The sequence below is a fragment of the Phalacrocorax aristotelis genome, chromosome 12 (assembly GCF_949628215.1).
Source record: "Phalacrocorax aristotelis chromosome 12, bGulAri2.1, whole genome shotgun sequence".
NCBI lineage: Eukaryota > Metazoa > Chordata > Aves > Suliformes > Phalacrocoracidae > Phalacrocorax > Phalacrocorax aristotelis.
In genome coordinates, this window is record NC_134287.1 from 16474690 (window position 1) to 16602377 (window position 127688).

At 41.0% G+C, this 127688-nt stretch overlaps 1 protein-coding gene across 4 annotated transcripts; it reads right to left on the reverse strand.

Moving 5' to 3' along the window:
• Nucleotides 1-59948: 59948 nt before the first annotated feature.
• On the reverse strand, nucleotides 59949-113729 carry CACUL1 (CDK2 associated cullin domain 1). 4 transcript variants are annotated; one of them, XR_012662783.1, is made up of 10 exons: nucleotides 113231-113729; nucleotides 108016-108142; nucleotides 103341-103443; nucleotides 92620-92715; nucleotides 86899-87001; nucleotides 73685-73774; nucleotides 72148-72426; nucleotides 68444-68582; nucleotides 63878-63921; nucleotides 59949-62733 (listed from the first exon to the last, which is right to left on the reverse strand). XR_012662783.1 is itself a non-coding variant. In XM_075107271.1 (9 exons), exons 1-9 carry the CDS (start codon nucleotides 113553-113555, stop codon nucleotides 62693-62695), a joined length of 1068 nt encoding a protein of 355 aa, XP_074963372.1. In that variant the 5' UTR covers nucleotides 113556-113724; the 3' UTR covers nucleotides 59949-62692. The 4 variants fall into 4 exon arrangements, 3 of the variants coding, with proteins under 3 accessions (XP_074963372.1, XP_074963373.1, XP_074963374.1); XM_075107271.1 differs by lacking the exon at nucleotides 72148-72426 and having other exon boundaries at nucleotides 113231-113724; XM_075107272.1 differs by lacking the exons at nucleotides 72148-72426; nucleotides 73685-73774 and having other exon boundaries at nucleotides 113231-113728.
• Between the last annotated feature and the right edge of the window lie 13959 nt (nucleotides 113730-127688).

A 127688-nucleotide genomic window follows, 5' to 3' on the forward strand; every position in this document is an offset into this window, starting at 1 on the left:
CTCTTTAACTCACTTTTTACTATATAGTATATAACTTCAACACCAAAAGGGCCAAGAAGGACAGATCTGAATGAGCAGAGTAAAATAATTTAGTATAGCCACAGTGCTTGCCCACACAAAATACCCCATTACCAAGGGAGCAATTTCCCTTTTATCCCATTTCTCTGCGAAGTTAATGCTGCTTGACTACACTGAATCACAGTAGATGGTGCTTCCCATTATCAGGACAGCAAAAGTAGTCTATAATTCAAAATAAAACAATTTTTAATCCACTTGAAATGTGGTTTTTTTGCACTTAGAGTTACTTTATTTTCTGCCATGTACAGCAGGAGCTGCCTCCATCCAGTCCAGCTGGTTGGTTGCTATACACAGCTTGTTTCACCTGACTGAAATTACATGCTCCTTGAAGGCTATCAAAGTGCTGCAGAAGCAGTGAGAAAGAAACAAGAGAGCAAAGAGATCACAGAACTTGTGACCAGCTAAAAAACATAATTCACATTGATGGGACTTAGACAATCACAAGCATTTGCTCAGTTGGTAAAGGCGAAACAGAAGCAAAGCTCTGAGACCCTGAAATGCAAAGACTGGGGTATCTACACATCCTTGTCATGGGAGGAGACTCATCTATGCTGTTGGAGAAACTTGTATGCATCAGGTTATCAAAGATCAGACACCATGTCCATAAACCTAAGAGGTCTGGAAGACTCAGTGGAGGCGTGCAAAGGGGAGGGCAAAAGAAGCCACACAGGTTCTCCTGCAGTTCACTGCATCAATCTGACAGTCTTCTAAGTCATGTAACTTGGCCATAGCCTTGCTGCTATACAGTCACCATCACCCTTGACAGCATAGCTGGAAATCACATAAGTCAACTACGCTAAATGGGTGGCAGCTCTGTGGCTCCCAGGGTTTAAATATGTGTTAAATATCCAGTTGGAGAGTCCAAGATTCCTAAACTGGAAGCACAAATCATTAACTCCAGCCGAAGAAGGTTTTATCCTGCTGTAAGACTCAGAAGGGGAGACTCACACTGCTTGTAGGGTATTACTGATCCAGGCAGGGACAACGTGGTCTGCATCGTCCCAGCACACGATGAGGCATTTGAAGTCTTCCTCTTAAGTCAACAGACTTTCTGTCACTGACTGCCACGTAAACAACTTGGGGTCCTCCCTATCCCAGACCCACCGGCACTGGGAATATCTCGTAGGAAAGTTAACATTAGTTCTAGGGATAAAAAGAAGCTGAAGAACTAACTATATTGTGGGACTCATTTGTTAACCAGATGTTTCTCAGGTTTTCTAATCCCAAAATAATGTAATCTTTCACAGGAACCCCCTCCCACACACACACATGTACTATGTTATCACAGCTGTTAAATTTTACAAGTCAATAAAAGTTTGGTGTTGAAAGCTTGGTCATTCTGCCTAACATTATGATGCCTGATTATTTTGTACAGATGTTATCTACAAAATATATACATATTTTAAAAAGAAAAAAATACAAGTCATTCCAAAAATAAGGTACAGGGTTAATTTTGGGTGGCAATGAGGCACAGTGATGTGTGAAAAAAGGTGTTTGAGAAAGAACATGAAGAATCATGCAGTTAATGGAATATATGTTATATAAATATATTTTGTAATTCTTTTATATATATAATATATATAAAGCATGACTCATACATGCTTTCAATAATTTCACTAGGAATATGATCCAGGTATGTAACTGAGACCTGAAAGGTTTTAGTATGGAAGGGCAGAGAAACGTTCCCATAACAGGAGGTGAAAGGCACAAATCATGACTATCAAATGGGGAGTGGAAAAGTCACTGACCAAATCTTCCTGTTCTTTGCTCTTGAATAGTAGTTGTGAATTTTTGAGTGACCAGCTAAATCTATGGATAAATGAATTTAAATTGCATAACAGTCGAGTAGCAGCACTAGGTAATCTAATCTGTCTTGTCCAGCGGCCCATCTCCAGTAATATCTCTCGGGAGAAGGAAAGGGGGAGCAGAAATAGTATAGAGTGATGCTTTCCCTGTGATGGCCTTCCAGCAATCAACATTTAAGGTTCTTTTAAGCCAGTGGTTTAATCCAGAGAGCCTTGTTCCATGGGCTTTGCTTCCATAAATTTGTCTAATTGTTTTCTGATCTCCATTCATCACATATCCAAAACAATCTTAGCCAAAAAAGTGCCACATCTTAATTACACAGCTTTGTTTTTTAAGCCTACTGCTTGATTGATACTTTATGGGTTGCTTCCTAGTTTCTGCTTCCTGAAGTTCTACCACATAGTTTGCTTGCTACATTGAACCCATAAAGACTTAAAAAACAAAGCTGCATAATTAAAATGTGGCACTTTTTTTGGCAGAGATTGTGTATTAATGCCTGATTTCTTTAACGTGCAGAACAAGAAAAAAAAATTATTTAGTGCTCCTATAGACACAGATTGAATGTCAAAACAAGAGACTCTATAGCCTACAGCACCTGGCACTTCTGCATAATTAGAAAAAAATACCGTTGGGATATTGTCACTAAAAGCGATCAACATAACAGGTATTAAATGAAACAGAGACATCTTATTGTTAAATTGTAATAAGTTTTTGTTCTCTATCCCTTCCTCAGCAATTCTCTCGTGTCTTCATTAGTTAATTAGTTCTGCCTGGAGCAGTAATCTTGTGATGCTTAAGAAAAAAACAGAAAATCAGTAACTCAAGACACCCTCAGAATCTTTGATCATTTGTTCACTCATTTTAACCTACAAATCTTTCCTTTTTTTCTCTTTGAAGATTCCTGCTATAAATTCCCATAGGAGAGTCTCACACACTGTTGCTGAGGTCCTTTCAGGTGAACTTCTTGTAAACACCTTCAATCTCATCTTGCTGTAGAGACTTCTCCACAGGAGCTGGATGCCATGGAATAAACACTTTAACCAGCTAGTCAGAGCTTCTCCAAATGATTAAGCATCTCTAATAAGATACCAAAGATGTGAATACGCTCAGCATTTTTTACTTCTAATTTCACCCCCTCAATAAAAACCCATAGAATGCAGACATGAAACCATGCTGAGCTGGACAGTTATTCGCCTGTGTTAGCACTGCAATGTTACCACAAGCCTCATCCAAAATCAACAACAGTGTTTACTTCTCCATACAATGATCACTTCTCATTTGTTTGGCAGTAACTTAATTAAATTATGAATTAATTAAGAATATCATGCTTCTATTATTCATCTTAACAAGATCAGCAGCTTAATCTCGGATGAAAAGAAACTGAATATTTTTGAAAACGCCATGCATGTGGTGTGGAAACAATATTGGTTTAGTTTGCATAGCTAGTGCTAATATCTATAAATACTAGTAGAAGGAAACACAAAATATGTTTTAAAAAAATTCTTCCTTTTCCAAGTAACAAACAGCACCATTGGCCTTTTTGAGATTCACACGTTTCCCAGCAGAGCCACTGATGTCAGACTAGGCAATTTATTGCAACTTAAACTCATTTGTAATTTAAACCTATTCATAACAGCACTTGGATTTTTTTTTTTACTGGATGAATGGGAAATAAATATTGCAACAATGAATGCCCAACCCAAACTGTTTCCAGAATGATAATCACACTGTAAAAGCCTGAATATAACTGTTTTAAAAAACATCTTAGTGAAATTCACAAACCAGGACAGAGGGGTATTCCCCAACTTTTCTGTCAGGGAGAATTTGTTTGCGATATTAGCCTATTAAAATGTCAGATTGAGAGCAGTGTTAGGAGTCAGGAATTCCTGAGTTGTCCTTAGCCTACCTTTGCCTGAGCTTCAAGAGTTTAAGTGGAATGTTAAACACACAGAGTGCTTCAGGAAATTACTGCCACTGTTAATCACAGAATATTCTATTTTGAAGTATTACAAGAACAAGGATTTATTAGTATTTTATTCTCAAGATGTACAGGAGTGAAGATTTTGCCTGTGAAGCTGGGATTTCAGGTCTTCTGATAAACCTACCAAAACAGTAGGTGCCCTTTCAGAAATGTGCACTTGACAAAGGTTATATGTTCTGCTCTTCCCAGACCTGTCAGTGGTGAGAAATTTAAGTGATTAAGCATTTAAGTTCTGGATCTTTTAAAAAATCAACTTCCTTTTCAGTTTCAGTCCCTTTGTCTGTTCATGGCAAGGACAGCCAAGGAGCACTGGTGGCTGCATGACAAGTGTATGACTGACTTCCTTCAAAGCCTCCCAGCTCTGGGGGTGTATCCAACTCTGCAGAAGCTGAAGAACCTTGGGGTTTTTTTGCCGTTATGGACATGTCCAGGTCCAAATTTCCACATGCCTATGCTGAGCTAGCCAGCCAACAAGTTGTAATGTCAAGGCTGTTATTAAAGTTCAGAGGTTGATTTGCTTCAAAATGCAGAACTCCTTTAAATAGCAGAGCCAGCTGGTGCAGGTCCCAGTTCCTCTCCCTGCCTCCTACTGCCAACTTGCTTCTGCCCCTCAGGTCTGCCACTACCGGTTTGGGCAGCTGCCTGTTTTGGGGACCTGATCTCGCTTCAAAATAACACTTCAAAAAGCAAAATTATTATTAAGCAAGGTTGGTTCACAGGCTGTTCCCAAACCACTGTATCTCTGAGTCACTACAGCAGTCCCAGGGGCTGAAGGTGGACAGACCGTGACTCTGACACAGTCCTTTGTGCCTTTTTGATAGTGGCAGAAAACACACGGGTGTTTGCAAAGCAACACAAGGGGTGTCCACAGTTCTGATAGAGATCTCCAGACTGAAATCCAGAAGATTGTACTAACAGCTCACTGATTCATGGGAAAAGCTTTTTTGACCAGATCATTCACGCATGTTGCCCTGAAATGCCCTCATTTTGGGGTGTCACTGGAGAGAGCCATTCACATATTGTCAACTTTTTCCCTTTATATATTCTATTGCTATGCAACAGATCCAGCTAATTTTTTCTACATCCCACATACACACATATTTTTCAAAAAGTGGCAGCCAGATCCGCATGACTCATCCTCAGAAATTATCTTTTTCTACAAAGCTCCAATGGGTACAAAATTCCAGCCGTCTCATAACAACTGACCCTGCTGATTGAGTCCATCCTGTAAGTGGCATTGCTGGTTGCTTCAGTCATACATGTGGCAATTAGTAATGAAGAATAAAAAGCCTTTTACGCAGAATTCCCAGCTGTGAAAAGATTAATGTGGCTGACAGGGACTGTACCACAGAGTGACTCCGGCTCTTGGCTGAGCTTACTGACACACTGCTTGTTTCCTGCTCCACACATGGGAACAGAGACATAGCAGTGTCCCATGGCAAAAGCCCTGCCTGGTAAGCTGGGAATCAGATTTACCAATATACAGTAGTGGACAATCAGTAGGAATCCTTTGAAGGGTTGGATCTGAACAGTCAATAATTAGATTGGAGGTATTTTTTGATACTTTCCACATTAGCCTGTCATCACTTCTTCTTTTATACCCTGGCTGCTCTGTATGACAATTAGGTATAATGGATATAATTAGGTATAAAAGGGATGTTCGTTTTTTGCAGAAAGATGACTATTTAAAGTGTCCTTGAGTAAAACTAATATAAATAAATCCAGAAATAGAGTGAAATATGTTGGAAATCATTTGCACTTTAAAAAATATAATCTTATTGACTGCCATACAAATTAAGTAACATGGAGAACACTGAAATGAAAATTACCCTTTCATCTGCACAAATTATTGGAAAGTAGTTAGACAAGGTGATTGTTATGCAAATGTAGATCCAATGTAACCACAAGGCCTGGGAGTATTTCCTAAGGAAGCATGTTCACTATTTCAAACACATTATATCTTCTCCCTTCCAACAGCCTTTGAGTCAGGCTTTTCTAATCAGCCCCATATACTTTGTCTTGAACAGAAATATTTGCAGTTATGAAGATTCACTCACAAATACAGTTTATGTTTTCTGTGAACTACAAGTTTGACTGATGAAGGACTCTGCGTTAATGTATACAAGCATTTGTAAAGCATTTAATGTACTGGCACATGGCATTTGGATTAAAAACCACAATATACACAAATCCAATGTATTGTAGAAGGCAAGCTCAAATGTAGGTGACATATATCTGAGAAAGTAAAAGGCTATCACATCATCTCAGGGCAGAGGTTTATTTGGTTGTTTTATAAAATTTGCAGACATCACCAGGGATAGGTTAGCACCAACAGAGCAGTGGCAGAGATGCAGTCAGGGAATGAGACAACAGCCTGTATCGCAGAGGGACAGAAAAAACATATCCATGTTCAGGTGCCAGCCAGTCTTCCTACAGCCTTGGCTAAGAGTGTAGGGGCACAAATGGCCACAGATCCCAAATTACCTCTTGTCAAATGCACAGCTGTCCTGTGCACCAACTTTAATCCTGTCACATAAATAAGCAGTGCTTGGAGGAAGCTGCAAAAGACAGAGTTGTCTCACAGTAACCGTTAAGTAAGGCTATATGCATGCATAGCTACTACGGAGCAGCTAAAGAAGGGTGTGGTGGCTTATAGCTGCTAGAGTTCAAATATGAGCCTTGGCTGTAAAAGCAGAGGAATATCATCCTGAGGGAAAGGTATGTGTGATAGAAATGATCCAGCCTCATTAGCAGCAAAGCCAAAGCCCAGTTTAAGGACTCCTCTCATGGGTCTTGTTAATAGATCAGCTGCAGCTCCTTGAACACTTTAAGGCCCATGTTGGGCACCAAAAAGAAGTGTTGTGGTTTAACCCCCCCCAGCTACTTGCCTACTCCCCCCTGGTGGGAAGGGGGAGAGAATCAGAAGGGTAAAAGTGAGAAAACTTGTGGGTTGAGATAAAGACAGTTTAATAGGGAAAGCAAAAGCTGTGCGTACAAGCAAAGTAAAACAAGAAATTCATTCCCTCCTTCCCATGGGCAGGCAGGCGTTCAGCCATCTCCAGGAAACCAGCGCTCCATCTCAGATAACGGTTACTTGGGAAGACAAAATGCCATCACTCCAAACATCCCCCCCAACTTCCTTCTACTTTCCCTAGCTTTATATGCCGAACATGACGTCATATGGTATGGAATATCCCTTTGGTCAGTTGGGGTCAGCTGTCCCCGCCATGTCCCCTCCTGACTTCTTGTGCACCCCCAGCCCACTTGCTGGTGGGGTGGGGTGAGAAGCAGAAAGGCCTTGACTCTGTGTAAGCGCTGCTTGGCAATAGCTAAAACATTCCTGTATTATCACCACTGTTTCCAGCACCAATCCAGAACATAACTCCGTGCTAACGACTATGAAGAAAATTAAGTCTATCCCAGCCAAAACCAGCACACTCTTCCTGCTTGCTGGATAAAGAATATATTTTTCAGTTTGAGGGAATAATTAGAAAATTATTCTAAAAACTTGGCTTAGGATAAACATTTTAAAAAAGAGGGATACGACTGGAGTAAAACAAACAAACAAAACCACCAAAATTTCATTCTGGGCAATGCTTTTCCCATTTGGGGTTACTTCACCTTCTCTTCCATCACCAAAATATACCACATCAGTATGAAAAGTCAAGGTTGCTTTTTAAGAAAAAAAACAATGACATGAAAACTAAATATCTGGGCAATTCTGGAGTGAAGCTTTTTCAAAATGCTGAGGAGAGACATGTTTTTACATTCCTTCTCCTTTTTTTTTCCCCTCCAGCAGAATCTATTGCCTAAGTTTGATCCAAATTCACAAGTAATTTCTCTCCTCCCCATGCTCTTAAGAAACCCTCCAGTCTTGTGGTGAATTTGCTACTCAAAAGTCACTTCCCCCTGCCTTTTACTAAAGACACTCAAACACCCAGCCACTCTTGGGGGGCCCATCCCCACTGCAGCTCGTTCCCTTCCCTGGTACCATCTGATACCTTCCCCTCTGCTCCTCTTCCCCACGCTAACAGCTATTAACAACACAATGTGTCTAACTTTCCTGAGTTTCAGGCAGTTTTTGTTCACAGCATCACAGAGTGTTGGTGGAAGGGATCTCTGAAGGTCACCTAACCAAACCTCCCCCTGAAGCAAGACTACTGCCCAACGTACACCCATTCAGCAATGACTTCATTTAAAAGAAGGCTTGGAATCCTTCAAGGACTTCACAACCTCTCTGAAGAGCCTGTGCCAGTGCTGCACCTTCCTCATGAAAAGTTTTTTCTAACATCCAGCCTGTGCCTTCCCAGCAACAATTTGCAGCTGTGATCATACCGAGTTCAATCCACAGTGGATTTAACTACTGAGTCTCCTCTAACTGCAACTTTCAGCATTCTGACATGAAAAGACTTAAAACGCATTGGAATTAGTATTCTTCAAAGCTGAAATATTGTCAACAAAAGGATTAGGATGTCTTCATCAATGTGGTAATCTAGTTTGTAGCCTGAGTACTCTCCTGATGGGATTTTAACCCCTCTCAAGCAGGGGTTTCAAACAATGTTTTGTTAGAGAGTCTCATGGAACAAAGGAAAAAGTTGGAACACCCTTTCCTTTTCCTATTCTTTTCTTCCCTATAGCTTTTTCAGTGTTATGAAAGAAAAGACCTCTCTAACATCAGAAAAGGGTTGATGGAGGAAAGTGGCTTCTGCAGCCCAGAACTTGGACACTTTTAGTTGGACATCCTTGTTTATGTCAACTTTGGGTGTAACAAGCCATTTTCCCTGTTAACTACAGCTTTCCACCCTGTGTCTGGCAAGCTCCACTCTTAAAAATGTGGCCATCGTTTGCAAGGTATACTCTATGTCCATCCATATGGATAGATCTACTGTACACAAGGAGTAAATCATGCTGACACAGGAGACAGGACACCGAGTTTAGTGCTCCAAGTTCATGTTCCTCAATTAACTTTAAATTTCCTCAATGTTGTTATGCCTATAAAGCCAAAGCATCATTCAGATAACGACCCTGTTCCTCTAAGCAGCACCTCCTCCACCCTGTTTATAACCAAAGCTCTAGGCCAGCCACTGCATGATGCAACCTGACAAAGCCTCACCGACATCAGCAGAGCTGGGGTTAGAATCTCCTCTCTTGGTTGCATCTTCTGTGCCTGTAGTTTACTGGCTGTGCCCTCAGACAGCTGCCACATGCAAGCAGATTCCTCCCGTCATGAACCCTCAACTCAAACAGGTTGCTACAAGTCTTTGAAGGAAACAAGCAAATGAAATGAGTAGTGCCAAGCAAGAACAAGAAGTGCCATATAACAACCTGCATAAACAGCAGTCTTCTCATTCAACAACTACAGTAAATCCTAAAATTAAATAGATTCATCCTGTCAAGGCTGTTGCTGCTACTCTCAGAAGCACAGTGGCAATGCTGCCCAGACCTCTAGGCTACCTTGGGACTTACCATGTTCAATGCAAAGTGGCACACACAAGTAGCAAAGCACAGCTGTCCTCTAATCTTTCACTGATAGATTTCTTTCATAAAGAGAGAAAACCAGATCTGCATCCAAGTTTATCAGACTTTGACATGGTAGGGAACTGAGTGATCTTCTCAAAGGGTTTAAACTGCTAGAGAAGTAAAAAGAGCTTGTTGACATTGTTCGTCAAAAGTTTTGAGAAAAATCTGGGCTCTCGCCTAAACAGTAATTGTTGTATGTAGTGTCTGTACTGCATAAAATAAATTATTCTGACCAAAAGATGAAAACCACACCAATCTAAACTACTCTACCAGGATATCCCATCATACCACTCCCTGGTAATTTAAATTTAGGAAACAGGACATGAAGGGAAATCCTAAGGCACTGCCTCCAGCTGACAGAGCCACCTTGTGCTACGTAATCCCTTTAATAAATAGATTCATCTAAACATTAAAAGCATCTATGTTTTCTGTCCATGTACCTCCTCCTGAGGGTCTGGTCCAAATCCAGCTGCTGCCACCAAAGCCTCTTCAACTTGCAGTTAAATCAAGCCCAGTGATATCTTAGTGATAACAAGGTCCTGTCTTCCAGCAGAGGGAAAGGCTCAGCAATGGGACCTGAAATAATGGGTACACTTTGGTAGGTCCTCTGTATCCTAGCCTTACATTCGTCAAAGAAAGGAAGCCACAGAGTCAAAAAAGGGAAGACACAGTGGCATTAGATGAAGACCATGGTAGATAAGAGCTGACTGGTTTACTGGTGGTCCTCCTGTTCCTCTTCCACTCCACCAACTCATTAATTTTCTGTTCTGATAGCTGACCACAGGATTACATAGAAACTCAACCCAAATCAATGCTGTCTCTTGCACAATCCCATTCAGAATGGCAAATAGTCTACGGTCTAAAGGATGATTCTAACGATTTTATAACAAGGTAGACAAAGAATATACTGAATTCGGGAAGAGAGTTGTTTTGTTAATATTTGGCTAGTATGAGAAGATTTCAAATGAAAAGTTTTGAAAAGTGAATAATCCTTCATTGTTCCAATTCCAATTCAGTTCCATAAATCATTTGCAAAGAGGCACCTGGGTCCATCCCATCACCTGGGTTTCTAATCTGCATAACAATTACAAAATAAATCCCCCAGGTAATTAAAAATCTGGCTAGGATACCCTGGCGTTCTGCAAGATTAGGACAGAAAAAAGTGTAATGGAGACACTGTTCATCAACAAAATGCTAACAGCTGGACACATTTTGCCTTTGAATGTATATCAGCCCTGCTGGCCTTTGTCAGATAGACTGCAAAGAGTAAGCAGAGGTTCTATTTAAATGTGCTTGTTGCCACTGGCAACCAATGGAACAAAAGGACAATCAGATTTAATCAATTGATTTCAATATGCTGTTTTCAAATAGGTTTCCTTTAAATGAATCAAGAGAAAAAGAGGGAGAGAAAAGTCAAGCAATAAAATGTAATGATTCTCATTAACTGCCATGAATTGACTGTTTCATAGTTTAATTTTGGCAAGAGCTGTGACTTTTTCACATTTTCATCAGATGAGGTCTTATTTCCAAGCAAAGCCACAAAACTTAAATCTGGGCTCCAATCCCTTTGTTTGGATGCTAATTTCAGATTGGGTCCATTTTAACTTAATTTATCCCATAATTGCAAATAATAAAAATAGCTTTTTCAGTCTAAAATGCCATCCACATTTGTCTTTAATCAGTCTTGATACATGAATTCTCTGTATTTTTATGTTGTTGCCAAAAGGACATAGAAACCTTATATCCAAATTGGAAATGCTATGAAGCTAGATGACATTTGCAAAGAATGCCTTGTCAGAATAGTTTTCCACCTAACCTTTAATAAGTTTATTTTCCGTATATTTATTCCTGTCAATAGAAGGACATTGTGTCCCAGAATAAAATATTTATGGACTTTCTATGTCTTCGTTGCCTAGGTCTCTTGGTTCAAAGAACCATTCAGAGGCTTTTAAACTGTTCACCGTGTCATTCCTGTCAAGTGGTACTTTTGCTGGGCTCTCTGCCTTTTTTCTGGTGTATTAATGCACATTGGGAAAGTTTTTCTTTGAAATCTATATAGTTTTCTCAAATACATTTAGGAAAGTATTTTTAATACACATATTTGTAGTATTATTGCATATTGCTAATAATAGTGTGATTGCTAGTGACTTAAAGCAGCACCACAGGACACATCCAGCTCACAGACTTTACATTCCTCATGCCTCATTTAAATTTTTAATAGATCTAAATCTTCATGTATCTTGTTCAGGCTCTTCAGCTTCCAGTTCAGCATGTCTGGGGCATGTTTGGAACCATACAGTCAACATATAACCAAGCCTTTTATTCTCTCCTCCACGCTGTTTTCCTCTTTACATTTCCTCATCCAGTATTAACCCTCATGTTCTTTATGAATTTTGGATGTTCATTACCAAATCGTCATATGTGTAGTGGTGTTTCTCTTTGCAGGAGCTGTAACGTGTTCTGATGCCCTAACATTGCAGTGCAGCCGTGGCAAACCTGTGCTTCCAAAGCCCTGTGTCTTCTTTTGTGAGTGGTATTTTCTTGCTGCTATTTTAGCCCATTCCTGGTCAGTGCTCAGTAAGTTTGTTACCAAGAACGTGGGCAGAAAGGAAGGTTCTTGCACTTACCTCCTGCATTTATTTTACTTGCTCCCCTCTGATTTCTCTGGTTCTTTTTTTAACCCTTATTTTTTCTGTTTTCTTCTGTGATTCCTTTTAAGTTGGTTCACAGATGCATATTACATGTATTGTCTAACAGTATATTCTTTCACATCTCTCAGGGGAAAGGACATAAAGCAAGCAAAACTAGAAAACATCTCTTTGATGAGAGAAAAGCTTGTGTGATGCTTTCCAAGCCACTACCTTGTGATGAGATTTCACTACCTGGGAATTTGACATGAAGGCCAACCCACACTATTCTCAGAGCCTGTAAACCAGTTCCAATTCCTCTTTGAAACAGATCTGTTGTTTCAAGAGTTTGTCAATATTCATAGCCTTTTCTCAGGAGTTGCGCAATTCTTCACATTTAATGAGGAGGTTGAAAAGTTGGTAAACAAGTTGAGGAAGGTATAAGATAATAGGGAAAAGGTCAGACCAAATAAAGATTGCACTACATTAAGGCCAAAAATAAATATATCCTTCATGATGTATTCAGTAAAACAATGAAGCACACCAGATTTCTGAATTCTCAGGACAGTCAGTAATTCTCTGCTGGACCAAAGGTGAGAGGTGATACTGGTACACATGAAAATCAGGTCAGGAAAACATCAATTATCCTACAAAATGCTGGTAAAAACATCCTTTAAAATAGTCACTTCTAGTAAAGGAGCAAGAACAGGAGGTCAAAGTTCAAACAGGATTTTAATTAGATGCCTTTCTTACTGTGCTCTGTCCAACACATGCTAAGAAGAAATTTTCTTGTCTTCAGCCATGCTCCATATAGCTCTTAACCTCCTCTAGCACACTAAGACGCTGACCTGAGGTGGAGGGACCCTGACATAGAAATGTAAACATGTAACTTGCTGCAGAGGCATCCGGGATGCGGTCCTTGCTTTTCCCCATATTGGGCACAGCCAGACTCTCACCCCAGGCAGAGGTCACCTACCATTTGGAGGCAATATGCTTTTTTTCTTTGTTTTGGGTCATGCTAAAGTATATCTCTCGAGTTCACTGCAGTTTGTTACAGCACAAACAAGCCCAAAGGTGAAAATATAAGTGTTAGAGCTGGATCTCAAGAGACAGGATTGAGACGTGCAAGTCCAGCAGACTGGCAGTATGCTGCTATAGCAATAAGGTTTCAGGCTATATCCTGCTTTCTCCTCTCACACTTATTAATGTTTCATTCTGAGGAGGAAGGACTACTATTCATTTTATATGATTAAACAACTGATCAATAAGGGGCAACTATGATTCATTCAATACTTGACTACAGATTAGATAAAAAGCATTGTTCTGAATCTGACCTAAAGAACAAAATAAAAAGATAAAAGTAGATGTCTAGGGAGATACAAAAGCACTACAGTTTTCCTACTTTTCTTCCTTTTCAGTCTCATTAAAACAAAACTTACAAATGTTTTTACTATCCTGTCTTCAGCAGACAAGCATCGTGACAGTGAAGAGTAAAGTAATTCTTTAAATGAAATTCAGACAACTGTAAAAATACAAAAGTAAAAGGCAAGCAAAAAAAACTTTTGGGAGAAGATTGGTTGTTATATACTAGTTGCGTCTCAAAACACTGCTGCCTGAGTCACTAAGCTGAGATTTAGCAGATCAGGAGGCCAATCTCCAAAGTATTTTGTGACTTTGTATTTTGGAGCAAATGCAAACCATAAACCAGATTTGCTGTTCTTCTCATGTTGTCCTTCACCGTTCCTATTGCTGAATCCACTAAACAAAAATTTGTCAAGGTCTTAAAGTTATTGTGGCTTTTGTATGCTTGTTAGACTGATAATCAAATAGATATCCTGTCAATCTACTTACTGCTTAGATTTTCTGTCTAACAGTGAATGGGGCATTTTTACAGAAATTTTTGTGACTTTATGAGTCTAAATACCTTATCGAATAGTGGACTATAGCGGAGATCGACTGTGTGACTGGAAGAGGTTAGGGATTTTCCATCTCAAACTTCAGGAGCATTGCTACACAACTGCTCTTGATCTTCTCAACACTGTACAACTCATTTCCACAAGGCAGAGCATATTCAGAGAGGAATATGCCAATGAATATTTTTGGGTTATAACAATTTAACTCCAGCTGTTTTCATTATCCTCTGATGGGGATAAAAAACCAAAGACAGTCAATTCTGAGCATAATGAAAGACATTCTTCTGTTTCATGTCAAAGGCTTTTAAAATGTGTCTTGTAATGGAGTATAGAAATATTTTTTAAAAATCTGCCTTCTTATATGAAGAGCCAAATATTGTGCAACATGATATTGAATTTCAGTAATTAACTACATGCTGCCAAACTCAGCTGTATAACCTGTGGTTTTCCTGAAATGCTAGCAGTCGTTTCAGCTAGTTTTTATGGCTCTGCCTCAAAGCCCATTGAAATGGATCACAATCTCATTATTGATTTCAAGTGGTCTTAAATCAGATCCTCAATTCAGGGACATTACTGCAAAAAAAAAATTAGGACCAAGATTCTAGTCTTATTCACAGAAGAATAGAAAAGAGATCTTGGGAGTACAGCATTTGTTAAAGTATCTGTCTCTAAGCCCTGATTTTGCATATATTTAAAAAAAGTTAAGGACAAGAAAATCATGTCCATTAGACTTAAATTTCTGATTAGTGAGTATTAGAACCACAGAAGTAATTTTATAATTCCAGAGATTACATAGAATATTCAATTGTCCTCAGGGATGAAAATTATTTTTCTGCCAATAGTATCAAGTAGAAAATGCTTCTAAAAACAGCTGAAGTCTGTCCAGATACATCACTGCTACAGCTAAGGCTGCAGTACATGAAAAGAGAGGCAGAGCTCCATATGTTCATACTTTTGTGATCATGTATCAATGAATAGACAATGCATTGAAGCATTTGAAAAATTAAGAAATATAATCCAAATTAATCAACAGGATTTTTCCCTATCATGTGTGGTATCCACAGGATAATATCCATGGATATCCAAGAGATAACTATACTTCCTCAGACTTGAATTATTCATACAGCATCTGCTTATTATAATTAGTCCCTTCATGCATCTGTAACCTCTATGAGACTCAAGTGGAATAAAAAAATAATTATTCCACCTATGTTACTTATACAGCATAATCATAGCATCACAGAATCACAGAATCACAGAATCACAGAATCATAGAATCATAGAATCATAGAATCATAGAATGGTTTGGGTTGGAAGGGACCTGTAAAGGTCATCTAGTCCAACCCCCCTACAGTGAGCAGGGACATCTTCAGGAAGATCAGGTTGCTCAGAGGCCTGTCCAACCTGACCTTGAATGTTTCCAGGGATGGGGCATCGACCACCTCTCTGGGCAACCTGTTCCGGTGCTTCACCACCCTCACCATAAAAGATTTCTTCCTTATATCTAAGTCTATATCTACCCTTCCGTAGTTTAAAACCATTGCCCCTTGTCCTATCGCTACAGGCCCTACTAAAAAGTGTGTCCCCATCTTTCTTATAAGCCCCCTTTGATAAACATCAAAATGAATATCTTACAAATTTTCTAACCAAGATTTAGATAGCACTTGACAAATGGATTTCTTCCACAGAGAATTCTGCATGTAGAGTCACAGAACTTTCTGTAAAGCTGTATTAATCTGAACCAAACATGAACTGCTACATGACCTCTTAGTAAATGTCTTCTTCAAGCAGGAAATGCTGAAAAGCTGTGATGGGGCCAGGACCTAAAGGCAAAGGAGTTAATTCAAGGCTTATATTAGATTCACTTGACCTGCTACTAGAGTTAGACATAAATGAATAATCCAATCTTATCCACAATGGTCATTAGAGTTTACTCTGAAATATCAGTTTGGCACTGAAAACTATTTCAACCGGATATTCCCTCTTCTGCTTCAGATGCACTGTGCACTCACTCCCAAGAAATGGCAAGCCACACCAACTGAATTTTATGCCACCTTCACTGGCACTGACCAGAAGTATCAGACCAGCCAGAGTAAAAGAAATAAAAATATTCTTGACTGGTATTTGCCTTCATGTCAGAAAACATAAACCAGTCAGCACATGATGTATCAAGCATATAAATGTCACCAACAATAAACACACCTTTTCCAAATCTCATGTGGTCATGGCTAAAACAATAAATATGGTCTGCATTGCAATTGTCCTAAAAGGAATTTTTTTTTAAACTATAAATTGGTCTGCGTGAGTATTTGAGGCTATATGACAGGATACCTACATACCTTGTGCCTTCACAGTTCCAACTACCCAAGACGCTGCACACCTGGCCACAAGCCAGCAATGTGCATTGCCTTTGCACCTCTGAGAAAGCAAAGACCAAATATCCAAGATCTGGATCCTTTTCGCCCCTCTCCCTCTGAACTCTGACTAAGCCAGTGTGGGCATGCAGAGCAGGTGGTCCCAGCTGGCCATAGGGAAGGAAGCAGAAACAGAGCATGCCCTTCTCCCACAGGCAGGTAGTAGACTGCTATACCTGTGGCCAAAAGCCCTTCCTGCCTCCATAGGCACAATGGTTTTGTTTGGTTGTGGTTTTTTTTTTTTTGCTAGGTCATGTGGAAGAGCAAGGACAGCCCTGGTGGAGTGCTGTTATTGCCCGCTGAATTAAACTGGAATTAAACAGGAAGCGTTATTTCTTCAGCACATTTCCCAAATATATGTAAAATGAAAATGCCTGTCTCGTAAAAGAGGTTTTTTAACTAGAAAAAAATAATTTGTTTCTAAAGACTGCACATAACTTCCTAACAGAAGGCCAGAATGAGGTGATTTAAGCTAATCTCCTTTTCTTTGCAGATAATCATTTCCTGCCTCACCAGATGGCAGACAACAACATCTCAGAACGGGCAAATGCAATCTCTGTGTTTGTACCTAAGAGTATGATATCAACGACTAAAAAGCTAGTGCTGTATGCTAGTAGGGGATCAGTTCAGCTCTCTAAACATAGGCAGCTAGCATGTTTGAGACACTTCATAGTATTTAAGACATTCACATGGTGCTAGCAGATAGGATGCCAGACCCAGGGAAGACCAACACCATCTTGGAGCCACATCTGGTGGCCAAGAAAGTTACACAAAAAGGTATTAGATTCCTATATTTAGGCAAATTAATCAACACCTAATTGACATAACAACTAGAAGAACTGGCCCTATGAGAGACCTAAAAAACAATGTTATCTACAGGTAAATCATTAAATGGAAGCATTTATAGTCAGCACTTCCATGAATACATGGAAGTATAAAACAGCAGAAATGAGGATCAGCCATTGATCAGATAAGGCCAGTAACGCAAAGCAATCAGAACGATGCTGCAAAGAGAGCTAGCTGAAATTTAAAACAAAAAAAAAAAAAAAAAAAAAGAGCAATGAATTCTTTCACAGGTGTGAAATGTATGCTAAAGGTTCCTTTTTCCAACAGTGAAAGGGCTTACAGAAGTAAACTGATGCCAGACAAACTCAAATGAAAGGAAAATAAAAAGTTAATTTGTGCAAAATGCTCTGGAGCATTTCTACTCATTCCAAAATGCTCACAGTCTCCATTCCTTCCAATCATCTTAGGAAGCCTTGATGTGCCTTCCTGAAACACACACCTCAGCCCGAAACACAAATTCTGCTTTAAATGAGACCAGGATATTAGGTCCGGAATAGCAAATGTTCCAGAAATTTAACAGCTCATGGCATACAGTAGGACCAAATAGTCCCTTCTGGCTTTAAATTCTACATCATTGGACACAAAGGGGGTACAGTGTATTCATTTATAGGAGTTCACAAAAATTCTAGGATGGCTGAGTCAAATACATCTCAACAGAGAGAGAATGGGATTCATCCTCTTCAGCTGTAGCTATCTAATCTCAGTAAATTATTAAGGTGTCCTATAATCAATGGAAGAGAGCTGGTGAATCATTTCCAGCTGCAATAAGCATAGACACCCTTTGTGGCAGTATTTTCTCTCTCCATCTCAGTTTCTATAATGGGATGTTGGGCCACCAGCTAAGATCAGACACCTGCCTTCTAGGTTGTTAAACTAGATTTGATTATTCAATTACTGCTGACCCAAATGGTTCTCTTATTCAGCAGCTCCAGAAACACACATGCTGTTCACTTTCTTGTCATTCTGGTAACTGTTCACTTGCCAGAAACAAGTCTAGAGTGTCAGCACTTGCCAAGTTTTACCCAACGGAACTTGCTAACTCACTGAAGGAGTAGTACATTTTCATATTATCAGTTGGAGAGAAATAGAAAAACTAACATTTTAGGTTAAAAAAGAAAATCATAAGAGGAATCACAAATACAACTCCAATTAAAAAACTGAAAGATTAAACAGGAAAGATACACAAATGAAGTTGAAAAGTCCAAAGTACTTTTAAAGAAAACCAGTATTACCTTTTTCTACCAAAATTCAGAACTGAAGATAAGTGATCCTTGCAAATTTCTGCCACTCTGCATAGTATTGATTTACATTCTAACCTGCACATCTTAAAAGTGCAGCTACTGTGGCTCAGTTATGTAACAATTAATAATCATATAAAAAATGAACAATGATCTGGAATAATTGGCAGATGGCAAACTTCAAGTCTTAGAGCATATAGTGTCAAATATTGAACAGATTCTGAAGTTAAGAGACAAAGGGGACACACACACACAAGCTATGTTGCATAAAATTCCCAATATCCATCAAAGCATTTAATCTTCCTTGCCTTCATCTGTTTATGTGACATTTCTGTAAACAGCCAGTCATAAGCATCTAGACACCTACAAGTAAGTAAAGTTATTACCACAAAGAGAGGAAAGACAGGCAAAAATTATCTCTGGACTTCTGAACAGCCGGAGGATTTTGTGTTAGCTTTGCTGTCCTTGGCTGCATTTCAAATCCAACTGAAACTGTAGAACTGGAAATGTTTTCTCTTTTCCCTCTTTTCCCTGAAACCTGAAGTAAAATAATATCTCTTCAACATGTTCTGCAGATGGTAGGCTTCTTTTGAACAATGATTTCAGGAGTTTCATTAAAACTGTTTCATTAAAAACTGTTACTTTGGTGCTTTACGGGAATTGAACCTTGGCATCTTCATACTTCCAGTCTCGTATCAGAAAAAGCAGGAGCTAGACTTGGAACAACACACAATCAAAGGACGGTGATCCCTGTGATGTAACCAGACCTGGAGAACCAGGAAAATCTATGAGAGTAAAGTAAACCCAGCAAAATTAGCTCACCTATATTATCACCAATCATTTAAAAATTTGAAGTTAAAAAACACCAAAGAAGTTACTTTTGAGCTGAAGCAACCAAAACCAACAATCCTAGTAACAGAAGGTGACTTGTGTCTCTGGAGATTAGACTGCTGTGAACTACAGCAGAACAGACAACAGGAGCTGTCTCTTCTGCTATATTCCCCCTTCCACTAGTAGTTCATCGTAGAAATGAGGCAAGAACCTTAGGGCTTTCTTTCTTGTCCTACTTTAGATATGCTGCAAGATACCCTGGCTTGGAAAGCAACTGCTGGTTACTTTAAAGAGAGGCTGAACCCTTACTCAAATGAGCAACCTTGTTTAAAAAACATGTTAATTCACTTTTAATTGAAGTGTTGACATTAAATATGGAACCTGGATTACATTAACAGATACCCAGATATATGAGCAAACTACAGGATCCCTATATTATAATTAAGATGTTCTACTGTGTGACTCAGGAGCCTACCCACAACTCATGAATCTGCCTACCACTGCCTAGATCAGCATTAAGGAATGATCATTTAATCCTGCCTGGAAGAACATCTATGTGCACCTCAGGTAAAATTCTGTTTTCTCTAACTTCTCTTCTATGGGAGTAAACTCTCCACCCCACCCCACCCCCCCCAGTAGAGTAAAAATGGTTGTTAAAAAGTGCAGAAGCATTGGCACCTGGGAGGGATTACCAGAAAAAAAAAAAACAAAAAACAAAACAAAACAAAAAAAACACAACAACACAACCACCACACCACCCCACACCAGAAATTCAGAGAAGGTAGAAGCAATTTTTGCTGTATGAAGAACACAAGAAAAAAAAAAGCTGACAGAAGAAGGATTCCTGGAGTCTGAGGAGGTGTCACGGAAACGATGGATGATCTTTGACTTCTTGGATCACTGTGACTTGCAGCTAAAAATCCTTCCGAACAGGAAGAGCACTTGAGCAAGAAAAATTCATTTTATTATTTTGACTAAGCCAGGAATGGCTGCATTTTGGAACACTTTGCAAAAAGTTCCTACTAACACAAACCCAAGATGAACACACAGGGTTCAAGCTCTGAGACCAGGTGCCTAAGTTACAAGGGTCTCTCCACAGAGCTGGATTAGTCTTTGTTTGGAGAGTGAGGGATCACTGGACCAGAAGACCCCACTTCCTTGAAGAGGTGAGAGAAGTTACACCTGTGAGGAGATTGAGAGGCCGAAGAGCTGCTGCTGAAATTCTTAAGATTTTAGAACTATAAAAGACTGGCCAGAGCTCAGCGGGGAGAATTCAACAGTTACACCATTGTATCAAGCTTATTGATTAGAACTTTTCTCGGTACTAATCTTACTTGTGGCTTTATTAGAAAATACACCAATTCCAAACTCAGTGACATAACAGAGCTGCCCATGAGCATGATCATGACTTTGAGAGTAGGAATTGCAATCGATTGTGCTTGTTGGATTGATTAAATATTGAGGCACATTAACAAGCAGCAAACCAAAAAGTTTTACACTTTCACATTATATAGAAGAAACACTTGGTTTTTTTGGTTGTCTCACTAGCACACCTTGAAACACTGACACTGTTAACCTCTATGTCTGCTGCCAGAGATGTTAAAACTGTGCTTGTGGATCAGGTGGCTCAGTCAATCTGAACAATCAAGGCTGCCAATGGAATGCCATAAATTTGTAAAATTATCCTCCCTGAGACTCGAGTCAATTAGCTTCAGATTTGCCTGAACTAAGCCTAGCCTCTTGCATCATGTGACAGCTCACTACAGACTGTGTAGCCTCAGAGCACCAAGACTGTAAATAACTCTCTGTAAAATCAGTTGTAATCTACATATTTGAGCCAACCATATACTCCTGCAGTTGGGAAGGGAAGGGAAGGGATTAGCCTTTCCTTATGCCAGGAGCTTGCCTTGTATTGAAGAAGATAGCACAAGTCCAATAAATTATATGCTTGGTACAGCGCCAGCCATGTGGACCTTTAGAGTCAACTCATTGATATTCACTCAAGGGAGTAACTCATGTCAAAGCTCAGCAACCTCTGAACTAAATAAAACAAGAAAGAAAGTTTGCCCTTTGGTTTATGTATGAATTCATAACTCACACAGGCAGAATTCTCCTTCTGCATATTGGGAACGCATTTCTAAGTTGACACTTGCAGCGGCTCGCAGTGATATTTCATAGCTAGGTTATTATAGCCTTTGGAATGGAAATATGGATGGTCATTAACAAAACCAGCGCAACCATAGCCATTACAAAGGAGTGTTATAAACCATCCAGGGTGGGAGAAGTACCTTGATATAGAAAGCAACTCACTCCAAACTATCATTCCAGACAGTGGCAGGAGAGGGAAAGGACTTAACAAAAACCTTTTCTAACACCAGCTTCAAGAGTTTGACTTTACAGTTTTATCACAATGGATTTCCAAACCCTTCACTTAACATGCTTTCATGGAAAGTGCATCATATTGCATTTTGCATCCTTAGGGATTCCATGCTGCAGTCTGTATACAGTCTGTGTCTGTATACATCTGGCTCAATCATTCAAGTTTGTCACACAAAGTCCTATCCCTGATGACACCAGCTTTTAGCAGCTTTTATTTTGTAATTAATTGCTCTATTCACAAAGTATAGCTGGTAGAATTACAGTTTTGGGGGTGGAGATGTTTTAAATATCACCCAATATTCAGTTGTACCCTTTTCATTTTATTTGAACTAGCAGGGTCATTTACCTGTTTCTACTTTTAAATCACAGTAACCAGTCTTCACCTTCCCAGTGCAGGATTTGGAGCTTGTTTGTTGTCCAAGTAAATCTCAGAAGCTCAAATAATCAAGCTCCCACAGCACTGGCTATAGCTGAGGAGCACTGCTTTACACTGATGATTTAAGGGCATAATTCTGATCTATTATATAATACAGGCTGTCAGGAGTTCAGAAATTAACAAGAGAAATCACTAAGACTTAAGCAGATTCTTAAAGTTAATACAATACATAAAAAGATGTCCTAGACATGAACTTTTAAACAAAATTTGAATCTTTTACATTGCAGAAACATTACAAATCATTGAAACACATCTATCTTCAGTGTTTTATACACTGTAATAATCACAGATAAACATCTGTAATGACTTAATGAGTCTATAACAACAATGTCCCAATGACATTGAACTTTTTTTATAATGGAGTGGTACAACCAGATCATTTCATTAATATCTGCAGTGTCATTTCTGTACTTTATACCCCTCTGGGAACAAAAACTTAGACTTTATGAGACTACATGTTTGTTTGGGAAACCCTACGGCCTAATTTGCAATATGCTGAACACCCATGTGCTTCACTATGGTACACAGGAGTGCAAAATTCCTCGCAAGATTCACCTTTTAGTCTCCTTGTTTGTTTCCCCGCCTCACTTTTCATTTGGCAATAGAGCCATCACCATATCAGAAGGGCAAGTAATGAAAAAAGAATAAGCTGAAAATGCAACCATCTTCAATGCCCTTTCTCTAATTTGCTCATTCTCCATCTTCCTAAGCCACTGCCCCAAGGAGACAGATTACCAAAAAAAAAAGCAACCAAAACAAAAACCAGTCAATACCTCCAATATGCCTTCTGCAGGAACGACGAGCCTATGGTCTGCACCTCTCCAGATACCAGCTATTGTTTCCTGATGATTTCATGGCCAGAGAGCACCTATGCTTCTGAAGATGACACTTCTTAAACTAAGAGCTGAACCACTGGCATTATTTGCAGTTCAGTTGTGTCTCTGAACAGAGACTCCTGGTTGCTAACTTCATTTTGCTTGTTGTTTTAGCTGAACACTGTTGTTTCTCAGATTCCCTCCCACTACGGATCTTACCAACCTGCACAGTAACATACCAGCATCCTGACTTTCTGTTTATGAGTAAATAACCCCAGCATGCTCATTAAGAGGAAGCTTTTGAACTGGGCCTCTCACAATGAATGTTCTGCAGTCAGCTTTGTAATAAATGTTTGTGTCAGCCTGGAAAAGACTCAGAATCCTCTGAAAGCCAAACCAGATGACCAAATATCAAGGTTTGATTGCTACCCGATTTGCAACACATTTTAACACTAATAGATAATCCCTCAGGCCACTTGTTGCACCTCCTATAATGTTGTAGCCCCAGGTGTGCCTCAGCTAATACCATCCGTCTATGTTTCCTGCCAGCAACTTTTCGTACAGGGGTGTGAGTACACGCAGAAATGCAAACGGGCAGCTGACCCAAGACAAATCAGAGGACAGCTATCACAAGTGCTATAGTATTCATATTTTTGTACTGAGTGAGTAAAGACTTGATTTAACACCTACAGGAAGGTACGAGAGAGGCTCACAGACCAGCAAGGTTGACTTTTGGATGCAGGGATTCAAGGTGGCAGAGTCACATCTGGAGCGTTCAATACTTGTGCAGCAGTGAAGCCACTGAAATGTTGCATGTCAAGGGGCAGGGTTAAACCACCACAGGCAAAGCAATCACTAGAGACAAGAAACGATACTCCGAAGATAAAATACCCTGGATAAGAGGAAGACATGTGCATTGAAGTAGAGGAATCCAGTCCAGCCTTGCACATCAGTCGCTTGTATAAACAAGGCTTGCTTTCAAGAGATCAAAGGACATTGATCCTTCTGACAGATCAGTCTTACAGATAGGAAGATGATGATTTTCATGTTGGGTAAGTAAAAGAAAAGAGACAGCAGTAGAAGTCCTGTATGCATTTCTCTGCCTAAATTCCTCACTGTTTTCAAGCATTTTGAGAGTTACATTACAGTTCAATGTCTCCTGTTCTCCACACAGCTTTTCTGCAGGCCATTCTGTGCAGCTTCTTTTAGTCACAGCTGAAGCTAAAAAGTATCCTTTTGCTAAAAGCAAGCTTCTCTGGGGATCTTTCTTGTTCAAGTATGTTTGTTTCTAAGGCTCCCATTTAACTGTGCTAATAAGAGTACAGCTCAGAAATGCACTAAACGTCTTCATAAAACAATAAAAAAATATTTTCCTAATGGAATATTTATGTCTGATTTGTATTTATACCTCTACCCTTCATATTCTGCTCTTGGATTTATTAAGAAACAGTGCTCTGTTCTGAGAAGTGTAATTTCTGAGTTATTTCAATCAATTGTCCTAACAGTAACACAGTTGAAGCCTATAGACACAGCTAGGGAGCCTGAAGAAATTGCAACAAAAGACATCATTGTGGGCCCTTTTTATTTCTGAATGATGACAAATGGGTGGACCATTTTGCTGAGATGCATCTTGTAGGATGGAAGTCCACATCCTCCAGTGGGGATGAGACTCTGCATGAATTCAGATAGGGTAGCAATATAGGTAATCTAGTAACCATAACAACCATAATCCTCACTGCAGGACTCTGTAAAACTTGTCTTGCTGCTATTTCTCCCTAAAACTACTTTAGCTTTCAGTATTCCTTCAACACCAGTAAAATGGAAATACTAAAATTAAACTTATCCCAAACCTTTGCTACACATGGAGTTAAAATATGTTAGTTGCTTCATTATACCCTCCTTGAGTGCCTCTGTGAGGTCAACAAGGGAGAAATAAAATAGGTGTCTCTAACTAGACATCAGTATCTGATTTTTCAGATTATATTGGACACAATCCAATTCTAAACCATGATGGTAATTATATAAGCACACTGGACCCATATTTGAAAGTTCAGCTGAAAGCTGTTCTTCAGTGATCCTAATAGTGAAAAAAAAAATTATTAGGTCTCCAGCAATGTGTTGAAACAGTAATTTAGCTGTTCTTTCATCTGTTTAGGTTAATAGGACCTCCCCTCTAAAAAATGTGGAAATATCCTGCTCTCAGTTACACTATGAACTAAAAGAATAATTTTGGACTTGTAAACAGACAAAACTAGATTTACATAGGCAAAAGCAAGAAAACAGTCCAATTTCAAGAGCTTAAGTATGCCTTTTTTGTTAATTTGAAGACACTCGCAAGTCTCCAAGCAATTGAATCCCCAGGGGACAAGCCGAGGGCCAGCTCTGCTCCTGGGTCTGCACAATGGTTGTCTTCAGTCACAAAAAGCAACGTGGCCAGAGCCAGAGTGTGCGTTACTTAAACCCTGTTGCCTCAAAGATGTGACCAAGCACGCTATTAGATGCAGAGCATCTGCTCTTTCAATTCCCAAATCATCACTTACTCTATTGCAAGCCCAGATCCGGCCCAAGTCCTAGACCTAGGTTGAGCCCCCTTGGTGCAGAGCCCTCTCCTGCATCCATGCCTCGCCTGGCAGGTGGTAGGCTTTGGTTTGGATTCGCCTCTTCCAGTATATCAGTAATGCTCAGCAACACCCTGGGGTGCTGTGGGGTGCTCAGTGGCTGCTGGCTGGCAAGATGACACAGGTTCATCTTGTGGAGGTGCCCTGCCAAGGGTCTCTCTCCACTCTGGGATTCATTTTCCTCTTTGGCTCAGAAAGAACAGGGTTTGCCGAAGTTTGGGAAGGTCTGAAGTGGGGAGGGTAAAGGAGTCTGGAATTAAAAAAGGATAAAAAGAAGATAATGAACAATTAGTTATTTCAAAAGAATTAAAATTTATTTTTAAATGCTCAGGATACAAAGGGCTGTACAAATAGCATAACAAAGCACATCCTTTGGTCCTGCAGCAAATGGGATGTGCTAGAGTTATTAAATACCCCAAGGAACCACTTAGAAAGTTAGGTACTTTTCTGTTAAATCTCATCAGTAATACAAATGCTGTCATGTTTATAGCTCCCCAAAGCACTCCTTAAATATGGTAATAGAAGTCTGACTAGTCTAACATTGTCAGTTTAATTAATAGCTCTATTCCCCCTGACAGGAGCAAGTCAAAGAAAATACAGTTGGGATCCCACTCCAACCTCACAAAAAATATGAATGCTTTCCTCTATAAATGGGTAAACTGGTGGCATAACTTAGAGATTGCTCTGGCCTATGTTCCGTATGCAAACATCCACAGTTCATCTCCAAAAAAAAGGAATTTTATGGCTGATTCAATTTGCTAACATGAGAAATGGCACAACCCCATAAATGCTTTTTCACCACTCAGAGAACTTCTATTTTTCCCCCGAAAGATTTTTCATCCCGAAATTTCCAAGGTTTCCACCATTAAAAATCAACTAAAGCTTCCAATTTTATCAAAATGTTTCCATGAATTTGAAATTCGTTTTTAGAATTTCATTCTGCTAGAAACCATCATATTTATCAAAAGTGTGAGTTACCTATTAAAGAGAAAATCCAGTTTCCAGCCTGTTCCATTAAGCAACATGGTTGAGTGGAGTATAATAGTTTGATTCCATATGTCTACATTTTTCTAGTAGGTCCAAATTTGCAGATCACCAAGCACAGCAGATCACACCGCTGCTACACTTACCTCCACTAGCTGGATCACAGCCTTCTAAAACATACTTCACTGTTTGTACGACCTGGAGAACTTTAATATTCACAAAATCCAGTTTGCACCTATTTAAAAAAATAAAAGTCACTCTGGCACACATACAAGGGAAGGATAAACTTTATCAGTTATTAAATACATCATCTTCCTAAGTGATTGCTAGCAGCTAACATTGCCATGTCTGCCTTCAAAGGGCAGAGGTATTTATCCAAATAAATACTACGTAGCCAACGCTGTACACTCATTACTTGCTGCATGTATAAGTAGAAATCTTTCTCTTTTTTTGGTGCATGCAGAGAGGACTGGAGTCTTTTCAGATGCCTTCTTTTTATCAAACTGAGCAGCTTAATTGTCTTCTGGGTGTTCATGCTTACCTAACAGGTCACAGGCATAACACTCTCGCATTGCCATTCATCAGTGGGCCAAGAACATTCTCAAGGGAAGTAACCAACAGTCAGAGAGCTTCTCCGATGATAATAGCAGAGATCAACAACAACTCTTCCTAATAAACTTCTCTATCTACAGAGAACAACGAACCACTTACACCCTATATTTTTGCTGCTTCGAAAAAGGATGTGCACACACTGCTGATGCTGTGGCAAAGAAACCAGTTCCTTCACAAAACCTTTCAGAGGAGAAGTGAAGAGGAAAGGCAGGCCTCACCCCTACAGCAAAGGTGTTTTAAAATATTAAAAATACTGAAACTCTGCAAAACTGTTTAAAAATAAAATCTGGGCTCTTCTTCACTACTGAGGGGGAAGGAGCAATGGTTCAAGCAGCGGGAAGGAGCAGCATTCAGCTCTGTCCCCAGGCAGCTCCTTGAATTTGGGTCTGCCCAAGCCTCAGCATGGTGGTGACATTCACTCTTCACCTCCCACCCCCAGATGCTTCTCTCTGCCCCATCAGGTGGCCCTGAGCCAGTCACACAACCACCCCCTGTGCCACTAATGAGCTGGTATAGCTCAGGCAGCTTAACTGGTATTCCCTTACGAGCTCGTTCAGCCAACATGGGAGAGCTGCCCCAGCAGAGGTAATGGGGCAGCGGTCCCAGTGGGACTGCACACCCAAGAAGCTGGGGACAGCAATGTCCTCAGCTGGCACCACTGCAGCCGTAGGGAACCAGGTTTGAGCATAGCCCTCCCGTCTCTCAGGTCATAGCCTGGCACGTCTTTGCTTGCCATTGCCAGAGTTCAGTGGAATTTCATAATTTCTCAGGGTTCCCATGAGTAAATCAGCCTGAAGGGCATATGCTGGGGGCGAAGCTGAAGACATGGGGTTGTCCAGTGATTCCACAGGAGAAATTCAGCACTTAGAATAATACAAGTGAAGGAACTACGATTTCACTACTCCCACAGCACTTTACTTGAGCATCTGAGTCCTATAACATTGTAGCAGTTGGAAAACACACCTAACGCTGCCTTTTGCTTACCAGCATGAAGTTCCCGTGGAGCACATGCACGCCACAGCAGATTATATACCAGCACACGCTATTTTGAGAACAAAGGGAAGCTGATGGAGACATGCACTTTCCCTCAATTAGGCAATAAACCATTCTTCTATTTGTGTTACATTTTGTTATGTACATTTAGTACGCGAACAGCGTCTGTAATTTGACTAATCTTTTGTAATATAACCAAAGGGAGCCACTACATTATGTTGTCTTGCTATAAGTTTCCTCACAGGAATGAATCATATTCCTTTACAGCCACCAGGACACATTTTTGCCTAGTAACGCACTGTAACTGCTAGTTTCTGAATGCTAAAGAGCAGAGAGCTGGCTGTGGAAGTATGTGGCTATGTAAATAAATATGATGCTTTCCATTTTTCAAGGGTACTTAGAGATGTGCATGGCACTCACAAAATACATTTCAAGCCACGTGATAATTATCTGTGTTTTAGCTTGTTTAACTGAAGTTTTTAATCAAGCCACTAAGATCTGCAAACCCTTTAAGAGAGGCTGAAATTAACTCAAGTGATTTGTTGTCATTTAGAAATACTTATTTTTAAAAATCACTTCACTAACAATGCAAATTCAGAAGTAGGAGAGAAAAATGAACAAATCACCATTTCGGTGGGGTTTTTAATAGTCCTCAGAGTCCCCAGAGAGTTTGTGCAAAACAAGTTCACCAAATTTGTCAAAGCCAAATAATGCTATGCAAATGCAGGTATCTTTCATTAAGCAGCAGGTAGTGTTACCTAGAGCCAAGGTAACAGTCACATCATGAAGACGACAGACTGTCTGTCAGCATGGGTATGGACCCGACGTCTCTGGGAAATACTGACCTCACGTACAAGGGGAAGAGTGCAGAGCCCTCTGAGAGGTGGGACATGCCTCGCTGGATCAGCAGAGCTGGACACCTCTGGCTTGTGTTGTGAACTGCGGCATATTCCCCATTTCAGTGAGGGCCAGTGAGCAGGGTGGGAAAAAAGGAACAGATGCAAGAAGGTTTAAGTCCTGATTCAAACTGCCTTTCTCAACTGGAAGAGTTAGAAATGGGCAAATGCTGTAACCACAAACACACCTTTCTTCAGCCACTGCAGCCTGTGACATTTGCTGTCTAGTTATAGATACACATTTCTCTTTCCTAGTGCAAGCTATAAGTACAGATCCACCAGCATCTTTCCCTTTTCCATTGAGCTGCATTCCATTAACTCTTCATAAACAGTCATGCTCTTTATTAATTTCCTTTGCTGTTATTTATTAAAACTTGTCTATTCTTATGCTGATTTCAGACGTTTCACCGCAGCAAACCTCTTCTCAAAAATTTCTTAGTTTCCTTGATTCACAGTAAAACTGTTGAATAAAATATTTAAGGAAAAAAATTCATAATAATAATGGAAAATTAATTAAGATAACATCAATAACCATATACCACCATGTATAGATAATAACTATATTCACCACACAAGCTGGGATTTTTGAGGAAGACTGCTGCCCATAGGCATGCAGTCCTCTTGCCTTCATTTGAACAACTTCCCTAGAGCGTTTGAAGTGGATAGATCAGTTTCTCAATCACATGTTTTTTTAATAAACATGCATTTTCTTGTAATACAAATTAAACCTAAATGAAATGCAAAACAAAGTATGCTTATGAGATTGAAGACTTATTTTTGTCTCTCAACCATATCCACCACTCCATCACTATCAGAAATGCAAAGCTACCTTCCTTCACTAAGCAAGTCACAAGGGGTGACTGCCAGAGGGCTTCCTGACACATTAATGAGGAAACATGATGTATGTATGAGCATGCCACAGTCTTGGTGTCCAAGAGCCAAGGAAGCAATTACCCAGGCTTGTTCACAGTCACGGAGCACATGTGTGAAAGTCACCTCTAGAATGACGTATTTCAATCTATGCTTTTTTGCTTTTACTCATATCTTCAAGGGGGAATATGATGAAACCCAAAAGACTGTGTTGCCTCTTGGTTAGGAGTGCACTGTTGTCCTACATGGGTTATCCACTCATTAGAGAAATAATATCAACAAAGTCTTGCATGTCACTGTGAGAGATTCATTCACCTTCAATGCCTGGAATAACTTTTCTCTATTCAGAGAAGAGTACAGGAGGTAGAAGTACACTCTACTTTCCAATGTTGCATCAGCCTTGTTTGATCCAGCAGTTATGGAGACTCCTAGAAACGAAGTCTGTGACAACATTGTGCAACAGAATATCTATTTTCACCTCCTATCATTAAGAACTAAGACATTTTTGTGGGAGGAGGTAGTATGAATCCTTGGAGAAAGCCAGAGACTAGTTTTGGGGTTTAGAAAATCCAGACATGGAGAAGTAGCTGGGAAATGTTTCAGCAAGACTATTAAACCTTTCGGAGTGGTACTAGAGATGGGAAAGGTCTATGGAATGCAACAGCTAGTGGTATAACATCTCTCCTTTTATGCATTGTTGGTACAGACAGTACTCACTGGCCGAGTAATGACACAGCCAGGAAAAGCAATATCTAACAGTTGCAGGTGTAATAGAAATGCTACTGAAGTTTGAAACTAGTACTGCATTCAATCACTTGAGCCCCAAGAGAGCACTGAATTTACAAGCTTCTGTTTTCACAAGATGTGTTAATTAAGATTGCATAGTTTGGAAATTGCTCTATGATAAACAGATCAGGATTTATTACATGGTATCTAATTTGCAGCCACATATGAAAGCCAAAACGGTGGAGGTTTAACAGTGACTGAAGAGAATTCTTTCTCTTTGTAGTCACGTTCTGCACGGCACAGCATACTGCACCCTTGGACCCTCCTCTACCTCCAGCACGCTCACACCTCCAGCCAGAAGATAAATATAACCCCTGAAATAGCAGGTGTTTTCACAGCTGTGTGCACAGTGTAGACACAACTTGGGGATTCAACCTTTCCCATCTCATTCAACAGGCTTCCCTGGATCACAGTGTGGCACTCTCATGTGGACCCTGATCAAGCTGTTTTTAGAGCCTGAAGAATGCAGATTACACAAAAACTCAGCAGAAAACTGGCCAACTTCACATGAGTCAGAAAGGGTGTTCAGCCTCAGACAGCTGCCAGAGTGAAAATGGATGTGCAGCACTGCATGGTTTCTGATGCTGGGAAGAAAAGCATCACAGCCTGTGTCACAGTTCAAGTGGAACAGCAGTCTCTGCAGGCTGCTGCATCTTCTCTGGGACCAGTGGATAAATGCAGATAATGAAGCAAGTGCTGCCCTGCCCTCTGCCAGGAAACACCAGCCAGCAGACCTGAGCCAGTGCACGCAGGGAAGTAGTCAGTTCGCAGAACAGACCAGCACGAAGCAACATTCCTCCTGCAAAATAGGGAAAAACAGAGCAAGCTGAGACTTGCCCGTAGGTTCAAATATCACCCTGTTGTGTGACAAGCATGTCTTTATGCCTCTTCTTAAAAATTGGGTTTGAATCTAGCTTCTCTAAATGCACTGCACTGACTTAACACACTAGACAAAACTTGCATGGGGCTTCTTATCAACAGCCTTCGATTTGCTTCAGCCTCCTTATCATCTTCATTCCCTCACAGCCCAAGTCAAGTGGGCTCACTGCATTAGGAATCACAGAGTGCTGTAGGTTTTGGGTTCTAAGAAATGCTTTTACCACAGTGCTTTGTGCTACATCCACTTTTTTTACCATCTCTATCATCTTCTTGCAGAATTTGCTAAATCACTAGTGGACAAAAGCATCCCTAGGCCCAGGCTTAGCATTGCAAGCTTCTCTTTCTCCCATTAGTCAGGATTTTCTATAGTTAGGCTTTCTCACATTTCAGGTTATTTATTTTAAAATTAATCCAGCAGGTGTTGTGAAAATAATTATGAATAGCATATGGTTTCATTCAACCAATTTGGCTCTCAAAACAGCCAAATGTTGATCATACCCACTCTATAGAAAGGCCTCCGCTGGCACAGTTACTATGAGGCACAGCCACAGAAAGTAAGAAGCCTCATCAAAAATGTCCTTGGTGCACAGCGAGGCAGGCATCCGTGTATAAGACTCTGTATCACATAGCGTTGTTCTTTTCAGCCATTCTTTTACTTTTCTGCAATTAGTTTGCAACACGATGGTGAGGGCAGGAAAGTGTGTTTTAGGGTATGCTTGGAATAACTGATGCATTAGGGGCTAGATCTAGTAATCCCTACTTGTAATCCCCTTCAGGCTCAACACAAAGAGAAGAAGAGCTGAGCTGAACACTGCTGGGAGTTCTTGTATTTGCAGACTCTATTATAGATTTAAAATATCAAAGGCAGAAACTCAATGGACCCTCCTCAAACGATGGGTGGACAATTAAATAATCCCAAGAAGTCTGCCAGGAAGCGGACTTGTCACATGTAGCACCCCGCTGCCTTTTTCACTTCCATTTTAACTAAAGCTGCAGGTTCATTTAATTATCTAAGTGAATAACTTAATGATAAATTCCATTCCATCTCTGAGAGCTGAGTAATTCAGGAGAATTTTAATAGGGAATAATAGACCACATTTTTTAAAAATTCACTTTGATTCCATCTCATCTTTAATTAAGTCAGTTCTGGAAAGCTTCAAGTTATAAAGGTTATTGAAAGATGTTGGCAAATTCATCAATTAGCATTAAAGTCTAAAAAAAATACATAGGTCCAATTTCAACACAGGCATTAAAGTAACCTTAAAGAAAACTGCATGTCATCAAAGTATCACTACATATTAGTTTGAAATGTAAAAATAACCCAGTATTAACTGTAAAATAAAGACTTCTATTTTTAAATTGCACTTCCAGTAAATTTGCTTTAGCCAAAGAAAAATAACGTTGTTTTTCCACCTAGTAACTAAAACTTGATAAATAAAGAAATTTTCAGGTTTTGGGGGATGAACTTTGGAAAATGGTTTGTCTCCAAATAAATCAAACAAAATTTTTCTTTTCAAGTTGCCACTGAGACAAGCAAACAAGAACACTTTGGTTGGAGTCAGCCTACAAAATCATTTGACTTGAAAGGTCATTTAAATCCATTTACTAACATTTGCTGTTGGATCAAATTTGAAACGGAGAAGCTGTTTAATAAGAAGTCAACATTTCAAATAAAAAGTCAGTCAGTGCTTCCAAATAAGAAAGTGATTATTTTTTCCCCTCAATTGAAACAATTCACTAACCTTTCTCTGAATTCACAGCACACATCCATTTTTTGGGGTTGATTCACTCTGTTGAAAATCCTTCACCTAGAGCTAGTTGAAACCACTTTCAAGGAGTTACCTCACCAGTTATCTAAAAGCATTGCTTGAATACCATCCAAATTGAATGGATCAGATGAGCCTGGCAGCTATAAACCTCTACCAAAATGCAACGCGTTTCTCATTCAATAATGGTACCCTGGGTTTAGCCGAACATCTCCTGGGACGTTGCCTGCAGCAGAGGTGAGGGAAGAGCCAAGAGCCCCAGGGCTCTACCCTGCCCCCAGCTCTCAGCCAGAAGGCTTTTCTCCAGCCGAAAGAAGCCAGTGGAGTCTCCTGCAGACGTTAATCAGACTATAAAAGCATTAGGCTGCTTACTGCTCAGTAGGGTTGCTACAGAGATAGTCTAGCAGGGGTGCACTGTTGGCTGTTGATACTTTATGCAATGACAAGTGCTCATAAAAATAAATGAATATATTTAGAATTATTTTACAAATACATATGGGAAATATGCACTGCACCTGCTCTCATGGAATGGGGCTGCACTTAGTAAACATCTTGTGGAATCACATTTTCAGCCTAAATGGATTAGTACTTAAATTTATTATCTTCTTAGTCCAGACTGGACAGGACCAGAGCTGAGGTCCCTTGGGGAAACTTGTCATCCCTAATCATCCCATCAGCCAAGAATAAGACAGAATGCAGATCTCAAACTAAATGCAGCTGTACAGTATCCTAAGGGCTGGTTTGTGCCTGGCTCCAGGCCTGATGACCAGAAATACTCACTCTCCTGTTTCCCAGCGAAGCAAGCTTCCAGCAGCTAGACAAGCCCTGGCTAGTTTCCTGCTGTTGTGAAAATTGACTCTACGTCCACATGCCTGGCGAAAGTGTATTTTGTCCTTGTGACAACCCAAGGTCAGAAAAGGTAATTTATAAATAGTCATGACTTAATATGAAAATTAAAGCAAACCTTGCACTGAATTTGCATACATTTGGGGTTTGGGGATTTTCAGCCTGTTCCAACAAGCAAGATTCCTCATAAATTCCAGTTCAGACAAGAACCCTCAACATCAGTACCATCCAAAAGCCATGCAGGATTAGAAGCAAAACAATATCTGGAAAATGGCATTATACATCAACATTCCCTGCTAACATTCAGATATCTGGTTATTTCCACATCACAAGCCTTATCTACCTCCAAAACAGAAGAAAGTCACAACTAGCATACAAGACCTGTGGGCTATTTATCATCCTCAGGTTATTCACAGAATCATAGAATGTCCTGAGTTGGAAGGGACCCACAAGGATCATCAAGCCCAACTCCAGTCCCTGCACAGGACAACCCCAAAATTCACACCATTTGTCTGAGAGCATTGTCCAAGTGCTTCTTAAATAACATCAGGCTTGGCACAGTGACTACCTCCCTGGGGAGCCTGTTCAGGTGCTCCACCACCATCTGGGGGAAGAAACTTTTCCTAATACCCAACCTAACCCTCCCCTGGCACATCTCCCTGCCATTCCCTCGGGTCCCGGCATTGGTCACCAGAGAGAAGAGATCAGCGCCTGCCCCTCCTCCTGCCCTTGGGAGGAAGCTACAGAGCACCATGAGGGCTGCCCTCGGCCTCCTCTGCTCCAGCTGAACAAATCCAGTGACTTCAGCCGCTCCTCGTATGGCTTCCCCTCTAAACCTTTCACCAGCTTCACGGCCCTCCTCTGGACATTCTCTAGTGAACTAATAGTTCACTACTATAGTAGTGAACTAATATATTGTGGCACCCAAAACTGCACCCAGCACTTGAGGTGAGGCCGCACCAGCGTGGAGCAGAGCGGGACAATCCCCTCCCTCACCCGGCTGCAATGCAGGGCTTGATGCACCCCAGGGCACGCTGTTGGCTCATGTTCAACTGGCTGTTGACCAGAACCCCCAGATCCCTCTCCATGGGGCTGCTCTCCAGCCTCTCGTTCCCCAGTCTCTCTGTACAGCCAGGGTTGCCGTGCTCCAGGTGCAAGATCTGGCCCTTGCCCTTGTTAAACTCCATATGGTTGGTGATTGCCCAGCCGTCTAATTTGTCTAGACCTCTCTGGGTCTAGACAAATTAGACAAGGGTCTTTCTACCCTTGAGAATGTCCTCCCAGTTTTGTGTCATCAGGCCTGCACCCAAGTCATTTATGAAGAGATTAGAGTACTGGCCCTAGGATGGGTCCCTGCAGAACACCGCTAGTGACTGGCCACCAGCCTGATGTAACCCCATGTACTATGACCCTTTGAGCCTGACCCATCAGCCCATTCCTCACCCACTGCATTACGTGTTTAGTCCAGGAGGAGACTGTGAGAGACAGTATCAAAAGCTTTACTGGAATCCAAAAAGAATACATCGACTGGCTTCCCTTGTTCAACTAGGTGGGTAAATTAAGTTTGTTAAGCAGGACTTTCCCCTCATGAACCCATGGTGGCCGGGACCAACGACCGCATTGTCTTTCAGGAGTTTTTCGATAACTCCCAGAATAATCTTCGTAAAATTGCCAGGCACAGAAGTGAGACGGACAGGCCTGGACTTACTGGGGTCATCCCTTTTGCCATTCTTGAAGACTGGGACAACACTTGCCAGCTTCAGGTCAACTGGGACTTCTCCAGATTCCCAAAAGCACTGAAAAATCATTGTGAGAGGTCTTGCTATGACATCAGCCAGCTCTTTAAGTACCCTCAGATGAATCTCATCAGGCCCCATCAACTTACAGGGATCCAGCTGGAGTAGCAAGTCCTGCACAAGTTCAGGGCTAATTGGGAGTTTAACATTCCCACAGTCATGATTCACTAGCCCAGGGCTCTGGGGTCCCAGAGCCCACCATCAGGTTGAAGACCAAGGCAAAGAAATTATTAAATGTCTCTGCTTTGTCTATGCCCCTGTTTGTGAGGTGACCATGCTCATCAAGTAACGGGCCAATGTTATTTCTGGCCTGCCTTTTGCCATTAACATATTTTAAAAAGCCCTTTTTATTGTCACTCACAATACTGGCCAGCTTCAACTCCAATTGAGCTTTGGCCACATGAATTTCCTCCTTACAGTGGCAAACAACATCTCTCTGGTCATGCCATGTAACCCATGTAATCTGACCTTGCTTCTACTGCCCATATACTTTCTTTTTTTGCTTTATTTCTAAAGGAAGTTCCCTGCTCAGCCATGCCGGCCTTCTGCCTCACCTGCTTGACTTCCTGCATTTTGGGATTGCCTGCTCCTGTGCTCTTAGGAGGTGGTACTTAAAAAGTGGCCAAGCACTGATGGACCCCAGCTCCTTCAAAAGCTTTTCCCCAGGGGACCTTTCTAAGCAGTTCCCTAGGCAACCTGAAGTCTGTTCTCCTCACATCCAGAGTTGAGGTCTTTCTGGAAATTTTCCTCCTGCTACCATAGGTTTTAAACTTGACTGTTTCATGGTCGCTGTAGCTAAGGCAGCCACCAATCGCCACTTCACCCACAAGACCCTCTCTGTTAATGAGCAACAAATCAAGGGAGGCACCTTTTCTGGTTGGTTCCCTTACTACCTGAACCAAGCAGTTATTGTCCAGATGGTTTAGAAATATTTTGTCCCAGCTGTGTGCTATTCCCAGTTGACATCTGGCAAGTTGAAGCCCCTCATAAGGACAAGGGCAGATGACTTCAAGGCATCCCTTAGTTCTTAAAGAATAACTCATCAGTGTCATCCTCCTGGCTGGGTGGCCTATAGTAGACTACCATGACAACATCCACTTTGTTTGTCTGTTCCTTTATCCTTACCCAGAGGCTCTCAACTGTGCCATCGCCAACTGCAAGCTCCATGCATTGCAGCTCCTCTACATACAATGCCACCCCCTCCTCGCCTGCCCTGCCTATCCCTTCTGAAGAGCCTGTAACTATCCATCATGGCACACCAGTCACAAGACTCATCCCACCAGGTTTCACTTATGCCAGTGATGATTCATTTGGCTTCCTTCTTTGAACAGAGGAATGCTGAAACTGCCTAATGCTAAAGCGAGGACTACGTGCACAAGGTCCACCCTGTCCAGGAGGAGCTGCTGTCACCACAAAGGTGAGCTGCTTTCTAACTCCACAAGGGAAAGCCCACAGGCACAAGCAAACCACATGAAAAACCTCCCCTTTTTTGGAACTAACTTCAGTCTTCAGCATAGGCCAGACTGGGTCTGCCCTCTGTACCCACTGCCAAGAGGAAAAGGCAGTGCACACTTCACCACAAAAGCCAGCCCACAGCCAGGGAACAAAAGCCTTAATCAGACCAAAAGTATGTGGGCTGGTGGCATTAGCCAAGCCTGGCACTGCAAGTCAAGAAGAAGAGGAGGTGTCTGTTTTGAATAGATAAAAAGACACAAGAGGAAGAGACACAACAACGTTCCTTGGAGCTGTTGGGTTATTCCTCCTGCAGGAGGAGAGGATGCTCCTGGTGCAGGCATGGTTCCTCTGAGCACACCAATAGGGAGGGATTGTGCAAGAGCCCCTGCAGGGGTGGGGAGCACCATTCACCCCCTCCCCACCTCCCTCCCAAGGAGGAACTGTTCCTCTCTGAGCTCTCCACAATCCAGTGCCACCATCAGATGCTCCCAACAGGGGCACAGGGACAACACCCACAAACGAGCACTGTGCTGGGGCAGCATGCATACAAGATTCCCCAGGCTGTGTGTGCAAACGGGAGAAGAGAGTACCCAGGGCAGCTGAGCAACTGGAACACTTCAGAGAAAATGCAGAAGGAATAAGAGACTAAAATGAGATGCAAAGCAAAAGAATAAACAAGCACAACCTCCCCTTGTGGGCTTTATAGAAATACCAGGTTTGTCTTGCTTTCAGACTCTGAAATAGTCCTTACTGCTAAAGGCTGTGGCTTTTGCTTATTTGTTTGTTTTTAAATAAGGCTAGGTTTTTTTTCAATGCCTAAATATCCAGTCAACACTTTTGTGAACTGTTTAAGTGAGATATTCTCCCCAGACTCTGAGAACTCAGCCCATCACCTCAGAATCAGGGAGCAGCTCAGTATCTCATGTCTCCCTACTTGAAAATACATCCCCTCACACGTGAAGGGAAGCAGTCAAATTCACTTCTTGGATTTGACATGGAGGGGGTCCTCCAATTTCTCTTGGCTTGCCTTGCTGGGGAGTTCGTGATACTGATATCTGGCTGCTCTTTGATTTTGGAGGTGTTACATCTATTTGGCTCAAGCTGGTGTTTTCCTGTTAAGGGTGAGTAGATGATCTTCACAAATACAAAGCACAAGCTCATGAAACCTGAAGGTTAACCTGGGCCTTTGCTTTAAGCTTCGTTGCATTCCCAAGCTTGGCAAACAGCACATCTTGTGTGCGCTTTTTTGCGGTTGCTCAAGAGCTCACTGGAACAGTCTGGGCACTCTGCCAGACCTAGGTGATGGGAGGGGGAGAATAGGCATATGCAGAGTCATTGCCCATCTGTTTTCCCCTTGTAGTTTATACTAGATGCCTGGAAGGAAATCAAAAGGCAACACAGCTATCAAACCTGATGTCTTTTCTTCCCCTCCTCACTTGTAGTCCATCATTTCCTCTTTTGTCACCTTGAGAATCATCTCCTCCCTTGAAGAATCCCCCTCTAAAATGAAAGTGATGAAATCCCCTCCTCCAAGGCATGCACTGGTTACAGACTCACTGCTGACATTCGCATCCCTTGCTGAAGCCACTGAATGTGCACGTGTACCCACCCTGACTTCCACCAGGACCCCCAGCTGCCGAGCACCATGCAGAGCCGGTGAGCACCTCGTCACTGCTGCACCCAGGGAGTGGACAGTATCCCCAGTTCTTCATCTCAGGAAAGTTGTGCAGGCTTTACAGAGTGCAGAGGTATTCCTACTTAAAGCAGGGAGGTCAGATGTTACAACTTGTCTCCAAGTCCCACAGCCTGGAGAAAGTCCTCAGGGCAGGAGACAGATCCTTGTCCAGGGCACAGGACTCTTCACATCTACCCCATTTCCAGCACAGGGCCTTCTGCATCATCTCCCATGCCCCACCAGAGGGGACATGCCATAACCGTCTTCATTCCTTAAGCTATTTATTTTGAAGTCTGTTGTACCAGAGCTAGACTTCATCAGTACCACCATCCTGGTTTCACACACATCCAGACCGGGCACTGCCAATGTAAATGTCAGTGCAACTCATCCTGCCCTCAGCACACAGCTGCATTCCCAGCGGAGGAAGCCAGCTGCAGCAGGCTGATCCCACACTTGTCTCCTCTACCTTAAAAATAAAACTATCAGCGTCAACATCAGTAACAGGAAGTTCAATTTAAAGGATCAACAACCTGATTCAGTACCAACCTTAGATACCTCGCCCATGTGACACAGCTCATTAATCACAGTTTGCATGATTACTATAGGAATTTGACTATGTATGTCCATGCACGGACCTATGCAGAAGCCTGTAATTTGCTATATGATTTCAAGCACACTAAAGGGCTATCACAGGAATTTTTCACTAAAGCATCTACAACTCTTCTTAGAAACATTTTTCTTCACAAATTTTCTTCACAACAAGTGATTTCTGCCTTAGCTGGCTTTGGGCCATTGGGATGGGGGACTGTTTTTCTAAGGAGATTCTTGAAAGCCCGAGGGCTGGGTTTGCCGAAGAGCAAAGCTGTTACCCAGAGTCAATCCATAAACAGGGCTCACGCAGCACCCATGGCCAGGCAGGGGTGATGACCACCCAGCCTCTGCTGAAACAACTTTACATGTAGCTCTAGCCTGCTGCGCTGGAAAAGGAAAAATCCACATCCAACTGAAGTACAGAATATGTTTGGCAATGGAATAAATTCTTAACAATGAACCAGTCTAGACATGGAGATATCTGGACACAGAGAACCTGCCACCCTCCCAGCAGCTTCTTCTAGCTGCTGATAAAAAGAAATTGCTCCTAATTTGTCCAGTTTCCCTTCTAATCAGTCCCTCTCATCATTACTTCTGTTGCTACATAAAAGAGCCCTTTCAGCACCAAGAACCATCTCCATGAAGGCATTAGCATGCTCTAATCAAGTGCCCTTGGAGTTTTTCCATTAGCTAAACAAAGAACATCTGCTTGACTTTCTTGCTGCCAGGCTGTTTTCTTGTCTCTGGTTATTTTCTACCTGCTCTGGACCTTTTCTAGTTTATTTTAAGCACACAGATGGTGACACGCTCCCCAGCAATGGTCCCAGCAGCAGCATGGGCAGGGACCACAACCCCTCCCTGCTCCCACACCTTAATTCCCTGCTCAGTCACCCAGGTCTGCTAGTCTGTTTTCCTAACTAGTCTGCCTCACAATTAGCAAGGAGAGAAAAGACAGCAGCAAAAAAAAAATAAGCATTGTATGAAAGATTCCTGTTCATCTCAGCATATTTCTCTGCTTTTTAGCAATTGACCCCGATATTTAAAAAGGAGGAAGTATGTACTAACGACAGTTATCCCTGCAGTAATTGCCTTAATCCATCTAAGCAAAATTCCTGTAGTTATCAATCATTACAAGTTGTCATTACCCTTTTCTCTTTCTGATCTGCCATGCCAGAGGCATCTCCAACACCAATATGCAAAATTTTCCTACATTCAAAGAGCCTGTTCAAAACCATGGTATCAGAGCTACATATTTACCAGACGCATACAGCAAAACCATGCATTTTCATGGACTGTCAATCAATCACCTCAGAGCACTTTCAGTGATAAATTAAGCCTCATGCTTGTTTGCAAGATAGTGAAAGTTATTGTTTTCCACTTCAATAGATGCACAAAGAGGTGTGAAAGTCAGAACACACCATTCACATAGCAACAGATATATCTAAGGACTCCTGTCTTCAATTAATGGCTTAAACAGCTGTGCTACGCTCCTCTCCAGGAAGAAACATTGCTGCAGTCAAACTGCTGGAAAACTGGGGAAGTCCAGGAATATTTATTTTGGTGAATTTTATCCCTGAACAGTGTAACATGCCAGACTGTAAATAGTATGCTTTTAAGCAATAACTGGAGTCTTTTATGAACTTATGACCACGGTAAAGGTATGGTTTGCAGCTTGTGTTATCAACAGAAAGGAATACAGCACGCTCAAGAGTATCCAGTTCAGTGCCTTATCTGGGACTCCACGAGTCTGTCTTTGCAGAGCAACACTTGCCAACAATAAAAACAAAGCCCACAGTTTTTCCTGAAGTCTGTATAGACAGCAGGCACTTATGCATGACTTTAAGTGGTTTTAAATTGGCTGCAGCAACAAGCCCAAGGGCATGGATGAAGGTGTGACAGTGGAGACCTGGAGGAAATAAGTAAGGACAAAGGAGCTGCATACAGCACAAAATCTAAATAGGGGAGAGACAATGGAAATGACCCATCCCAGAGCCCAGAAGCTGAAGTCTCACCATCAAAAGGCACCCTTAATCTCTTAACGCATTAAGGGATTCGGCAGTCCTCACAACTGTCTAAACATTTAAAGGTTAGTTGCAACCAAGATCTTTCAATGAAGTTATGCCAGAGAATAAAGGTTCAGGAAATGAAACCACCATAATTAAGAGATTGATATCAGATTCACATCTCCCAAGAGCTTTGTACAGTGCCTAACACTGACTCTTCAGCTGTTCTCTAGGATTCAAAACGATACAAAAAAATACATGTGTCTCTGAGGCTGAAGGCTTAAAAAACCATCACATGATTTCTACTGGGTCTACTTACTAAACCCAGGGCTATTTTTGGAAGACTGTAGCCATTCCTTTAAAACTCCTGGATGAATAACAGCACCCCAGATACACATATTTGAATCTTCTTTTCTGTGGCTATTTTGTTACTTTTGCTTCTCCTGCAGACTCTCAAAGTCCCTCAGTGATGCACAAAAGGGTATGCCAGGAAAAGCTACGTAGACGGGGAGTCAGTCGCTTCTCTCTACAGCAGACATGAATCTGGCTTGGTCACTTGTGGCAGCAGTAGACTTCATCATACCTGTATTTCTGTGTTTCCATACTGCCTTGGTTGGCTGCTGACGAGGACCTTTCCTGAGATAAAAATAACTGGGAAAGACACAGAAAACTCCTGGATGTGACATCAGAAATTGCTGGGCGTGATAGATAAGAGTGCAAGAAGCTGATGAGCTTTACAGACGGCACGGTTAGGAATGGCTGGATTCATGGGTGGTGGCAGAGGAGTTACATAAGAAATGGCCAAATTTCGTATAATCGAAGGGGAGTATTGAGAGCAGAGTCTCGCAAGGCCAGCATTGCCCAGATAATCACATCAATAATATCAGCTGCAAACCTGATAGCCATGACATTTCCAAGCAGAGCACACAACAATTTCATGCCTTAGTTCTGCCAGAATCAACTCATTTATTTAGCATCCAGCCCATTTCGTACACAGGAGCTGTGAGAAGAGAGTGGGAGCAAAGCAGACAAAACCCAGCTCATCTGCAGGTCGTCTGCCTGCTTGAGATAACCTGTATGTAAACCTAGAAAATATTATCTTAATCAACTGGGGTCTCATAGCTCAAAGTCTCCTACTTGGACAGCATTAGCCCCATTGAATAGGGCAAGGACAGGCTGATGTGTGGGGCTGGCATCCCAAACCCAGAATTTATTGTCTCTTGGTTCACTCTCTTTCATAATAAGCAGCTCTCTTCAAAGCCCATGACCATTTTAAGAAAAAAAAGAGATGCCCCAGAGCAGGCACAAGAACATGATCTTAGCCAGAGAAGATCACTTGGACTAAGCTCAAGCACATCAAGTCCAGTTTTTCCCCTGCTGTCTTTACACAAGTGCCTAGCAGATGTAAGATCAGAGCTTTGCTAATTCAAAATAGGAGGAAACGAAGACTGTAAGGGGAGGGGAAGGAAAGAAGCATTGCTATCCTATAGAAAGCATTACTGTTGGGCCAGTGACATTTCACTTGGATGGAATCAGATCTTTGCTTGATTTTCAAAATGAAATCAGAAAGCAGGTTTAGCCAGGAACACCTCTATTTTCAAAGCAAGTCAAGAAATAATTTGGATTTTCTTAGGAATATTCATAGCTCAGAACCTCTCCTGTGACATCCTGTGTGCCAGAGTGTTAGGACTCTACCTATTTCAAAATGCTTTAAAAGCCAATTACCAGAGTAACATCTAAGTGCTTTGTTCCAATTTCACATTGTGAGGGAAGAAGAATCTATATACACGAGACCTTTTCCATTCCTGAAGAGCTGAGAAATGAACTTTTGGAATTGCCTTTTAAGACAGGGACTTTTTACCTGCTTTACACACTTTTTGCACTACTGCCAAGTTCAGGGACTAGCTTAAACTAAAACATAGAAGTTCAAATGAATCCTTGCAACATATTCTCTTACTAGAAGCCAGGTAGTTTCTTCCAGGTCTGGTAACACTCCAGACATGTTCTGTGTGGAAACTGCCCAGATGCCAAGAAACCAGAGTCCTGCTTTTTACTGCTTCTTATAGCGAGTCTTGGTCAATTTGTTACCCCCAGGAGGGAAAATGCTCACTTAGTCTCGATCTCATTTCTCATTAGCAAGATTGCTAAGTGAAATATCTGACTTCAGATCCAGAAGGGCCACTTGCAAAGGGAAAGGTTGATAAGCAACCAGCAGGAAGAGTCCTCAGCCTCTATATATCACAAGGCGTATACAGTGGAAATTCCAGTAACGATGTGGACTGCTAAAAGTTGTGCTGAATCTTTATATCTGGGAGGAGTCAGAGAGGGAAAGAAGCAGAAATGCAATTTGGCTGCTACATTTAGCATTCAATTCACCACTCACGTAACAAAGACAAGACATCATTTTTCCAATTAACTTAGCAAGTAAAGAACCAGTGATTAATACTAAGTGATTGCATGTTCTGTTATGTGATGTTAACAACCCTCTAAAACTAAGAGTTGGTTCCAGGCACGGCAGTCACTTGAGACAGTTCCTTCAGATCCACGGAGAGCCCTGTGAGAGATATCAAGATCAAACTCAGGAAATTAGCTTTCATCTGTAACCAATAGCAACGCAAAAATTTTATGGACTTCAACTAAGCCTGAAAAATAAGCCCCATTCCGTTTCACTAGCTTTTCAAAAGTGATCAGGGCAGCATTTTGGAGTGATGGATTCATGGGAGCCCCATCTGAGCTCAATTTTAGAGATGCAGATGATTCCACTGTGAGAAGATAGAGTGCTAAAAGTTAAGGGTGTCTATCTTAAAAGACACCTTTGATGAAATCCAGCCTAAGTTCAAATGGGACAAGATTGCTTTTATGCGGCTGTTTGCAGTACAAGACATCTAGCATCATACACTCATGCAGCATCACTGGGAACAGCATCACCTCTATACAATATACAAAGCAGAAAGCTGCTTCAGCAGGGGTTGCTGGGAGGTAAACAGGAATGTCACAGTATAGAAAAAAAGGTATGAGAATTACTAGGGCATAACAAGACTGCTGCAATGTTAATTTTATCTAGCATCTATGGGGAATATCACATCTGCACACCAACACAAGGAGTCCTGCCTGCTTGGATGGAAAGGATCTGCTTCACGTACATGTGCACGCACACAGGTATGCATAGGGACTGACATACAAAACTCAGCTCCTTTTCTACAGGGGACCTACCCCAGAGGGCTCTCCCTAAGTTCAGACTTCGGGGGCTGATGGGTGAGAAGGGAGTAGAGCCCAGGCAGCATCACCTCTCCATACCTGGGAGCAGCCACCGCTGGCAGACTGAGCTGAACGGCTTCCCAGGTCCTGCAAAGACACATTTGCCATGAACAGTGGTACTCCACAGGGTAGCAAAGGTGAGCCTAAAACTTCATCTCCACAAGATGAAGATCAAGAAGAGCTCATACAACCTTGCCCAACAGAAACAACAGCAAAACAACCAGCCCATAGCAGACATGAGAGATGCTCCTTAATGCACTTCTGGAAAGTGCCCTGCTATTGTACAGACAGTACCTGCTCAGCTCAATACCTCGTACAGAACAGAAAGCAGGCAGTGCGAAGGTCATTTGGAAATTAAATTCTAAAAGAGACACTATGCATTTAAGAATTCCCAGCCTCGGGAGGACAGAATTGAGTTGTTTATTCAGGAGAAAGTATGTCTGGCTAACATTGAGTTTGCATTTAATTGGCACTGATGAACAATAAAGTTGCAAACTTCTTTCACTAGTGCATGAATGTGCTGAAAACAATCTGCCACAGAACATTATATAGAAAATACTGTCCTTCAGACTCATGCAGCCTTCTGCCATGTGAATCACAGCCCATTTAACAATGACATTGATGCTAGGCTTCTCAGAGGACGGAAAGGCAGCTCTGATCACTACACACTAGCCAACATCATTAGGGTCAATTACCCTATTAGCACTGAAACAGACCTTATACGTGAACAGGCAGCTTCAATACTCTTCAAGTGCCGCTTTCACCTAGAAATCAAAAATGGGCACAGCTACTTGCAACCAGCACTCAGCACCTAGCAGAATTGTGTCCCTAATTAGTGTTTAATAAGCTGGTAATTGTAATGGCAATGGTCTCATTAGCCTGATGCCTCATTACTGTGAGCACAGATCAAGTTGAGAAAGCCAGTCAACCTTACAAACCTTTCCAAACAATGAGACCAGAGCTGATTAAAGCAAGCACTGCTTTTGTGGCAGCTCCTAATGAAAAGTGCATTCATAGCCAATGGGAAACCAACAGTAATTTGTGTCAGTCTTTTTAAGAACATCTTTAGTAAGAGGCATGGGACCAGGAAGTTTGTTAAAACCAAATAAATCCCTAAAATAGAATGGAAAAATTTGTAGTCAGCACTACAAAAATCAGGAACAGTGGACTGGAACAATGTTTGCTCCAAAGACAGGTCATGGAAATTACTAATGACTGCTCATTGTAAAATCTCTAAAGCAGACCAACACATTTCTGAATCACGAAGAAGTTAATGGCCTTTGGTTACCCGTTATGTTTATTTAAGCTGTCACTTCAGGTATACACTTGGGCACTGCTCAATAGCAGGTGAAATCATGCTGGATTTTGACTGCCGTGTTCAACTTGCCTTTCAAACAAACGTCTGTCTAGTGATTCTCATCTACCTCTGTTTGTACAAGGTCATAGGTACAGGTCGAAGATACAATTGTGCATTTATTAATAATAGAATTGCAATGTTTTATAAATATTTTTTCTTTTTATTTCAGGACTTTAGAGAAAAAACAGTTTCATGAACAAAATTGGAGTATAGATGCCATCTCATGTCAGGCAATCCTCTAGCTGCCAATCAATTAAGTATTTCTAAATGCAAATCAAGACGGTGAACAATAGAGCCTAGAGGCCTCGCCTTCTTTCAATTGAGAACACCAATTTTACTGAGGCTAGGATTTTGCAGCCAGTCATTTTACATCGTCTTTTCACCACAAGGAAGCAATGAAAGCAGAGAGCTGGTAAAATGAATTCAAAAGAATTGACTCATTAAAAATAAATATCGAAATGGCTTCAGCAAAACCAAATCACTACCAAAAAGGACATTCTGGGCTTGATTTCTGGGTATCCAACTAGAGAGTTTTAAAAGTTCATCCAAGCAGTTACCAAGGCACAGATATATATGAAAAGTCTTGTACAGAAGGGAATTGAAAATCTTCAAGTCGATAGTATTATAATGGATTAACAACAATTTTTCTGTGGTAAAAAGATGCCTGCAGAACAAATCTTTATATAGACTGCCTTTCAGTCAAAAAAAACCTGCAATGACCTACCACAGAGAGCAAACTGTGCTGTTACCCTTGTGAATCATTTTACACTGGCACAGGACGTATATGCACCGATGCCTTGGAGCAGCAGTCACCAGTTACACACTGTATGGATCGTCACCAATCTCCCTCAGGAGCTGTTAGGTGACTGTTAAGAAAAGTAGCAATGCTCATGGCCACCAAAAATTAAGAAATCCCTCAGGAGCCTGAAAATGTGATTTTTCAGCAGTTAAGGGGGTCTTATTTATTAAGCTCACTTCAGCACTAGAGCCATTCTCCTCCACAGATGCTGGTATCTACCCGATTCTGCAGGCAGCTGGTTCAGGAAGGGTACCCAGCACAAAACCACTAGCCTGGTTTTGCTGTGCTATTTGTTTGTTTAGTTCCCTGAACCAGTTCACCTTGGGATCAAAAAAAAGAAAAAGTAAAAGAAGCACCAATATCATCACTTTGAACATCAGTTGTGTGCTTACAGAGCTGACAGTGAATAAAAAGCACCACTTAAAGATGCTAATCCACACAGAGAGACCCTTAAAGATGGCCCAAGACTGGTACAAGAGAGTAAAAAGGAATTTTACCCATGCAGTTAATACAAAAGAGGGACAAAGAGCTGTGATGTGAGGAAGCCTTTCTGCCTGCTACTGCTTTTATACCCCAGGCAATGAGAAATCTAGCAGTGAGAAGATTCAATAAGAAAGTCTTTGTGAAAGGCTCAGTTGGCCTTCAGAGAGCTTGTTTCATTGGAGCAACCTCATGACTTAGGTCTGACGAAGGGATTGCTACCAGTACGCCCCCGTGGTGAGCTGCCCCATGCCTGCACTGTCAGACCAGCTACAAGAGCAGCCCCCACGGGCAGCAAGAACCCCAACTGTGGCAGGCAGGGCACTGAGGCACCCAGGCAGGTTTGGTTCTTGGTCTGCCTGCACTTTGTCTTGGGACACCACTCATTTCTGGGACAATCTCAGCAAAACTCATTGTCTGGGATAACTGGGCTGGTTCAGGCTTTGGTGACTGGCTTCTGTTGGTGTCCACATCTCAGAAGATGAATGTACTTCTCCTCCAGGCAGCTTCAGCAGAAAAGAACCTACAGGGGCAGGCAGGGGTGCATTGGCGGTGCTGCTTCTGCAGCAGCGCACTCCCAGGCCACCTCTGACAGCAGAGACTCCACTCCCAGCTCCTCAGGATAGAGAAATGCAAAGATTACTCCGTCTTTTCATTTGTTTTAGTGCCACAACAGCTAAGCACAAAGCTGTAGTTTTGTCTGCTTCAGCTTTCTCCCCCAAACCAAAGCTGTGGAGACTGCCACCTCCTCAAACTCCCACCCACACTCCAAGAGTGCTCAGAGAAGGCATACAGACCTGGAGGGCTGCCAACACACCAGGGGTTGACCATCAAGTGATGCAACACCTTTAACAAAAATCCTTTCACTGGGTGTTGGAGGTCACTGTGTGGACCTGCCACGTTCCTCACATTAGGTGGGAAAGCAAGAGCTTAGCATACAGTACCTTCTTCCAGCTACAGAAGAGGCTGCACTAGTCTGGCCCATAAACTGACCAGGAGTGGACAATGTGCCCATCAGCCCCTGTGGTACTCTTGTCCACACACTGCACATACTTTTGTGGAGTTTTACCAGTGGAAATTACATCCAATCCTCTTAATTTCCCGCATTACACAAAGCAAGGAAGGAGCAGCTTGTATGGCTTAATACCTCGTCCTGATGTCAGGTGACTGTTTTTTATCGCATTGGTATGAAACCTCCAGGTAGCAGCCAAATCTATGGGGCACCACAGGAGCGGTGAGAGGAACATCAGAGTCAGGACAGGATCTGTTCATCTGGCAGTATCTACCACCTCCACATCCCTCCGTGGGGCAGAAATGCAGGGGAAACATGATCTGAGAAAGCCAATTCCAGCAAATGAACGTGCTGTATCAGCACAGCCAGCTATGCTATGCAACTGCTCTTCTGAAGGAAATAACTCATTACCAAAAGCATCATTTCTAGAGACCAAGCGGCACCAGCCCAGCTGTCTCTGCTGCAGTATTTAGAAGGTGCAATCTCCATCAAAACCATGCTGTGCATCAGGGAACACAGCCTAAACCAGACAATGTGATGGATAGCAAGGCAGAGAGGATGTCAAAATACAACAAATATGACCTCAAGCTTTATTTATTTAATGAAGCAAGATGATCTTGCATTCATACTCTGTGCAGCATCATCTATGGGGTTGCAGAGCCGGTAGGGCTGGTAAGATGACAGACAGGAACCCTGCTCTGTTAAATATCCAAAACTGAGAATGACAAAAAGCAATTATGTCCTCTTCATGGGTGCAGAATGCAGGCTTAGCATAACTTTTGAAATGTGACTTTTAGTCAAGTACCTCAATACATGGAAAAGCACCTAGAGTACTAGACTATTCTGGCTAAAAAGTATCTGACATTGACCTCCACTGATTTCAGCATAATTTCCATACTCAGATATTTTATATTTTTTTTAGCAGTTGAAGTAGATACTGAAGTGACTGGGTATGGCTGAGATGCAGCAAGAAGTGAATACAAGTTTCCAAAATCATTGGCATACTCCCTCTCAGTCCCCTGCTCTCCCCCCTTACCATACTGCAATTGGTCTCCAAAAACTGTATTCCGATCTCCATAATCTGTGCAGATTCAACAGTTGGGAGCACGGGGAGCTCTCACACCCCCAGGCTCCCTAAATAGCCAAAGAAATGGAGAAGGGGCAGCAAAGCAAGAGCAAGTCAAGAGACTACAAAACAAGCAAGGATGGCCCAGAAAAGGCAACCTGCAGGTAAAACTGGGGTCAGCAAAGCACAGCACTAGGATTTACAGCCTTTGTGGGTTCAGCTTCCAGAAACAGTCCAGACTTTCACCCAGGAAACACAACACATGCAACTGCCAGTGCACAGCAGCTGGGAAGTGAGCAGGACCTGAGTTCACAACACCTGATCCATGAGCTCCTCCTATGCTTTGAGCACTCCTATTGGCTTCACAGCAGGTAAGCAACCATGACAAAACCAAGACTTTTTTACTTGCCTTATTCTGGGAAGATTTGTGGAATTGTTGTGCAAGGGACTGTCAGACCAGTAATCTGTGTGAGGGAAAACAGAGTTTTTGGTTTGGGGTTTTTTTTTTTAATTTTTTTTAAACTTCTAATTCTGTCATAAATTTAAGCACAGAATGCTTTTTGAGATTATTAATAAATTGCATTACACTAATATCAACATCAGTTTTGATGTTAGTGAATAATTGTACTTTGTGGAGTTCAATGAATCACACCAAGAAAAATCTGATTTTAAGCAAAGGAAAGACCTTGTGACTGGAACAAGAAGCCTCTTTATGCTAAAGCCATAAAGTTATTTATCAAAAGTCATTGTGGATTTTCCCACAAAGGTATACATTTCCTGGTGTAGAAGGTATCAACCAGCTTTTGATCTTGATGCGATCACTGGGACTACAAGCAGCTTCTGTTAGTTAATTGCCCCTCAAACTACTCCTGAGACCAGCCAGCCCCTCCAGAGGGAGCACAGCCCGAAGACGTGGGCAGAGACCAGAGGATCCCTTCCTGCAGAGGTGAAGCTGTGATTTGCAGAGGGCGTTCAACGTCCTTTTGAGGGCCAGGGCGTTATGGCAATCTAATTTAGAACTTCATCCATTCTAGGTATCTGTCACTACACTTGAAGCGATGGGGGCAGGGAAGGGACCGACGATGATCATGTTCTAGAACATAATCTTGAAACACCAGCCAGAGTACTTCAGCAGTGGGAGGGAGGGCCTGAGAGCATGAGGGGTGGGGGAAAGCCTGCAGAGAAGAAAGGTGCTTCAAGGCACGAGCTCTCCTCTCTGGAGATGCAGGTTCAGATCCCCACTCCCCAGCAGAGGTCCTGCATGAACCCACAAAGTCAAGAGTGCCAGTTTCTCCCCAGGAGATACTATCACCTCCCAGTGATCAGAAAATTACCTGAGATGCTGAGAACTACAGAAAAATCTTAATAACAAGAGCCCATGTAGTCCTGCCAAAGGCTATCCTGGACCGTAGCATGCAGGCAGCCACTGCACCTGGAGGCTTGTGAGGAGCAGCTGGATTCTTGAGGTGATTCAGATACGCAGAGCCAGAGATACCAAACCTGCAGTTACCCACAGGTAAAGACCCCCCCCAGCTGTCCCAACTCACTACCTCCATTCCTGCAGACAGCACACCACTGCTGACTGATTGTGTCCATGTTAAGGGCAATAGTAAGAAGTCTTACAAAAACTCACAAAGTTACTATTAACCTCATCCAACAAAGCTCTTCCCAACAGCACTGGTCTCTTTCTCCAGGCTCTGTAAGCGCACATTCACGTGGAACAGAAACGTGACAAAAGGAAACACAAGCAAGGTCAGGCTAGGAGTCCACAACCTCCTTTCCGGCTGCTACACAAACACTATCAGAAACACAGCTGACATCTCCTCCTTTCCTCTATCATTCCTCTTCGAAGGCACACCGAGCACAACGCACGCTGAGCACGTGCAGGAGGTCTGCATGCTGCTTCTGCAAAGCAAAGTTCCCCATGTAGCACAATTGTGATCTCTGTTTTAAAACTACACAGGTTAGAAAGCAGCACCCTCTCACTGTTAGTGAGTGTGCCAGGAGGCCTTGCTCTCCCAGGCAATTGTTGCACAAGTTCAGCTCAGACAGTACACGTCTATGTTAGATCAGATGACCTTTAATGACATTTTCTGCAATATTATGTTGCTTTTCAAACCCACAGGTTTCCCTGTATTTACCCAGAGGCCAGGCAGCTCAGTTACCTGATGAAGAAATCTATCTATCCATGCACTTAGAGGCCTGACAGGACCTGATAAAGTTTGTCTCTTTTGGCCATAGCAATTGGGCATTTACCCAATTTGCTCCTCAGCAGCACTGTATTTGGTGTCATGGGAGGGAACAGCCCAAAGAGCACCTAGCAATCAAACACGTTGGGTTTGGCAGATATTGCAGCCTCCCCACTTGTACTGCGACACGACGTATTTTCTTTAGCCTTTTCAGTACTGCCGTCCCTCTCAAGCTGGGAGGGCCATTTGTTTTGGATGAGCTTTCCCACCCCTCCACCACCAATGCTCAGAAAACACTGCAAGCAAGCTGAGCCCACATCCTCTCCTTCACCATTTCTTGGTAAAGGAAATGATCTGCCATGAACTCTCTGAGGTCAAAGACCCCAGTAAACGAATATCTTTCCTGCTTTATTGTCTAACCAGCTTCTGTACGTCTGGATCCTTCACTTAAGCCGCACTTTAACACAACATCCCTATTCGGTTTGTGCATAATTTAGGGAACAGCTGAATGCCATTTCCTTCTTTGCGCAAGAGTGGATGCAGCCACATGTCCAACCACATTGCTGCACAAACACCTCAGGTCAAAACTGCAGCCCTTGGTATTTTGCAGGGAAACCCCTGCTGACTTAGCAGCGGCAGAACTTCAATCTGTCTTTGTAACATCAGCATCCTTCACTGTTCATTTTGTGTGTCACCTTGTTTCACTGTTTTCATTACAACCACTGCTTCATTTTGTGGCCAGGTTTCTTTTCAGCTCTATGATTTAAAGAAACTGAAGATGTATTTTCTTATTAAAACGACATGAAAAATGTTACTCTGTGGTGAAACAAACCTCTGCCATACTGAAGTAACAGCAGCACTGCCTGATGGCTAGACCCAATCAACCCATCTTCAGGCATACAGATGTCCCCCAGGAATCCTCTTCGTATCTTTCAGTAATCAGGCAGATTACTGAAAATTGGGTGGTTTTCATTGCTTCAACTTCCAGGTATTTTCCACAAAGTAGGAATAAGCCTTTCTGACAGCTCTGGCTCAGAGTGAAATACAGTAGAAGTGACAGGTTTGGACAGTTTGAGAATAAAACCAGAGAGCACACATCTGCAGATGACATCAACTTCATACATATTGAAGTAGACTATAAAAATTGACAGCAGAAGAAAATTGTACATTGTAGGAACCCACAAATCAGGACAACTTGATAGACAGCATAGTAACGCCTACAGAAAAAAGACTAGAATCACTGGTAGAATATTTAAATATATTTAAATTAATTCCCCCATTCCCAAGAAAGCAAATATGTTGACACTGGAAGTACCTAAGATTTCAATTTGTTTTGAAACATCAAGCTGCCAATACTTTCATCTCTTCTGTGATACAACCATTAAGGAGAATTAAAATGCAACGTGGCTAAATGATTGCCAGTACATCATCCACACAGGAGAGAGATTAAAGCTGCTTTGACAACTGCAGCTTCACCCAGCTACAGGAGAATGTTTTTTGTGACGAACAGCCTACTCCTGAGCAGCACTCAAGGGCAGTACCTCAGAAGGGAAAGGGTACAGGCAGCTTTAACACAGTGTAAAGGCCCTTCACAGCACATTTGGACAGCCAGAAGCACCGATTGCCCAGTGGTTAAAACAGGATTACTAAACCCAGGGGAATTCAGGTCATGCTATTTCTCCTTAGAAAGGGACAAAGAGACCACCTACCTGCATTGTGGTCCTTCCTTAACTGAGTAGTCTTGTCCTGTCCCATCCCTTCGCCTTCCCTTTCTGCTCACAGCATCTGCTTATAGAGATGCATATAGTAGCTCAAAAACCATGCCCCTGGGCGAGGAGGGAAGTTGGGGGATTTGAGAGTGTTCAGCATCTGCAAGTCAGAAGACACTGGACAGCCAAAACAGATGTTATTTGACATCCACATGGAAAACCACAATTTTCAGACAATTGAGGGAATACATTGGAGAAGCTAGAAGATGCTAAAATCATGCCTATAAAGGCACACATAAGTTTTGCAGAATCTCAACACATAATCAAAGACAAGCTCTTCCAAGTGGTGAAGTGCTCCCTCCCTTCTGTTTGTGAGCTGTCATGTTCTACATGACCTGGGAGTTGTATTATTACCTTTTCATGATTCTGAAAGTTCTCAGAGATTAGTATCTAGGGCTGAGGCAGTTGTTTTCTGAAATTTATCTAGCTAAGAGAAGAATTATTTTTTTCTGTACAAATATCACTCTTTTCCTTTAAATTCAGTTTATTAGCATTAATTTGATTGATATAAAAATGAAGTAAGTCACAATGGCTCAATTAAAGGCAGCCAGATATGCTGGGGATTTTTCTGTGCATATGTAGCCCATGGAAGAAATAAAGAGAATGATTTAATAATGGCCAAAGCATTTGTTTGTATTCAACACAAGAGGAATTCATCAGACTAAAGTAAACTTGAACTAAGTCACTCTGAGGATGCAGACCAAAAGAAAGTTAAATTAGCTCCAGTGGGAACTAATTCCACATGCATTATTTTTCAGGATGCTTTTAAAAATCAATAGAGCTCTTGAAATATTTTAATAAACCAAAGACTGTCTGAAAAGTAGCTAAATCAATTTAAGAGTGGAGATTTGTTCTGCCCTGGGAGTTGCTAAATAGAAACACAAGAACCATTTGGCGGTACAAATAACAACATCCTCCCCAGCCCAACGTACACGTCCAGCCTAGGCACGTGGCAAGCAGTTCTCCCACCATCAGTACCTATACAAACACCAGGCAATCCTGCTTTACTCAGCACCCTTTCTTCAGCACATAGCTCTCTCTACGTGTGGAAAAGCTCCCTCTGTTACCCAAGAGCACACCCACTGCTGCTCTGGCAGGAGACTGGTTTTGTGGATTGCCCAGTGTAATTCACCTTTCTACTCTGTTCTTGCCCAAAGTCCAAGGGAGAGCTGTCTTTTCTGCTCACTTAAGTAAATCCAGGGCAAAGGACAATCTTTTGTTTCCCTGTTTAGTAGGCAAACCAGGTACAAACCCCAAAGGTTAGCCATCAGCCGTATGCACTGCCTTTACATCTTCAATTAAAAACTTTACTGCAGCATACACAGAACACGCATCAGGGCCTTGGGTACCACTGAGCACCCAGCCCACACACAGCTGAGCCGAGACCAATCCCACACAGGTTCCGGAACCAGAGAGCCACAGTTTTGATCTCTTACAAGAGAGCTCAGAGACAGCATGCTTCAGGAAGGGCATGGTAGCTGTGGTAAATACGCCTCAAAGGTGATTCCTGAAAGTTGCTGACTGTGGTTTATTGTAATATAACAATCAAAGAAGCAAGCGCAATGATAGCCAATTTCAATAGCAAGGCATCGAAGTGCCCTGTAGGTGAAAGAGGCCATTCTGCAGCAAGAACTGCAGATGTTAAACCTCAGCCACAGCGGCTGAATTGCTGCCAAACTGCCCAGCTCAGTTTGGATCTTCAGATGCAAGCAGGTTCTTAGGAGAGGAGTAGCTGTGTTGGCAAGCAGACAAGAGGAGCTGGGAAATTATAAGCTTGCTTGCTTTCTCGTCCTATAGCAGCAAATCATGAAGCAGCTGATGACCAGTTAGTCAGAGTTCAGAGAATCCGCAGCAAAGAAAGACTTGTAGAAGCACTTTGCTGAATAAAATGAATTAAATATTCTCATGTTAAAGTCTTTCTTCCCTTTTACCCAAAGAAATCATCCTGATAATTCCCAACTCGTCAGCAGGATGAGAGCGTGACACCACAAATTCTCACGTGAACTCTTGTTATCTGTGATGTCAGGGTTCGGACACTGGGGGCTGTCCAGCAATACCTACATGCTAAAATGGTGAACTATACAATATGAATGATGAGGTCTTGTTTCAGTAGTTTATAGCACAGATACAGGGCTTCATAAGACAACAAGCATAGCTGAGTTACAGTAGGGCAGATCACTCAACAAGCATCACTCAACAGCTTTCCACAAGGTGTTTGGTAGGCTCTTTTACCAAAAGCACTTTACAAAGCTACCACGAGGCAATGGAGAAGCTTTTCCACATGAATAAATTGCCCGTGGAAAGCTACGGAGCAGGAACCAACAGTTCTCACAACAGAGAGAGGCCACCAGCAGAATACCACAACACTGGGGTCATGCTAGCTGCTGTAGTCATAAAAGGAGGTGAACAGCAAAACACAAAGTTCATGTGCTATCTATCATCCAGGGAAGTAAAAAGGAAGACTGACTATGAAGAGCTTCAGGACTTCATTTTGCTAAGCAATGGGGTGAGAGATCCAGATTACTTAAATTTATATTGACTGACAAAATGATGCATTGGGAAAATACCATCCTAATTTTACTTTAACAAGTTGGAGCTATTATTACCCACAAATGACATATTGGGATTATAACAGATAGCTCTAAAAAGTGTTAGCTTGATATACACCAGTTATTAAGAAAAGGCAAATTCAACACTGGGAATTATTAGAAAAGAAAGAACAAAACACTACACCAAAACATGAACGAGGCAGAGGATTTGTATCAATGATTGTGTGTGCAGTTTTTCAATTCATGACACATCCCTGGAGGGAAACATGAAACAGAAGCTTGCATAGAGAATTTCATTTTACCCTACGGGTCTCTCTCCTGCGTATCTGTGCTCAGTAACTATGACATTCTCCGAAGTAGAAGATTGGAGCCATAATTGGAAATCATATTATCACTTGAACATGATTTCAGAAGTTGTAACTGAGGGAACAAATGGGATAATGAGATTATTTAGATTACAAGTAGATAATCACCAGCTATGATGCATCTCTGTATTGTTCTACAGCTTGGATGAAATTCTGCCTGACATTCATTCCAACAGACTAAAACATCAAAACCACATACCTTGAAGAACTTGGGCTACCCAAGCAACTGGGAACAGCAGGCGCCTACTCAGTAAAGACTTAATATAAAAGTCATTAAGGAAACCAAACAGGCCTGTTTTCCTTCTGCTCTTGCACAGGTAGGACAGGTCCTGTCTGGCGAGTTCTGCCTCCAGCTCCTTTGATGAGAAGGGTTCAAGTACCAGCAGGCCATGACTCGAAACAGAGACCCAAAAATGGAAATCTTGAAGTATACCCATTGTGCTATGTGGTACCTGCTAGCAAAACCTTTTGCTTCACATTGACCATACATGGAATTTAAGTTAGGCACCTTAACAAATAGGTCATTTTAAGATTTCATGCCCTGACCTGTTTCAAAGATGAGGCATTTCCTGCCACCGGAACAGGTCTCTGTTGAGCCCTGTTGAACCCTTCTCATCAAACGCAGTCCATCAGCTATCCTGTGGTAACTGACTGCAGACTTTCTGGGTGCGTGCTCACAGTGTGACTCACTCTGCAGTCACTCCATGCTTCTACGGGACAGCAGCACAAACCTAACCAGATGCACGGCCTCAGCTCTTCAGCCATACATTCAGACCTCCACGTATCTTGTACTGTGTATAGGTGCTCTTACCCTGACAATACACCTCATCCACTGGGTAACATATACCAACCATCCCAAGATGGACATTTATGACCTGTTCTCTGTACAAAATTGTTCAATTTGCTGATAGGTGGCAAATGGTGCTAACAAATAAATTATAACAGAAACAGGTGATAACCCAGGTCATCTCAGAAACTCTAACAGTTTTTCTTAAGGAATGATTACTTGAAAAGCAATACTAAAGAGGCAATAAGTACTATTACTAGATTCATTCTGCTGTCATCATTAGGGGAGTCAACTTTCCTGTTCTGTGCTAATTAGATCAGTTAACAGAAGCTCAGAAAAAGGAACATTAACCAAAGTGTATGTACAGCGTCCCAGGGACAGATGGAGACAGCCAGAGGGGATTTCTGAATCCTCATTGCCTATGAAATTTTGGAACCCGCTTAAAGCAGTCATTCAAGTTAGGTCAAGATACATGGGTTTAGTCCTTCCACTCCCTCTACCAAAGTGTGAAGTACAAAGTACTTTGTCAGGGAGCTTTCAACTGAGGCCAAATCTGCAAGTTTGTCTGTTTTGCTAATGCAGTTACACTGATGATCTGTGCCTCCTGACAGAAGGTAAAGCTTCCCCTTGCACATGATTCCACTCCCCATTCAAACCCAGTGTATTTAAGTACCGATAAAGATGAAATTTAGATTCTCCAACCTTTTCCTGTCAATAGGCACCATAGCTACAAAAATATCTGGTTGAGCCAGTATCACATGAATTTATGGCATTAAAAAGTAATGTCCTCTGGGACAAAATAACTCCCTGTAATAACTGTCCTGTAATCACGACACCTGCCACAGTAAGCCCACCCCAGTTCAAACCTTCCATGATTACCACTACCTGAAGTTTGTAAGCCTACCAAAAAGATAATTGTTTATCCTACATTAAATCCAGAATTAAGTGCACTCAATACGATTTACTGTCTTGCGCCACATTGCCTTGGAGGCCAGCGGACAAAAATCAGAGACAGATGACCATAGTCCTCCTCCTTGGAGGAAAGATCCCTCTCTTCTACCAACCAGAGAATATTTCCCCAAGAACACTCCAGAAGGAAAGATCTACCTGAAAATTCTCCGCTACCTTACCTAGAAATAAAAGACTGAATAGGACTGAGACCTCCGTTTCCTTTCACAAAAGTTGTAATAGTTACAGATGGAGGTCAGACTCCGTGCTGAGAATGTGCATGACGGGACATGCTAGAGTGCTGACGTGACTTGCATGCATCAGCCTAGCAAAGCAACTGCACCGCGGGGCGCCAGCCTCCCCTGCTTACCTCAGCCAAAGGAACAGCGCAGAGGAGGCTGCGCCTTGTACTAGCAAGGCACGGGCATCTGCTACTGCAGACCCCTAGGTCAGAGAAAGGAGGACAGACAAAGCCCGACCATCTAGTTTTCCCTGCCCAGTGACGGTGCTGGGAGCGGTTTGCAGCTCAGTATTACACCACACGAACACCTCCACAACAAGGCAGTCTTTAACATGCATTTAAAGGTTTCTAATGGATGTGCTCTAAGAGCAGTGAAAGAACTCTTCAGAGCAGTGAAGCAAACACCACCAATGAAAGCATATACTATCATTAACAGACTTATTTACAGTATTCAGCGGGGAAAAGCAATCTCAAGTGTTAAATGAGTGACCAACACAAGACATCCCTTGAAAAAAAGGAACCTTTAACAAGAGTGGCCTCAGCACAGTGACTATCCCCATGTTATCACAGTCCCAGCAGAGCAGAAAGGGAAGTGCACTAAGCCAAGCAGTGACCATTCCTCCCCAGCACAACCTTTTCATTGTGGTCAGGAACTATATTGATCCCAAAGGTACCACAACTCCCACATTGTGAGCTGAACTAAGTTCCCTCTGGGTATCTGGTGCATGTCAAGTTAAAGACATTTGTTTTCTCTCAACTGGAGAAGGGTTAAAGACAGGAATCAAATTCAAGCAGTTGGTTTTTATCCTGTCATTCTACAGAATCATCCTTTCACTGGGGTTGTCATAGCATACACAGAAAACATTTTTCAGTCATCAGAACATGGCCTCTGTGGTAGGTTTCTGGTTTTGGTGGGTTTTGTTTTGCCTGTTGGTTTTTTTGCTTTAAAACCTGTAGAAAGTAAACAATCATATTAGGGAAAACTTAAAAGGGATGAATCCGGCTGGTCATATTCCTATCAAATGACAGGAGTTGAAAACTTGTGCTTCAAAGTATTCATTCACAAATACTTCCTCAACAACTGCAGAAAGGTATCAAGGAGATCCAACTGTAGAAGAGTTGAGTACTTACCTAGTTAGACACACACACAATCCCCCCCCCGCCCCCAATTTGTATCAAAGACCATCATGACTGCATATTGACAACTGCCTACTAATACAGTAGTCAGCAGGATGAATTTAAATATTTCAACTTCCAAAATCAAGAAATGAAATTAATCTAAAAATATTTTAATGTAGCAAGTTTGGCTATAGAACCAGTGCAAGATAAAGAGGACACCCATTGTATAACCAACTTTACTGCTTAATCTTAAGAGTAAGCTACAGATGCAACAGATTTACCATGTTATTTGGTTAAATTAAATACTGCGGTTAGGATCATGCTGTTGGTAGTTGTGACTTTACAGTACCAATGCTCAAGTTGGCTGTGTTAGTTTTACTGTAAGTAAAATGCAAGTTTACAGAGAAACAAAATAATTTAGTACAGTACGCTGTATTCGGTTTCATGCTTAGTCACAATGATAACGTCTTTGACAGATAAACAATATTTCAGCATTATGTTAATAATGCCAAAACACACAGGAATTTTAATGCCAAATTTACAACATAATACAGTGCTTAACAAACAGATTTCTCGAGTATGGTGGCCAAGTGAGAATGCTACACAGGACTGAGAAGCATCCAAGCACTACCCAGTGCATACGAAGTGAACCACGCTGACAGCAATGCTTTACTTTTTGATGGAGTTATTTTTGTAGAAGTTTGTGTCCCAAACATAATGCGATGTAAAATGAATGTTGAACCCTTGCCTCAAACATGAAGCAAACGGACTACATGTTATTTACAAACTTGAACCAGTAAAACCACTTTAAGAAAAGCATTGTGATCACTTGACAAAGATGACAGAGCTTGATTACTGTGTTACATGAAGTAGAATGGTAATGAAATTGTAAACAAATTTTAACCAAATTAGGTTAATGCATCTACTCCTAACTCAAGAACATTGTCATTTCTGCAAACAATGATTTTTAAAGCTAAGGACACTATCAGAGGTTTTATTTTTGTTTAAACCCAAAACCGATAAAAATCTGGAAGCTAGCAAATCATTTTGTTCGCTATTACCCTTCATTAACTTCTCCACTGTGTACTTCAGCAAAAATTTCAAAATTCCTGTTTTTGCTAACTCTGCTTCAACTTAAGTAGCTGGTAGCAAAGTTGAAGCAAACACTATCAACACTTGAAAATCCCTACTCAAGAGTGGTTTGGTTTTCCACTACTGGGGACGAGATTAGACTGCTGGTATTGTTCTACATAGAAAACGAAACACTGAAGCATTCATTTTAAAGAAAAACTTCCTCAAAATTAAAAACAGGCTTTGCAAATATGCAAAGAAATATACAGGTAAAACATTTGAATCAATCACAGCAGCATCATCCTCATTCTTCCCCCCTACCTTCCAAACTAACAGCATTGCCAAAATGGCTGATGTGAAACTGATAGAATTAAATTAATTTAGAAGAAGTCTGGCTACAAAACAAAAAGAAATAAACTTTGTCCCTGCCGCATCTATTTTTTCTTGCATTTTGTAATGAAATCATGCAAGCATAAATGGGGTTGTGTTGGTTTTGTGTGTTGGGTGTTTTTTTTAAACAGGCATAAGAGTTGTACAAGACAAAACTGAACAAACTTTTGTTTCACTTCAGAAAGATTTTATATTACCAACTTATTTCTCTTCATAACTAAAAGCGATAAAAAATAAATTCATAGTAATAAAAAAACAACAACCCTGTAGTCGAACTGCTTTTTCAAGTATGTTTCTCCCCTCATGAAAGAATTGCATTAGCCATACTACAGATTAAAACCCATGTCACAATCATTAGGATTCAGACTGTAGGTCCAGATCTCCTGGAACTGGGCTCTGCTGGATCTCCAGCTGAGTTTACACAACTCTGGAAACAGGAGGCCTATAGGTAGGCACACATGCGTTACACCACTCCTCAACTCCCTGATTCTGACAACATCCACTATCACACCCCCATCGCATCTCTGGAACAGGAGAAATGGCACAGGAGCCACAGTGATCTCGGACAGGTACCATCGTTTGCTGATCAATCAGGTGCAAATCTGGTTTGTGCTGACAAAGATGCACTTTGCAGACCTACTAGACTGAAGAATTTTGCCCACAATATTTCTACATAGCACAGCATAATCACATCTTAGTATTTCATTCTGTCTGGAATTCACATCTCAATCTATTGCAATTATGGAAGCCAATGGAAGTCAATGAGAGGTTCTACAAGAGTTGGTCCCAGCATTAAACACTAATACATACAAAATTAAAAGGGGACAAACTTCCAAGTCACTATTAGTGATGGTGATAGGTTCAACTTTTCCTCCTTAAGTTCACCTCCCATTAATGCAAGAGAAAAAAGTGCAGCTTTGCAGCATGTTTGTTCACATCAAGTTTTTCCCCCAAGAACACATTTTGCATTAACAAAATATGGCCTACAAAGTTGCAAAGTGCACAAGCTGAAGGCACAGAGTACAAACACATAGGAAAACAGATTTCAAAATACCAAATAACAAAAAAACCCGAAGAGATAAAAGAAAAATCTGGAATTAAAAACTCCCTGACAGAAGATACATTTATATGGGACCAACTCTTAAAAGGTGACAATTTTTAAACTAATGAACAAATACTGCAAAATAATGAAACTTTATTCTTGTTATTTAAGTAAAAGCTCCAGAAAATACCTTGAAGTTTAAAAACTAATACACTGACGTGTTAACTAGTTTTAAGAATGTCCTTAAGAAAAGAGTGCAAAAAAGATTCTTCCATTCTAACACTTTTGGAAGCTGCTGATTTCGGCTGCCCATTTCCACTTTGAAAGGATTGTTTTTCAAGGTGCATTCCTCACAAAAATTACAGAACATGAATTTGTTGAGAGGCCAGACCAAGGAACCATGTCTTTCAAAGTCATCCCAATTGTAGCAGCAACTGACATTTTATTACATAAAGAAGAAAGTCCAAAACTCTTCTTTGAGGCATAGTTCGCGTCAGAGCTCAAGTATCAGCAGTTGCCAAAGGAGGCTCCGGATACCACCTGTGCTCCTCCAGTGTCTGTTCTGGCTAGGAATAGAAGCTGATCCAGTATATTCACTATCTGTACCCCCTGGAGCTTGCACAAGCTGATGAGCCATCTGAAATTATAGAAAAAGTTCAAGAAATTCTCTCATATTAAACTTTCACCTTATGTCCTTCCCCTCCCACCTCCCCAACAACCCAAAATCCAGCAGAGCCTCCTAAACGTTTACAGTGTAAACTGAGTTGATATACCAAGTAAGCAGCTATTCGTTCATTTCAGGTTGTAGTAAGAGTTCATAAAATTGCACAACATTTTATGGTAGGAAATAAAGCAAACATACTCTGCTGAAAGCATAGGAAGAAGCTCAGCAGAAAGAATACAATAAAATGAACTGAAGTTAACACCACCACCAGAACAGATACTATTTCCCAATCCTCAAAGCTATTTAACAACCAGCAATCAGGACATTGTATATAAATCCTAACCTAGAATGTATGGGACTAGATCCTCCCCTGGCCAAATATTTAGTGAGTACAGAAGATAGGACCTTTTGACTGACTGCACTCAAATTAGGGATGTCTAGAGTAGAGCAACCAACTCAGAATGGAAATACCATTCCTCCCTGTGCTTCCTCCCCCTGACCCCTAATCTCTATTGGGGGGCATTAAGGGAGAAGTGAAGAACCTCCTAATTAAACATGCAGCAGGAGACTTCATCTACAAATGGAAGACAACTTTCCAAATACTGCCTTCAGTACTTCAGTGCAGGTGGATCCCATGTTGTATTAGATAAGTAATTGAGGACTCCAATTTGAAAAGCACAACCCTTCCAATACCTCTGTTGTCAACACACATCACCAGCAGGTGATATATCTCAGAGGCAGACTGTATCATCATGTCTTTGCCTGTGATGTGTATCCTGACCAGGAAGAGACTTGGAACAACTACATTCTTTTTCCTTAAGACCTCCACTGTGTACTTAAATGAAGTGGAAGTATCTTGGCCTCAGTAGCTAGGACATCTCAGTACCTTACAGGTCAGCTGTGGGACTCTAGCACAGTTAGCCACGCTCTAGACCCAAGAAATTTGTATCGTTACTTGGAATGGCAAGTGTTACACTGGCAGACAGCTAGCTGCAATGTGGAGATGCAGCCTCTGACACCTTGCCACCGCCCAGACACCCAGAAGCCCACCACTAGCTCTACGCCCACACAGCAGGGACTGCAGCACAGTGGAGGGCAGGGTTAGACGCATACTTACTGTAAGTTAGCTCTTCTCCAGCTCTCTTGCGTGACTGGTCACCTCTAGGAAAGAAGGTCAAGAAAGGTATTTTCATTTTAAGAAAACAAAAACAACAGTGAAATATCTCATAAAAATCATCAACTTTTACAGACTTTAGAAACAAAATGCAAACATAGTAGCAATAACACATCACTGCAGGATTCTCAATTTACTAAAACTGAAGTATAAGCTATATTTTATAGATTTAATTAGCTCATCCTTTTGTAAAGATAGTAGGCTCGATTTTATAGGGTAATTTTTTTTATAAAGTGAAGATGACGAAAAATTGTTCCTACAGTGTGCTCTTAAGTCATGCATAATATTGTTCTCCTTAATTCAAACTTCTCAACCAAACTTTATATAACTACATGAAGAACTCTGCATCTATCAGTCTAAAAAAGAAGCTCCTGAAAACCCAACAATTAGACTCTAAGCAAGTCTGTGCTGACAGCACTCCCTCTTCAAGCAGAAGATTTAAATAACTGAAGTTGTATAAACATTGGTTACATCATTGCTCCCGAAAACCCAAAAATCAAATTGCAATCTATTTGGAAAACATTTTTTTCCTTTTATTCTTGTGCGCACAAACTCTTAAAGCTGGAAAGTCTTGCTGCTTCACGAGTGTCTTGTGATGACAGATATGATATCTGTCTGGGAAGGACTGGGAAGCTGCCATACGAGGATAGGCTAGGAGAACTGGGTTTGTTCAGCCTTGAGAAAAGGAGGCTCAGAGGGGATCTCATCACTCTGTACCAGTATTTAAGGGGCAGCTACAAAGGAGATGGAGACTCCCTTTTACACGGAGTCACATGGAGAGGACAAGGGGGATAGACACAAGCTGCTCTTGGGGAGATTCTGACTGGACACAAGAGGAGAATTTTTCACAGTAAGGACAGTCAACCATTGGAATAATCTCCCCAGGGAAGGGGTTGACTTGGCCACATTGGACACCTTCAGGAGTCATCTGGTCAGGGTGCTGGGCCATCTTGTCTAGACTGTGCTCTTCCCAGAAAGGTTGGACTAGATGATCCCTGAGGTCCCTTCCAACCTAAGATTCTGTGTGATTCTATTGAAACTATTATATTGGAATCTCTCTTCCTTATATATTTTCACCACAGTAGTTATAATTTTACATTTACCTGCTGGAAGTTGGTAGAAATTGGTTTTTTTTCTAATAATACAAAGTGTTCTTCCCTGAAACCACTCTTAAATGGATGGATCTGCTGTCTATAGCTTGATTAAGGTCTGTCTTTCACAAGAGAAATACCACCAAGCAACTGGCTTGTGTTCCCACTTTCTACAGCAACAGTTTTTAATAGCGCTGATAAGCTGACTATTTCAGCTAGAACCTGATATGCCATTAATGCTGATGAAGATGCCTGACTGTGCTGCTCTCCTCACGGTTACTGCTGCAGAAAGTGCAGCAGCAAAAACATCACCATTTTTTGGCACAATTCTAGCAAAACAGATGATATTTCATGCTAACCCAAAGAGAACAGACTGAGCACACTCCTTGGTAAGAGAGACCAACGCTTTTATACATATGTACATACACATTTATATATGTAGGAATATAACCTCAAAACAATTCTGAAAGGTTATAAAAAAACATAACTTACATTCCTGAACACAGGAAGAGGCATATTACATCTTGAAATACATTTCAAGGCAAAATGCATTTCATATACCAATACAAAATGCCACGTAGCAAATGACACCACCTGTACTTCATTTTCCTTTTACCTGTGTCCTTTTAACGATGACAGACTACTCTAACACTTCATATAACCTCCATGTTTACCAGACTGCACTGACTCACTGGCAGTACAACCATGTAAAATGTAGTGTCCAAGCACATCCATCAGAGACTAAATTACATCAATCAGTTACTCCACTGCAAAGTTTTATTTTGCAATTTTATGTAATAAACTGAAAGCAAGCTACACAGAAACAGTAGTTGCACCAAAGCACAGGCTAGGGTGGGCCAATTTTCTAATCCTCCAAGACATACCAGAACTATTCACGTGGCCAATACCCAGAAGACCACATACTGCAGAAAGCCAAAGGGAAGAGCAGCTCTTAGAAATCAGACTCTGCAAACAATACGTGACACAGAAACCTTTACTTAGTTCTCCCCTGTACGACTATACTCAAGCCCTAATCTATTATTTGTCCCCACCACACAGGACAGAAACAGTTTCCAATGAATTTGCACTAGTTCCAATGCTAGAGAATTTCTTTTCTGCATAAAACAGGAGTTGCTAAAACATATTCTGAGGATCCCACTAAGTCCTTAAGAGAGCAGAGGCATCTAGCCATTGCAATGGTCAGTATCCTTCCTAGCCTTTTATATGGTATCCTCAGGATATTGCACCAGCCAAAGAGCTTTACAGCCAAGCTGATGAGCCCATCTTATTTTTGGGTTACTACAGAAAAATGGCTTTGAAATTGATTGGTTTTGTGCGTATGGACCGTTACTACTTGAAACTTCATTTTTAATTCTCTGTGAAGTGTGAAACCAGTAAAATGCAGTTGCAAGTACAACTAGTATAAGCCACCTAAGAATTAATAGGATTGAAAATTAGACAAAACTAAAATGTTCCTTTTTTTTTTGTTGTTCTGTGCATTACATTCTTTTGGACATTAGGAAGCATTTCTTTGCTGAGAGGGTGATCAAACACTGCAACAGTCTTCCTAGAGAGGTGGTCGATGCCCCGAGACTGTCAGTGTTTAAGAAGCATTTGGACAACACCCTTAATAATTTGCTTTAACTTTTGGTCAGCCCTGAAGTGCTCAAGCAATTGGACCTGGATGATCATTGTAGGTCCCTTCCAACTGAAATAGTCTAGTCTATTCTACTGTCAGCATAATATGCCTACTCAGTTTCAAACAGTCTAAAACTTCTATTTCCTGGGCCAAATGCACTGCTTTTCTCAGCCCAAGCTCTTACAGCTTTCTTTTTACTGTTTTAACTCATGCTTATCTATCAAAAAACTATTTTCCTCAATAGAAAGCCTTACAAGGAGTGAGCCTACCACACCATTTGCATTTGGGTCAGTCACACAGTTTTCTGAAGCTGAATAATTCAACAAGCTTTGAAGAGAGAGAGTTTACCTTTGAGGAAAACTACACAAGTATGAAATCCAGGAGTACATCTAACACTAAACATACCCACATCTAGGGAAGGTTCAAATGACAGCACCAGATTCTCAGTGTTACACTGGTAACAGGAAAGATGAAGATGAATTCTCTTCATGCAGAGATGAACCTCTTCGGAACAGAGCAACAGCTTCCCCAGCCTGATCTTGGATTGTCAGTGTCATGGTTTTAGCTGGGATAAAGTTAATTTTCTTCACTCTAGCTGGTATAGTGCTGTGCTTTGAACTTAGCATGGAAAAAAAAAATGTTGAGATAACAAATAGGTGTTTTGGGCTGTTGCTGAGTAGCGCTTCTACTAGTCAAGGATATTTCTAGCTTCCCATGCTCTGCTGAGTGCACAAGAAGCCGGGAGGGGAGGGGGCACAGCTAAGAGAGCAGATTCAAACTGACCAAAGGGATATTCCATATCATGTAACATCATGCCCAGTATGTTAACTGGGAGGAGCTGGCCAGGGGAGGGAGGAAGCAATCGTGGCTCGGGGACAGGCAGCGTCGGTCGGCGTGTGGTGAACAGTTGTATTGTTTGTGTTTCTGTGGTTTGGTTTTTTTTCCTTTTTTTCCCCTTTCCCTTCCTTTTCCATTTTATTATATTAACATTAGTGTCATTATTATCATAAGCATTATTATTATTATATTGTAATCATTAAACCATGCTTATCTCAACCCACAAGTTCTTTTGCTCATCCAATTCTCTTCCCCATCCCACGGGGGGGGTGGGGGTGTGTGTGAGCGAGCAGCTGCGTGGTGTTCAGTTGCCAGCTGAGGCTGAACCACGACAGTCAGACTACTGCAAAAGTGGTACACTGCTGTGGTGAAAGCACTGTGCTTCCATCTAGGCAGTTACGTAGAAGAGCACAGAGCAACAGGCACTACCCAGAGCGAACAATATGGGTTATGAACATTTTCCACTGCCTCTTTTACTGTTTGTTCTTCCCCCCATTCAGTACTCAGAAGAGAAAAGCCTATTTAAAATAAACACCTTGACTGTAAAAATAGCTCTGAAAGTGGAATGAGAAGAAGTCATCAACTGACATTTTCAGAAGCATCATGGAAAAAAAAACAGTCAGCTTATAGAAAATAAACAGCTGAAGCAAAAGCTGAACAAGAGCATGATCATGCATTAGAAGCACAATCTAAACACAGGGGTACATGACTGTAAGCAATCTGTTTCATTAAAATATTTCAAGACTTCTGACCACCTACTTTTTGGTTCCATCTGCAGGGTTGCTAGTACTCAAAATGTGGAAAATAAGACCGTTGTCTTATACTGAGTTGTGAAGGTTATTTATTAACTTTGAAATTATTTTTCATTATTTTTAGATGTATCCATTTTTACCATTTCAGCATTGTCCAGCACAATTACTACTGAAGACTAATAATTATTACCTAGTAAATCCATTCTGCATAAGCTCTCTTTGAAGTTTCTGGTCTTGAGCAGCATATTCCTGAAGCTCAGATTCCACAGCAGGGGGTAGAATATTTGGGATGAATTTAGAAAATAAAGCTGGTGCCATCTGTACCCATTCTGTAAAAAGAGGGAAAGCAAGAATAAAACATGTGGAAGATATCTTTCGTGAAAATTTTACTCTTCGACAAATGTAACTATGCTCTATTTTAAGTACTTTTTAGGATCTTGAATTTAAAAAAAAAGCAAAAAACACAAAACAAAACAAACAAAACCCAAAAAACCCCAAACCAAAACCATCCCCAAAACCCACAGAAAATAAGCAGAACAAATGATCAGACCATTAAAATCCAATGTTTACATGTAGATAAAGGAATTACTTTTTTTTTTGGTCATCAACCTCATTATAAATTGAAATTCAGTTCTTGCTGCATCTCACAGGGGCTGCTGAATCTCTGGACACTCTCAAGGACAGGCACTGATGATCAGCAAACTGACCTTGATAAGCAGATCATTGGTAACACTTTACCGTGGGGAAGCATATTCACAAAGTTTACACATCTCTTCCCTGATCCTTACTTCTAGAAAAGTACAGTAATACCACATACAATCCTGCTTCTGCCTCCCCCATTTCAAATAAATTAATGCAATTCTCTCACTGATCTGCTGAAGCTTAGACAAACACTTTTTAAATGTCCATTATTGTCATGGGTTTGGCCAGGACACAGTTAATTTTCTTTGCTGTAGCTGGTATAGTGCTGTGTTTTGGACTTCGTATGAAATATTGGTAACACCAATGGTTTAGTTGTTGCTCAGTAGTACTTATACTAGTCAAGAACTTTTCCAGCTTCCCAAGCTCTACCAGGTACACAAGAAGCCGGGAGGGGAGGGCGCACAGCCAGGACAGCTGATCCAAACTGGCCAAAGGGATATTCCATATCATACAACATCATGCCCAATATATTAACTGTGGGACAGTTGGCCAGGGGAAGCAGCGAACATGGCTCAGGGACCAGCGGCGTTGGTCAGCAGGTGGTGAGCAGTTTTATTGCTGCTTGTTTGTTCGGTGCCCCACTGGGTTTCACCTCTCTCATTATCTTCCTTTTCATTATATTATCATCATCAATATTACTATTTTAATTATTACACTGTTCTTATCTCAACCCACGAGTTTTCTTACTTCTGCTCTTCTGATTCTCCCCGCCATCCCATGGGGGTAGGGGAACTGGGCAAGGAGCCACGTGGTGCTTAGTAGTTAACTGGGGCTAAACCATGACAATTATAAAGCTTTAACCTGTATTAGTTCAGCTTCAGGATAGAAATGTGATTTAATTTCATTACACTGAACATTGCCTTACAGGAGCAAGACAGTTTACCTTCAAGCTGCTTCAAGGCTGATTATAAGAAACAGAAGACTGAGCAAAGGATGAAAATTGGGTTTATAGCAACTGTGTAAGTTCTGAGAAAAATAAATACTCCTCAAATATTTCTGAAGCCAGACTTTCCAGCCATTACAGCAGTTATCTTAAGCTTCATCTTTACTTGGAAAAAAGGGATACTTCTAAATATATTCACTAAAGCACATCATGAGTTTTTATCCAACTCCCACATATGTTTACTTGGTTGATGCCAAGCTTCAACAGTCTTGTCTTTAATCAGTAAGCTGACTAAATAATCATTAGTAGCGTACAAGTGGTTTAAACAAAAACCAACGTACTAACCTCCATCATAGAATCATTTAGGTTGGAAAAGACCTTTAAGATCATCAAGACCAAACATTAACCTAACACTGCCAAGTCCACCACTAAACCATGTCCCAAAGCACCACATCTACACGTCTCTTAATACCTCCAGGGATGGTGACTCCACCCCTTCCCAGGGCAGCCTGTTCCAATGCTTGACAGCCCTTTTGGTGAAGATATTTTTCCTAATATCCAGCCTAAACCTTACCTGGTGCAATCTGAGGACATTTTCTCTCGTTCTATCACTAGTGACCTGGGAGAAGAGACCAACACCCACCTCACTACAGCCTCCTTTCAGGCAGTTGCAGAGAGCGATAAGGTCTCCCCTCAGCCTCCTCTTCTCCAGGCTAAACCCCCCCAGCTCCCTCAGCCGCCCCCCAGCACACTTGTGCTCCAGACCCTGCCCCAGCTCCATTGCCCTTCTCTGGACACACTCCAGCACCTCAAGGGCCTTCTTGTCCCGAGGGGCCCAAACCTGAGCCCAGCATTTGAGGTGGGGCCTCACCAGTGCCGAGCACAGGGGCACCATCCCTGCCCTGCTCCTGCTGGCCACACCAGTGCTGACACAAGCCCGGGTGCTGGTGGCCTCCTTGGCCACCTGGGCACTGCTGGCTCATGCCCAGCCGGCTGTTGGCCAGCACCCCCAGGGCCTTCTCCACCAGGCAGCTTTCCAGCCACTCTTCCCCAAGGCTGTAGCATTGCATGGGGTTGTTGTGACCCAAGTGCAGGACGTGGCAGTGAGTCGTCTTAAGCCTCACACAATTGGCCTCAGCCCATTGATCCAGCGTGTCCAGGTCCCTCTGCAGAGCCTTCCTACCTGCGAGCAGATCAGCAATCCCACCCAACTTGGTGTCATCTGCAAATTACTGAGGGTGCACTTGATCCCCTCATCCAGACAGTTGATAAAGATATTAAGCAGAACTGGCCCCAACACTAAGCCCTGGGGAACACCACTTGTGACCAGCTGCCAACTAGATTTAGCTCCGTTCACCACAATTTTTTGGGCTCAGCCATCCAGCCACTTTTTTATCCAGTGAAGAGTATGCCTATTCAAGCCATGAGCAGACAGTTTCTCCAGGAGAATGCTGTGGGAAATGGTGTCAAAGGCTTTACTAAAGTCCAGGTAAATAACACCTGCAACCTCTCCCTCATCCACTAAGCAGGTCACCTTGCTATAGAGGGAGATCAGGTGAGTCAAGCAGGACCTGCCTGTCATAAACGCATGCTGACTGTGCCTGGTTATCCTATACGTGCCATGTGATGGCACTCAAGATGATCTGCTCCAAAACCTTCCCCAGCACTGAGGTCAGACTGACAGGCCTGTCATTCCCCAGATCACAGCAGCTCTCAAAAACCAAAAAACAACAACAAAAAAACCCTACCACCAAACCAAAACCTGAAAAAACCCTCACAAAAAGCTAACCAACCAACCAAACACAACTAAAAAAAACCTATAAGACATGAGACAGCACTTTTTGTCTTATGAAATACATAAAAAGGTGGTACATGTTACCTACTGAAAACCTACTGTTACTAACTTAGCCAAGCTAATAAACTGACTTGGAATTCACAACAAAATATACTGTGATAGGGTACTTCAAGCCACTGCCAGATCTTTATAGGTGAAGTAAAAAGAGTGTTTCAGATTAAATCCAAGTGGGCCAGCTAGCAGGCTGAGCCCCTGCCCAGGCTTCAGCATTTTTTACTGCAGCCACCACATGCTGGAGCTCAAATTAGAAGACAGTCTTTTCTGGCAACTTTTGAAGTCTAACAGCTGTCATGTACTTTCAACTTGAAAAGAAAGTGAAAGAAGAGAAAGAGAAGAGAAAGCCCATGGTCACCAGCCACTTTGCTTCTTTTCCTCTCTGCACTGCCTAATCAGACACTTCCCTGTGCTGCTCTAATCCCCCAGCACCTCCCAGTGCCCCCATTTTCTGCTTTACCTCCCCACTTCTCTGCTCGGCAGTCTCCGTGATACATCCAATAGAGCACGTCTCATTGAATAAGTGAGAAGCACTCACTACCTCAGAGGAACTCTTGCCCCGATTGATTCAGAATTCATCCTCAGGAACCAGCACCACCAAAGAACAGCCTTTTACATCACGGAGTCTATCCTGTGCTCTTTTGAAGTTCCTCAGTTTCTCAGAGGCCGAGAAGCTTGAGGTAATGTGTAACTGTTTAAGCAATAGCTTAAAGTCAATGACTGGGGTCTTCCTGTCCAGCTGTGGAAAGCAGATATCACAGATTCTAGGAACAATTTTTACACTTTAATATCTTACAGACATAAGACAACTATTCAAAATCTGATTAAGCCCATGATACCAACCCTAACGAGTATCTGTTGTGTTGTGAAGTACACAGCAAGACAGGGATCATCTGAAATGGAAAACTGGGAAATCACAAGTCCTTCACCTACAATATTAAGTGCAGTACAAGAAAAACACACTGAGATCCTTCCAAAGAATTATACTTTTATAATTATGTATACAGCCTTCCCCTCTGTGGTATTGAACATTTTATAAAAATGAAATTAGTATTGCCTTAAAAATGATGGCAGGATGTTAATTTTGCTGTTGTAAAAATAATCCTTGCTTACTGAAAGTGCTTTATCCATACATTTTGTAAATGGAGGGTCCATCATATTCCTGGCTTGTATACATGCTAAACATTGCACTAAAGCTTTTTGTAAAGCTTTCCCATCCTCATTTCTATTTCTACAAGTAGGGATTGCAAAGCAAAAATACGCTGAAGCTCAGACAAAATCCTTCCCTCAATCATACCAAGGTAAAAAGAGTATCAGTATTGCAAAAGGAAAGGAAGCGCGTACCATTTATTTATGGATATCTTGAATACTTACCATTTCTAAAGTCTTTTCAAACACAGGCTAGTGCTCTACTCAGTTCTCCAAAACTTACAGAACCAGAGATTTTGGTACAAAATTGATTAAAATTTGCAACAGCATCCTCCTTTCAATATAACTGCTGTTGCACAAGATGTCAGGATGTACTCACGAATTAAATTAAACTCTTCCATGAAATAATACCAACCAAATAACGGCTTCATAGAAGAAGCAGTCATTCATCTCATGTCAAAGATCTGGCTGTTTGAAGTGCAACTCACAACATAACTTTCACCACTTCAATACTTCTAAACTTCTGCCATGACTGACTCATTAAACAGCCTTCTTTCTTCACTTCTACAGAGCAAAAGAAATAGGTCTTCCCTTTGTTGCCAGAGCAGAGAGTTGGGTTGCTTTTTTAAAATTAATTTGGTATTCACATGGTGCCTTGTGCAGGTCACAGATGGGTAACAAGAAGAACCAGGGCCTTTGCATAGTAGAACTAAGAATTATGATGGACAGAACACAACACGTGTTTGTTTGTTTGTTGAGTGTGTATTAGACAGCAACTGTATATCCGTTCAGGAAAAAATATCCCAGGCGCAGTACGAGAGACTCCTAGAAACATCTTCTGTTTTTACCTGGTCGTAGTGTATACAGGCCTTTCACGATATTTGCCATGGTTGAAGGAGTTATTTGAAACGGCGTTGACTGAGCTTCCAAAAGTAAAGCTGAAATAAAATTAAGAGAATCAGCAATTTCTCTAATGAAGAAATATAGGCCATTACACATATATTTTTGTATCAAAGAAATACAGTAGTCATGCTTTTTTTGTTGTCTGATGTCCTCACAAAGGAAACAGACAGGTATCTGACACATTAATTCTCAAGAGTAATAAGACATCACTTTTAAATAGAAGTAGTCTGTTCAAATTATGTATGATGAAAATGTGAAATAACTTATTTTTCATCAGTTTTCAGACAGGCAGCAGGAGTTGTGAGGAAAAACCAAGCCAGTGATGGCTTTAAGTATTCAGATGCAGAACCGAAGTAAACAATTTATTTTTAGAAGCACTCTCATACTGAGTGTGCTAAACACCTGGAGATCCACGAATCCTCACTTTACAGTATTTTGCAACTTGTACATGAAACTTAAGGATGGATTTTGAAAGTCTATGGATGAAGTACAAGGGGTGTAAAAAAAGTAAAAATCAAATAAGAAAAGTTGTTCTTTTAAACACAAGTGAACATTTTTATTGCATTCTTGGTATCTTCTGTAGTAAACACTGCAATAATTGCACCTTCCTCTTGCAAAAAAAACTGGCAATAGCATATTTACTGCTTATATTACAATACCCAGGCCTTTATATACTACCTTGTATTTATGTGAGGTTGGTACATACATCTGAATTACAGGAACAAAAAAAAAAAAACAAAATAAGAAATCAATAAGGTTTAAGCCAACTGCTGCCTCTCAGTTTTTATTCCTCTACAAAGGAGTTGAGCAATATACATGCCTTCCTGTACCCACTATGGAGAAGATAAATGACTCTTATAATTCTACCTAAAGGGGATATCTCTTGAGTTTACATTGTAGAGACTCTGCCTTTTAAGCTTCAGAGCACCTCCAGTTCTAGCTTCAGCATCTGGCACTGTAGTACTTACCATAAAAAGAAAAATCTCCAGTAGCATGTTTTTCCTTTTTCTGAAACTGTTTAAGTAGCTCATGTATTAGGAAGATTAAAAAATAAAGTATTTTTTCTAACCTTCAAGTAATCAGAGTTGATATATTTAACTGTTTTATAGATTAATTTATTTTACAAAGAACCATTTTAAAAATGCTTGTTCCTCTCAGCTGAATCCTTGAGGGGGTGACAGCCTGTGATTTGTTTTGAAATGACATGTTCACAGCCTCACATATTTCTAGCCTCTTTCCTAAAGATTATTCCAACAGCCTCCTGGCAGCCAAGAAAGTTGCAAATCAGAAAATTAAAAAGGGTGTATTACTTTATAAGGAAGATATGTAACAGTAATGCATATTCCAAATAATGTGAGTGTATATACATCTATCTATATTTAATTAGACAGTAGCTACTCCAGCCTAAGCTTCCCCAATAGATTTGCAAAGTGTCCAGAGAATTATAAATTTGTTCTTCAAATGTAGACCTCAAATTATATTCCCAATATATGTATAACAAATTATTTAAAACAAAATAAGCCTAGGAATTAATACTGACATAAAGATCACAAAAGTCCAGAGTTAACTCACTTGAACATTTTGAAACATGTTAAGAAAATTAACATCGCTTCTTGAATTTATTCCTGATAAACTGAAAGTTGTGCTCTTAGTAGTGTCCAAGTTATAACTAGCAAAAGCAGTTAAAAACTATTTCAGAAGATACTTTATATAACTGCCTATGTACGGGGCATACTGTGGGAGGGAAAGAAGCTATTCAGAGTTGCTTTGGGGACAAACACAGGCATTAACGGATGCTGCCCACAGCTACATAACTAGCTAGAGGGCACCTGACTACTTGGACACCCCTGAGTAAGTGAAAAATTGCAAGCCACACTCATTTCAACTACGGATGAAATCTGAAATACAGTGCCTATACTCTGAGCAGTTGTACGTACTGTCTTTTTTTTTTTAATAACAGAAAATAAGTAGACAGTAAAAATTTTATTTTATGGTCTATATGGATCAAAGACAAGAGGTGATGAGCGCACCAGACTGGCAGCCCACCTCATTCCTCTCCGCCCATGTTATTAGAAACATACTGGGGGTGCAAGGCGCTCTACCTTTTCTTCCTCCCTTCCAGTTAATGGAAACTCCCAGAGCACTCCCACAGCACTCCCACAAGTGGTCCCTTGGCACGTTCAAGGTGCTCACCAACAGAATTATTTGTACAAGCAATAGTTTAAGAGGACAGTTTACCTCTTGAGTACAGCTCATCATTATAAACATGCAATATTATTTGTCACGTGAAGGTAATATTCACCCATGAAGCTCATTTCAGTTGTGATCCTTTGAGATAATGTGAACAGACACATTTGCAATACAAAGCAAGTGTAATGAACAGCCAATTGTTTCTGTTCTAGATTACTGACCAAATTACCTGGCATTAGAAAGGGATTTCATGAACAAAATCAGTGGAAGAATTCATCTGGAGATCAATTATCCAGAAATATCTTGTTCATGACTTTATTGCAGCTTCATAAGTTAACACTTCTATCTTTGTTTCTGCAACTGCATACACCACATACTACAATGCCAATTTAAGTTGCACGCTTCTGATTTAGTGTCAATAAATGCATGCATGATGGCATTATATTAAGCAACAATATAACAAAGTAATGGCATGTATTTCCTGCTACTCAACAAAGAAAACTAAAAGAATACACTATTCATTAAACCATACAGTATAAACTAATCCGGCCTACACCTTCTCCAAGAGTTAGATATCAATGCCTGAAGAATGAATAGCACTGCTGTAGGATATGCATTTTTAGAATTATTTCCATAAGAATGAGCAAGACTCCTCTCTTTGGATAGATCCAGAAAGTCTCAACACTGATTTATAGACAAAGATACAAATAGATAAAAAAATATAAAACTTCTTTGTACACAAAGTCATCTTCAGTTTTGCACTGAAACCTACCTAAACATTCAATCCTATATCACTCCTTAAAAGAAGGTCACTTAAAGTCAAGGAATAGAAACAGCTGTGCCAGACATGCTGAAGTTTTGTTATTTTACAATCTTAAAGACCTCCAAATATTTATACTTTGGCTCTTGCTTTATTAGAGTAATTAATGAGACTCTACAACATAGAAGTTGCACAGACTCCTTCTACCTACTCCCAGAAGCTCCTCCACCTGTGGCATTTGCAGGGTGAGGCAGAATAAAACTAAACCTCAGATGAATGACAGCGGTAATGACACTGATACTATCTGACCACCTCCACAGCATTTATGAACTAATATTGCATTTTACAGACTAAAAAACCAATATGCAGTGACATTAATTAGTGTGCAAATAGCCTCAAAAATAACTCATGGCAGAATCAAAGAAGAGAAGTGTGGCTTCCCAGGATAAAATGCTTTAATTGCAGAAAGATATAAGACACTTTGAAATATTGTTGAACGGAGGTGAGACAATACCCAGGATGGCCTTGGGACTTTTTTTTGAGGAACAGTGGATGAACTATACTGGAGTAAGTGAGGTATGAACCTGCAGCACTTCAGGTGCTCTGCAGTAGCCACATTACTCCACTACTGCACAGTAACACTGAAGAAGCTCATCCCTCAATGAAGGCTTAATCTACTTCCTAATTAGAGTGGGGTACTTAGGGAAGATCTGTGACGCCAGTAATTCCAGGAGTAGGAGATTATATCTTAACAAATTCAGACTCACTTGTTCATAACTCAACATTGACTTGCAAAAACTAAGAGTTAGCTATTCTAAAAATCTTTTTCTATCCTTTAACATTACTTTCAAAACAGATTTATTTTGCTTGGAAAAGATGTAATTTTTCTGGCAGACTTCTGCATGCTAGTGCACAAGATTTTTTTTCTTCCTTTGCAGTAATCTAATAGAACTTCAAAGTAAGATATTTTAACAAATCATACATAAGTATGGCTTAGGCAGATGTGTTCAAAGTTGTAATTATTCAATTATGCACTTAAAATTATAAAGTGTATTCTCATTATAAGCAACTCCAACAGCTTCCACAGTTAAGGCGTTAGTCAGCTGCTGCTCTCCAGTCTTCAACAGAAGCAGAACCGATTGCTTAACGAAGCTGCAAAGTAAAACAAATGTATTCCAGTTCCAGAGACAAACTGTGCTCTTTCCTTAATTCCAATATGCATGCAATATTAATATTATTTTGCAGAATAACATCTTTAATATTTCCACAGAACTTGAGCCCTTACACAACTGTACACGAGATATACAGGGATGCACAGAAGTAACGACGGAGCTGTCACCAGTGCACAGCCTGAACAAACCTTAATAGCACAGGCTCACCTGGCAGTTCTGCCCTTTAGGAATATCATCAGATCACACGTAGTCAAATCTATAGTATACTAAGTAACCTTTCTCTCAGCTAAATTATATCAGGTCCATCTGACCACACACACCCTTCTACTTCACTGCGATAACATCAGATTCACCTTGTACATGGTTCCCATACCCCAGCTTTACTCCCAAATACAGTCCATGCGAAGGACTTTATTGAACCCCACATGCCAACAGCAATTCCACAGCCAGGGAACTGCTATGGCTGGCGCCCAAGACATGCCTGTAGGTTTTTGTTGTCAGTTTGGGTTGAGGTTTTTTGGGAGGCTGCTTTTTTTTTTTTTTCTTTTCCTTTGGCATTTTGAGTGTTTTTACCTGCTACCTATTTAATTATTAAATTGACTGATGAATTTTGATCATATATTACCTTTTCATTACTTAAGCCCAGGTACAATTTGTACATGTTAACTATCGATCTAGAACTTCAAAAGCCTTTTGCATGAAAACTGACCTTCCCTCTGGCTTAACCTTCATGATTGCAGTTACAAACTCCTCATGGTTCTGAATTTCTATCTTCCTTTAAACAGAATTAAAAATAAAATTTTTAAGCAACTTAAATTCTTCAAAACTTTGCAATGAATGAAAATATAGATTAGAAAACAAATGTAAAAAGTTGTATGTATTGCTATGCTTTTGCCACTAGGCATTTAATAAAACCATATATTACTTTAAAAATATTCATTACACAGCCCAAAAGCTTTAAGCATCTAATAAAAATGCTACAAAATAAAAATTCCAAATCTTAATCACAAGGAAAATATTCAGTGTTGTAACAAGAACAAAGATGAAAAACAAAGCTATAAATGTAGAAACATAGACTTTTGGACTTCTATAATTAGACAATAAGGTGATATTTTCATGTTTAAAATTTTATGAAGACTTATTTAAGTGGGAACATTATTTCTATTTCTTTACTGAGGAGCCAGAATAAGCATGACAATCATTATTTGAGACTGGATTTTCCAATTTAAAAACTGCCTTGCTTTGAGGTGCTGCAACTTAAATCGATATGAAATAAGAAAAACAAGAAACAGCTGTAACTTTTTTTAAAAACTTAGTCTTTGATGAAAAGGTTAGTTCAGTGACAAAACTTTTGTGTAGATTAAGTGTTCTTTAAAGAATATGAGCGTACTCGGTAACAGTTGGTAACAGTACTGTTTCCAATATGGTTACAGCACAATTACTTAACCCTGTCAAATCACAGCTACCACTTCGATATTAGTGATACCACCCTGACACTGGTGAGTGTGTTATCCTTGATTATTCCACCAGATCCACAGAGCACAGAGGGTATAAGATGAATAGCTACAAAACCTATCCTACACAGCCGTTTAGAGTGTCAGAGTACCTGATGAGGTCTAAGAAGAGGCTGACACTAAAGTGCCAATTCCATGTTTTGAAGGAGGAACGGCCGGTCATCCTGCAATAGCAGTGCCCCACCACACTCCCCACATGCTGGAAAAGAAGTGCAGTTCATTTTCACTACCAGTTGTCTGTGTATACTAATATTTGGAACGAAGACAGGAAGGAAGGAAAGGAAGGAAAACATTGTTTTAAGGTTAGAATGGGAATTTGAAGTGGAGATAATGGGATTAAACTACTTGCCTACGTAGAATAAGCCAGAAATTAAACACCGAACAGATTCACAATCCTGTAGACACATAAAAATCTTCAAAAGTAATTTTTAACAAAAAGCTAGATAATAAATGCATCTGTCCCTACATCTCAAAAAAGACCCTTTATGCTATAGAATCTTCTTGCCCCCAAAACATTTGCTGTCCCAAGCTGGTATTTCAACAGTTTTATAGCTGGGAGAAAAGCAAATAATCTTTTTGTTGTAGAGGAATTCTAACAGAAATCACCCCATTTTAGTCTGGTACAAATACACTGGAATAGATCAGTATTTTCTGCTAGTGCTCGGCTCCCTTGCTTCATTTTTAACACCCTCAGGAAGGAATCTTCTAATTTCATTTTACCTACCCAGACATGTAGTTACTCCACAAGCAAGTAATTTTGCCTTTTTTCTTTTTTTAAAGTAATCAACCAATATATTTTTCTGTATCATTCTTAAAAAGTAAGAAACATATCTTTGTGAAGGTGGCAGAGTAAGGTTATGCAGATTTTCTTCTCACGTTTTTCCTTAGAATGTGCAAAATCAGTAAGCAATGCAGCATCTAGGGGCTGAGCAACATCCATTTCTCACTGAAGGAAAGAGTTTCAGCAATCAAATGGGACTTTTTTTAACAACATATTGCTTCTGCCATCACAGTAGTCGCTGTCTCTCAAAGAAAAAAGAATAGTGATTTCAATTGCTTAAGGAAAGATTCTATATTAATGCTTTAGTTCAGATTAGAAATGTGCTTTTGAAGCAAATTCGTTGATCATCCCGCTTACTGCTCCTTGGTTCATGTGACAGAGCTGCCTTGGAGCATATTAACTTAATTCCTTTTAGGCAAGATTAAACCAGATGTGCTCGAACTGCTAACTGGTCTAGTCCTGCGTACGGAACACATTAGCAAGTGTGAAGTAAAACTCTCCAAAACACAGGCGAACACAGTCTTCAACACCAACACGTAGGTGTTTCATACTCTACATGTGCTCCCTTTACACCACACCACTTATTAATGTAGATGTAGCCTAAACCATGCAAGGAAACCTTCAGCTCTTCCTACAGGGCACATACCTTTCAAGATGTAAACCCATGGTCATTGAACTTTTGTAGCACAAAACCTATAATGATGCTCTATGCACTTTTGCCAAGACGAGGACTCTGGGCTACACTGACTTTTCATCCAGCTGAGTACAGCCATTGAAGAACAAGTTCATTTATGAAGCTAACTGCTACTTCCTTATGAAGCATAAGCATTAGATCTGACATGGAAATAAGACACACAAAGAACAACTTCTTGAATATAAATCTAGAAAGGCAGTATACAAGAAGGGTGGGGGCAATGCTTTCTGTAAGAAGCTGAAAAATAATGAGTGTCTCCCCCTTTTTCAGGGGATTTCTCTGCAGTTTGTGAGTCAAGGCAAAGACAGCTTGCTTCTGACATGCAGATCATTTGAGACAGATGTCAAAAGGGGGGGAAGAAATGCTGACTAAAGCAGGGAAAAAGTCAATCCAATCCACCTTTTTTCTTGTCTATCTCTGCCAAAGGGTGAGGCATAGGGAGTGAATTTAAAACCCCAACACACCAAAACAAACCCCATGTTGTCTGCTGTAGCTGTATAGTCAGGCTACGAACCTGGCATCAATCACCATCCTCTCAGCCTTCTGTACTGCTCCCCTTCTCCTGGGGTATGCACAAACAAAAGCTAGATGTGGAATTTATTAACAAAAGGCATTATGTCATAGCAATATGCAGCCAAAAGAGATGAGGGTCCCTTGCTTCAACGACATCAACAGGCTTCTGGAGGTCAACGCAGCAAAACACATCTGCTAAGTTGTATGTCTGGGTGCCCATGCAGCAACAAACCCTCTCCAGCTTACCCACTGCACAAACAGCAAACCTCTGCAAAGGCGACATGCTCCCTGCTGCATTTAGCAACCTCTAACCGTTAGAGCTTGATACATTCTCTGTAATTTTGTATTAAATTTGTACCTGCTGCAACCAAAAAGGACAGTTAGCTGTTAGCAACCTTCTCCAACTTTCGGGTTAACTTTTCTGGTGCTTTTCAGAAGCACCAACACAGTGGAAGTGTGTCATCTCTATAAAGGAAAACCTTTTTGAACATAAACAGCCCTTCCATTGAACTATAATATACATCCAGCAAAAAAATAAAAATTAAGAACATGGAGCAGCAAGATATCTTCATCTCAGCTGAATCCAAGTGACACAACTGGGAAGAAACAAAGCTGTCATATGTAAGACTCTTCAGAGGAGTTTTTCCCAGTAACTAATTAGAAACTGCAAACACTGAAATAGGCTGTGATTGTTCCCCCTCCCCCAGACTACTTACAAAGAACTTCTTCCTCAGAAAACCACGAGAAAAGCTGCTACTATTGGTGAATACACGTGATACATTTTCACACTGGGTTTTAGGTCTGAACTTGCACAAGCACTGAACATGCAGAACTACATTCAACAATTGCCTACATGCTATTAGAATCCACATACAGATAACTGCCCTGTATCCTCAGGTTTCAGTAGCTAATTCTGTAATTGCCATGATATATATAATGAACAAAAAATTATGACAGCCAGAAGTTGAGACCTAATGCTTTAATCCTCAGCAATAATTTTGCCTAGATTTCACGTTTTCAAGCCTATGCTCTAGTTATGAGTCAGTAAATTTCAGGGAATTGCCTCATTCACAATCCGTATTATCACCTTGGATCCTGGTAACAATTAAGACCCATGAAGACCTGGGCCCTATTTATTCTACAGCATTTTTGCCATGGTCCAAGATGTTTCCTTTCCTCTGGATAAGAGGAACTTGTTTCTCTGACCTATTCCTGACAGAGCAGATCAAGTATGGGAATACACAAACATCATTGCTTACCCCAGTCAATAGGAACAAAATCAGAAGTGTTGAAGAAAGCAGCTTTCCTTCTGACAGAGGTCACTTGACTCCCTAGTTGAGTAACTTCTGTCCAGAAGTACAGGCAAATGCTTCTTTGGAAAGAATCAGCTTGTACTGAATGATACCTACCAGTACACTGCTCCTGCAAGAGTAGAAACCGCTTCCTGAACACAAAATACTAACATGGAAGGAAAGAAACAGCTCACACACAGACAGACAGAAATGGCCTAAGTACTACAGTGATATGCAATAGCCTACTACTTATTTGGAAGTGTTGTAATCAAGCTGACACACCCTATTTCCACAAGAAACACCATTATAGGCAAAAAATAAGGAGAATTCTGTTCCTCGGATTGTCTTCTAAAACTGCTTTCACCTTTATGACCCGTTTAAGTTTTGTTACTTTTCTTCTCAATATGGTTATGTTGAGAACCTCATCAACCCTCCCAGAGCAGGACTCCAGCCTGGCACTCACCTTCCTTTCTTTAGTTTCTGGAAAGAGAACAGGAGTAATTGCAAACTCTGGTAACTGAGCACTCTTGTAATCGGAAACCGAGTGATCTATCCACCAAGCAGAAACAACAGTATGCTGTTAACAGCTTTTCTCTTTTGTTACATTTAAAAGCAAGCTTGTTTTGGGCACTAAGCAGCCAATGTCAAGAGAAAAAAATAGCAGTTACTTGCAACTACCATCTGCCATTCAATTTTACCAAATGCAAATACTAAAAGAGAGTTTCAGGAGCTGTTACACTTTTTCACCACTGAAGACAGTTAAAGTTTGCAATAATTGCCATTTTTCTAGAAACAAGAACAAATACAGCAAATGTTTCCAGGGCACTGAGATTACAGTCCAGGAAACCCAGGTCTAACCTAGCAGAAGAGACAGTGGCTGCAAAAGGAGAAAAAAAACCCACGCATTTCTGAATTTTACTGCTTACAAGTCATCTCATGCAGGACTAGCAGGAACAAAGATAACCTTCTCCATCACCCCTTCCCTAGTGACACGGGGATATTATCTGCACCTTCCCTCCCCATTTCTGAAGCTTCTTGTAAATAAGATGCTATATCTTTGCTTGTTACATTCAGTTAAGCACTTCTGCACATAGCAACTTCTCCCAAGCCATTTAATACAGCAGTCTTATCAGCAAGAGCCAGCTTTGGCTTTGTAAAGAAAATAATCAGGTTATATTCACTTAGTTCAAATGCATCCACCTTAATTTGAAGAGCACTGACTTGATAAATATGTTAGTGTAAAAGTGTTTCACCAACACAACTGTGTTCATGGATCTGTGCATTATATAATTTTTTTTCAGTATTTAACTACTCAGAAGTGCTCTAGATAGTAGAGCTTTTAGAAAAAAACACACAAACCAAAAAACATTTCCTCTAGCAAAAAAAAAAAAAACCTGAACCAAATTGGTGTTTGTGCAGGCAAAATTTGTCCAAGGAAAGTTCTTTCTTCTGTAAGTAGTGGATTCACACCTTAATCACTCTATTTTCTGCAACTAAGTGCTCAGATAAGTGCTCCCACCACAGAGACCATTCTACCAGCAGTTCATTTTGCATCTTCCTGTCTTCAGCCACACAGCACAGGGACTAGCACTGACTCAACCAGGGGGAGTCTGAGCAAGATCAAACACTGAGAACTGTGCTGCACTCCTTTTCTGACTCCCCCCCCGCCCCATCTTTTGAAGTGGAACATGAACTTTTTGTTAAATCAAATGAACCTGAAATGTACTTACAGTCCTTCTGAACACAACTTCAAATAGAAATGCCACCTTCCAGGCTCTGATAGAATGACAAGATACTACAAACAAAAATGCCTTCATACGCAAAACATAGCAAATTTCAAGCGCAAGAGCAAATGTTATTCTCGTCCTCTGAGTCTAGATCACAAACTGATTTTGTTGTTTGTTTTTTAAAATAGAGGGAAGGCATGCTTCTTCTCACTGAAGTGGCAGCTGCAGCATCTCTTTAAAAACAGCCCCAGGATTCCATTTCTCTATATAGACAACAATTTCATTTACTTTAATTTCCTAAGCATGCCCACTCAAAACCTTATTTTCCCCCCTTCCCCCCCCCCCCCCAAATACAAAAACACTTTTCTGTTGAACCAAATCTATATTCGATACCAGGAAATAGTACCACACACTGACAATAACATAAGGAAGAAAAATAATTAACAAACACTGACTTATACCCTATTTTCATAGGGCCCTTACACTTCCAAAAATGAGGGTAATATTCTTAGCTATTATGGTCTGAATTTCAGCAAGGTAGAAAGAACAGCCGAGAATGGCAGAAAATAATACAACACTAGAACATTTTCAGCACCTCCACAGTACTATATCATGCGCTATGTGTCTTCAATTTTTTCCCAGGAAGCTGCTACCAAGTTTAGAATTTTATTTAGGCATACTTAAACTCAATTTAAAGATCCCATTTATCCAAGATTTAACCAGGTCAGATCACAGTTAGGAGTTTATACATATCATGACATATTATCTTACTTAGAAATAAGATAAAAACTAAGTAACTTAGTTTTAATAAACTGATAGTAAGACTGAAACAAAATCCATGGAAGTTGCTCATTAAACAATAGAACCATATCAGCAACACAGTTGGTGACAGCTTATTTTTCAATATTTTCTTTTAATTTTACTTCTGCATCTAACTCAGAGCTGGGGAGAAGTATTTCAGATTTCACACACAACCACAGGTGTTTTCCTTTCAGTAGTTCATCTGACATTTCTATTTGATTCTCATATTATCATCCACATAAAACAAATTATATAGCATCACACATCTGACATTACTTATGTCCTAAAGATTTGGCTGGTGTTACCTCTTCTTTGCCATTGGGAAAAAAAAAAAACAACCAACCCACCCCCCACCCCAAAACACATTAATTTTCTCATTGCCTGAAAAATGCATACACTTAAAATCAAATGTATTTTATTTTAAGGCAATAACAGCTGAGCTTTCCATGATCCTGCTCCAGCATTCATCTTACCAGGTTTCATGATATCATTAAACCCATTTGTCACAAAACAGAACATCAGGTCCATGGGTGGGCATTCTTCACTGTCCTGCTACTTCCAAGGTGATCTGATCTGCTGCGTGGCTAAAACCTCTTCTTAGGGAGACTTTTCCAAATAGCAAGAACAAGATGATCAGAGCTGATCATCTCTCATCACTCCAAGGTACCAGGCTCCCTGACCTCAGTGTAGTCACCTTGTTCACCCACCCTTCTCCCAGGATGTCAACTCAGTCACCCTAAAAACCACAGCAAAGCTCCTTTCCCCCAGCCCTTCACTAGAGAGAAGGGCACTAGTACCCAAATAAAGGCAAAAGGGAAAATATCTTCAGTGCTAATCACTCATCATTTGGTATCCATTTACAATACGGACAGCAATTGACCAGAGAGAAGAGGGGAGCAGCTGGATGAAAACAGAGATGCTGCAGTAGGGCTGGCTCACAGAAAGGAGATCACCGGGCTGGATACTGAACTGAACACAGCGCACAGGAATTCTCCAGCTGCACAAATGACCTACAATTCCAGTTCTCCGAGCTGCTCACCACTATGCAAACTTTTCCAATTTGAACTCTAAGTCCAATTACCTCTGCCTTTGCTAATTGCCCCTCAAAGAACTAGCCAGGCCAGTACCAAGGTCCCTGTGCTCGCACAAACACGCACGCATGGTGGCAGGTTGCAGGCAAACTCAGCAGTTCACCACAGAAGTTACCCACAGGAGCACTTAATGGGAAACATACCACCTGAAGCATATTCTATTTGCATTAACCCATTAGCTTAACAGAGAAACTGCTGCCAGCATTATGCAGTTCACTAACTAGCAGGGAGTGCCCGAGTACATCATGACAACCCCAGCGGTATCGTAATCCTTTGAACCACACCACGTCCATAATGATACCTGTCAATATTTTGATAATGAAATTAAAGAGTAACAGCATAAGCAACCACACAATAAAACATTCACTATGTCATAAGGGAAAATATAAATTGGTTTCCCCAGATAATCAAGAAAACCATGACTTCATACCAAGGTATATTTTTGAACAAAATAAGTTGAAGTGTGCCACATTTCTTCATTTGGATGCTTTAAAAAGGAGATTGTATTTAAGTTCTCTAATCATTTGCTATTTTCTCCCTATTTGCTGTGGATTTCTGTAATACCTTAAAGCACTGCAGTTTTCCAGACCCCCATTATAAGAAAAATTCAATAGGTTTACTTACGCATTAGGTTGTAAATGTGCTTTTCTGCAACATGTTCCGTAAACAGCTTTATAAGGTCATCTTTTAAGTCTCTGTTAAGCTTGGTTTCTATGTAAAATTTATTCTGGAAAATAAGAGAGAAGTTTTCAAGTTTGCTTTTCATAATAGCAAATAAAGTAAGCTTACTTTTTCCATGAATAAAAATAGTTCAAAATTTAAGGCTGTAGAATATTTGACCTGTAAAATGCTTCCTTGGTGACTGTATTTGTACTACATAGAACATTCCTAAACAACAAAAAACCATGTATTTAAAATCAAGAATGCATGTGGTACTATTGGTAACAAAACAACTTACATACATGTGCACCTTTTTTTTTCCTTTATATCTAAAGATATATCTCCATGTCAATCCAGACTGGGGAGTTTGTGGAAAAATAATTTCATTTTAGAACTTTATAAATGGTCTAACACCAAAATATGGCTGGACATCATGTTTATAACAAAAGACAACATTTTTACCAATTTCTAAAAGTGATTAAGCCATTAAAATAGGTATGTTACAATAATAAATTGTCAGTACAGCTATCCACTTCTGTGTTTCAGCTATAATCTCAGACGATAGATACTCAGAATTAATCAACTGTGGAAATAAATTATACGTACAAATCTATACCTAACTCAACTATATTAGAATTTTAGGATTCAGTTATCTTGATACACTCAGCATTAATAATAAATTCACTTCTTCAACCCTCAAAGGAAAGTCTATTCATGAGTTCCTTGAGGGCCTCTATACCTAATGTACCCAGTGGTGTTATTCCTCAGCTCCCAGCCTGCAATTAATAGTAAGATTTCTTGTCTGTATCTTCTTCATAGGTGGATTTTAAATGCTGGAAACAATAACTGTTTCAAAGTAAATCTCCTATCGTTACAACCCTACCATGGACGTAAAATGACTGAATTCATTTGGACAACTTGTATAAGAGTTAAACAGATACAGTAATAAAAAAATCAGCTTAATAAAAAATAACGTACTGGAACACTTATCTGAGAGATGTACTAGAGGAAGGGATATCTTAAGGGAAAAAGGTTTTTTTCACACTTTAAACCAAGTTGTTCTCTTTTTGCTAAAGCATTTAACGTAATTGAAACAAACCCTCAGAACACTATTACAGCAATCTTTACTTTTTTTTGTGAAACCCATTTTCTTGGCCATACCAAAACTATACACATACCGTAATAAATTTCAGTGGTTTCTGTATGGACAGTTTTCAAGGCAAGCATTCAGCAGCGGTTATTTACCTTTAAGGAAAACTGAGCCTGTTAGAACAAAGGCAATCCAAGGGCTGAATGCATGCCCCTGTTGAAGCTTAGGTTTGTTGCAGTGATGGACAACAATCTTAAAAAGATTTTTTTTTTTTAAATTCAGTAACTTCCAACTGCCAGTTCCCTCCCAGAAGCTCCCCTACCTGTACAGGTTTTATCAAGGGCTATTACTCTGTTGTTTCCCCCTCACCTGGGCTTGTCCTTTGAACAGAGATTGAGGGAAAGGCTCTGCAGACAGAATAACCTGTCTTGTAAGAAAGAGACTAACTTCATTTACAGTATTTTTGGTCAATGTTGCAATTACCATTGCAACAGAAATTCACACCACCATGCTACAATTTTCCATCAGACCTAACTTCCTAATCCATTTCCACCTCAAGCTTCCTGACCACATACTACCATGTACCCACTGGTGCAACACACAGGAGTGACCAGAGCATCTCAGCGCAAGTCTACAGACCTGCATCAAACCCAACAACGCCAATCTACTGATTCATATGAACTGACAGATAAGATGCACCTGGCCAAGGAAATAACTTATTCTGTTCCCTTCCCAGCCTCCAGACCCTCATATATTAAAAGCAGCTGGCAATGACGTGCAAACTTTGATGCTTTCTTTTGTTTAAGAGTTGGAAAGCCTATATCTTAAGTTTCAAAAGTAGAAAAGTGACAACAAAAACAACCCCAGTAGTTTCAAGGAGAAGAGTTACAACACAGTACTTATACACAGAGGAACTGTAAAATACTCGCATTTGCTCACCTGGAAACACCTTTACAAAAAGATGTTACAGTTGCATCGCTTTAAATAGACAATGAAAAGTCACCTAACAAGTACTTCATTTCCAGTCCACTGCTGAAGGGAGATAGCAGAAGAGCTCTCACCTTCCCAATTCTTGTTAGTGGAAAACCAGGAAGATTTTCTGTATAAGATGTCACTACCTAGGCTTTACCAGTATTTCCTGAAAAGTGCGCCAAGTCACCTAAAAGTCTAACTGACAGGTAAAAGGTAAACAGATATCAATAACTGAGGAAGTCAGATATGATATAAGCATTTCCTCTACAAAACATCATAAAGCAAACTAGCAAACGTTAAAAGACATAATTGTGTTAATATTAAGTCAAAATCAATACATACTTGAAAAAGTATGAGTACTTACCTCATCTACATATACTCACATATATTTGTGTATACAGACACTCACAAAATGCCTTCTAGCTGATAAGCAATGCAGTGCAATACCACCCAGTTAGAACAGTAATATTTTAGAGGCAATGAAAACATTCTTAGCTACCCTAAAACCACAGTGCTCAAAGATTAGGTTCATTTCATGCCACAAGATAAATATAATTAACAACTGAGAACCTATTATTAAAAAATATATCATCTAAACACTGATTTTTTCTTCAAGTAGAAACATGATATTTATTCATTCATGTGTGCAGCATACTGTGATATGTTCAATCTGTAAGCATACAGAATAACCTCATTTATATTTACAAAGCAAAGAGTTACTCACTAGGAATTATTCTTAGGAATAAAACATTGAGTCCTAAGCTGACTTCTAGTTTAATTTGCTTCATCTGAAGTTACACCCCAGAACTTCTGAAGGGACTTAAACCCACAGAGCTTTGGAGGGACAAAAGTGCTTTGGGCCTCCATCCTTTCTTGATAAGTCCACTGTAACAGCATAAGACTGAAAAAAAAACAACCATCACCATGTGAAAAAGGAAATCATTAGCACTCCTAGCAAAAGAAGGAAAAAGAAAAACTCAATTGCAAAGTCAACCCTCTTGACTATCACTCAAGATAAGCTTTGAAACACCTTGGTCACCATACACAAGCAGGTTAAGAAAGCACCTTTCTTGTATTCCCACCATTCACACACAAGAACATGGTTTGGTGCATATCAAGATAAAGAGAAGTTCTGCTGCTGATATCAAAACACAGAGGGCTAAGCCTAAGGCAAAATACTCTGTCTTTTTTGGCCACCAAGGGACAAACACACATTCCAGTTGTACAAAAAAAAACTTTAGGTTTTCTTTTGCTTCATAGATTATTTTTTTTAAATATTAAAATGCCTATTAAAAGTTTTCCTAAGCAGCAACATAATTATCCTTTCAGAACAGTTTATCAGTGCAACTCAACAGCTTTGGAAACTCCTGATGAAAGCAATCACATCACTGACTTTTTATTAGAGATGGCAGGGCTTTCCTTTTTTGGTAGAGTTCAACAACTTTGTCCTCTTCACTTAAAAATACATTGAAAGTATCTATTAAAGTAACTGCAAAGCTCTAATTTATACTGTAGAATAATTAGGCTTTCACCTCTTGCATTTGTTTTTTAATTGTATTTCCTTCTCCAAATAAAGGAAACTGCTGCTGCTGTATGAGAGAAAACTTGATTAGATGCTACAATGTAAAATTGCAGGAGTGGCTGTACGTAAAAGTACTTCCAAATGCATACAGAAAAAACTAAGAGAGGAAAACATTTTTCATCCTGACTTCTCCGGAGATGTTCCGCATCATGCGCAACACTGATTAATAAATTATTTCAGAGAAAAAGTATGAGACTTAATTTTACATTAGCCTTCAAAATCAGCCAGAACAGTATTACATTTGGCAGCAAGAGGAACTATCATGTAAGTCACTAACTCTCCGACCTAACGTGAATTAAGCCACTTAAATGAGAAAGTGTTTGCAGTATCAGAGTTTTATTGCCTGAACAAATCATTAGTCATGCTTTAAAGAAACTTCTCCTTTAAAATGATACAGTACTTCCATTCTACTTTGTTCTCAAATAAAAAAAACACCTATTTAACCATTCATTTTACAGGTGTTTATTACTCATTAACCATTTTTATTATGTTCTGATGTCAGTCAGACTCAAACTCTAAAAAAAGAAATGAAGGTGTACAGAACACTCATTTGAAGATACAAACACCATATCACAACTGTCTGCAAAGCAAGATATGGCAACCTATTCAGCAATTACATCTGGTCTGGTCATAGAGACAAAGGTTATAATGGTGAAACCTGTCTGTGTGTCTAAAAATATTTTTTAGACATTATTTACTGCAGTCTTAATCATTAAGGATAGATTTTGACCTCTGTGATGGAAAAAACTTAGTGACAGATCTGAGCACTCAAAAGTACACACCTGAACAGCTTCTCAGTTTGTAAATGGATATTAAATTGTGAGACTGCTTAATCACTTGCCTGCAATAAATGAGTCAGGCACACACAGGTGAAAAAAATGGGTTACATCTGAAAATATGTGAATGCAACAGGGCAAAAAAGTGTCTTCCTAGTTTTTCCCAAACATTTCATGATAGAAAAAAAATGAAAGTCATGGCCAGGAACACATCCCTTTGCTACAGCTTCACTTGTAAGCTATGGACTTCATTCTGGATTAACTGATAAAGAGTACTTTAGAAGACACCCAGTTCAAGAAAGGCAAATCCCTCTTTTAATGCAACAAATCAATACGGTGAAAAGGCTATGCTGAAAGACTGTAGCAAATTACCTGGTTTCAGGTGCATTCACTGAAACATAGGAGATGTCAAACTCTGGCAAGCTATCAGTTAGGATAATTTTAAGGAGCTCTGGGTTTATTTAATTTAAATAAGTTTAAAGCTTTTTTTGTTTAAAAAAAGTTTCTTTACCAATAAATACTTCCTTTAGTTTTTATTTCAAAGTGATGCCAATGTAAGGACGGTTTCTGGGAGAATGGCAAATTTCAAACTTAAATTATTCATTACCATTAAAAAAATATCAGTAGAAGTCTTGGCACTTCGACAAAACCAATGCAAATTATAAACTTCTTCAGGAGGTATAGAAGACTTCATATACTACAAAATCAGCACAACAAACACGTATAGCCAAAAGTTTCTGAACCTCTGCAAGTATGCCTGACAGCGCTATGAATGTCAGTTTGTCTTCAACCAGTCAACGCTCTAAATTGTTTTACCAAGTGACACAGACATTCCCAAGATACATTTCTTTGTCTTGTTTGAATCTGTGCAATTTAAAAGCAAGAAATAGTCAACTCTGTAGCCTGCCCAAATTACCAAGCCAACATAAAACAAGCCAATGAACTATCACTGTTCATAAACATATAAATAATGACCTAACTGTTTGGGAAGGTATTTTTACAATCAAAGTAAAAACCATTCCCCCCCCTCCCAGGAAAGAAATATTAGGGCAGAAAACAATGGCAAAACTCTACATTTAAAAGTACAGCTTCCCCTTCCTCTCCCCACGCAGCTTGATCAGTACTGTTATGAGGTAGCAAAACCAAGTATGAATCGTGAGTTCTACAAGTTAAAAATCATTATAGGTGCATTTTATTCTTTTCACTTTCAGTCAGCATCTTGTGTATGGACATACTTTATTTGAAAAGAATTTTCTAAAACTTACCATATATATGAAAAGAGGCACAATGCTCTGCAATGCTCCCATATACTGTCCAAGAGCTACGTTAAATCTTTCAATATAGAGATCTGGAGGGCTGGCCTGCAAGAAACCGTAAAAATCAGGTTGTAATTTGAACAAGAGAAAGATCTGGAACAGCATGGGCTATGCTTTCATAGCAAACTCAAAAACTACAGAGTCTTTGATACTCCACACAAAGCAAGCCACACATCATTCCAGAGTTTCTGCTATAACTCCCTCCAGCAAAAACAGTTTTCTTCAGTAACCGGTTTTTGCCTATGGCTATATGTCACTGCCCAGCAAAAGGTCCATTCAGTCACAAATACAGTATGCCTGTAACAAACTAGCTATAGCATATATGCAAGTAAAAACACTTACTAAAGACCAGCCCTTCATTTTGAAAGAACTGTCATGCCTAGAATCCATAACCAAACTTCATGAAGTGCTGTGGTGTGTGCTCCCACCCCACTGCAGGCTTTTACTCTGAGAAAGCAGTGGCATTAAGCTGCTGCTTTGCATCTGAGCTGGCAAGCGGCACATCCTCCAGCTCCAGGGAGCACTGTCCTTCACAGAAAACATTTTTAAGTTTTTGCTAGGTCACCTAAGGTAAGGCAAGTAAGTACTCAGGGTGTTGAGTTGGAGGGACTACAAAGCAATGTCTTCAGATAGAGCTCTGCGTCTGGTGTCCTGCACACCAGATCAGGCCCATGGAAATCCACGGCAGTGCTCCACCTCACAGCATTACCCTGGAGCCAGCCCCAAGGAAAACTTTGCTACGCAAAACCTGAATGTGTCAGCTTTCTGATAGGCCTTGCAGAGCCCACAGCAACACTGCTATTTTCTGTGTACAATACGATCTTTCCCAAAGAACGAAATAAGGAAGCTAAAGAGATCTGTTCTGCAGCAGCAAAGTTAAATTGAGAAGGGAAGCAGAAAAATGGAAGGCATTAATGACCATTTCTTTTACAGCTATTTATTTGGAGAGATGCAGGGGGGCTGCGTTAGCGCATTCAGGAGTGCACTTACACACACCCAGAAACAGAAGCGGAGCTGGAGTAACGTGCTCCCCTGCTATCCCCCTCTCCATCCCAACCCACCCACATACAGTGCTCTGCCTCTGGCCAAACTCCTGCTTTCCCTACTATGGTCTTTTCAGAGGAGGGGGTAGGTAGCTGCCTAAGTTTCTACTGTTCATATACACATACACACCTACACACACCCAAGAATGAAGTTTTGCTTGCTAATGAGAAGCAAAACTACTCTTCCCTTACACCATTTTCCTCTGACAGTGCCAAGCCAGAAGAGGATGGAGGATGCAGCAGTGACTGGGACCTTGCAAGAAAACAAGCTTGAAGACTTTTATAAAGCCAAAGCACCTGTGGCATGAGAAACTCTCAAGGCTAGCTGCATCTCAATCACCTTATCGGAACTTAAAGCTCTTATCTTTATGAAGCAGATTTTTTAGCATTTGTATGGACATTCACAAGGCGCCCTAAGAGAACAGTTAGAATTTACGTTGACTTTTTGCTCTATCAAGTATTCTAAATATTTTTTTTTCTCCTTTAAACTAGCTTTTTTTGCCTCCCTCCTTAATATGCTTAATGGACACGTGGGTAATTTTCACTGCAAACACCGATACAGAGCAGGCGTTTCAGAATCTGGCAAAGGAATAGAGAGTATTAATCCGTATGCTGTTGCCAAAAGTTATATATGGTTTTTTGATCCATAAGCTTTTAATCTTATTGCAGAGAGTTCTCAGGGGTGGCCAAACAAATTTTAGTTCAAAATGCCAACAATGTATAAAAGTGGCTATGAACTCCAATGACTTCCTCTTATATGTAGTTACATATATAATTTGCTGCAAATAACATGCAATGAAATCTGCATTTCTAAGCAGTATATATTCCTGCTTCACTCCTTTCTAACCTCAACTTTAAATCTGATTTACACTGATTTGTAAATACTTGGTATACAGCTTCTAAGATTAAAGAAAAAGGAAAATTCTACTTCAAAGAACATGTCAGACAAAAGGAGACAATAGCCTGACACAGGGCACCACTCTTCTCTCACACTGACCACTGACAGTCTGCACTTTTCATATAACAAAATAAAAAAATAAGAAAAACAACCACCAAAAAAATCCCCACCTCCCAACAACAAAGAGAGACAGAAGTTGTCTGAACAGTATGTGATTTAATCCCACAAAGAGACTCTAGGAAATTATATACCGCCAGTCTGCCACCCTTTTACAGGGGACATTAAGGATCAATATCTTTTTCCTCCACTGAAGATGAAAACTCTGCTAGCTCACCTCACAAAATCTGTCACATGAAGGAAGAGATTTTAAAAGAGAGAACAACAACTGCACACCCAGCTGTATCCTGAGAACAACTTCAAGTGTCTTTTAACGGAAGAATCTGTTGACCACCACCACTTTGCAACCAAGCGGAAAACAACTACTCTAGATAAAGACAAAAAACGCCAAGAAAAGTCCTGACAGCTTCAGCGGAAGCACTCACTGCTGTCAGACAAATATCAGGCCTCGGTCTTAACCTCTAGAATGCAAAATCACAGTGTTCACTGCTTTGTCAGCATAAGATGTTACCTTTCAGTTTTATTTTCCTGAATGTGTTTCCTGTAAAGCCTCAATAGTCAAGAAACTAACAGGAAAGCACTCACTACCTGACTCTGTTTAAAAAAAAAAAAAACAACAACAACAACAAACAAAAAACAAACCCCAAAGAGCTCCCTGAGAAAACCAACTCCCCTCAATTATTGCTTGACTTGTAAACTAACAAAAAACCCAAGCCAAAGAGAAATCAATAATATTATTTTCACATCTTATCTATGAATTATCATAATCTGTGTGGGGAAAACAGAACCACCTGTTTTCTGTTCATTAGGGTGTTACTGTGTGGCTGCTCAGAACTGCTAGACTGAAATCAATTACTTCTTTGAGCATAGGAACTTTCTCCACATCTCTACATTCACATTAATAAGACAGTAACTGGAGTGGGACTAGCTTTATAGCAACTACATGAACTTTATAAAAGTGCGTGGCATCAAATTCATGAGTAAATAGATGTTGCTAAGATTTTTCTATTAAATGGCCATCAACTGAGTAGAACTTGCATTTAAAAATCTGTATTTATTCAGCTACAGCTATTATAAAAAAAGAAAGAAAATGTTAGGCTGATGTTGTTCACTCTTGGTCTTAGTCCAGAAAAGAAACACGTACGTTTAGCTGTTTTAATTACGGGGGGAGCAGAATTAAGAATGACATTTGCTTCTTAGAACCCCCCAGAAAATACTAAGTCTTTAAAAACCACTCCTCTCTTACCTGAGGGATGTATTGCAGAAGCTATTCAAAGAAAGAAAGATATACTGCTAGCCTAAAGTTTTCCAGGAAAGAGGATCATTTGATCCTTCACTCCCCATCCTGAATCCTACGAAAATGTAAAATCAGTTTGGTTTTTTATGGGCTAGTTTATTTTTGTTGTTTGGGGTTTGTTTGTTTGTGTGTGTTTGGTTTGTTGGGATTTTTTTATTAAGACACCCTATATGGGGAGACAGCTTAAATTCTCCCTAACATTTGCTCTCAATCTACCATGCATAGGGATAAGAACAGTTTTTCAGTAGCAACTATATAGTGCGTCTGTCCACGGGAGCACCAAACGTTTGGTCAGGTTTCTCAAATCATGATGCAGTTGCATTTGTTTAACATCTTCAGCTTTCTTTTGAGTTGACTACTTATTGGCATAAAATACAATGGCTGCTGTTAAAAGCTGATGTTCAGGACATAATTCAATCTCTTTACAGACTGTAGTGGTCATCTCAGCACCAACAGAAATGAGAAGTTCCAAGAAAACACATTCGAGAAAGGATGCCATGTAAGACAGACATGTTTTGTTCAAACAAAACAAGCAATTAGAGACCCAGTATACTACATTACCCTTCCCTTATTTGAAATCTAATATCTAGGCATTTCAGTGTACTTGTGGGCAAGAAACTGTATACATGAAAAAGATGTGGGCTTTTTCAGTTTGAATGTCATTCTTTGGCTGAACATATGAATGAAACCAGAAGACATGCTGCTGGCTCAAGACAACTCAGAAACAGCTCACAAGGAAGAGTGACAACAGTTCTTTGCTTGAGGAACACCAAAGTTAATCTGTTCATGAAGAATCATCTGGCACAATCAGCAACATATCCAGTAAAGCTTACATTCATATGTTGAATGAACAATTCCATTTTCCTGGGAACATGCTCGCTGACAAAATGCCAGCATACATGCTGCAGCATCTTTCCCATGCCTGCCAAACGAAAGGGAGAACAGCTATGACTACACAAATTAACCTGCTATTCATGTAAGCGGTCTGAGTCTCTTAAACCAGTTTTTATTCTTTCTCAAGAAAATGTAATTTGTTTAATTTGCCTTGCAGACAATTTATGTGATACCCAGGTCTACCTCACTAGACAAAGGTACAACTAAAAATCTTTACAAAAAACAGGCGTCAAGCCTAAGTACAAAGACTGACTGCGTCTTCCCGTTCAAGTCTGCACTCAAAGCTGGCCAAAGCTGTACAGTATCGTGACATACTCACACAGAATTGTCTTAGAGCAGGGTAGCAGAAGGCGGCCACGTTTTCATTTCCACTCTACATGTTTGTAAAACAAAACTACATTGTACCTAAGGAACATTAACATCCTGTTTAATAGAAAAGGATCTTAAGATTTCTTACTATCTAGTAAAAACATCTTCATTTCTGCCATATTTACTTATACCTTTCTGTAATTGCATCAGGGCCTGCAGCACCCAGTGTAGTGTGGCAAGGAACTAAAAATGACTGCAGGGATACAAGCCCTTCCAAAAAGCTGCAGGCAAGGGTGCTTTGCTCAGGTTAGCTTCCTCACATCAATGCCATTTATAGTGGCAATTCTAGCAAAACAGTGACCCCTACCTCAAGTCAAAAGCCATCTTTTTGATATGCACACATTTCTAGTACTTCTGCTTTCTGCCCTCTGTGTTGTAATACCGATCATTCATTTAATCTGATTCAATTCAGTGTGATTCACAGTAGTAAAGGCTTGTTTCACATAAAATTAAGCAAATGTTCCCCCAGCAAAACAGATGGATAAATGCCTATGGCACTGGATGTTCGGATTCCCCCCCCCTCCCCTTTTAAATATTATGGACCAGATTAATGGCCAGTCTGAGTCTCTTCTTTAAGAAATGGACTGTCGATATTAACAGAACATGCTGTTGACTCAAATGGCCTTTAAGAAACACTAGTGGTTGAACATGCTTAGTAAGAAAAGAGTTAGGACATGCAAGTTCTCAGTTTCAATTTTCCACGTCTATTTCTGATCTTTTCTAAAGGCAGAACATAAAGGCAGCAGATTTGTTCTCTACATAAGTGTCTGAGAAACCACTGCAACTATGGAAATTATTTCAGGGAACCAGACTTCAAACTAACGAGAGCTAATGTGAGTGTTATTTCTATGCTACAAGAGATGAGACATGAATCGTGAAGGCAGCTCACTACTGATTTAGCTAGCAAGTCAGGCAATGCCCACACAAACAGCATAGTAAGAATGGGCTTCTTCACATGGGTGGGGTATATAACCTAGTCTCCCATTAGTACATTACTGAAGTCTAATCATAACTTCATTAGCAATCTGTTTTACTAAGTTTACACAAAAAACAGCCACAGGTGATGTTGTCAAAATTTCTCTCTTACAAACTGGCGTAACTGCTCAGTTACAATATAGCACTATATAAAGGTAATGTAATCATCAGCGCACCTTGGAAGGAAAGCAAAATGTATCTACAAAGCAGTCTGGGGTAAAGTTACCTTAAAGTATATTACCTTAAAGTATAAATATCAAGAAGTGCTATGAGGTGGTGCCCAGTATATAACTCTGCCCACAGTCAGAAGTTCACTTTTACCAGTCTCTCAAAGCACTACTTGGATGCACTTTTATACCACCCTGGCTGTATGCAAAGCTCACAAGGTAAACGTAACAAGACACTTAAGCTTCATGCTTTAACTCCTATAATCAGCAGAAATACTGGAAGTTACACAACTGTTTTTAAAAGACAAACAAGGAAGTTCAGAACCTAATCTGAAGTTTGGAGTAAGGCATCTATATTTAACAGATTAATGTTTCAGAAAGAGTTGGGGCAGTAAGTGACAGGCTTCTCACCACTGGATGGCAAAACTCCATATAATCACAGGGGACGAGTGAAAGGTAAACATGAGAGAGAAAAGAAAAAGGAAAAGGCAAGGAAGGAACAGATTGCCCACAACAGATATTGCTGACATTTTTAAGAACAGATGGCAACCAAAAGTGACATGATGCAAGGTTCCCAGAGATCTGGCACTCCTCAAAATAGTGGGATGGCTTTTACAATAACCTGACTCCGACGCATATTCTTCCAAGGAAACAATAGGCGAGAAGATATTTGCATACAATGCACAGACTGGTTTGAGAGCTGTCAAGACAGAAGGCTGAGAAGTTGTAAGGATTAATATGAGGCAGGATAGCTTTCTGGCATTGCACAGTGAAGACTTTAAATCTCCAGGTCCTGGGGCCACACGACCGCCATGCAAAATTTTCTACCAACACCAGTGACTGCTCAGTTCAGCCATGTTCATAATAAAAAAATACTGTTCTTAATAATAAAAAAGATAACACATACACATACATATATATTTCAAGACATACTAGAGGAGAAAAACCCAAAGCCCTCTGGAGTGTTCAAGAGCCAAAGTACACTATCAACAATTGCATCCAAATTTAATCCAATGCTTTTTAGACAGAATTTAAGCAAGAAATCCTGGTGCTTTAGCTCTACTACTTCTGTTTGATTTAAAATAGAAACAACACAAGCAAACCAGTGTTTATTTACTCAGAGACTGATTCTCACTTATTAACTTCAAGGACCATAAAAATTAAATACAGTTAGTGAATTCAACTGTTTCTGGTCAAGACAAAAAGGAAAAAATCCCAAACCAAACAACACACACACAAACAGAAAACAATAGATCCCTTTTTCTAAAAATTAAAGAAAATGGTGCAACATGACAAAAAACTGCTTTCCAGCTCTAAGTCATTTCCTAAAGGAATTAATGAGATTATTCTAAATAAAATTAAAATATTCCACTCCACTTGCACAAAAAAGCTACTTTTGTCATGGGCCAGCTCAGTGCCTCAGTGCATTTTGATTTGGCAATGCTCAAAGTACTTTCCAGTGTCTTTTGCTGAAAAGATATGTAATGGGCAGAGTACTTGATTTTAGATTACTTCATCACAGTGCATAAATTAAGCCAGAAACACTAGTACATAATGCAAATACAGTTTTATTCATTTTAAAAAGAGATGTATTTAATTTGAAAGCATATGCCTATGTATCCACCTTACCTTATACATGTGAATGACTCAGCACTTACCCACAAAAACAGCCATCATTATTTTAAACCACAACATAATGGGCTCTGCCCATTACCAATAAAATGTTTCCAAATAAAGCATCTTGGAAAAAATCATCTGTATACTACAGGCTTCAGAGACCTCAAGACAACAGGAAACATGTTCATTTGTGTTATCTGCAGCCACCCATTATTTTTTTTAAGCACACAAATTCCAAAATTCTGATCACTTAAGAATTAGGGAAATTTAATTCTAAATTACTAGAAGCTCCACATGGCAAAACTCAGACTTACTAATGCAGAGAAGCTGGTCAGACACTGATTGCATGAACACAAGGCAATCCTTGCTCAGAGTCTCTCTGTAACTGAAACAGCCTGAAGAGCGCATAATTTACTTACACACATAATAAGGAGGGAGCTAGAAACGTCTTGGGATATAGGAGGCCCCATCTCAAAGAGCTGATGGTCTGATGACAAGCAATTTATCTCATTTAAATGTACTATTACTCGGCAGGCAACGTTCACTGCCCTTCACCCAATATCTAACATGCAGATAATACATCAGCCCACCCACATTTTCATAATGCCTCTGCCACCACTGAAAATTAATTTTTTTTGAGGTGAAAATCTGCAAAGCAGACCTTCAGGAATGCATGTGGCAACAGACACCAACGCCACACAAGCTGTCCTGCAGTCCAGAAGAGCAGAAGTCACACAGGGGACGACCAGGGAGTGTGTGCATGTCCCTGTGTGACCGTGAGGCCCCAGCAGCAGCGCCTGGGACACCCACCACTCTGTCATCTTTCTGTGTGGCATTCACTGCAGGAACTCCCTGTATTTATTTCCCCTGTATTTATTTGCTCTGCTGTTTGCTTAGCCCTCAGCTTGCCTGACCAGCTGGCCTCAGCTGAAGTCAGCAAACTCCAGCAAGGCTAAAACCATGCAAGAGCAAGTCTGACCAGTCCCCTGGGATGTTCCCACTTCCAGTGTTCAATAACTGACAGTTTTACTGCTTTTGCTGTTGCTGAATGGTTCCTGTAGGAAACAGCTTGCTCTGGCATGTTGGTTACATGCAGATATTCTGCAATCTACCTGCCATTAAACTGTTGCGCTTGCACACAAAGTTGCTCGACTTGTCCCGAATAAGACATAGCATTTGCCTGCCGCTTCAGTTTTCATGTTCATTGGCTTTCTCACACAAACCAACATTCCTGCTTACATTGGGCTACATTTAAACCTCTGCCAATTAAACAGAACTCTACAAACAGATTAATTATTGTTGTCAGGTGGAATGAGCTTATGTCAGAGAAAGCAGAACACCACATATTGTACATTAAAAGGCTTCACATACATAGCTTTTTTATTGTTTGCCTGCATGAACCAGAAAATTCCAAATGACCAACATTTACAAAGTAATTTTTTGTTGTTGTTAGGGTAAAGACCTAGCACCACATTTTCAACGTAAAACCCAAGTGACTGAGTGTCACCAAAATGTATTAAGATCAAGAGCTATCAGGATAATAAAATATACTGTAGTAAAGTGAAAATTTCACAACTGAGAGTTGAAGTGGTTTCTTTACAGGACAATTTTCTGAGGTTTACTTCAAGCAGCTCAAAAAGATGGATTTACCATCTGAAACCAAAGTCATGTTCACATCAGACAAAACACATGTAATACACCCAAAGATGATATCGTGTTATATTACAGTCCTCTTGCCACCTGCCACAAGGTGTGTCTAACCTACATAAGGGAACTTTTGCAAGACAAAGATTGCATTAAATAGTTGTCCCTATTCTTTCAACAGCTGATGGTCAGAAGGCAGCCTTGGTTTTAGGTAGAAGTAGTTAATGCACATATGTGCTAAAGCAAACTTCAAAAGCAGCTGCCTCAGTTTTGGAACTTTAGAGAGAAAAAAAAAAAAAATCAAGGACTACCACAGAGTAAAGGATTTGGGGTATTCCCAAATTCAAAGCAAAGTAATGCAGTACCATGGGATGTATCAGAACCGGCCAGACCTATACAGCTGCAATGATTTGTAGGTCTCACAATCAGAAGTGTGCAGGCTGCTCCAGCTCAGCAGAACCAAGGGAAGGCTTTATTTTAAATACTACATCCATCCACTCAGATGAATTTTTATAGAATACAGAGGCTGTCATTCCACAAGGAATAAAGAAATTTTAAGAGAAAAGAAGCAGAGAGCCTAGCTCAAGACGACCTAGTTATTTTATAGTCGAAGACTGCCCCAAAGGCCATGCCCATTAAATGCTGGGTGGTTGTTTTTCTTTATAAGGAAAGCAACAAGAGGAAAAGACTGAAATAAGCATGACGTAAGAGCAATCACAGTGCTATCTATTTTGATAGGAACACACGTTTAGGCAGAAGCACCTGATGCAGTTAAATGTAGTAAGACTGCTTTTGACTGACAAATCAGTTACCCATTGTTAAAAGCACTGAGGAAGCTGCTGTAGTTTAGGGTCCCTTTGTATCTGGCATCTCTACTTGACAGCACTGCAAGTCAGTACAGAACTCAAACATCAGTTATGGAAGTGACAAAAGCTGTAAGGAAATAAAAAAGTGTTGCTGCTACAGCAATGACAATTTCAAGAACATGTCTGAAGATTCTAGCCTAAAAGGAATTTTCAGCAAGGAACACACATGAAAACATGGATGCACAAATAAGATGCAGAGAAGGACAGGGATATACAAACTGTATTACGACTGTTGTAAACCACTGACACCTAGAGATAGGCAAGAAAAACGCAGAATAAACTGTAGCACAAAACTTTCATATGCAATAATTTCTAACTTATTTTTCACAATTCATATTTAATTCACTTCAATTTTTTTCCTTTAGATTTTCCCTTTTGTGCTGCTTTTGATGCACAGGGACCATAAAACGTTTATATAGAGTAACGCAGCGATGGCAGACATCCATGTCGTGCACAGATCACGTTTTACTGAAGCGTTTACATCCTAGATTATACTGTAGATTTCCTGTTCTTTTTTTCCTGGTCTTTGATTCTATATTACACATTCAAGTTGAGCCACTGCTCTCCACATGGTTCAGCTCTCTAAGGCTAATCAGTGCCATGCAATTGCATCTAGTAGCTGGCATTCTGTCTGACAGCCAGTTAGTGAATGAAGTACTCCACAATTTAGTAAGCTAGTATAAATCAGTCTTAACAGCAATCCCCTCCATGGGCCATCTACATGCTGCTCTGATATAATCACAGATCCCAGGAAAGACAGAATTAGATTGTGCAGCTTCTTACCTGCAGCTCCTTTGAGACTCTCTCTAAGTGGTTAGTTATCTTTTTTATTAGGTCACTATACATCTGTTCCGAATGCTGCTGGCATACACACTTATACACACAACTGCAGAAACAAATATAGGAACAAACAATGAACTTACAACAGTTTGCAATGAAGGGTAACAGACTTCAAAAATATTTTGTTCAAGTCTCAATTTAGAGGACAACAGAGTTAACTGAATGATGGCTAAACTTTTAAATATAGCCCTATGCTTGGAATGAGCTCCAGCAGGCTCTTAAGTCTCCCCTGGAGGCTCTGGTGTGTCTGTCCCAGTCCCCCTCCCCGACGCCACCATAACTTACAATGAGTTCTCTTAAGAGTTAAGAGTGCACTTCAGAACAGCCAGGATAATTCTGTCAACAGCACACTCCTAATTTTGGCTTATGTCTCTCCTACGTGACTGAAGTCTCCATTAAAATAAGCAGGCTTAATGACTATATGCATATTCTAGGGCAAAACCCCTATTAAAAGAAGGGCAACACCGACAGTCAGAGAAGTTGCACCAAAACTGTGCTAGCGTTTTAAAAAGAAACAGCAAAAGATTTAAAACTACAGACCCAAGCATATTACTCCATCCTTTGTTACTTAAATTCTGAGAAAACTCTTTTAACAACAAAGATGCAGAGAAAGAGCAACAAAACTGGAATGCTACATTCCATGGCTTGGTTGTATGAATGCTGATCTTCAGTGCTATCTTTGTTTTTAAAGAACATTTCATTGCTCTCATACTACAATGTAACATATCTGCAAAATAAGGCTATGTATTGAAAACTTATTTACAACTTTTGTAAAACAAATACCTGTATTATTTTCAGCAAGAAGTTACATTAAGGTAGTTATCATTGACAGCACTAAAACGGACACTAGCTGTACCAAGCAGCTTTTACTCCTCTTGAGTGCTTTCATTCTTTGAAGTCAGCATTTTGAAAGCTAGCTGCCAAAAGTCAAGAGGCACAAGGAAGACTTCACCTGATATCCTGGGCAAGCCAAATCTCCTGCCCACGCCCCTGTTCTGCCCCCCCTCTCCCTCCATCCCCCTGTACAGAGTACTGTGACAGCGAGCAATTTCAGCCAGAGACTGCTACTTAGGATGTGCACAAACACTATTTCCAGCAAGGTCCAGGCGCCAGACTTGAATTCTGCAGGTTTTTAATAGCACCAAAAGCCTAAAGCTATGGTACAGCAACACTGTCTGTAAGGGAATTAAAACATTCCAATTCTCTACTGAGAAGGTGGTACAATGACAAACTACAAATGTGGGATTAAAACAACCACAAACCATGGGCTATTGGAGTTTTCTAATGCAAGTGAGAGGTTAAGCACCTCCAAGCCTCCAGGGGCCAAAACAGTGCTCTCATTCAATAACTGCCACTCTCAAATTCTTCTGGAAGATTTTGCATTATTTGAAGACACTTGATTTCTAAGTAACATATTTAACACTTCTTCACCTTTTAGAAGTTTGTATCTATATCCTCTGACTATTTCCAAAGCACCACGAATACAGCATTCATCCCTATGCAGTCTTCTCATTTGGCAAACCATGCTATTTTTAAAAACCCAAAGAGTTCCCACACCTCTCCTACTATTATATTTTGAAAATAATTGAGTATCTGTAGTTTGATATTATTTAAATAATGGTCAAAGAAGTCCTGCTTCTTTCACATGAAGCCTACAAATAGATCCTATTTTGGAACAAGCACGTGCAAAAGACATTTTGGTATGATGCGCTAATAGGAAAAATACCAATTTAATTTGGATCAGAGAGAGAAACAGTGATAAGAAAAGCCAGATTTTTGTGATCCCTTACAAACCACCCAGCTAGGTAACAGCAGCAAATGGCTGTATGTTTGTTTGCTCCATAACTAACCAGTATACAGCCACTTCCAGAAATTGATTACTTTGTTAGAAGTGATGTAGCTAAACTGAATTTTAAAGTACACATCTGCTTAGTGCTACATACAATATTGCTATGCCTACTTCTGCAACACATTCTGCAGTCAAACACCAATCTTTGTATGTCCAGGCAGAGTGTGCTTACATTTTATTTGGACATTTCTATTTAGAGGTTCCTTCCCCATTTTCAGATCCTGTTTTCAGTTCCTGATTCTGGGCCGATTCTGTGAATCATCCTTGCCCTGCTATTACCCAAAAGAAGTCAGCAGCTTGTTAGTCTTTTAGCATAACCAAATGCCTTAGGAAAAGGAAGACCCAAGCAGGACATTAGAAGAGAAGCATTTATTGAGAGGGATGAAAATCTGTAAGATGTTCTGAAGAACAGCGATCTAACTACAGCATACCTTGGAGGCAGTCGTAACAGTCAGCAGAAGTACAACTTAGCTGTTCACACACCTTCCTCATCTCAAGGTTTCCTTCACATCTCTCTGTCAATATATTTAACCCTTTTAATGGGAAGTGACTATGCACAGACAGGCTTCAGACTCAAAGATTAAAACAGTCACTAACCACACTTTGATACCTTATGGGTAAACTGATCTGTGGCAAAAATCTGCACACATACCTTTGAAGTTAACTCCTAGCTTTCACTGCTGTGGATTAGAGACCTACAGTTACCACTGATCAAGTAAAATCTAGTAGTTTTGGCATTTAATTATATATTTTGAGTTTGCATTATGGATACCTCGATTCCTTTAGTTAGCACAGAAACGATCCAAAAGACCATTGTATTTTCAGCTCAGTTTCATTGTAAAAAAAAACATACAAAAGATACCTAGCTGTTTGAACCACTTCAAAAAACATCCTTTACTCAGACTAAAAAACTAGCCTAGGGAAGCAGAGAGTACCTAAGCCTCAAGTCTCCTACACACTTTCTGTAATACTCCAAGCAAGCATCATCATTAAATTCAACAAAAAAAGGGCAGTTTTTCTTCCATTCTCAATCTATGTTGTCTAGACTATAAGACAAGCAAAGGGACTAAAATAAATTTTTAAAAACCTCCTGGTTGGAAGAGGCTGTGTCAGAGAAATTACATCCACAAATATAATTTTGTAAGAAAACTTCAACTGACACACTAGCTTTATCAGTAATACTAAACTACAGACAATCTTTCATATTGGTAAAATACATGCAACAGACATCTACGCATCATTACAACACTGCATCATGTCACCCTGGTGTATAAGGGTTATCTACAAGAAGCTTAAACCTCATTATTCCTTTAATAAATAAAATTTTTGAGCAGTAAAAAGATGACAAAGATGAACTGCAGTTATCTGAAAACCATAACTCGGTGTAGATTAATTTTGCACACCTACTCTATCAGAGATTACTATCCAGATATGTTGGCTTAACTCTGACGGCTGTTTGCATGTTGGATATTTCAAGCGAGGAAAAGGATTTTGATGACTTACACTATAGCTGCACAATGTCTCTCAATTCAAATTGACCATCTCAACTAGTTACACACATGATGATGTCTGAGTCCTGATAACAGCAGTTCCAAAAGTTTAGAAAGGAAAGAGGAAGTTTATTAAAGTTTTTAAATGGAGTTAAGAAGGAAGACTAAACATCTGCCATTCTTGGATCTGGTTCCCTAATCCAAACTTTCCCAAGACAAAGCAGCTAAAAGAAAGCAGGCAGGAGACAACAGAGCTGAAAGCCGCTAAAAGGAGCAATCAGTGACCGAGCTGCCAGTGTTATTTCATAGAGTGCAACACTATGGTGAAGAAAACCAGGACAGCAGTGCTACTAGTTCTGTTGCTGGCAAAGGCCAGTACTTTTAACACCATCTTCTCCAGTAAATGTAGCAGCAGCTATCCAATTTCCACCCTGTTTACCAACATCCTGGATACCTGTCACCTACGGAACAAAAATTGCCATTTTTGCCAGTCTCCTAAGAAACTGCCAGGTCTCTAAAGCTTTTAGCATTTTGGTTTGGAGCAGTAGTGTGGTTTTGAAGCAAATCCCCTACCGTCCCCACTACTGTGCGCTAGCTTAGACTGCAGGGCAGTCCTGGTGTGTGACTAGATCCCTTTTAAAGCAAAGTAAACTGCAGCTTCAGGCCAGGTACAAATCAAGTGTTCTCCAGACAAGAATGGAGATATAAAAGACTGAACCTTGTGTCAGCGCTTCAGGCAGTCTCTAACTGCACCTGCCGCAGGATGGCTGGGCAAGGGGGAAATCAGACCAATCTACCCAATGCAAAACACACAAATGACAGTTTAAATGGATGGACCTCGGCACCAGTTGCTTCTGTTTACTTCTGCACCTCTGTTGCACCAAATTGGTTCCTATTAGACATGACAAAGAAGCGTTTGGAAACATTGTCAAACACCTACTGTGCCAGTCTCTTCTTCCCTTTGAGGAAATGAATGTTGAAACTTTAATACATTTCTTAATAATTACACTAAACAACCGTGGTGGAGCTTGCTTTAATGTTAATGTTTTCAGCACTTAGGCATTTCATTTCTTTAGCATTTACTCCTGTTAACAGGGGATGTCAAGATACATACCTATTATTCACTCATTCCAACCATTTAAACAATATTGTACTTCACATAACCTTCCCACTTTCCTCCTCATAAATACAAAATATGACATATGCATAGGCTCCAAGATAAAACAAACATTTAGTTTAAAGACAAAAAAGTAACATAACACTTAAATTATTTCCTTACCTGTATATTTGTTCATAGGAGATAGGGATGTAGTCACCAGGACTCTGAGTTAAAAGCTGATCTATGGCACTATCCAACTTTGGCCAATATGTGCTCTTATAGTCTTCAATTGTTATAACATTCATTACTACAAGAAAAAGACAAAACTACATTTAGTAACTTTAGCTAAAAGATTAAAAGCAAGTGAATGCTCCGCAATTTCAGATCATACCAATAAGCTGGCCAAAAAAACACTGGGAACAGTTCTGCTAAGATAACCTCATCTAAAACAAAAGCCCAGACTTGAATTTGTACCTTTTTATTTACAGAAAATAAAATAAAATCAGAAAACCTGCCAAACTGATGCTTGGGTATTTCTTAGGGGCCCAAGCAGCAGGGAAAAACAAACTCCTGGGAGTTGTAACATGGCAATATAATAATTAAAAAAAAAAAGGTAGTTCAGTAGCTAGTTCAGATTCATGGATTATGCAAGTTTGTGGGTGTCCAGACTCAACAATTAACACTGGGTCCTCACATGAAGGAGAACAAGCTTTGGCCAAGACTGGTAGTTTTTGAAATACTCCTTCCCAGCAGATTTATTAATTTTACAAGTCTCAGGTGGGACCAGCAGCTTCCTTGGCCTAAAAGCTGATGCAATTCCCTCTGCCCTCAATTGCAGTTAGGCTCCCAGGCAACTTTTTTGGATCCATATTACAGTTCCCCCTCTAGCAGGCACAATAATACTCCTTTTCCAGATAAGAATCAACACAGGGAAGAATAGGAGGCATTTAAATTAGAGTTCCCTGTCACTCCCTGATTTTCCTCCTGAGCTGCCCAACTGCACCCTCTTGCGCAAGCCACTCAGCATGCCTTCACAGATACAGAAGAGTTTTAATCTCTCTCTTTTGATGGAGGATATCTGAACTAACCACACATGGCCAAGTTCCAGAAGCAACCACGGTAGAAGGGTTAGCACCTTCCCATCAAAGATGTACTCACAGGACTACCTTGCTGGCTTGTCACACCACCACAGCTTCACAGCAGCCACCCAGAACAAAGCCCTCAGTAAGTAACAGCACCAGGTACATTTCATATCAAAACTATGCAGTCCAGGAAATCCACATGTGGGTCTGGGCCATATGGAAGAGAATAAAGATAGTTCCCACCCCAAACAATCCAGTTTAGACACTGCACTGAAAAGAAATATTTCGAGTAGGGCTGCATTTTAAACACACGTGTAAATGTAGATTCACTGCTGGGCTTGAGGAGCAACATCTCTGAAATGTTATTTTCACAAAGGGCTGAAAGGAGCTGGCTAAGTCACTTTTGGCAGCATTAGGAAGAACAATTCTAGGGAAATAGAGGCAAAAGAGTTAACAGTTATCTTCAGAAAAGAAGACAAAGAGGACACAAATAGAGAGAGGTGTGAGACAAGGAAGTGTTTGAACACTATCTGTAAGAGCAGGCATTACAGATTCCTGTTGTGTGCCTTTTTAGGGTATTTCAGCCAGAAACCTTGCTTAGTGAAGAATGTTAGTGCAGTACTCCTAAGCCCCTCTTCACCCAACTAGTCATTGGTTTGCTTTTGCCTCATAACTGTTACAGAAATGGATCTAGTTAAGACAGCATGTGTCTGATTAGCAAACAGGTCACCACCACCAAGTGCTGCAGGATGCTATCCCAGCACTCCAATCTGCAATCTGAAGGTCCGACACCGTTTGCTAACAGGTTGGTAAGGTTACGGGTCTGGGTATACAGCTACCAGAATGTAAATTAACATGTCCAGCAAGTCAGCTCCACGATGTAAAAGCATCCTTGCAGTCAGGAACAGCACAGCACCTGCCTGGCAGTAAATTCATCCCTTGTTCCTCTGTCTTGCAATGACTTGCTTGACTTCTCATCCCTTATGGAGCCCAGGCTCTGGGCAGATGTTCTCAGGATCAGCTTCCACGTAATAGCTTTATCATTCATGTTTACACTCAGCAGCAAAATTCGAGCATTTGTATTTCACTGTTACCCCAAAAAAGGTGGGTCTCCACAGAAGTACTCTGTTCCACAGAAAACATTAAACTGAAGTCAGGATAAAAATTAGACCAAGCCTTGATTTAAGAGTTCAATGTATAATTGCACCCGCATACTCAAAACATTTACTATGTTCACATATAAAAAACATCCTTCTTTCAAAAGCAGAGCTAAAAAAGCAGGGGACAGAGCAGATGGGAAACCCAACCTACTGTCAAGTAAGCAGACATCAGGCTGACAATTATCTGTCATTTACTCCAACTCTAAAAATCAAAGAAAGCAGCTAGGCATCTTTCAGATGCTTTATTTCATCTCACAAAAAGAAATATGCTGGCATTACTGCTTAATTAGCAATGCACCCTACAATCCTAAAATATTTTGTCGAAGTGTACAAACTCTTCAAGCAGACGCGTGAGACTAATCTACAGACTTGTAGATATGACTGTGGCTCTACACTTTCTTTTTTCTCAGCCATCACGCGTATGTTTATGCAATAGGTTTTGCTATACCCCTTGCATGACACATCCTAGCACACATTAGCAACTTTATGAGTCTGCCCTGTAGCTGCTTTTAATTCCATCCTATTTTTATTACTTGTTTCTCAGACTGCATTAAGACTTGTTAGTAAAAGTAATGTTGAACTTTTTCTTCATCAGACAATTTGCCTATGCAGCAACGCACACACACTGCACTGAACTACATTATGCAACAGGGCAGTCAATGGATTGAACGGATATGCCAATGCTCACAGCCATGTGTGCCCATCCTAAATGAGACTGGGATCAAATACATTTATAATCATCCCTGCTTGAAAAGGATTTAAAAAAAACAAGTAGTAAAACTCTTCATTTTTTCCACAATTCAGATACGCTGCACTTACTAGTACAGAAGAGTTTCACATAAATTATTAAATGCTCTTACTCTTATTTTCTCCCTTATGGCCTTTGAAAAATATTTTTCATAACACTACTGCTTTATAAACCCATAACTATGACTGAAGCTGTAAATAAAGATTTAGTCATAAGTTTACCACAACATGGAAAATTTTCTTAAGTTGCTTTAATGAGAAGGAAAGCTATTAAATGAACTATGCATTATTATATCTGATTTTAGCTCTCAGTCTCACCAAAATCTCAAGGAAGGAGAATTGGATTTGGCCCCTTTGAAAGATTTTAAAGGGTTTCCATCTAACCGTCTTCCTCCATTATTCCACCAGCTAAATCAGACCAAAAAAGGCCCAAACTGCTTTAGTCTGCAACTATGAACATGAACAAAACCAACACGCTGCAAATAATTACGTATTACAACACAAGAATTGGATTTTTTGATTTCAAGGAAAGAATCAGCAGGGAGACACCTATCTGAACATCAGAGGCACTACAACCTATGATAGGATTGTTGGAAACCATACGTCACCCATGTTTTTGAAGGTCACAGTAGGATAACCTGTCTAAGACTAAGCCTCTGCATAATGCAGCAAGCAAGGCGTGAGCCCTTGCTCATTCAACTGCAAGAAGTTCTTCATGCAGCAGAGAATAGACAACTTTCCTGTCAAGCTTAAGACTGACAATCAGCTTCTCTACACACTTTCTGCCATTGGTAAGACAGAGCAGGCAGGAGGAGATCTAGCACATGCTGCCTCCCTTTTCACTACAGGTTTACACTGAAAGTGACCTTTCTTCCTCTTTCTATACATTAAAATCAAACAGAAGAGATCAAGGGATCCTCTGTCATTAAAATTCCTGTAAAATGAAGAATACTCTGAGTTCATTAGAACTTTTCTACACCTTTGTGTTGGGGATGGCTTTGATGGTATGTGAATATGAACAGAACAAGTCCAGTGAAGTAGTATGGACTGAGAAAGTACCAGAGCTGAGTTTGGATCCTGCCTGTTCTAATCCTGGCTCTGACAGAGGATCACAAGACATTGTGTTGGGATACCAATGCTGAAGAGGCGAAAACAAGAACTTAAAAGCCACATGCTACGCAAAATCATGCACAGCTGCTTCTTTTCCCCCTCAGATATAAACTGTAGATTAGCTGGAAAGTCACGTTCCCATTTGGTGAAGATCCAGCTTGAAAACCATTTTCATTCTGAAACAGAAGGAAAAACTAAGACTCTAAATTTCTGGATTGGGAATTAAAGAGCTTAGTTTAGCAAGTCCAAATGACATTTCAACTGTCTCAAGTGTTTATGAGCCACCCCAAGGTACCTGGAGCCCTGACAAGCAAGGCAGGCAGAGAGCCAGAGAGTTCATGGAGTCTGGGAGCCTCAACTTCAAAGCAGCCAGCCTTGGCAACATGCCTAGAGCCACAAAGCCCAGGCTACCAAAGAAGCAGTGATCGAGAAACCTGAACTTTGAGCTTCTGATCAGCTGTGGAGCTGAGCTGCTGAGGAGCTAGACAGGTGAGCTAACAGTGGGGAAAGGGCAGAAACAAAGAAAAAGGTGCATTTTCCATCAAAATTTCATCACAGTAGTTAGAGAGTTACACTTCCAGAAATAATTTTAACTAGCCAAATCCAAGTTTTCTGACAGCCATTAAAGAAAAGGGCATAATTTGCCCAGAAGCATGACTTCTGGAAATAAAAGCAGAACTGAAATAAACAGCAAAAAAAATCTTCCCTTCCCTCAACCTTAGCTCAACAAAGCAACAGAAAAAGTTGCCATTTCTGTTAAAAACTACATGCAGAAGATGTTTCAGAACTATTGGGGGGGGGGAATACATCTTCTGTTATTCTCAGGAGGCCTTTGCAGGCATACATCCCTTCCAGGATAGCAGAGGCCCCGCACACACCGTTATTCTGCCATGTCAGCAATCGCAAGCACGTTTCAGACTCGTCTTCGGGTTTTTCAGGCAGGAAGAAAAAGCCTTTAGGAAAACACGACCTGCGCTAAAACCTTGAGGAAGAGCGACGGTGCCTCTGTAGAGCCGAAAGCCCTGCCTACACTGGCTCTCCCAGTTCTACAGCCAGATCTACCACGTCACCTCGCCATGACGGGAAAGCAGCAGCAGCCGAGGCCGGGCTGCATGCAAGAAAGATTATTTTCTCCTTCCACGGCGCTCTAACCCGTTAGATTTCGCTCCGAGACGCCTCTGGGTCAAGACCCGCGAAAGGGCCCCGCCGCAGGGCGGGCCTGAGGCGGCCGCAGCGGCGGGCAGCGCCGCGGGGCCGGGGTGTCCCCCCGGAGCCGGGGGCAGGGCGGTCACTCACGGAACTTGGAGGTCGAGGCGTTGATGTTGATGGCGGCGGCGATGGCTCCGGCTCCGGTCCCGGCTGCTCCCTTCCCCGCGGCGCCCCCCGCCTCGCAGCCCCGCAGCAAGCCGTTAGCCTCGGGCCCGGCGGGGAGCTCCGGCCCGGCCGGTGGCCCGGCGGCAGCGGCGCCCCGCAGGAGGCGGTCACCGAGCGGCGGCGCGGCGGGGCCAAGCAGGTGCCGCCCGTAGCCGCCGCCGGCGCCCCAGTTGTTGTGGTTCTGGTCGTCCATCATGGACTCGCAGCCGCCGCCGCCGCCCTCCTCCTCCATGCTCTCCTCCTCCATGGCGGCTGCCGGCGCGGCGGGGAGCGAGGCGGGGCAGGGCGGGGATCACCGCCCGCCGCCCATGGCGGCTGCTCTCCGCCCGGCGGGGCTCGCCGCCCCACGGCCCCGGCCCGCCGTCGCCAGACCAGCCTCCAGCCGCACAGCGCGACACTTTGCGGCAGGGCGGAAAACGGCGGCCGGACCTGGAGCCACCACCGCAGCCGCGGGGCATGCTGGGGAGTGTAGTCCGGCGGGGTCGAGCCGCCATTGGCTGGAGCGCGGAATAGGGTGGGGCCGGAGGCAGGCGTCACGCCCGCTGTGCATTGTGGGGCGGCCCGGGGGGGCAGGGGAGCTTTCCCTTCCCACTTCCTTCTGAGCCCGGTGGCTGGTGTTAACTTGGGCTGGGCGGGGCGGGGGTGCCGGCAGGCCCGGCTGTCCCGTGCGGCGGGGGGCAGAGCGGCAGGACCGACCCCGCCGCGGCCGGGCCCTGCGCGGCCCCCCGGGTCTTGTCGCCGCCTCACCCTGAGGTGGGAGGGAGCTCGGCGGGACCCGGCTGGGAAACGGCCGCGGCCAAATCCCCGTTAGGAAAAATGATCACAAAAATGATCCGAGGGCTGGAGCACCTCTCATGCCAGGACAGGCTGAGAGAGCTGGGGTTGTTCAGCCTGGAGAAGGGAAGGCTGCGGGGAGACCTTGTTGCGGCCTTCCAGTATTTCAAGGGGGACAATAACAAAGATGAGGACAGACTTTTTAAAAGAGCCTATAGCAACAGGGCAAGGGGTAATGGTTTTAAACTAAGGAAGGGTACGTTTAGACTGGATATAAGGGAGAAATTTTTTACGATGATGGTGGTGAAGCACTGGCACAGGTTGCCCAGAGAGGTAGATTCCTCATCCCTGGAGACATCCAAGGTCAGGCTGGATGGGGCTCTGAGCAACCTGATCTAGTTAAAGATGTCCCCGCTCACTACAGGGGGTTTGGACTTGATGACGTCTAAAGGTCCCTGCTGACACAAACCATTCTATGAAAAGCCTGCACAAATAATACATAAAACCGTTAATATTGTCAATGGAAAATAAACATCTAAAACAAAGTTCGTACTGTTGCGTAGTTTCCTTCAAGTATAACTACTTAAGCTTTTATTTTCATTTGCAGCTAAGCGTTTTGGTGACTGTGATGGAAGAACAGAAACGAACACTGTATTTTTACTAAAAATAAGTCCACTGTGTAGGATTTTCTCTTGCTTGGCAAATGAAGAAAAGTGAAAAACATAGATAAAAGCAGAGGTGTCTAGCCTTGTTTCCAAAACATGTCGTGAAAAGTGTTTCATTTGTTTTCCAAATAGAAACACAGATTTCTATTTTAGCGTGAGACAAAATTGTCCTATTTTATAAAAGCAGAAAATGGCACTGATTTCACCACGCTATGGAACAGGTCAGTCTCGAGTTGCTTTGGTAAAGGCAAGCAATGATAAGAATTTTGTCCCTATTGCATTTTTTTCTTACATATTTGAACTAATGGTGTTTTTCTTAGATGTAAAGACCACACCGTGAACATCAATGGGTTGTTCAAGCCAATATACCATCCTCTCTATTTTCTGTCTTGGCGAGTGCCAGCGAGTCACAGGTTGTCTCAGAGACCAAAAGCTGATCTGGCGGATCACATAGGCTCATAGAATCATTAATGTTGGAAAAGACCTCTAAGATGATCAAGTTCAACTGTCTTCACGCATAGATCTTAGATTATGGATTCAGCAAATTCACACGCCTGCTTTGGTTGTTGATTAATTTCTATCCACACCTTAACCACAGCTGGAAAAAGGACAGAAAGGACATTTTTTGTTCACTTCTGCTGCATCTTTGCATTTACTGAGTGGGATGTGTAATACGTAAATATCAGTAGAGCCATTTATTACAGATATTAAGCTTAGAAAGCTAAAGCAGCGAGCCATTCTTAGCTAGGGAAGCATTGCATATTTTTGGTAATCACAAAGAAATGTAAGTGAAGTTTGCGTATCTTCACTGCTTCAAGAAAGGCATGTTTGTGTTCTCAACCTGCAGAGCAACTCTGTCCTACCCTCCTACTCATCCGCTTCCACTGATCTCAGGAACAGGTCTCAGATTCTTTGCCAGTATTTAAAAACCACTGTGACCTGAGGAGAAATCAGGAAGTTATCCTTATCAGCATAGCTTTATCTTTGCCTTAGTAATTTCAAAAGTGCCTATGTTAATGTCTAAAAGCAGTGGAAAAGTAAGACAAACCCAGCATTTTCCAGTTCTAGGATTTCTTATTTTCTGTGTCATACTCCCTTGTTGCGCACACCTATTGTTGCGATCATCTCTGTAATTCACTGACCCAGTGGGGTCTTTGGGGTTTGTTTGTTGTTTTGTTTTGGTTTTTTTTTTTTGTCATAATCTTTAAAGGTGTGTTTCCCCTCTAATGCCTTTCACAATGTTCCTTGCACTGTGACTACACTCACTGCGCTTCCTTGTGGCGGGAGTCCAAAAAGGCTTAGGAAACACTTCACTATGGACTTTACAGTCTCCTCTGTTGCTCTGTGTAACAAGCTAGCTCAGCTTACAAATCAAACAAGAAGCTCTTTCTTGCCTCCCATAAGGCAAATGACAAGCTGCAACAGTTATCTATGGCTCATGCTATTTAAACACATGACTGCGTGCTGATAAAAAGGCACTATCAAATTCCTCATCATTAAAGCAGCACTTGTTTTTGCATGCACTTCAGAGACTTCTCCGCAGCATTTCCTTTTTTCCTCGTCAGCATGCGAAAGTTTGATTCAGGCTTTAAATCCTGTCTTGGCAAAATTACATTTTGCAATACCACAACTATAATTATTTTCAATATTAGCTGAGAAAACAACATACAAATGCAATTCTGGCAAGACCTGAGAATCCTCACGTCTCCATAAAATCCCCAGAGATTTGAGACTATAGTACTTTCGCCAACAAAGTAACACGCAGATGTCACACTTTCATTTTAAACTCCTGGTTCCATACGTAATTACCTAGCCAAGTATCAGAAGCGTTCGTTACATCTTCATAATACTGACCTTTTTTTTCCTTTTTTTTTGACTCAGCACTTTCCATAACCAGGTCACAGCCACAAGCTTTACTATAAATTAAAAGGAAAGATCAAGGCTTCCTAACAGTACCCACGGAAAGCGTGAGTCATTAAAGAAATATTTTCTACCCAGAAATCTGTAGAAATGAGGCTACAAGGGAGCTGTTCCTTCTAGGCTCTCAGAAGCAGGTTGCAACACTTGCTCCTGCTGGATGTTTCTCTCCTGTGTAATTTCAACTTTATATGAACAGTTGTGTCGATCAGGTAAGGGTATTTTCTTTTTCATCAGATATTTGTGTTTATAAAGCAGAATTGTTAGGTACACCAGAACACCTGTTGCTGCACTCTCTGTCACAGCTGGGTGCGTGTAGGTAGCAGTTAAATGATATAGGAGGCCTGTTGGGAAAATACATGCATAATATGTTTTGGTTTATTTCCTGCTATTGGTAATAAACGTTATGACATGGATACAACTCTTATTTTAAAACAGACCATTTTTCCTTACTTCCCAAGTGCCTGCTCTGCTGAAGTCAATAGGAAAGCTTTCATTGATTTCAGTGGGATTTCAATCAAGCCCTAACACAGCATGTAAAATGCTTCCCAGATTTATAGCTCTGGTTCTAAGAACCAAAAAAGAAAATAATTCTGACAAGAAAGAAACAGGAATGCTAAGCAGAGCCTTAAATTGCAGTCTGCCAGGAGGAGCATGAAAGGTAGCTCTTTCAATGGCAAAGACAGCAGCCACTTGCAGAATACTGACAGAGAGTGGATACACCGAAAGGGAGGTTGGAGTGCTCATTATTTTTGAGACATATTTTGACAATCTCCGAGAGGTGACTTCCTCAAGATCAGAGAACTGATAGTCCCTCTGCAGTCTGGCAATCTGTGGCAATCCCTTCCAACAGCACCTACCGCTTAGGGTAAGCCAATTACTGTAAAGTTTTCATGAAAATGTGCCAGTTTTGGTATGGAGATACCACCCTTGGTGTTTCTTGACTACATACACTCTGCGAACACAGACTATATACAGTCTGTTTCACTGTATTGCAATCTCTTAGTTGGTCTCTCTGCCTAGAGAAAAAAAAAAAAAACAGCTTATGTGGTAAGTCCTTGGGAACTAAAGGCTGTTACACATTTTATCAGCAGTATCGATTTCTGAGGGTTCAGAAGAAGGAAACACAGCACAAGCAGAAATCAGCTGCCAGGAGAGGAACAATCCCTGCCACCTTCCACAGACAGAAGGAAGCAAAAGGAACAGCGTGTTTCGGACATAAGGAAATCCCAGCTACCCCCTGCCGAGACAGCGGGAGCGTGCTCTTGCCACATGGCCAGGGAACAGCGGAGCAAATGTAAGCTGCTGATCAAAACCAAACATGAGCGCCCCAGAGATGTTTGTCCTTGCTCCTGTATTGCGCTGGACATACGGGTATCCTTTTGCTGTGCAGGGCGCAATGAAAATATATGATTAAATCACACCATATTCTCCTGAAACTAACAAAACAGTTGTAGGAGACACACCACACTCTGCTCCCTGTTACCCCTGGGCACATATGCAAAAAACACAGCTGGGTAATTTGCATTTAGGGTAAATGGAAAGTTTTACATTAGGTTCAAGTGCATACCTGCTTCTGTCCTTTAGCGAGCAACGCTGTGTTCCTCCTCTCCAGCCTTACACAGAGAACAGGATCCAGAACTGTGTGAAGCTGTCTATAACGCAAATATATTTTCAAACCAGCTCCCTTTTCTCTGCCCGAATGCAATCCTCAGCAAGACATTAAGAGCACAATGACTGCTGTAATTGAAATTTCTCCAACTTCCCCACTAGTGGTCACATTCCCTGCATCATCTGTGCCTGATGAGAGAGCCCTCAGAGCACTAATTGGCTATAATTAGCATGGCCAGCCTCACCTAGGACCCGCACCCATGCACACTCTGCCCTTTCATCCAGGAGCTCTGTTTAAGCTCAGAGTTTGAGGTTCATTCCTTGCCTGTGCTATGTTGTGTATGTCCTGTTACCTTCCTCTACCAGGTCTTTGCATGTTACTCTCTCCCTCATAAATTACTAAACAGGAACATTTCAAGGTCTGTGTCACGCTGTTCCTGGGTATGAAGATAACTCAGTATTTGGCCCATGGGAACAGGCAGAAGAGGCAACCCTGCGCAGCCGTGTTCCCTGGGCCAGAGCCTCAGCTGAATGTATGCTGGATGCTCTGTTATCTCAGTTGGGCACATAAAGACATGTCCCAGACCGAGCCCTAAGGATAGGTGGCGTGTATATCCTATAATTTTACAGCACACACATTTTGCTTGTGTGGGTTTGGTTTTGCTTTTACAGCACCAATACAAAGCATAATTCTTTTAGCATAATTACACTACGAGCATTTATGTGGCATGTGATACAGCTTAATCCTTCTAATTACAGGCATGACCAGACTATTCTGTCCCAAAAGAACTCGTGTTTAAATAATAAAATGTATTGGCTGGTATTGTGGTTGTTTCTTGTGCCTTTGGTCAGCCAGTCTAATATGTCTGGGTGACACAGGGCCAGTCCAAGCAATAGAAAGAAGTCTCTGATTGTGTTCAGCACTTTATAAAACCAGCCACTTTCCTCCAGCACACATGAAAAACCTGGAGTGCAATCTATTAGTGCTTCTGCACCACGAAATATGAAGACAATTGAAGACAATCCCCTACAACCGGTGAAAGCTTCACACATCTGAAAGTCCAGGATGCACGCAGGCAGCCGGCCACGGCTCTTGCCTGGAGTGCGTGCCACCTCTTGTGTGCAGTTACACAAAACACAAGGATTTGGCCATGTCTGAGCTACCCATGGCAGCTAATACCATGCCAGAAAGTCACACGTGTTTGGCCATTGCATGGCGCCACCGAAGGCCACGCTCTCACCAGCCAGGCGGAGCCATCACCAGAGGTCCGGGTCTGGCTGTGCAGCTCCCGGCACAGGGCCCTGGCACTGCATGGCCTTGACAGGGGACGTGATGCTGCTTTCACGCAGCCTTATTCAAACCCATGGCTGACAGCCCTTGTGCTGGGTGTTGCTCATGCAGGTTCCCCACCAAGGGTCCCCACTAAGACAAGCGGGCTCCAGCTCCCCACCACCCATGCTCAGCAGCTCAGCCAGCACTGGTGTGGTCTCACTGGGGCCAAAGTGGATAGATACATCATTCTGGCTCCCTGCTGGATTTAGATTCCTCAGGAGAGGCCTGATGCATTTAGCACAGTAAAAAGCTGCAGAGGATGTTTCACCAATGCTGTTTTTACAGCCCGTCATTAGATGTCAGCCCGCTCCCCTGGCACCGCGGTGCTGGGCAGCTCATCAGCCACACAGGCATATCCAGCGACATGTGCTTATAGGGTAGCATTTGGCAATCAACACAAAAGCCCCGGGTTTATTAATGCAAAAGAAAGAAGCAAAACAGCATGTAAATTTTCTGCTGTTTCATCTTGTTTTCTCATTTGACTTGCTTCATTATCTCCTGGTAATCTTCCACCAAGCCTCCGCCTCCGCTCGGGTGTGCAGGGTATTGTAAGCTCTTTAAAAGCGCCCCATTTATCAAACAAGTGCTTCTTGGCTAAAAGCAAAAAGGAAACTCTAGACTTCTCTGAGATGATTTTGTTTATTGTATCATTAAGTATTTCATTTCTTTCTCACAATGTATTCAGAGAATATGTGTGAGTCTGTGAAAACTTTGGTTCCAGTAAAATGGGAATAAATAATAGAATACATTAAGTAACATTTTCAGAGAATCTGCCAAAGCTTTTCTGCTTTAATCTTTGATTCAGGTCCCCCTTTCCACTTCTTAAGCTGAGAATTCACATACAAAGATGCATTGTGTATAAAAGCACAACAATTCTAGTCATGAAAAAAAAAAAGATTTTTATATTAACTGATGCCAATAGGCTTTTCTCAGTAGTGAGGAACTTTTCTAAAAGAGACATTACCAATACATTTAGGTGTAAAATTTGGGAAATATTTAGGAGTTTCAGAATAGAGTGAATAAAGTTGAAACTTTCATTGCTCCTAGGCTTTCCCCAGGTAAGCGTAACAACAGCATCGTGCCGGTTACCAGCAGTGTAACAAAACATTCTGGTTTGTTTTTTCCAAAATGAAAATTAAAAAACTCAGCATAAACAGTGATGGGCAGATCACCCTGTAGAGCCAGCTGTTGTTCACCTAGAGGTGGAGCCAGCCATCTGCAGGGCTGAACACAGAGGAACGACATTTTCTGAGCAATAATGCAGAAAAACTGAAAAAAAAATTAAGTCATGTATTTACTTGAAAATGGCTATATTTGCATGATGAATCCTCACCAGCAGTGAGCAGCAGATTACTGGAAGGTTTAGGTTTCCTTTGTGGTAGCTACCAGAGAATTTTTCAGGGGAAAATGTGGGAAGAGAGACTGGGGCAGGGAGGAAGAATCATTCCACAAACAAAAACAATGTATAAAGAGGAAGAGAACACGTCTCTTACAGAGTAATACTTTGCTGCCCTACCACACAGAGGCCTGCTAATGATTACTGTCTTGCACATGCTTTTAGGTGTTAGGCAGCACTTCTCTTGCTGTTTCAAAAGTAGGCCTTTCTAGGACAGTTTAATCAGATAGTAGGAAAGCTTTCTCCATCACCTCTTTCATTTGCTTTCACATCTAAGATGTTCTGGAAAATAATTTGCGCAGCACATATCTGGCTGGCATGAACCACCGGCACACAGCAACAGAAGAACTGGCGCCCAGTCTTTGTTTTGTATTAGATAATGGATATCAACTTCCTCATTCTCAGTATTTTCTCAGAAAATAGAAAAAAAGCATCCGTAGTTCCTCCTGCTGGAAGATAACCCATGAATCCATGATGTCTAAGTTTTAAACTGGGGCGCTGTCTTTCTATAACTATAAGAGGAGAAATACTGGTTCATTAAAACTTTTTCTGTCAATAAGCTGCCATGGTGGGGAAGGCTTTAATGACAAGACCTGAACAGGCTGGAGAGCTGGGCTGAGGGGAACCTCATGAAATTCAACAAAAGCAAGTGCAAGGTCCTGCCCCTGGGGAGGAACAACCCCATGCACCGGTACAGGCTGGGGGTGACCTGCTGGAAAGCAGCTCTGCTGAGAAGGCCCTGGGGGTGCTGGTGGGCAGCAAGGTGACCTTGAGCCAGCACCGTGCCTTTGGGGCCAAGAAGACCAACAGTGTCCTGGAGTGCATTAAAAGGAGTGTGGCCAGCAGGCTGAGGGAGGTTATCCTCCCCCTCTGCTCTGCCCTAGTGAGGCCACATCTGGAGTACTGTGTCCAGTTCTGGGCTTCCCGGTTCAAGAAAGACAAGGAACTGCTGGAGAGAGTCCAGTGGAGAGCTACGAAGATGATCAGGGGGCTGGAGCATCTCCCTTATGAGGAAAGGCTGAGAGACCTGCATTTGTTCAGCCTGGAGAAGAGAAGACTAAGGGGGGATTTCATCAATACCTATAAACATCTAAAGGGTGAGTGTCAGGATGATGGGACTAGGTTCTTCAATAGTGCCCTATGACAGGACAAGGGGCAATGGGTACAAGGTGGAACACAGAAGGTTCCACCTGAACATGAGGACAAACCCCTTCCCTGCGTGGGTGCCAGAGCAGTGGCACAGGCTGCCCAGAGAGGCTGTGGAGTCCCTTTCCTGGAGACATTCACACCCTGCCTGGACGCAGTCCTGTGCCCCCTGCTCTGGGTGTGCCTGCTCACGCAGGGGTGGGACGGGGTGATCTCCAGAGGTCCCTTCCCACCCCCACCATTCTGTGATTCTGTGACAGTCCCTTTGTAGTTATCATAGCTATTGCATGGTTTCTTGGTCTGCTTTTGATTTGTTACTTAAAGGAGAGTCCAACCATGCATTCTCCAGCTTAGAAGTTGACATCTGCTCTGATCTGCTCCAAAAGCTCAGTTGGCCAATCTAATGTCCCCTCTGCAAAATACTTCAGAGTAAAAGGAATTACACAAATGCAAGAGGTTTTACAGACAAACTGAAACACAGAAATAACAAATGCAAGAGAATTTTAAGTGTTACTAGTCAAGGACCAAAAGCACGCAGACACCAGCCCCTAGTCCTCGTGATTACTGTTCTTACCAGTGCGGCAAGTGGCCTTATCTTAATCAAGCTTCACAATTAGCACTCCAGCCTAATCCTGCCCGGAGCTTTGGCATCATTCGCCACCCACAATCTTGTCTAGCCTGGCTTCTTTGCTCAGTACTCTCTAATTTTCTTCCTAGTTCTTCAGCTATTTCTTCCCTTCAGCCTCTCTTTCCCCACCCAGGTTGTGTTTGTGTCCCTGGCTTAACTTCCTCTCCTCCTCCCTTCCTTCCTGGCAGTAATACAGTCTCAACATATCAAAAACTATAAGCTCAACTTCAAAGAGAGCTCTTGATTTCCTTCCAGACTCACTACCTTATCTCCTTCCCTTACCTCTTCTCTTGGGCACCGTCGCATCATCCCAACTGGGTGCTGCCCTGGCTTGGGCCTCTGTGTCCTACACCCTGCCATTCCTGGAAATCAGTGCAAGTAACATTTCTGCATATGCCCTCTCTTACCCACCCAAAGGTGCAAGTCTCCTGAGCAGATTCTCTCCCTTTTCCTCAGTTACAGTGACCCTTTTTCCTCTTCTCCTCAATAAATGTGGTCATGTTTCCCCCTTATCCATCAAACTAACCCTGTTACTAAACCATCTCAGACCCCTCGAGTTTCTGACCCCCCTTCTCCATGGCATCAAACAGAAGCTTCACTTTCAAAGTTCTTTATGATCCAGTTCTTGTCTTTCATTAAGTAGCAGGAAACCATCTCTGTCCTCCAAACCCTTCAGGATAAAAGCCAGTATCTCCCACTTATTAAAACACTCACTCAGGCACCTTTGAGCTTTTTCCCAGGCAGCTCTAAGTATCTGTGAAACTATCCTCATTATCCTTAAAATTCTCCTTTGACATTATGTCAATAAAATCCTCAAGTGTTAGGCTGCCAGTGTGCTGAAACCCTCTGACTAACAGAGGCTCATATTTCCTTCTGCCTCCCTCCCTGTCTATAACCATTCATTAGTTCTCGTCTGATAGTGAGATCTCAGGCTTTGAAGGACAGACATTGCCTTTCTCTTTCACAGCCCCCACCACAACCAAGTCTTGATGCCTAACCAGCTGCTGTATTACAACAGTAGGGTAGTAAATCAATCCATAGTCTTTTCCCATCAAAATTATACTTGGGACTTTTTTCTAACTGGTAGCATACTTACCCCAAGTTCACCGCAGACTGCAGGAATTTAGGTGCAAATGACACATGTAACATTGCATAATAAAAGGAAGCAATCAACCAGCAAGAATATCAATGGACATTATTGAAGACTAAATCTGACTGCATATCAGAATTAAAGGAAAAATAAATGTGGAGCTTCTTGATGGCACATCAGCATAAAAGTGATAAAAACATGCAAAATCACTCCTGGGAATTTTTTATATGTACAATATTTTAAAAGCCTGCCTTTGCTTCTGTCAAGTATTTGTACCTAACCACCAGTAGACCTTATCAGGAAATCAGAATAGAAGGAGAAGGAGGCTTCTAAAGGATTCTAAAACTCTAGCACCCTTTAAAAGTCATCTTCTGACGTTGCAAAAAATATCAAATCCCATCCTGTTTGTGGTTCCATGGTAATAAGTATCATTAATGGCTTATGTGTCAGGACAATTAGTTTCTCTGCTCCTGCCACTCCTTCTTGCAAGCTGCTCCTTCCCTGCTTCAAAACGGATTCACCAGGACAGACAGATTTTGTTCCTAAATCAGAGACCTATCCACTTGGCCTCACAGATGTCTCTTTTGAAGTTAAAATAGAATTCAAATAAAATACTTTTTCATATTCATATGGTCAAAAATATTGTGTTATCCTGTTAGACAACAATTTATAAGCCATAAATCTTTTCTAGGGCAACTTTTACTGGCAGAATTATAGTGGCAGCAGAGCTTGCACAGCATCCCTGATGCTTTGCGCTGCAAATGCTACCAGTTTGACATATACCTAAGTCTAGAACAGAGGGACTAAGCTTTTAAATAGCTTAATTCATTGGTACAATTTTTAATATATATATCAGCAGCAAATGTCACACAGGATCAAAATTATCATGGAGATGCTACAAAACAACAAAGTGAATGGAAAACAATGCAGGAACAAATATAAACAAAATAAACTTTATTTACAGTGAATAAAAGGACAAGGCACATTAACAAATCAATTCTCTTTATGTGTATTCATTAGTGTGGCTTAAGGCATGTGGAAATTTTACTACAAAACTCACTGCTGCAATGCATAATTAAGAAAAGCACAGGGACTATTTACTGTTACAGCAGGAAATCTCAGCTGAATCTAACCACCTTTCAAACAGTTTTCTTCAAGCATTCTTTGTTGAGATGCAATAAGAATTACCATATTGTAGGTGAGCTTTTATGTGCTGCTTTATAAAAGAAGTTAACTTATATGCAAAAAAACACCCAAATAAATAAATCACTATGGAGTAACTGGTTGGATTAGACAAAATAAATGAAATAGTAATCTGTTACTTAAATAAAAATAAAGGTAGCAAGTAGCCTGTCATGTGTGTTACCTTCACAGACAGGAAATTACTTTAAGTTCTCTTTAAATGTTTCTTCTGTAAGTGAAATAGGTAAAGAAAAGCCCATATGACAAAAAAACGGGGAATCAGGTCAGCTTCTGGACTCATCCATCAGTGTAAATGCAGCACATCTCCAGCTCATATAATCCCAAAATCATTTAAAGTGATTGTTTTCAAGTCAATCTTCCATCGTCCACCATTCTTTTTGCGAGAGGCCAGAAATAGCACCTCATAAATTATCCTCAATGTCAAGCTTTGCAACAGCTGCCCCTTCTGAGCCATTGAACTCAGTTTACTGCATCTGCTTTCAATATACACACTGGAACCATATTTTCTCTATTGCATTCACCTGTCTAATATGGTTTAAGAGAACATGCTTCAGACAATGCTAAGAAATGCTACACCCACAAGACTACTCCTGTGTTTATAATTCAGTGTGTTCATGAACGGTCTTGAAAAGCTTACAGAACTTCATCAACCTTCAACACACTGCAATGAACTAATGCTGCTAACATATGGGTTGGATGCCAGAGAGAAGTTGGCTGATAATTTCTGAATTTCTAAAATTAGCCGTTCCCTTGGACCCAAACATTTCAAATTTCTGCCCCAAAAAATGCGAAACCTTCCATGCTCTTTTTCCAGTCACCCTATATTGTGACCAGTCTGGCACACTTACCTCAGATTAGTTCCTGGAGCCTTTCCCAGTTCCGGTGCGAATCCCCTCCACATGCTGGCTCTGTGAAGATAAGACTCAGGCACGACAAGCCCTTGTCCCTTTCAGAATCACAGCATGGCAGGGCTTGGAAGGGACCTCTGGAGACCATCTCGTTCAACCCTCCTGCTTACAGGCACACCCAGAGCAGGGGGCACAGGACCACTTCCAGGCTGGTTTGAATGTCTCCAGGGAAGGGACTCCACAACCATCTTGACCTTGATGCTCTGCTTTAACCAGGGGAAAAACCTGGATGCATGGGTCAAAAGCAAATATGCTTTGGGCAGGTACCTGTTCTGGGCGATCAGGAGTAGCATTGTACCATGGCTTGTACTTGCCATTCAGCATAGATGTAGTGCCCTTCCTTTATGAAGGCTGATTACAAGACCCCAGTGTACCCAGGCTGCTCTGCACAAGTTTTTCCTTCTCTGCAACTTGCCAGAAAGTCTCTCTGGCTTTTCATGTTGCCCAAATGAAATTCAGCCTGATCCAACCAGAACAACGCTGGTGGAAGGGACCACAACGCTCTTGCCATTTATTACCTGTTGTAGGAGTCTACCTGGAAACATAGGCCCAGTCCCAGGGCCCTGCTGTGCCAGGGACTAGCTGGGAGAGTGATGTAGCAACAAACCTCTGCTCTGCTCAGTAAAGTGTGCAGGTGTTGGACAGGGTGAAAAGAACAATCCAGACAACGGGAGAAGTCTCCAGAAGTTGAACCTCACCATACCAGGTTATTTATCTGTTTCCACACCCTCACATCTCTGAAGCCACGGATTCACAATTCCTGTATGATCATGCACTGTAAAATCGAAGTAAATGGCAACTGGCACATGGCGGTTTGAATGCCTGTATGTCGGTATCTGCTTCTTCATCTTTCAAAAAGTAGAAGCAGCAGCCGGTCCGAACTGGAATACAACCAGCTTCACGTTGAAAAGAGAAGAATTCCCTTTAAGAGGTTAATATCCAGCCTCGGCTTTGTTCAGCAACACCTCCTGAATAGCAAGAATTATGTTTGAAAGGTATGTTCTTTTGAGCAGCTCCTGAATAAGAAAAACTGTAGGAGACTGCACATTTTTACAAAGAAAGGATGTGCTCGTCTCCATTTACTGATCCAATGCTCAAAGAGTACAGAAATCACCTCCTGAGTGTGCCAGGCTTTGAGAACAAAACAAAACAAAAAAAGAAAAATTGATGTTCTGGTAACTATGGAGAGGCTAAAAAAACGTTTTTTCTAGGTCACTGAAAGCAGGAAAAACACAGGAAATGTTTTCTATTGCCACTCTCCTCTCTGCTCCCCCCAAAACATAAACAGTTCTGTGATACTTTGGAAAGCTGCTCTTTTCTCATTGAATCGTGAAAGAAAATATAATCACTTTTTCCATGTGTCAGTAATGATGAGAGAGACCAAGATACATTTTTTACATAAAGCAATATGTCATTCATTAAAATTACTACTGCCTGACTTGAGGAGTTTCTAGCAGAAGTGACATCTTCTCAGAACACATATTGAAAGGCAGTCAGATAAATAGAAATTGTCTCCTCTTACTTTTACACAACACATCAAACTCTAGTTTGCAGCTTAACCAAACCTGTCTTTCATGTTCTCGTAGGAGTTGTGGGCTTGTTAAAATACCAGCCCAGAGCTGGTATGTACATTTATCTACGTATTTATGACATTGAAAAAATTTATTCTCCATTATTCCGAGTGTGATTAAATCAGTTCCTAGTGAAAT

What these genes read in the sequence shown, in the direction of transcription:
- CACUL1 (XM_075107271.1), bottom strand. Translation starts at nt 113,555, where the DNA reads ATGGAGGAGGAGAGCATGGAGGAGGAGGGCGGCGGCGGCGGCTGCGAG. An exon ending in TCCTATGAACAAATATACAG is followed by an intron (nt 103,444 to 108,015) that starts GTAAGGAAATAA and finishes TTGTTTCTGCAG; the next exon opens with TTGTGTGTATAAGTGTGTAT. An exon ending in GAGTCTCAAAGGAGCTGCAG is followed by an intron (nt 92,716 to 103,340) that starts GTAAGAAGCTGC and finishes GGTTTCTTGCAG; the next exon opens with GCCAGCCCTCCAGATCTCTA.